At 41.1% G+C, this 144,179-nt stretch overlaps 5 protein-coding genes and 4 long non-coding RNA genes across 10 annotated transcripts; 6 read left to right on the top strand and 3 right to left on the bottom strand.

Annotated features, from left to right (window-relative positions):
- Positions 1-9,389: 9,389 nt before the first annotated feature.
- On the top strand, positions 9,390-21,037 carry LOC116689181 (uncharacterized). The gene is made up of 3 exons (XR_004331933.1): positions 9,390-9,400; positions 20,461-20,465; positions 20,978-21,037. It is a non-coding gene; the product is annotated as an uncharacterized LOC116689181 (long non-coding RNA).
- A 36,917-nt stretch (positions 21,038-57,954) lies between these two features.
- On the bottom strand, positions 57,955-63,543 carry LOC116689147 (uncharacterized). The gene is made up of 3 exons (XR_004331924.1): positions 63,476-63,543; positions 63,353-63,355; positions 57,955-63,262 (listed from the first exon to the last, which is right to left on the bottom strand). It is a non-coding gene; the product is annotated as an uncharacterized LOC116689147 (long non-coding RNA).
- Positions 63,544-64,272: 729 nt separating this feature from the next.
- On the bottom strand, positions 64,273-92,580 carry mmp15b (matrix metallopeptidase 15b). Its single transcript, XM_032515405.1, has 10 exons — positions 91,521-92,580; positions 82,927-83,075; positions 81,447-81,569; positions 80,953-81,260; positions 76,217-76,378; positions 75,252-75,448; positions 70,816-70,954; positions 66,582-66,732; positions 65,516-65,634; positions 64,273-64,987 (listed from the first exon to the last, which is right to left on the bottom strand). Exons 1-10 carry the CDS (start codon positions 91,638-91,640, stop codon positions 64,470-64,472), a joined length of 1,986 nt encoding a protein of 661 aa, XP_032371296.1. The 5' UTR covers positions 91,641-92,580; the 3' UTR covers positions 64,273-64,469.
- On the bottom strand, positions 71,092-74,356 carry LOC116689175 (uncharacterized). The gene is made up of 2 exons (XR_004331932.1): positions 74,310-74,356; positions 71,092-71,161 (listed from the first exon to the last, which is right to left on the bottom strand). It is a non-coding gene; the product is annotated as an uncharacterized LOC116689175 (long non-coding RNA).
- A 4,098-nt stretch (positions 92,581-96,678) lies between the features above and the next one.
- LOC116692218 (uncharacterized) lies at positions 96,679-118,596 on the top strand. Its single transcript, XM_032520326.1, has 20 exons — positions 96,679-97,151; positions 97,477-97,703; positions 97,792-97,867; positions 98,158-98,299; positions 99,281-99,400; positions 101,244-101,396; positions 101,504-101,549; positions 101,726-101,820; positions 103,490-103,605; positions 103,971-104,236; positions 105,335-105,431; positions 105,657-105,786; positions 107,601-107,619; positions 111,936-112,013; positions 112,292-112,457; positions 115,034-115,187; positions 115,374-115,496; positions 115,618-115,740; positions 116,156-116,199; positions 118,326-118,596. The coding sequence occupies exons 2-20, from the start codon at positions 97,478-97,480 to the stop codon at positions 118,594-118,596; spliced, it is 2,445 nt and encodes an 814-aa protein (XP_032376217.1). The 5' UTR covers positions 96,679-97,151; position 97,477.
- On the top strand, positions 116,538-120,806 carry LOC116689140 (adhesion G-protein coupled receptor G2). Its single transcript, XM_032515550.1, has 6 exons — positions 116,538-116,603; positions 118,019-118,134; positions 118,326-118,593; positions 119,135-119,240; positions 119,873-120,201; positions 120,348-120,806. Exons 4-6 carry the CDS (start codon positions 119,170-119,172, stop codon positions 120,458-120,460), a joined length of 513 nt encoding a protein of 170 aa, XP_032371441.1. The 5' UTR covers positions 116,538-116,603; positions 118,019-118,134; positions 118,326-118,593; positions 119,135-119,169; the 3' UTR covers positions 120,461-120,806.
- Positions 120,807-121,434: 628 nt separating this feature from the next.
- Positions 121,435-143,066, top strand: LOC116689163 (uncharacterized). Its single transcript, XR_004331930.1, has 3 exons — positions 121,435-121,446; positions 121,587-121,591; positions 142,849-143,066. It is a non-coding gene; the product is annotated as an uncharacterized LOC116689163 (long non-coding RNA).
- On the top strand, positions 121,821-133,037 carry adgrg3 (adhesion G protein-coupled receptor G3). 2 transcript variants are annotated; one of them, XM_032515443.1, is made up of 12 exons: positions 121,821-122,007; positions 122,280-122,337; positions 122,822-122,912; positions 124,374-124,505; positions 125,336-125,491; positions 126,134-126,183; positions 126,353-126,446; positions 126,991-127,109; positions 128,712-128,992; positions 131,014-131,110; positions 132,183-132,508; positions 132,594-133,037. In XM_032515443.1, exons 1-12 carry the CDS (start codon positions 121,950-121,952, stop codon positions 132,707-132,709), a joined length of 1,578 nt encoding a protein of 525 aa, XP_032371334.1. In that variant the 5' UTR covers positions 121,821-121,949; the 3' UTR covers positions 132,710-133,037. The 2 variants fall into 2 exon arrangements, with proteins under 2 accessions (XP_032371334.1, XP_032371324.1); XM_032515433.1 differs by having other exon boundaries at positions 121,822-122,007; positions 126,134-126,188; positions 126,355-126,446.
- Positions 136,582-143,066, top strand: LOC116689124 (probable RNA polymerase II nuclear localization protein SLC7A6OS). The gene is made up of 5 exons (XM_032515518.1): positions 136,582-136,847; positions 137,448-137,774; positions 140,816-141,022; positions 141,672-141,804; positions 142,125-143,066. Exons 1-5 carry the CDS (start codon positions 136,659-136,661, stop codon positions 142,256-142,258), a joined length of 990 nt encoding a protein of 329 aa, XP_032371409.1. The 5' UTR covers positions 136,582-136,658; the 3' UTR covers positions 142,259-143,066.
- Positions 143,067-144,179: the final 1,113 nt, after the last annotated feature.

Raw genomic sequence — 144,179 nt, 5'->3', positions numbered from 1 at the left:
AGCTAGACTATCTGTCCAATCTGAGTTTTCTGTTAACGACTAAAATTACTTTTGAACGTACACGTGTTCCACCAAAACAAGTTCCCTCCCGAGGCCATTTTGCAACGGCACCGTTGCTCCGTCCGTTAGCACCGCCCAAGATGATTGTGATTGGTTAAAAGAAATGCCAATAAACTAGAGCACGTTTTTCTCCCATCTTGGAATGTATGTATAGCACAGAGGATTCCTCATTGGTGGGTGTTTAAAAAGAAAACATCGTGGTACATAAGAGAGGACAATGGTGATCGTTGGTGTAAAGCTATACAGCCTACTTTCATATCACATCCAGAATTCAAGTTTTAAGGTGGATCATTGAAAGCAAAGATGTTGATGATTTGACAACTTTTTCTCAAGTGTTTTAGTAATCCGTCGCACCAGGCGGCCAGTTATGCCATGTAAGCACCAGCCTGATCCATGACCCCCCCCCCCCCCCCCCGTCGGCTGGTCTCCTGTCACTGTAATGATACGTAAGATATGAATGTAAATCAGTTATGATAATGGAAGAGTCATTGATTCCCCCTTTCCTTTGTTCAAAGCTAATGCAATATGCCCCAGATTCATTGCATTGTGTTACATGAAACCAAATCACTGTTCATTCTCCTACCAGGTTAATTGATTCTCATATTATCCCTGAAGTCCAGGATGTGTTGCGTAAGATTGAAGGGGCTCCGCCATGTGACGGCTGGGCTCACTCATAACCGAGTTGACAAATAGCTTTCTGTGAAAGAGGTGGAAATCTGAAGAAAGGGATAATCTTTTTTGTGACGACACTAAAAGCTTGAATATTGAATTTTCGAGTTGGGATCATGCACCCTCCATATTAATGTCCAGGGTACACAATAATAATATTGTGGAAAGGCCTTTTTGCAGGTGGGGGTCAGGGAGAAAGAAATAGCTGTAGCAGAGTAGGGAGTTTGAGAGAATGGAAGAGAGGATAAGAGGCAAGGAGAAAGCGAGTGGAGTAGCGGAATGCCATATACAGAAAGCACAATGGGATACTTGGATTTGGTGCCACTCCTCAGCCAAAGTTGGCTTGATTTCCCGAGAGGCCAAATTAGTTTTTATTGGAAGTTTGGGGGATAAGAGACTTGTGGGTGAGAGTCGTAAGTTGGGAGGAAAGGGGCACCACAGAGGGAGGCAAGTACATGATTTGTCAGCAAACTGCGGGCACCGATGATTGGCCTGTACCATAAAGTACAGCAGACCTCTAAAGAGCATTCCAGGGCTTTAGAGGTAGACCTAATAATCACACTGCGGTGGGCGAGGTTAGATAGGCTGGCTGCGTGTAGTCGGCGGCAAAGGAGCAATTCTAGCCATCATAATGTTGATCTCTTGTGCTCGGGTTTGATGGTTACATTTATTGCAAGTTTTGTTCTTTCATTTCTTCTACTTTTATTTCATCAGTTTATAGCAACAAAAGCAGTCACTCGAGTTTTTGACACGTTAGTGGCCTGGCTCTAGGGATGGGGATGTCCGGCTGTCAGCACGTCCACGACTTTGGTCACGCTGAAATATCTCTAACTGTTTGATGGATTGCCATGATATTTTTTTTTTTGTATTGTCATGGCTGTAGACATTCAAGTATTCGAGACGCAGACGTAGTGTCCCACACTGACGTTGGTGAGACCTTTTCCTTTGTGTTTTGGAGTGAGATGTTTCCACATTGAATGGATTGCCATGACATCAGACATGTGACCATTAGAACATTGGTAACTTTTCAAATAGCACCGTTTATTTTTTTTTGGGAGGTATCAGTAGCTCAGTAGGGAGTTGGGTTGGGAACCAGAGGGTCGCTGGTTCAAGTCCTCATACCGACCAAAGTATGGTGGTGGACTGGTATCTGGCGAGGTGCCAGTTCACCTTCTGGGCACTGCCAAGGTGCTCTTGAGCAAGGCACCAAACCCCCAACTTCTCCCTCCCCTCTGACATCTCTCCATTACTGCATGTATAGGTACTGAGCATGTGTGCGTAGTTCAGGCCTGTGTGTAATGTGTGTAATAACAACAGAGTGTTAACTGTAATTTCCCCTTGTGGGATTAATAAAGTATACATTTTTACATTATTATAATACTTTTGTTTTTGACTGAACACCTGCAAAATCAATGACGTTCATTAGCGTCAGCTCTACTCGGTGCTAATTAGAGAATATAAGCATGCAAACGGCTTAATTAAGAAGTCGGTAGTCTATATTTTAATATCCATTCTAACATTTTAACATTAGCTGCTGATCGGTTTCTGTGTTTGTTTTTATGGTGGTCCGATGCAACGTAATTTCGTTCTACACTGGGATTCCAGGTGTTTTTGGAATGATAATAAAAAAATCATGAATCTTGAATATTGACGATGTTTCATTTATGGGATAGTGTGCTGCCGGAGGTTCTACCTGATGTCTCTCATTTTCAACTGTATGTCCCTGACCTTCTTCTATCTTTGTCTTCCGCCGGTTAATTCCGGAAACGTCCTCCGAGCTAGAACCGACGATGACATTGTTTTCAGTAAAATTCTTATCACACCCTCTACGGCCATTTTAATTCCAGAGCTCGCCTCCCTACGTGGACATGTTCCACCAAAACAAGTTCCTTCCCGAGGCTATTTTGCAGAGGCGCTGTACCTGCGTCCAACGCTTAGCGCCCCCCAAGACAATTGTGATTGGTTTAAAAAATGCCAATAAACCAGAGCATGTACAGTATTTCTCCTATCCAGGAATGCTGTGTGGACGAGCCGAACCCTCCTCCACAGCGCTGTGGAGAAAGGTCTGGCAAAGCGAGACTAAGATGATGGTAAACAATACGCTAACTAACCATCCGCGTGTTAGCATTTTGATTGTACGCATATGTTAGCTTGCTGATGTTAGCAATTAGCTGTGCCAAAGTGAAGCCTCATAGCGCTGCTCGTGTGGCTGTAGGCCCTTAATCTTGCTTTCTTCTACTTCCTACTTCAACAGCCATCTCTGGTTTCAACATTGTACATCTCTTTGACAACAAAAGAAGTCAGTCAAGTCTCCTTTATGTTTTTTTCTTTATTCTTCCACTTCCTTCCTTCCTTCCTTTTTTCTCCTCTGACCTCTGACCTCAAGCCTGTTAGCTAATGGATTGATGAGACATGCCCAGTGACCATCAGACTAAACAAAAAGAGCCAAACAAGTTTAAAACTAAAGGTCAGGGCAGGGGGTTAACAGTGGGTTTACTAGGGCAAAGATGACCCCAAAGATGTTGAGACTGCTGATATGATCTGCAAATCTTTAAAAGTCAGAGCTTTGGTCCGATACAGTGTCCGTTCCCCATCAATTTAGCAACAATTGTAAATTCATGGCTCCAGACTAAAAACATCTTCCTCTATTGTGCTCTTCCAGACATATTGAAAAAGGTCTTACATTGAGAAGAGGGGTCCGACAAAACAGGCTGACAGAATCCTACACGTACACTTTAGGCTTGAGTCTTGTAATTGACAGAGAGAGTTAAATTAAAAAAGGATTAGGAGCAGGGAAAGAATTAGAGGGATTAAAAAGAACTCCCAGGCCGCACCACAAATCCATAGCTGATGTGGTAAAAATGAGTAGTTGTAGATGCTACATCTCATATTAACAAGGCTTTTGAGGCGTGGAGGCGCTCTCTACACACATCAGCGGCCACAGCAGCAGGAGCTCAGGCACCAAATTGCTCATATTTTACATGTTTGGAGTGTGGAAGTCAAGGGGCTTCCTTCCTTCTACTTCTCTTGCGGTGATAGTCAGTTTCCACTTGAGAACAGAATCCTGCACTGCTAACACTGAGCCAAATTGAGCTGCAGGGTGCTGCTGTAGCAGTAGGTACATTTACCCTGTTTACCGGATTATAATTGATGCTGAGAGATCAGCAACTTCAAAGTTTACTCCTGAAAATACTAACCAGAGGGCAAAATGAGTAATTTACTTCCACTGAACTCACAGATACACACACCATGAACCGTAAAGCGATGTGTTGGACATGTTTGGTTGCCCTGGGGACAGGCATACATGCGTTTGTGGGTGTGAAGGTGTGGGTGGCAGAATTGCCCGGGTCACTGCCAGTTGTCCAGAGGGTAGGGAGTAGGGTAAGAGATATTATCTGGCATTGGACTCCAGACATGAAGTTGCCAAACTGGGCAGAGCCTCAACACCAAGGACGCTTTGGACTGGATTTTTCCAGCCTCACCAGGCCTCGCCCTATTCCAGAATTTGGGATATTAGCTGGCATGGAAGTCAGTGACAGCTGCAATCAGGCTGCAGGTCCCCAATAATTAGCAATCACAGCAACGTGAGGAATATCACCACAACTATAGCAAACTTTTTCTATGGAAAGAGAGGGGTCAAAATAGCATTTGCACTGTTTTTCAATGTGAATTGAAAAACAGTTGAAATTGAAATTCAGTGTAAATGCGTAAAAGTCCAACTGCCATGGCATCCTTATGGCTGCCGACTTCTCTTAGCAGATCCACAGTTACTCTATGAGAACAGCTAGGAAGATGCTGAACAAGCCTTGCACTTTTTCCCTTATCAATTAGCTGACTGGTCTTAACTGGATCTAATGATAATTGAAGCGGCAGCAGCGCCTCACACAGCCACTAATGGCTTTCTCTTTAATAAATCACAAGGGGCAATCGTTCTTCCATTACCTTCAATCACACTTGCCACAATCACACACCATTAAAATGCTGCGCTGTGTAGATTACACACCATGACAGCAATCCAATCCGCCGTATTTTCAATTATCAGTATAAAATCTATATAAGCAGAACCGGAGGTTGGGTATAGCACAGCGCCTGGTGTGAAGTCAGCATTTTAGTCACACGTGTGCCTCATTGCTGTTCATTCTTGCCTTTTTTTGGCAGTTAAGCAGCGTGTTCTTGCTTTGTTTCACATGTTAACCACGCCGCTCCCATGCATGCTCAATCTATTCTACTAGCCATCTTATTGCTGAGCCCAGCGCTTCCTCACCACATTATTAGCTTTGACCTTTGCGTGTCGGTTCCAGCGCTGATACCAAGCCAGAGAAACTCTGCCAGAACCTGAGCCAGAAATAAAGGGCTAACACATGTTGCATTTTATGAACAGTCCAGCCATGGAACGTACTTATATAGTGATGAATACAGCTCTGTGGGGACTGTGAAACCATGCTAGGCTCTCCACACGCAGAGAATCCATTCCCATCCCTGTAGCTCTCCCTTTGGCCTGATCATGACCTCTGTCTTTCTAGATGTCACCTCATCCCCCCTCAGAGCTCACGTATTCCCTTCTTTACCTTCATCCAACACATGCTCTCCTCCACACCCTTAATCTGAGCTTGACTCACCCCCGCTTTGCCATCACCATGCGACTGCTGTTGTCTCACGCTCCATGATTCCTCCTCTAAATCACGATCCAGTCACCTCTACTCCCCTTCCACCTCAATGATACCTTGTCATCTAAGGAGTAGTGTCCTTTTAAGCTGCTTATCTTATTTCTGAGTACTCAGCAGTTTGTGATTAAACAGTCACCAGCGGTACAATATCCGTGGATTTGTCAATTGCTTTATTGCCAGACACGTAAGATGCATCTCACATCTCTTACTTGATAGCACCTCACTGAGGAGTGAGCATCGAGGAGGAATCACAGAGGTAGCTATGAGCGGGGATACACAAGAGCAGCCTTCCTGGAAGCTGTTACTAACTCCGCCCATACAGCTGATGAATTCACATGACGATTCAGAGGAAAGACGTCTCATCTCTGGTTGTATCTCCAAACCCTTATATTGCCTCATCGAGTCCTCCACTTGCCTCCCTTCCTTGTGTCTCAGTCCCTCACCACCGAGGAGGCTTGGGAAAGACACTAGGAAATCATGGGAGAGGCAAATGTGTTTTAAAGGGGTGGGATGTGTAAAGGTACTTTTATTGTCACATACACATACATGTAGCAAAATTCCTTCTCTGCATGCAACCCATCCCTTATAAGAGCAGTGGGCAGCCAATCACAGTGGACCATCTGGACCAATCACACTGATCCAATGCCTTGATCAAGGGCACTGAATGGAGAACCTAGAACATGTTTTTTGATGGTTGGGGGGGAACCGAAAACAAACATATCGCATGCAAACTCCACACAGAAAGGCCCAGAACAACCTGGATTAGAAACCCAGAACCCTCTTGCTTTGAGGCCACAGTTCTAACCAGTGGTCCACCATGCTGCACAAATTCATCAGCTCTATGGGGGGAGTTAGCATCTCCTTCAGCTGCACGGCTTCCGGGGAAGTTGCTCTTGTGTATCCTCGCCTATAGTTCCTCGGAGATCCCTCAAATAAGAGCTTTGAGATGGCCTTTACCGAGGAGCGACAGACTTTAGGTTCAGCCAAGGCCCGAGGAGTCGAGGAGCTATCAAATAAGGGTGATGAGGCACATTTCCTAGTTTCCTCTCTCCTTAGATGCTTCCTCGTTGGGACAGACTAAGACGCGAGGAAGGGAACGGTGTGACTGTGCTTCTACCTATCCTGATGCCATGTCTTGATTAATTTTGCATGCTCTTCTCATGTGTCATGTCTTGTTTTCTTGCCCTTGTGTGTTTCCCCGCCTTTGCCCGGCCCGCCCCGATGTGTTTCACCTTTTCCTCGTCAGCCCCCTTCTCACCCGTCCCTCGTTACCACCCTCGTTTTCTTGTGTATATCAGTCGGTGTTCTCTTGTTTCACCGTCAGTCTGTTTGTTCCTTGCTCTCAGTGTCGCTTTGTGTGTAGTTTTATCCAGTTTCTTTCTAGTGTTTCTAGCTTGTCATCTGTGGTCTGCCTGGTTTTGTTCTACCAACCCGTCTACTGGTCTCCTACATTAGGGTCCTCCTTTTGAACTTACAAACTGTGACACCACCTTTGCTATCGGTGGCTTTAGTCCCACAAATTAAATGTCTGTGCTCCAGAATGTGTCCACATGTGATGTGTCTAGACATTAAAGCTGATCCATGCATATCTTTGTATCTTTTCTTTTTATTTTCTTTCAAATACCCCAAAGAGAATATCCAACCAAGCCGAGCAAAAGTGATGCAGTTATGATGAAATAGCACTATTGGTGTTTTTACTGGCTGGAAAACTACTACCAACAGGATGTCCTAACTGCCCCCTTGACAGCAGGGAGCAGCATGCTGCTGAGAGAACGAGATACTCACCAACATAAGACTTTGCAACTCTATTCCTTGATATTGCTTTTGATGGATTAAAGCTATAGTCGAGCATCACATTCTAGCGATGATAGTAAACATGAGCATGTGTGCAGATTGCTGGTGTCACTTTGGATGATTTATGAATGTCAAAATAAAGATGACTAAGTATAGCTTCATTAGCAGCTCTATAGATCTGTGGGCAAACCTACAGACGTTGCTGGTAATTTATCATGCATCCAACACTACTGCATATGGATCATGGAAACATAAATGTGCTGAGTTAATCTATTATTTATTTGCAATCTACCTATCTGTTGATGAGAAAGTATTATTTTGCTGTCAGGGACTCAGGGATGGACAAAAACTTGTTGGGACCACACATGTTGACTACTAATTACATGGAAATCTTCCCATTACTTTTGAGATACTTTGCCATAGACCAATAAGTTGGTCAAGAGTATGTTTTGGCCTGAGCTGGGCAGTCCCATCAATCCCCTGGAGCTCCTAACATGGGAAGTGTTGATTCTCTGGAGATTATGAATGTGCAGTAAATTTCATAGCACTACATTTCCCATACATCTTATTATTCGGGTTGTTTGGGGGAAATGTTTGGGGTGTAGAGCATATTAATGTAAGCAAATTGCAATAGCACATTGCTAGTAGATCACTTTGTAACGTAAAGGTTATATTTCTACTGACATCATAGTCAAACCAAGGATACAATGATCCTGAGTCATCCCATCCTGTCTGAAACTGTTCTAAATGATCTGACTGCGGTAGACCAGATACTGTACCTCGCTCTGACCCAGCAGAGTCCACATCCACCCTAATCCTTTTTACATTGATCACTTTCTAATCTGTCTGATGCCTGATAGAATTATTTCCATTTCTGCAGTCAGATGGTTTACAGACTCTTTGTCTTTAACGTGGCCAAATCATCGCTGACAACTTCCAGAGGCGGTGTAGGTGATCTTGGGTGGCTTTAACATTTCTTTTTAGCCAGTCTGATTATAGTGAAAAGCTGCTCTGTGCATGGTCATACTTGATGGGAAGAGACATGATGTTTATACATCATTTCCCTTAGACTGGACTTGACTGGGATGAGCTTTTGTTCTATATATTTTAAAATCTGCCTGGTCTATTCCTTTGATTCAGTGGTCTTGATAGCATTAGTCTCTAAATCTTTCAGACAAGCAGACAGTGGCTGTGGATGAATGGACTTCCACCAGAGTCTGAACTAGCTGTGCTGTGCAGAGCAGTAGGATGTGGAAGGCATTGTCACAAGCCATCCGCGCTTCCTTTCTCCACTTCCTACTTCCTGTCTGGCCAGTAGCAATGCAAAGCTAGGGTATTCCTCTGTCAAATGCTTGGAATAAAATTTGTGTGTGTGTACAAGGTCCAGATTTATTTGTGGTTCAAGAAAGTTTCCCTGTTGACCCACTTTGTGCACAGCTGCATGTTTATGTCCCTGTGTGCATGTGCAGGATGTGCAGTGTGTGGTGGTGGGGGGGATGTTAATAAGAGTACTGTACCTTTTATGTTTGTACAGGTAGAGGATGATAACAGATGGCAACACAGTAGGATGTGCCGCCATATTTACATTTCTATGAACTTCTGCTTAGCAAGCTGTTTTTGCAATAATAACGTTGTGTGTTTCTGTGCACATGGTTTTATACAGTGCCTATAAAACATATACCCCCACTAGGTAGTTTAAATTTTGTATTGTCATGCAACATTTAATTTAATAAGATCAGGCTGTTTTTGAAGATTAGTTTTTGGGCCTTTTTAGCCTTCATTATTGACAGGACAGATGAAGACATGAAAGGGGAGAGGGGGGGGGGGGGGTGATGACACGCAGCAAAGAGCCCCAGGTCGGAGCTGAACCCCGGACCCACCACGCCCAGGAGCAAACCTCCACACATGGGATCCCGCTCTACCAACTGAGCTGTCCGAATGAGTTTTTAATACTGATCAACAGAAAAATACCCTACGATTGAAGTATTCAACCCCTCAGTGTCAGCATTTACTTGATGGACGTTTGGTACCAAATACAGCCGCCGCTGGACATGAACATGTAGTTTTAAAGCCATATTAACCCGAACGTTGTCCTCGGGTCAAATTGACCCGTTTTCCTACATCAATGTTCTTTTCAACCACCCAATTGTAATTACCCAAAATAACATGATAGATTCCACACAAATCTCCACTTTCATTAAAGTTGGGGTGTGTTATTCAATTGTAGAGCATTTGAAAAGAATTGAAGTGGTTTCCAATTTGTAATGAGTAAAAGTTGACATATTCCAATCTGTGATTATCCATCAACATCCATTCCTTTAATTTTAGTCAAAATAATTCCTAATTTCTGCTTGTGGTTTGGGGTTTTACTTTGTTTTCTTTTCCTCCTTCTGTGTTTTTTTTGTTGGTCTTGTCTTGTCTCCTCATGTTTGTGTCTTGTGCTGCTGTTCCTGTCTTGCGGTCCCCTGGGTGTCTGTCTGACTGTCCCGCCCCGCCCTAATGTGATTCACCTGATGTGTCACCTGTTCCTCGTTACCTCTTGTATTTGACCTCTGTGTTCCCTTTGTCTCTTGTCAGATCGCTTTGTCCTGTCAGCATGTTCATGTTGGTGTTCCCAGTCGCTGATTTCCTTTTTTCCTCCGGACATTTGTCCATATTTTGTGATTTTTGGGACGTTGTGTTTTATCTGTTTTTTTTGTGGACTTTGTTTTTTGTTAAATAGTTTTTTTTTTGAAGCTCACACCTGCCTGCTGCCAACTCCGCTTTCATCCTGTGTCACAAATGTCCCATAAATGATGTTTATTGATCATAAATTCCAAAAATAACTGTACAACTAAAGTTAATAAGTTAGTGTTACGTAGTGTTGAAAATGTCACAAAAAATGACAAACACTGAAACAAAGGGAAAAAAATGTAAGAAAAAGTTAAAAACATTGACAAAAAGCGTCAAAAGTTTCAATTTTGACAGGAAGACAACACAAGGGTATCATCAGACCATAGTACTTTCTTCAAGCTGACTTCTACCAAACTATAGCTGAGATATGAGTTTTCTTAACCCTCATGTTGTCCTCGGGTCAAATTGACCCATTTTCCTATATCAATGTTCTTTTTAACTACCCAAAATAACATGATTGATTCCACACAACGCTCTTTGGGGTCTTATTTAATTTTATAGCCTTTGACAAAACAAATTGAAGTGGTTTTGAAATAGTATTGAGTAAAGGTTGACATATTCCAGTCTGTGATTATCCATCAACATCCATTCCTGTAATTTTAATCTAAATAATTCCTGATTTCTGCTTTTCTAACTCAAACATTAGACATAATTTCCTATAAATGAGGTTCATTGACAAAAAATCCCAGAAATGACTGTAAACTTAAGTTAATAAGTTAGTGTTACGTAGTGTTGAAAACGTCAAAAAAATGACAAACGTTGAAAAAGAGGGACATAAATGTAAGAGAAAGTTAAAAACATTGAATAAAAAGCGTCAATAAAAGTGTAGATTTTCAATTTTGACGCAAGGACACAAAACTCTTTGCTCTCATCGGACCATAGTACTTTCTTCAAGCTAACTTCTGCCCAACTATAGCTGAGATATCCTGAGTTTTCTTAAGCGCGTCTTTCTGTTTGCAGCCCTCCCATAAAGCTGGGACTGGTGAAGCGGCACAGTCTCCTGCAGGTCTCTCAGTGGCCCCGTCTCCTTGCATGCTCACTCACGTTCTTTCTGGCTTTGGGCAGGTTCACAGCTGGCATAACTGAACTCTTGTGTTCTTGTATCCATGTTGCTGACCGTGCTTTTCAGTCACAGAGGATCACAGAGTTGTGTGTAGTGGTCTTTTGTCTTTATGGTTGAGGTTTTACCGATGACACGGACACACCAAAAGATGGCTCTTCCAGATAAACTATTGATTTACATCACTTTTTCTGTTGATGAATGTCAAAAATCTACTTTGACTCAATGTTGTAACCCAATACAACTTGAAAACTACCAAGGGGGGGATGCCACAGTGTAGGCATGGATGTTTGGATATGCATCAACACAGTTGTGTCTCCTTTGTCGTCCCGCCAGGCTCAACGGGCCTCGCTACTGATTCCCATCAGCGGCTGCCACAGTGAGTGGCTGGGCTTTGTGGGCGAGCTGTTTTTAGACGGGGGGGGGAATGTCACTGGATTAATGCGTTATGTTAAAACAGCTGCTGCCATGAATAGCTGGAAAGGCCTCGCACTTAATATCCACATCCAGACAGTGTGAGTCAGGAAATGTTGCAGGTGAAGGTTAAGACAACAGAAAGGGAACACACTCATAGTATAGAAAGTGTAATGGGGTTGTCGTGACACACCTAAATGTCTAGCTCAAGTCTTAATAATCCAACTCACACACACAGACACACACACTCACACACATTTTCTTATTCTCTTCTCTCTACATTGTTCACTCAGCTTTCTTCTTCTGTTACAAATACTATTGTTCTCAGTCCAATGTGTGTGAAAAACACTTTTAGATAGGGTTACTGTATAATATTTCTTTTACAGTTTTACTCTTTTCCCAAATATTATTTGTAGACTGATTTTTGCCAGATGTTTGCAGGTCTTTGCTGCTTTTCAGGAGTTTTACATGAAGACATTTTCAAATGTTGGATTAGATGGTGTTCTTCAGCTAAGGTTATTGACTCTGTACGCCTCTTCATACAACCGACTGCCTATTTTTACATTTTCATTACATAAAGCTACTCTAATCAATATTTTTTACATTATGAATGGATGAAATGACTTTGTGTAATTTGAAAGGAGTCGTATTATCACTTGAATCTGCAACTCAAGCATTTTAACATTACAACATACTGTTTTGGTTCAGTCTCATTGTCCCCATCATCAGCTGTCTCCTGTCTCCGGTCATAGCAGCTGTTTGACTGAGAACATAAAGCATGGTAAACCAATGGGAACCAACCTTTTTATTTGGATTTTAATTATTTTGGCTGATTAGAACTCACATCAATACTGTGCAGGCTTATACAACCTTTGCATAACTGACATTACATTCCTCTACTGTTACCTATGTTGCACCTTTAAGAGTGTTTTTTTTTTCAGCGGCGTTTTCAAAGTTAATTTTTATTCTGTTGTTATTTGTTGTTTTTTTCAAAAGCAAATGGCGGTCAACAAGGATTTTCCATCACAGTCTTTGTGGATAAAAAGTTAACGTGATCTTTTTTTTCTTTTCTTTGCAGTTTCAATGACAAATGAAACAAACGTGTTATTATGTACTGTGCAGAGAGAGGCAGAAAACCCAATGTGCTTATTTGAAGCCTCCATCTAAATATGAGAATTTCACAAAATTTGAAGAATGTACACAGAAAAGAATGACTACATAATAATAATTTAAAAGTAATAGGTCATCTCTTCCTAACTGATTGTAGTAAACTGGTGAGTCACATACAGTAGTTGGTGAATGATAAATTGAAAAATAATTTTATTCAGACTCATCCATCCGCTTATCCAGTATCTGGTATCGGGGGCAGCAGCTCCAGTAGGGGACCCCCAACATTCCTTTCCCGAGCCACATCAACCAGCTCCGACTGGGGGATCCCGAGGCGTTCCCAGGCCAGGTTGGAGATATAATCCTCCACCTAGTCCTGGGTCTTCCCCGAGGCCTCCTCCCAGCAGTACGTGCCTGGAACACCTCCCTAGGGAGGCCCCCAGGAGGCATCCTTACCAGATGCCCGAACCACCTCAACTGGTTCCTTTCTACTTGAAGGATCAGCGGCTCTACTCCGAGCTCCTCTCGGATGACTGAGCTTCTCTCCCGATCTCTAGGGCAGTGATTCCCAAAGTGGGGGTCGGGACCCACAGGGGGGTCGCGAGCCAGAGAGGGGGGGGTCGCAAGTTGATTTCAGAAATTAAAATTTTTAAAACGATTAGAAATAGCATTGTTAGCCATGATTTTAACACAAGATAAAACTAGTGGCTAAAATTTAAAATAAAACAAAGCAAATAATTAAAAAGGGAACAGCTCTTCTACTTTTCACGCCTTTAGTGCGTGAGCGGTTGCGCGCAATGTTTATATACGTTTATAGTGGGGGGGGGGTCGCAAGTCACTTGCACCGTTACTTTGGGGATCGTGGGCTGAAAGTTTTGGGAACCCCTGCTCTAAGGGAAACCCAGCCCCCCCTCCTGAGTAAACCCATTGTCGTTCTTTCGTTCATGACCAAAGATTCACACTTTCTTATTAAATTTTGAATCTCCATCTTTCTTTTACCTTGCATTTTTTTCACACAGAGTACTGCAGACATGTCAGTCCTGCATGCATGCATAACAGCAGCCTTAGAATAAAAATCTAACCTAGTAGATAAGAAATCTAATAAGCCATGCACATGGATTTTACAGTGGTGCCACTGCTGGCTAACTACACGTTTGGTTGTGAGAGGAAAAAAAAAAAAGAAAGCCAAGTCACGAGGTCAGCCAATTCACTGCCCCTCTCCCCTGGCACAGAGCATTGTGGGAGGTGAGCCAGAATATCGTCCTTCATGGGATAATGGTAGATTAGATTAGATTAGATTAGATTCAACTTTATTGTCATTACACATGTACAGGTACAAGGCAACGAAATGCAGTTTGGGTCTAACCAGAAGTGCAATAGCAGTAAGTGCAGGATATACAATGGTTCCGTAAGTGCAAGACATGGATATGTATGAATAAATATAGAAAAGAATACTATTATAAACAGAGTTTTACAGATGGGTTTGTCCTATGAATACAAAATTAGATAACAGGTATTGTGAGCAAGATTTACAGCTAGGAATTTGGTGGATATTACTATAATTGCAAATTTTTTACAGATATGTGCAAACAGCATAATATACTAATGAAATAAGGTAAAGTTTGGGCAGAAACTATCCGAATTAAAGTGCGGTGGAAAGTAATTGCATATTACAGTTAAAGTACGGTAGTGCGGATGTAAATGTAAACAATTGGTACTGTATATAAATAAACAGTCAGCAGTGCAAATGAAATGTAGGTAGTGCAAAAGGTAAGTAGTGCAAAGATGCAGATGTAAACAGTCGTTACTATAGTAACAGTCAGCAGTGCAGATGAACATTATAATATTGCAGATAACAAAATGGAGGCAGGTGTGAGAGGGAGAGGAGAGTCTGTCAGTATATGAGGGAGTGGGATCAATAGGATTAGAGTTCAATAAAGAGACAGCTCTGGGGAAAAAACTGTTCTTTAGTCTGCTGGTCCTGGTCCGGAGGACCCTGAAACGCCTGCCGGAGGGCAGGAGAGAAAACAGTCTGTGGGCTGGGTGAGAGGAGTCCTTCAGGATGCTGCGAGCTCGATGCAGACAGCGTTTCCTCTGGATGTGCTCGATGGCGGCAGTGGAGTCCCGGTGATGCGCTGGGCGGTTTTCACCACCCGCTGCAGTGCCTTGCGCTCTGCAACAGAACAGCTCCCATACCACACTGTTGCACAGTTTGTCAGGATGCTTTCTATTGCACAGCGATAGAAGTTCACCAGGATAGTTGAGGATGTTTGTGCCTTGATCTTTGCTGCACTCTTTCCAGCAAAAAAAAAAGAATTTTGGCCCATTTCTCACTGGAGCGCTCTCCTTTCATGTCCCAACATCTGCTACTCTCCCCAAACAACATACTGATGCTTTTTGCAGCATTTACTTTCATACAGTATCTAGTATGTGAAAGTATTGTGATGTTTTCAGTGAAGGACTTCCAAAGTAAAATGTTTTAACCCTTGTGTTGTCTACGGGTCAAACTGACCCATTTCAAAGTGTTTTACATCAGAAATATGGATTCTTTCGACCAAATTGCCCAAAATAGCATGGATGACACCATACAACATTACTTTCATTGGATTTTTTATTTAATTTTGTAGCATTTGTATTCTTTTTTTTTTAATGGTTTCCAAACAGTATCCGGACTAAACTTCGACATCTACCCGTCTGTGATCCACTCAACAGCCGCTGATCTTAACTATCAGTCAAAATGATTCATAATTTCTGCCTTTTCAACTAAAAACATATGTATAATTTGATATAAATGAGGTTTGTTGACCATGAATTCCAAGAATAAGTGTAAAATCTATTATTAAACCAGCTCAAGTTTTTAAAAAAGCGCCAAAAGCATTTTAAAAAGTGACAAATAAATCAGAAAAAGCGACAAAAAACATCGGAAAACCACAAAAAAATATGAATTTTCAATTTTGACCCGGAAAGACAAGTTCATGGTTAACAGGAAGACAACACGAGGGTTAAATGGTGCCATTAATCTTTTTGTAAAAACAGGCGTCACTTTTGCACAAATGCTGGATATGTCATTTTGGAATGAAACCTCTTTAATTATTTAGAGACCAATTAGTCAAACCACATAGCCTGAAGGAAATGCAGTGGTTGGAAGTGACGTAGGGTGATCCTCCTTCCTCCTTCCTCCTTAGTTGCACAGCTTCAGAGAAATCTTCGTTAGTGTATGTAGATCTTAGTGCCCTTTAATTTCTTAGCAGAAGAAAGAATTAGCTCTCTATCTTTAACCCTTGTGTTGTCTTCCAGTCAACCATGATCCCTTTTTTTCAAAATTATCACTATTTTTCAACACTTTTGTCACTTTTTCAATGTTGTGGGTGCTTTTTTTTGGACGTGTTTGGTGTCTTTTCCAAAGGTTTTTGATATTTTGAATGTTGTCTTATTCCGACGGCTCATTTTTAATGAATACAAAGTGAACTGAAAACGGGTCAATTTGACCCAAGGACAACATGAGGGTTAAGGCGATGAAGTTTGTCAACAATTTTCCTTGGCCTTTCCCTCTCCTGAAACTGGCCCAGTCTCTGAGCACGCTCAATGTCAATATTTATTCCATCCAATCCCAAGTTCTTTGAGAACATGTCTCGCACCTTTTTCTCTGATTCACCCCACTTCTCTCCTTTCTCGTCAGCAATGCCATCAATTAAAATGTTTGTTCTCCTGCTCTGGTTTTCGATGTAGTCCAGCTTGTTGAACAGTGCATCCGATTTCTGATTAGAAGTAGTTATGTTTGTCTCAAGTGCCCTTATCTTTGACTCAATCTCAGTGCATCCCATCTTCTCCTCTTCAAACTTTGTTTGGGTAAATTCCAAGCTAGTCTTCAGCTCCTGTACATCTCTGATAACACCATCCGATCTTTTGTCAGTTCCATCCATGATCAGCTGAATGAAACATTTAAAGTTATCTTGTTGTTGCAGTAACATCTCTTTATAGATCCCTCTCTGCTGCTCCATTAATTGGGAGAGTACACTCATCGTAACAACGGCATCCTCCTCGCACGGAGATGTTTTAGCATTTTTAGGCGGCATAATGTGTCTTGCCAGGATGTACCGGAAGTTGATGAAAAGTTCCAAAAGGAACTGCGGTAGATGGGATATGTATCTGCACGTGACATATTTACTGTCCACATAGAATGCAAACAAGGAGTTTTGCGTTAAAGCTAAACCACCGCTGATGTATTTCAGGAAGACTTGATGATCTCAGAGAACATGAAATGAATGAGTGCATCTGAAGAGGAGTCTGTGTTGCGAAGAGTGTGCGTGGTCTTTATTGTTAAAGGTTAAGCCATTATTTTAAAATGTCAGCATGCAGTGTTTGATTAGTAGAAAGGTGGATATTGGTCACAACAACCTGACATGTAAATTACCATCATGAGATGAAAGTGTTGCCATGAAATTAGAATTTTTGAAGAGCAAGCTAACTGTAAAAACAAGTCTCACATTAAAGGGATTTTATCAAGTTATCAAATTATTTTATCATTCATTGGTTTACATAGAATAAAATAGAATAGAAAGCCTTTTATTTTCATTATACACAAGTGCAGTACCTGTGCAACGAGATTGAAGTAACGCCTTTACAGTGTCGAAACAATATAAAAAATATAAAAATATCAAGTAAAGGTAGTGCTGAAAAAAAAGAGAGGGGGGGGGGACCTGGTGCACAGTCCTGAGAGCATCTATATACATAGATAAAATAGTTTTGATTACACATTGTGTAAAAAGTAGATAAGTATAAATAAATATATAAATATTGCACTGTAATGAAATGAAATGGTTAAATATTAAATATTGCACTGTGTGAAATTGCATAGATTCCAGTGTCCTTTAAGGTATTATAAACAAAATTGCACAGTAGGAGCGAAGAAGAACATGTACACATTTGCTGTATTACTCATGTATCAATAAATGACTCATTCCAAAAACGTCTTGTCTTGTTTATTATTAATTTAATAGCAGCCATTTCCCACTGTGTCCTCGCTCCAATCGAGACAGAGTGCCAGACAGAGTTCATGATGAGGATCCCAAAAGGACCATCATCCAATCACACTGACGAGGAAATGAGTCAGTGTTACCAAGGGAACCGGCAGTCAGCATCACTTAAGGTAAGGGCGCGGAGGGCTGCTCTGACGCGCGCACGGGCACGTGCGCACCAACACAGTGACACCACTCAGACAGGATGCCAGGTTACTATGTCAAAACTAGAAGGGCACTCGGAGAGTGCAGACCTCGGCCAAGGCTTGCTCTATCTCACAAAGCTAACGCAGGGTGAATTTTCCCAAGTATTCCGACACCATGCAGCACTCTATCGCATTATTCATGAAAGTGATTTGTGTATCTGCCTCATGAGTCGGATCCGCTCCAAAATGCTACGGGCTTTTCCTTGGCCCATGCTGCACCCTTCCACCAAGTTTTATTCAAATCAGGTGTTAGGTTCAAAGACTTGAGTGGTAAAATAACGCACGGACTCGGAGTTGCCTTTCGTGACTTTGCAAAGGGGAAAAGAGCCGAAAAAGTATTCAGCGGTCTTTTTCCGCCCTTAACATAATGGGTGTAGTATATAGTTATTTAACATAAATGTGGGCTTAAACATACTTGTTTTACATAAAAGTGGGTTAGTACATCATATTATCTGCTATACTATTGGTTAAAGAGAAACTGGGTGTGCTGAACAAGTCTTAAGGTCAACACAGTTCACTGAAGTTTTAATAAAGAAACAATAGCTCATCATTTTTTTATTTCTTTTTTTGTTTTGTTTTGTTTTGTTATAACTGCTTACTCTTTTCTGTTCCCTATATCTGTCTTTTATTGTCTGTAAAGCGACCTTGAGTGTTCAGAAAGGCGCTGTTAAATAAAATGTATTATTATTTTTATTATTATTATTATTATTCACAAAGTCACAGCTGCAAATTAATCTTATCTTACCCTACTGGCCAGACCCAGGAGGGTCCGTCTCTCCTCGTCTCAGTGTTCTTCATTTCTCAAGGTTTCAAGATATTCACATGATAACTTTTAAACTATAATACTTTGTTCAGTCTCCACATCAGGTGTGGAGTTTTTTTCCTAATCCTGCTGACAAACAGACAAACTGAATATGACTGAATATGCCACCGATAAAGTACTGCGGAGGACCGTTAATGGCAGATTGTGAACGGCGGAAATTGCTGTTCGAGCACGTTACATTTCTCAATGTTTCCAAAAACCGCAAGTGAAACATAACTGTCCATCTTGTTTGTGCGTCTCTTAGTTCACACCCTCCTCTTTTCCTTTGATCAATTATTCATCCATCTATCTGATTCTCCAGTGTAGGCCGGTGTTTCTGCAATTACTGCCGCCTACTCCATCTCTCTCACACACACACACACAGGTTCTCACACACAACTCAGACAATAAACACAAGGCTTTTTACACTTCTTTTTTTATGTCTCTTCTCCCCATTTATGTTAATAATAGGGCTTCATCAGATTGAGTTTGCCTACGCTGCTTGACTGTGGCGATTCTCTTGTGCTTCAGAGGATTTCCACATGACTCGGGTAATTACGTCTAGCTATTCGGCCTACGCATCGGGACGCTGCGCCACGGGTGGTGGACCAACCGCGGTTCATTGAAAGGTCAACAAATAAACAGGCGGATCTTGTTTCTTACAGTCCTGCTGCCCGCTTTGCTTATCTGTGACAATATTCTGTGTTTGTGAGGCCATGAAAATCGAGCTCATATTAAGCCATACTGAGCCCCTTTTAAGAGTCAATTCCCATGAGTCGAGTGAAGAGTGAAAGTCCCCATGATTGTTAGTAACCTCACGGTTTAATTCAATGGCTGTTTCCTCTGGGGGGATCAATGCCATGACTCAGTGGCTATTTATCACTCAGTGAGTGGACCACAGGCCAATGGGAGGGGGTTGGGTCCATGATGTTCAGATGAGGAAGACCTGCTGGAGACTTTTATAGAAATTCAGATTTCACATGTAAGCTGCAGCTAATAAAAGTGGTAAATAAAAAGGGTCGCACAGTACAGTGGGACGGTGATCATCATATTGCAGACTGTGACAGTTCTATTACATTGTATTTTCACCGTTTACAGTTGTGTGACAATTTCATACAAACATATCCATATCCATGGTCTTGGTTCTGAAAGCAGCCATACTCTGCAGGGGATCTCTCAGAGGTGCAGGACTGGATCTGAATTGGATTTACTCTTCTCTGCATCCCTGGCTGTAACTTGTCCTCTGCCTTGTCTGTGGTCCATGTGTCCAAACATTGCTTCTCTCTCTCTCTCTCTCTCTCTCTCTCTCTCTCTCTCTCTCTCTCTCTCTCTCTCTCTCTCTCTCTCTCTCTCTCTCGGGCGTGTTGTATTTGTCTCCACCACTGGAAGAACAGTTAGCGCTATTTGATTTTGTTGCTGCAACACTGTAATTTCCCATTTTATTGGGATCAGTTCATATCTATCTTCTGTCTGTCTGTCTGTCTGTCTGTCTGTCTGTCTGTCTGTCTGTCTAACGACAGGACGTCTTTGACTCATCACAACAAATCCCCTAAAGGAAGTGACCTCAGGGGATCCCAGGACGTACGAATCAAGAACACGAACACATTGATTTACTTATTGACTGCCTCTACCCTTGTGCTTTAGTAGATATAAGAACCAACCTTGCCTGACTGTTGTTGTTTTGTTTTGTATTTATTGCTGTCATTGCCTACATCTATTGTAATTGGCATATTTGGATTCGTCGTTATGGTTATTTTAGTAAGGAATATAGAAGCCTAGTCCAATCACCACAACCACTTTTCTTTCTCTCTGACAGTCAGAAGGGCAAAGAGCAGAACTATGATGGATTGGAGGGTGAGAACAAGGAGAAGAACTTGAAAAAGAAACTGAGGTTAAAAGGAAAGGGAAGGGGGGGAGAAGCAAGCGGGGCGGAAGGGGAAACAGTGGCTTATTATCTGATAACCCCCGTTTAGACCAGTAGTTCTTAAAGTGGAGGTCCTCAAGCAAAATGAGTCATGGTTTAATTTACCATAACGATCACTATCTGCAATGTGATCTGACGATGACCCTTGTCCCGGTCTAGATTCTGTTTTCGACTTCATTTTTAATCCCCTTCCCAGTGCAAATGACAGACATGTCTGTAGCATCCCCCCAAATCAATCAAAACGGGATGAAGATGTGGTGTGTTTTTAAAGGAGTTCATGACGTGAACATATTTAAGGTCAGTACAGGTTCAAAAATAGATGAGAAGTATTAAACTTCCAGTGTGCAGGCTCTGAATGAAGAGACTTTATTGGCATTTCTGAACACTAGATTAAAATGACTTTGTAGGTTTGTACAATCAGCAATTACGACCCATATGTTTTATTGTTTTGTACGTGTTAGGTGGCTGTAGTAATTATAATACAATTTGTATTTTGTAACAATTTGTAATTTATACTGTTTATTGATCCCCAGTGGGGAAATTACAATTTTGACAGGAGCAAAGCAGGGAGTGTCCTGTTAAGGGTTTTTTATGTTGTGCGTCAAATCGACGGCGTACCCCGCAGACCGCTTTGCGTCTACTCTGGCCCCAAGTGCACCCCTCAAAAAAATCTCACTACCAATACGCGACATGCGACACACACCTTGCTTGGTAGCTGTTTTGGTCCGCTGTCCTCCCCCAACCTTTGGCCTACTTCTCCTCTGTGTTGCTGTGTCTCTCTGGCTTTGGGTGTGAGGGCGTTCCTGCCAAGGGGCGTGGTTACTATCACCTGTTCATCATCCGCTCAGCTGTCACCCTCATCTCATCAACTCCTTTCCATTCATAAGCCCGGGCTAACCACCATCGTCGGCGCATTGTTACTTACTCTTCGTGGGAACTTGGGTCTCGTTTTTGTACTGGGGTTTATGCTCTCAATTTCTCTATTTGGTTCACCGTGTCTTCCTCTGCTCTCCACACAGGACCCCCCAGCTGCCTTCCACTATCCTCCGACCGGGCATCTGCTCCTTGGATTCACTACTACTATCATTAAACCCTTTTCATTATCCTGCCCTTGTATCTCTGTGTTCTGGTCTCACAGTTCACAACAGTAGCGTTGCATTTCCTCCCTGGTTCTCTTTCTCCATCAACATCATGAAATCAAGGAGCGGGTTGACTTGTTTCTCTCACTATGACTCTAGAGTCGCTATTTGCTCCGAAGCTAATCACCCGTCATTCTCTCTCTTCTCCCTCGCCCTATCACCCACTCCCCACACACACACACACACACATGCCGGCTCGAGGCACGCACCAGCGCACAAGTATAAACACCAGGCCACTTATGTAAGTTACAGCAAAAGCTCTGCAGCTCTGGAGCCTCCACACGACCATAAAATGGCCTTCAGAGCGCCAGGTTCTGCAGAAGTAGGCAGGTTGGGGTGGTGGATGGGTCAAAGGACTTTTTCCCCAGGAGACTAGGTTTAGGAGAGGTTTCTCACTTTACAGAACAAAAGGAACTATTGCATATCCTGAAATGAAGTAACGTAACAAATGTACTAATTTTAGCTATTGGTACATAACCCTAACCCTAACCCTTGTTTTTTTTAAAGACTTTTTCAAGTGTTTTAATCAGATCAATGTCCCCTTGTGCATGTGCCCTCCTCAACCTGCACCTAACCCTATACCCCGCTTTAGTTTTCCCTGAAAGTATGCTAATGCACCACATCCCTACGTGGCCACCCGCGACTTATACAGAGGCCAGCCGCGTTCTTACACAGCAGTCCTCAATGTAGTGAATACAACAACAAAAAAACATGGAACATTTACAAATTACAGTGCATAACTTTTCATAGCTTTTTCAACGACTGGTTCATAAGAACAGGCTGATTCATTTGGACTTTTAGTCACATTTTTACCAAGCAATGGTGTACATGTTCTGTACTGATATATATCAGTAGTGACTGTGTACACACAAAACTATATGCTGAGTCAAATCCTTAAAAAGCTATTTTATTATATTACTGTGTAATAAGAGCCCTTTCTATGATGTTTTATCAGCCAAATGATTTAGCTGGCAGAGATACCCTCGGGCATAACTCACCACCAGCTATTCTGATGGAGGGTCGAAGGTCATACCAATTAATCACAGCCAGGTGGGACACACACATGCACACACATACACACACACACACAAAGCGGCAGCTCTTTAATGTAAGGCTTTGCTCACTCAGTAAGGAAACATACTAAATTACTTAATAGCAAATGCTTACTCAAAATAATGTGTGACCCGTGTTCACACTGAGGTAGACGTTACCGTAGCTTATATAATAGCTGAACCTACTGTATATTATCACCTTTTTTCTTCTTTTCTTAGTTGTTTGCTCATTCAACAGATAGATTTTTAGACTTTTTCCTTTGTAAAGGCACAAATATCCTAAAGAGAAGTTGCTGTTTAATCTGGTTTCCAGCTCTGATGTGAAGTCCTGTGCTTGCTGCTCCTCAACCTTTGACACCACAGACCGTGAATGGTAACACCGGCAAAGACTTTGAAGAACAGATAACAAACAGCCGACACCTCACACTCAATTAGTTTAGGACAAGGATGTTACATTGTTGACCTGGACCATGTTTCTATTAGTGTGTGTGTGTATGTGTTTGTGTGTGTGTGTGTGGGGTTCTTGTTCGTACCGTCACCATAGACTGAAACAACCTCTGTAATTTACAGTTTAAAAAAAATAGTTTTTAAAACAATATGTTATGGAAGTGCACAGCCCTGGTAGGCAACAAAAAACGAATGAATATGCGATATGTAATAAATGCCGTCATTACAGAAAAGCAAGACTACCGCTTGGGTAATACACAGGTGAATATGTAGGAATGAAGCCAATGTGTCGTCCTCTTGCTCTTGTATAATACACCCAATGCAACTCCCCCCCCCATCTACTGTGAACCACATGACCACATCAACCTACACATCCCCCCTCCCACATGACCCCAGCTGTGTTCCTGTCCCCTACTGTGTTTGATTCCCAGGACCTAGAGACAGGCGAGCCTGGGAGAGAAAAAAACACTCCCCCACACACACACACACACACACACACACACACACACACCACACACACACACACACACACACACAACACACACACACAGTCAGGGTGGATGGATGATGGAGACAGAGAGGGCCAGTCGTTCGGAGTTGTAATGATAATAAAGTATTTTCCCTGGAACTGGAAAATTGATTACTTTGTACTCTTTGGAGTACAAAACAATCTCCCTAGGGAGGTGTTCCAGGCAGTTAATATTGTTCTTTGGTGTTCAGTTTATGCAGGTTTTTCAAACGTTATTCAATGAAAATATGTTTTTATCTCAAAATTCATCCCCACCAAATTAGAAAATTAAGGTTTGTGTTGAATCGTGGGTCAAAAACCGCGATGTGAACTGAATTGTGGGTCTGGTGTATCGTTACAGTTGTAGTTTTCATAGACGATTTTTTATCTGTTTGTTTAAATAACCGTGTACGTGTGTGTGAAAATATGATCCCGATTTATTGTTCCCCTGAGTGAATCCATTGTTTGTGGCAATTCCATTAGAAAGAGTTAGATTTTGCTTTAAAGCCAAAACTACTACCACTACTACTACATTGTGTTTGACCGACTGACAGGCAGTCTGCTGGGCAAGGAACGGCATTTTGAGTGTAATAACAGAGGAAACATTCGAAAACAACTGACAAGATGAAAGGTTGAAAAAGATGAAGGTTCTTAAATGACAAAGACAGGTTCATTACTGAGACTGATTACACAAAATGGCACAATCTCAGTGGTTTAATAAATAAAGCCAGAGGTGAGGGATGTCTGTGGTCTCTGTGGTTTGGAGGTGGGCGACTGCTTTCTTAAACCATATGACAGGGTTCATGAGGTCACATGTTGGTAAGGAGTCACTCCTTTAACAAGGAACCATTCATCCGTATCATAAAAATTCTTCCTTAAAAGTCCAAAAGTACAACACATAATTAAAAGAAAATGGCATTGTAAAAGTGTTTAAATGATGTATGAAGGATGGTTGTGGCCGATGCTGTTTGACTTAGCTGTGTGTGTGTGTTACAGTGCTCAGCAGAACAGGGAAACCCTATCGCTGCCAGGATTGCATTATGAAGGATGTCTAGATAGACACCAAGTGTCACCTTGGACAATTTAACAGGTATGTTCACTCAGCCATATGCACACACACACACACACACACACACACACACACAAACGCAATAGGACATAGCAGACGCCAGCAGTCCATTAGTTTGTCTGTGACCAAGGCGGTCATTATTAGAATAGAATAGTTGCTGTTGATGCAGACCTTCCTTTAAACCTGGCTAATGGCTGACTGTCGCCAGCACACACACACACACACACACACACACACACACACACACACACACACACACACACACACACACACTGATAATTATACATTCCAGGGACACATTGTCTCAGTATGGCGGCTCTCCATGCCAGTCTGTCTCCATACGTCCTCCATCTCTGCTCTCCCGTCTCACTGCGTGTCTTGTTAAGTTTCCACAGAGTCATTCTGTCCTCTGGGCTAGACAACACTGAGTGGCCGGTGGGGATTGTGCATATACACACATATGTAATGGTGTACTTTTTAATAACTGTGCCCTGATAACATTTTTTTTACCATGAGCCCACCCTTACATCTACTCAATCCCTTGCCCTACCCGTACATTTTTAGGCCCTGTTTACAAGACAACGCTCGGGGATTAGGTGGCTTTCGGCAACGGCGTTTAAAATGCAAAAAAGAGAAAAGGTGAAAGTGAAAGCACCCTCCAGAGTGGAAATCTTAAAACCGCTCCACCATCGTGTTCCTGTCTAAAGTGAAAAAAGCAAGAGTCTTCTCCGATCTGCTCCCGGTGGCTCTCGTCATGGACAGCTTACATCATGCATCAGTACAGGAAAATAACAACCAACATGTCGGATATTTCCAATGCTTCGGGCCTACAAGTTGCCTTAGCAACTCGCGAGATCTCGTGGGTCCTCGTGACTTCAGCTTTCGGTCATGGCCGCAGCCGTTCCGCGACAAATCCCAACCTGGTGGGTGTTGAGGGGGCGGAACACGGAGCCGACACGCAGCGGAGCCGATCCTGGGGAGTAACAGTGGCTTAGAAAGTGGTTATGAAGACCTTAAAGTTGTGAAAAGGGTCACAGTTGAGTTATGTTTAGGCTCAAAAACTATTTAGATGAGTTTGAAAAAAGACCATGGTTTGGGATCAAATCTGTTACATTGCTAAATCTGCTTAATTTCAGGTTACGCGCGTGAGTGTGACTTAGTTCTGTTTGTTCTGTAAAGTAAAAGAAAAACATTTTTACTATTATTTTCATGAAAATGGAGAGACATTTCCTTCTTTATAGAGCTGTGTAGATTGAATTATTACTTTATGTTATCACTATTATTATTACTTCAACTCCAACCTGAGTCAAATTCCTTGTATGTTTGTCACACCTGGCTAATAAATCTGATTCTGATTCTGATGAAGGGAAACCAACTGCGGTGTCCCCTGGGTGAAAGCCCATATTTGTTTGATCAATTCACCCCAACCTGTCCTCTTATGTATAATGTGTGCTCTATTGCTTGTTGTAATTATAGGATGTGATATAGTATATAGATGATAGACCTGATGTGATAATTAGATGGTTTAATAATGGATGATTGATGATGGAAATAGATGATAGATGGAAGATGATATATGATAGATAGATGAAATAAGATGGATGTTATAGCATGGTGGATAGATAGATGGATAGGATAGGATAGATGGGATGGATAGATGAGATGGATGATAGATAAGTAGATGGATAGATGGATAGATAGATAGATGGAAAATAGATGGATGGATAGATAGAGATGGATAGATGGATAGATAGATGATGATAGAGATGGATAGATAGATAGATGGATAGATGGATAGATATGGATGGATGATGGATGATGATGGATGGATAGATGGATGAGATGGGATGATGGATAGGATAGATGGATAAGATGTAGATGATGGATAGATGGAATAGATGGAATAGATAGATGATGGATGGATAGAATGATAGATGGATAGATGGAGATGGATGGATAGATGGATAGATGGATAGATGGATAGATGAGATAGTAGATAGATATTCATCCCAAAGGAAATTTTAGGCATCCAGCAGCAAGACAACCAACCCAAATACACACAATTACACACATACATAAGAATACAAATTCAAATCACTCACAGAAATGCAATGACCATGATAAACTAAGATACTATTAAAGGCCAATGGAGGGCGCAGTCACTGTAAACTTAATTAATCGTAATATATTGCCCAAAGAACCAACCTATGGGAATGTTTTTCAGTGGTTGCCAGGCTACCAGGAAACACTGCACAGTGGGGCTGTGTGGACAGATAAACAGCACGCAATCCCCTCTAAACGCCCAATTTGTTGTTCAGATTAAACAAATGAGATGTTAATTTGTGCATGCTGCCAGTCTTTATGCCAGCCTAAGATAACCGCCTCCTGACTCGAGAAAAATAATTACTGAGCCGACATGACAATGGTATTGATTTTCCCATCTCACTCCTGGTAAGAGAATGAATATGTCCCAAAATGCCTTTCCTTTTCCCATAAACTAATCTAATGCAATACTAATCTCAATCCCAAACTCAAATCCCAGAGTAGCCCAATGCACGTGAAGTAAGAACCAGCCAATGGCCACATTGTATGTTTTACTGACGTCAGCCCTTCAGATATACAGTCACACACACGCACGCACGCACACACACACACACACACACACACACACACACAATACCCAACATGTTGTGTCTGTCAGTTGTTGATGGACCAACTTCATTTTAATCATCCCTGACAATTGAATAATCACACTCCTTACACACATGATTCAAGTTCTACAAAACACTCACTCTATCACACACACACACGCACACACGCACACACACACAGTGTCATTCAATGTATGGCACACACACGCTGTAGATACACATCAATTGCCCGCCCAGCTTCTCCCTCTTTACGAGGGTTTGTCCTTTTTCCTTTCTGCTTCCAGATCATAACTCCACCCCTCCACTGCCCCCACCCTTCACTGCCGGCAGAGCTTCCACAAATGAGATAAGAGCACTAATGTGATTGGGAGAGAGAGAGAGGAGAGGAGGAGAGAGGAGGAGAGAGAGAGGAGAGAGAGAGAGAGAGAGAGAAGAGAGAGAGAGGGGAGAGAGGAGAGAGAGAGAGAGAGGAGAGAGAGAAGAGAGAGAGAGAGAGAGAGAGAGAGAGAGAGTTTCTAATTTAATAGAAACTCCATCAGGCTAATGGAACTGTGGACTGACCGCCCCCCTACACACACACACAAACACACACACACACACCATTTACTCTTCACTATATTGTACCTTGTGAGCGTGGGAACTTATTAGCATTCACCACAATACTTTGGGCTACAGAGCTAAATGAACACGCAGAAAGAGTGGACAAGGTTGAAAAAGGAGGATGAACCAATAAGAGTGATAGATGGACTGGCGGAGACAAAAAATGAAATGATTGTTTAAGATGGATGTTCACAGAAAAACAAAAAAAGGCCTACAAATTAGAAGGAACAAAGCACAAAGTAAGGCGGACAGACGACTTATGTGACGGTCACCCCGGTGCAGACAGTTCACCAATCACGGCCGTGCAGGTTTATGACACTTGTAGAGGCCGGGACAATGTGAATGGACACCGAGGAGGTGGACTCAGGTCGGGAGGGGGCGAGATGACGGATGGTTTTTCACTTCCAATCCGTCTGGCGCAACGGAAATAAACGAGTGTGTACTTCTTCTCTGGCTATCTCGTACACAAAACCACTACTGCTTCTCATTCACATGCAGGCCTGTCAGCTGATTTATTTCCACTTAGAATCTCAAGTGCGGAAATTTGGACAAGTGACAAAACTTCAAAGAGGACGTGTCCTTGAGCTGTGCGGTGCGTGCACTTCTCTTTTTTCTCCTGTTCTCTCCCTTTTCATCTCCTTCCCAACAGCCTTCCAGTCAGGATCGCTCTTCTCATTTCTGACAATACACACTGTACACTATATTTTGTTCTGCACACGCTTCCCCGCCTCTACTGACAAATGCGATGTCATCACATTTTACATCACATGTAAGTTATGTTTTGGATATTTGATCAAAATAGTTATGGTTTAAATAGTGATAGTACATGTTACCAAAAACCACTGACCTTCAACCGGTGATACCTACAGGTCCAAATGTGTATCCTGAACAGTATGATACATTTTTAATCTTTGTGTCTTCCCGCCAACTTGCAAATTTTTGATTTTCTGAGTCAAAATTTCAAATGAAAACCTATTTATCAACACTTTTTTTGTGTCTTCCCCTGATGTTTTTGTCACTTATTCAACATTTGTCAACTTTTTCTGAGCCATGTGCAATTATTGTGAGTTTTTTTCCCAAATTTTCAAAGCTTTTTTTTCCTAAATTTGTCTCTTTCATCGGCATTTCTAAAAAGAAATTGTCATTTTTTTTCATTTGTTTACATTTTAGTCACTTTTATTGACATTTCTTTTTACATTTGTCACACAAGTATTCATCTTTTTTTTTCTCTCCAAATGCTATGAAATTGACAAAAAACACCCAATTTTAATGAAATCGGTGAACTGATTATTATTTATTTAACTTGTGAGGAACGTTGTAGGGAACCATCCACGTTATTGTTTTGGACAATTTGTTTGAAAGAAACCCAGATTTCTGATACAGAAACTTTTTGAAAAGGGGTCAAATTTGACCCGAAGACAACCGGAGGGTTAATTCCAATACAATTTGTGTTTGTGTCTTGGCAATGCCCTAATAAGGTAACAGTTTTAAATGTGAACGTCATGATTATGATTCTAATTTCTCAATGTCTACATATGTCTTTGAGCCTTTGAACAGCACAATCTGTGCTTGAGCCAACACAACTATGAAAATATAAGCTACAAAGCCGTACTAGTACAAATAATTAGAGAGAAAAGGCACAAAGTGTACGGAGATAAGAACACAAGACAAAGTGGGTACAGTACGTCATCTGGGTGGACAACGGGAGACATCCTGCTGTCTCCCTTCTCATGTCTTTTTCTCTCAGTCACTGCTGCTTTTGGTCTGCAACAGCACATGAAGAAGAAGACCAGGAAGCAGAGCCAATGCTTTCTTTACCAAACTGATTATTATTACCATTGTTTGAAATGAGATTACAACATTTCAAATTGTAAGGGTCATATGAGAATAAATGCTAAACATCACTGCATGACAACCAAAGGAGTTACTTTATAGAACAGCTGCAGCGAAGACATGAAGTCATGTACAACAATGAGCAATTTCAAGAGATTTAAAATAAACATATTAAAGTGATAGTATTTCATAATGACTGTATGGTTCCCTGGCGTCTATGTACTAAATCTAGTATGGATATGTTATTATTTAATCTGGTTTGGATAGATGGTAAAGTAAAAGGAAGAGAAGAAAAGAAACAAAAACAGTGTAAATGTGTGTATGTGTGTATGTATCTGTGTCTATGATGTGTAAATAAGTGAAGCATAAGATTTTGTAAAAGGATAAAAGTAGAGAAAGGGGGTCGGACCTGATGAGTTGGTTATGAACTTCTTCTTCCTCCTTTTTGAACATGGGCATTTTTTGTTTGAATAACTTTCAATCATTTTGGAAGATTGTGCTGAGAAGCACGGTACATGACCTTATTTATCTGTTATTATAATATATATATATGACTTAGACTTAGACTCAGCTTTATTAATCACATGAAGGTATTTTTTGAGGTGACTTATATATATATATAAATGCATGAATGTAATTATTTTTCATTTTAATGTTTTACATGTTCAAATAAACTACTACTACATATACATTACCTATGCATATGTATATATATATATATATACATAATGTATATATTGTATGTATTAATGTAGAAAAGGGTCCATATTGTGTGTTGCATTGATTTTTGCATGTGTGTGTTAAGGCTGGTTACAAGCTCCATAATGCATTATACATTCAGTCTCCTTAACAGCCAAGCTTTTTGAAGGGATTCTCTCTCTCTCTCTCTCTCACACACACACACACACACACACACACACACACATACACACACCAATTCCCACCGACAACCACTCATAATAACACTACTGTGTCACTATGACTTTGGGCTCACATTTTATTGCTCTCATCTAATCTAGACAGATCTCTCTTCTGCCTTTACTAAACCTTCTCACTATATTTCACTTTTCTTTATCTGACATAAGGAATAACATTTAGCATCTAACAGCTTCCCCTTTAAGTCCTGAAACCTCCAGAAGATCCGCATGGGATGTGTCAGCTGCTGTACAGGATTAGACAGCAGAAGGGAAATAAAAAGAAAATTGGTAATTTCATAAACAACACTAAGGCTGTCTCTCTATAAATGTCTGTGAGAGTGCATGTCTTATTTCTTCCGAGAATACAATTAGGTGATATTAGAAAAATTCTCACTATAATCATTTAAATTTAGGATTTACCATAAGTCAATGAAAATGAGAATAATAATACAAACGTGATCATTCCCTTCAATTTTGTGAATCATATTGCAAACGCAATATCAGTCAAAATAATCAGATAATAATTAGATATTTTCCTCATACCGTTGTCACTAGTATTAGATTTGAGTCGAGTGCAGATTTGAGTCGTGCATGCTCAGATTTAACGCGCACAACGTGTCATACTGAAATTGGTGAAATCCTTAAAGTAACAAAGTTTTCTCATTACAAACAATAACAGAAGATGGAAATCATTTCAAAAACGTCGTAGCTATCTATGGTTGTTTGATTGCTAACGTTAGCTCAAAACACCATTCAACTGACAGCCTTTGTTGTGTTTGATGCTAACTTGTAGCTAAGTTAACAGTGAACCAACTTGGTTAAGTTGGTCCATTTTTACTGTGTTGACATTACAGAAGTCTCTTGTTAGCATCTTGTATGCTACTTGTCGCAAAGCGACGCATGCACGACTCAAAGCAGCACTTGACTGACACCGTGCACCCCCATTCTTAAAAAGACCATAAGAACTTTTCCGAGTAGTAAGTGTGCCATAGCTGTTTCTGGGTGTGTTCAGCCCAGAAACAGTGGACATGGTACTACTTTAAGCGTTTCTCTACGTGTTTGGGTTTTGAGTATTTGCAGTGTCTATATTTACAAGTATACAATTTATTCTTTGGGTTTTCCAAGCAGCTTCAAGTACATTACCACCACACTCTGGACTGGAGTTGAGCCATCCCTAATTTGCATGTGGAAGTGTAAAGTGTCTTGCTTCTTATCTGTTTTTTTTCCGGATACGAGACACTTGAAATGACACGTGGAAATGTAGGCCCTCTAGCAGCTGTAGGAATCGAGTTGAGTTCCTTCAGGAACAAAGGAGGAAGTGGTGTGACGTTGGAGGTCGAGTTGGATGGATGGGTCAACAAACAACTCCGGCCTTTTATATTGAGACTGCTGTTTGGGTCCTGTCTTCTATTGACAGTCAATGTCGGTTTGGACTTATTTATTTTAAGCAAACCATTATTCCTAACTTCATCACTTTTTTAATGTGCCTCAACTTTACCAAACTGTTTTCATTTTTGTGATCTCTTTTTGGAAGGCAGTGACAGATATGGTGAGGGATCACCATTAGCCTCTGGTCGTGTGTGTCATCAGGGATGAACCAAGAAGTAGGTTAGGTATATATTCATATCAACAGCCATGAATTAACATCATTCCATTCAATTCAATGTCCTTTAGCTGCAGCCACGATCCAAGTGTCACCCCAATACAAGGACATCTGTGAAAGCTCTAGGACTCCTGGGAAGAAGCTGTGTTACATGCATTCATGGGAGATGAATGCCCACATATGGAGAGAAAGTGAAGGAGAGAGGCGCTTAGTGTGTCATAGGAAGTCCCCTGACAGTCTGAACCTATCACAGCATAACTCAGGGCTGGTCCAGTTAAACCTAAGCCAGCCCTCACTGTAAACTTTATCAAAGAGAAGAGTTTTAAAGGGGCGATTTTAACTTGTCATAGGGGTAAATGGGACATACATACAACCTCATAATCCCATTGACACCTCTTTCCTCTGCAAATCGTACAATTTGAAACTGCTGCTGAAAACGGGCAGATCTTAAAAAAGCTAATTGTTGCCGTCACCTATGGGGCTCCTCCTTATTGGGCTCTGGTCTCTAGTCTTTGTTACGCCCCAACATTTACATAGGCTACACCTACACTAGTCTTCTGAATCTAGGTCGAGCAGATCTCAGAAATTGTATACAATGTTCGTCTGCCATGTCATCTCTAAATTCACTTTTTTATGCGAGAAATCAACTATGTAGAGGTCAAATATGAGCCGTTTTACTAAAACTGATGGCTAATTACAAATTTTGTCCGACTGTGTGTCGGAGGTTAGTCCCGCTTTGAGCTAGACGGATCTCCTTTACAGCCGGCAGCCTGCGGGGCTCCATGCCTGCTCAAAGTCACCGCTTCTGGATTACTGGACTACCAAATGCAGAGGCCCTGATGGAGCTCCAGGGCCTGCAGCTCGTTGCTTTCCCTCCCTTCTGCCTGCTAAAAGTCTGGTGTATGTGAGTGAGAGCGCGGTCAGCGAGCTTGTTGCACTCGCAATCTCTTACCACAGGTTCCAGTAACTCTTGTAATGGATATGTGTGTTGAGTTATTTCAACAAACGATCTGGGAAATAAACGCCTCTTGTCCGCGAGTCTCATTGATGGAGGCCACAGTGAGCTGGATGGAGCTCTATCAAAGACAGCCAGCTAGCTTCCTCCTAACCATCTGACATTCACAACATGTATTACCTTAGGGCAGCTGTGATATACATGCCGTGACAAAATTAAAAGTGTAGATGTACTATAGTGTGGGAGCAATCTTTTCCCATAGGATTGAATGGGACACATGCCTAGCTAGCAGCTCCTCCTACCAACACCCCTGAAATTCACAAAAACTCATTAAATTGAAATTAGACAAAAGTTTTAGCTTTGCAAGACCTTAATGTAGCTGTGTGTGCCGTGACAAAATTTAAACTGTAACTATACCATAGTTAAGCTGGCAGCAGGCCAGCTCCATGGTACCCCAAGCCCCGGTAGTCCTGTAACCCAAAAATGGTGATTTTGCCCTGGGTATGGAGCGCAGTGGGCTGCCACTGTCTCGTCGGACTGCGTGGAGCTCCTGAAGTCCGACACGTCCCACCCAATTTGCAATTAGCAATCACTTTTCTTAAAACAACCCATATTTGAGCTTTATGTAGTTGACTTCTTGCATAAAAAATCTCAGAAGTGAATTTTGTAACAAAATAACAGAGGACCAATGTATAACATTGCAGTCTGAATCTGAAATATGAGACTTGCTGTCTTGTTTCCAATGTACGTGTATGTATGTATGTATGTTCGCTCAACCAATCTAAGCTCATCTAAATATTCATGAGCACACTATATATGGCAGAAAACCCCTCGTTTATTCCAAAGCCAATTTCCAGTGTGGCTTTAGGGTCCATAAAATAACAATTAGGCCATTTTCAGCCCAACCAATGTTACATGCCCTATTAGGAGAACTTAAGGAATAGTGTGAAATACCCTGTATTATCATTCTATCACCCCTTTAAGCTTAACCCTAAATGTGGAGTCACTGTCTGCCTCCCAAGCCCAGACTGGGAGGTGGTTCACAAGGAGAGGAGCCTGTTAGCCGTAGGCTCTGGCTCCCATTTTACTTTTGGAGACTCTGGGAACCACAACTAACTCTGCATTCAGGGAGCGCAGTGCTCTACTGGGACAATAAGGTACTATGAGCTCTTTCAGATGACTGACCCAGAGCTTTGTAGGGACAGAGAATGATTTTAAATTCAATGTTGTAAATGTTCAATTAAATGCTGGGAAACTAAGACCATTTTCTTGATTTCATACATCTTTTTTTCATCAAAAACACTCCCTAAGGGGCAACCGCTAGACCTTCAGTAAGACCTCCTTACCTCCAGTAAGTGCGCCCCATGTAGGCTGAGGTCTTTGCAGTGGCCCGGGTTTGAATCCGGCCTTCGGTTCTTTGCTGCGTGTCATCCCCCATCTGTCTCCCACCTTTCCTGTCTGTCCATTGTCACTCTGAAATTTAAAAAAAATAAACACTCCCTAATGCATTTACACACTTGGACACTCCCTCCCACCACTCACACGCACAGACTCCACCCGCAGCTCACTTCCAGTAACAGTATAGGTCCAGCTAACCAGTGTGTGTGTGTGTGTGTGTGTGTGTGTGTGTGTGTGTGTGTGTGTGTGTGTGTGTGTGTGTGTGTGTGTGTGTGTGTGTGTGTGTGTGCGTGACGTACTGTGACAGTGTAAATGGGGAGGTGCACGGATAGGAACTGGGTGTGGAAATGTGACCATGTGTGCCAAGGGACTGGCTCACAGGAAGACAAACACACACACACACACACACACACACGGGAAGGCCTGTGGACGAGCTGGGAACATATATGGCAGAGCTCTGACGGGCAATGTGCCAGCTGGCTTGAAGGGGGGGGGGGGAGATTACAAGGTTTTTAAAGGTGGCAAGGGTTGACCAGTGGAGGAGCAGTGGTGTTTACAAGGTTGTTCGTAAAGGTCGTCCCAATGGGTTTTTTGAACCAAGTCTAGAATGTTCAAGCAGCTGGCTGGTCATAACCACGGTTATCAGAATCAGAATGATCCTTCAGATGACATATTGCCACTTGCTGATTGCACCAGTTAGCCATACGTTAACAGAATCTGGTATCCTACATGTAATCAAGGTCCAAGAATATCTATGCAGATAAAAATTTGTGATCAGTCCCCTCCCATTGGCCCTTCTTGTCAGAGCACTTTGAAGCCATGGGTCAAAGATACTATACAAATTGTGATACGTGCCACCCTTTGCCTTGCCTGAATCAGGAAGCAGGGTTGAAATTCAGAAGAGCACCAATTCCAGCTAAATCAATTAGATTAAATTGTCTTGTTTGAACACTGGACAGAAACGCTCCCTGCTCAAGGAAAGTGATGACTCAAAAAGAAAAGAAATTTAAACTGTCTCCTCAACAGCATCTCCATCCAGAGAAAAGCTACAGCTAACATCTTACAGCTAGGTTACATTGGCTTGGCTCATAGCAATCAACGGTTTAACTATGAAAGGCGGCGTTGTGGTTTGATGATGTCTTGTTTTCATCGTGTCCCGTTTCTGTCTCTTTACATTGTCCATGGTTAGGTTTCATTTTGCCCGTGTTATTTTCCCCCCTTGTTCTCTGATTTGTTTTCCTACATCCATCCATTAGCTGTGTTCCAAACCGTTTCCATCATGCACTCACTTGCTATTCCTTATATAGCGTTTATTAAATGTAGATATTTAACTATTTAGGGAGCGACCAAATGAGATTTCAGACACTCACTGGAAATATCGTCTGTCATGAGCCCTCTCTCTGCCTGGTAACACGCTGATTGGCGTTTGATGACTTTCACCTGTTTCTGCTCTGCTCTGCCTCACCCTCATTACCTACCAGCTGCACTGCATTCACCACTCATCATGTCCTGTATATAATGCCTTGTTTTTCAGTCCTCACTTGTCAGATCGTCTGCTACCAGTACCGGTTACCTGCCTGTTTTGGGAAAAGCCTTTTGACCCTCTACTGATCCCGGATCCGCTCAATTGCTTCCGTATTCTCCTGCTCCGGACTTCTCGGATCATCCAGCTCCTGCTCTCTACTGGGGATCTACACATATGCTGATTTTTGATTTCCCGGTACCTCTGAAACTCCCATACCCCCAACCCTTTAATAAACTATTGAACGTGACGCTTTTGTGGTCCTCATCTTGTTTGGTGTCTGACAATCGTCAGTAGATGTGCCGGTTATGTTTGTGACGGAGGCGGGCGCATCATGTCAACAAACTGAGGGCGCCCGGATAGTTCAGTTGGTAGAGCGGGCGCCCATATATAGAGGATTACTCCTTGATGCAGTGGGCCAGGGTTCAACTTTGGCCTGCAACCCTTTGCTGGATGTCATTCCCCCCTCTCTCTCCCCTTTCATATCTTCAGTCCTGTTGAATAAAGGCCTAAAATACCCAAAAATAATCTTTAAAAAAAGAAAACTGAAGTAAAACTACTTTGAACACGTCCCTGAAAAAGTGTTCCGGAGAATGTAAAAGGTACATTTCCACTGTTAAGAAACAAAAACTCTTTGTCAAGTTTTTGCGGGTGGTTCTTCTTCTTCTTCTCCTCTGGAAAACACAACCTTGTGGAATTGTGGTATGCGGGAGTAATGTAGGGTACATTGTATGTACATTTAGATTAGCTGTGCATTGTGGGTATATCATAGTGAATGTAATTTACAATGGAAAAATCGAACACCACTACAAAATGGCGAACACACTATACAGTGCACTATTTCTATGATAGGGAACGGTTTGATCACACATCTTGTGTATGTTTTCCTCCTTAACTTCCTGTATTAGTTTCTAGTGTTCAGTTTCATGGGGCTTTGTCTATCTTAGCTTTTTTTAATCTTTTTGTCATTTCAAACAAATTTAAAACATATGTATATATGTACACACAAATATACGCACATACATTTATACATATACATACAAAAAAACAAAAAAAACACCTGTTGAGCCTGATTAGTCCCTGATGTGTTTCAACTGTCCCTCGTTACCACCCTCCTCTCCTTGGGTATATCAGTCTGTTCTCTTGGTCAGTGTCACATTGTTTGGGTTCATGTCTATCTCTGTGTTCCTTGTGTCTAGTTTCCTTGTTTCTGGATTTTTCTTTTAGTGCCTGCCTGTTTTTGGATCCAGCTTTTGTTATTAATGCTTTTTTTCTTCTATCAACCTGCCTACTGGTCTCCTGCATTAGTCTCTTCCTTTCGAATGTGCAAACCCTGACAGGGCTGTACTTGAAATACAAAAAAAAATAAAACTGGGATCTGGTATTACCTCCATACGGCTCTCACAGACTGTTCCCCAATGCATAAACCTGTGTTATTCCACAGATGCATGCACCGTCCTAAGAGGGTTTTAAAAACAAAGAACACACACAGAGGGACTGTGACATCATTCTCTGCTCAGGGCGCCATTGTTCCTCTATCTCTGTACATAGCAAATATTTGTTTGCTGCTAAGTTAATGTGCTGAACATCAAGTACAGCCCCTATAACAATTAATGGAATGATAATGTCTTCCATGAAGGGTGTCATATGGACATGTGAGTTGTATCACAGTGAGATAGTCTTGAACCTATCATTCTTAATCACACCTATGGGCATGCGGGTCATTTTTAGATTTCATCAACAACTTCTCAGACAGCATTAAAAGAGATGAGGAAGAGTAACAAAAATGTTTGATGCACAAATCCCTGAGTGTATCTGAAAAAGGAAAAGAGAAATGCGAGGGACTATTATTAAGGGGTGTTGTCTTTGTCCGCCTGCCTCTGCAACATCCTCATTATTTTTATCATCAGTGTCTGAATTGTGACGAATGAAGCCGAACAAGTATTTCAAACTTCTCGAGAGCACTTACTGCACATTAAATCAGCATGACATCAGAGTGGCCTCTGTGGCTGCTCACTTAAACTGGGAAAAACTAAAAACAAAAAAAACGACATTTCGATGTCTTGTATGATATGTGTGAGAGCAAGTTACCTTACGCAGAGAAACAGGAAACTTCAGACAGAATTATTCATCAGGGGGAGTCTTCCGGCGGCAAGAACGTCTTTCAAAGACTTCAAGTTCCTTGCTTCACGGGGAAGTCGGAGACAAGGTGGTGTACCAGTAGTTTCTGGCACATACAGTGCCAGTCACTGTCAGACAACTGCAACTTGTAGCCAGCAGGGAAAACATCACATGAGCTTTAAAGCAATTCAAACACGCAGACAATGTAGAATCATATCTAGATGTGAAGTCTAGATGTGTGATTCTTAGCGTACAAGTCTATAAAAAAACACAGTGTTGCTCATAGATGTGAGTCTATGCAGTCATGAGATGTGGAAAGTACATTCATATCCCCTGTCAATGTATAGCCCACAGAACAAGTCACAGACAAAGACAGAAACTCCCACAAACACGAGGCATTGTGCAAAATATCACATGTCTTAAGGGATGGCGGCTTGATGTGATTCCTCTGTTGAGGCAGGAGGCCACATCTTGTCTGCTTGTGGTTGTGGTGTCACTTTAGTACACCCTGAGGCTCATTTCTGTCATTCTTAACTCGACTGCTCAGTTTGAACTGCTCGTTGTTTTGACGTAGTCATTTTAAAAACGCAAACCTCACATGCTGGTTATGTTAAGCAGGGGACATTTTCCACATCCCTCTTTTGCAAATTGCCACAACTGCCACACCTGTCGCTTGGGCCTCGGGGCTTGAAATAGCACTATGATTGGGGGGGGGGTTAATGATTCACCGCACTAGATCGTACACAAAGAAAGAAAAAGAATGTCCTTCCTCTAAAAAAGTTGTTCAAGCAGATATTACGACCTTCATTTACATGTATTAATTTAATTTCCTTGCGGCCTGAGTCTAAGTCTAAGTATTAGGACCTGGACCACAAGAGGCCATATTAATTCTAACTGGAGCAAAGTGACGTTCCAAATTCCCACATGGCGGGAAGAAGGTTGGTTGTGGTGGTCTTTCAGCAGTGTTTAGGTCCCATTTGAACAGTGAGAACAAACTGAGCTACGTCATATTTTGCATCACATGCATAATCCGAAGTGTAGTGGCTTCTGATTTTATGCCCATTTTAACCATTTTTTGTAAGCTTCACTAATAAGTGTTAGTTCTTAAACATAACCAAGTAGTTTTTGTGCCTAAACCCAACCACTGTGGCAGTTTCACAACATTGATGATGTGGTTAAAACTTCCACCATTGTGTTTTCTGGTTTAGATATCATGTCGTATTTCCTGCCACCGCTAGGGAAGCTGATCTGTGAAAAGCTCCTGTGGGTCGTATGTCAATCAGCAGAGATATGTTTTCAGATATGCAAATTAGATTGATGGTAAAGCTCAAATAAAATGTACAAAGTCTTTGGAGATTAGACTCCATCGCAATACAAATCTTTCGTATGATTCTATATAGGGGTAGAGAACCATCAGACCCCCCTCCCGATGGAGTCTAGACACCGGTGGTGGCGACGAAGGAGCCCCAAGACCAGACCAAAGGAGGCTCCGGACCGATCAGCTGGAGTAGATGGCTAGAGGTGGAAGGGGTGGAGGGTTGCACTCTTTGCCTGCAATGACAGCTGATAGCAAAGGGAGAAACAGATTTTTTAAAGTAGGGTTGTAACTCTGTGATTGGCCCTTGCAATTTGTGTACAATTCTGATTGGTTGAGCAGGAAGGTGAACGCCTCCAACAGCTGATCCGAGTTAGGTAGAGCATTGATTAAGAGTGAGATCTTCCTGACAGGATTTACACTGAGACACACTTCAATCAGGAGAGACAAGTTGCAGATATGCAAAAGTTATACACAGCATGATGAAATATACATTTAATAGGATTACAGCTGAATTGATTTAGGACTGCATTGATTAAAAGTCTTCCTGAAATAATTTATGCTGAACTACATTAGAGGGAAGGAATAAACAGCCTATGTCTTAGTATGGTTTGGAGAAGTTGTTGTAAAGAAAACAAAGTAGGAGAGTTGTAAGGATTACACACAAGAAAGGTCATGCACCAGACCATGCCTCTTATAGCCCGCTGAGCCCCCAGGGGAACCAAACACAATTTCCCATGAATTGTCTCCGGTTGCTTCAGCATGTGCAGTGGTTGCACCATGCAGAACACGACCTTCACTTCCTAATATTTCCGGCCAGGTCTAGCCGCGTAACATTTAAATGGCATGTACTTCTCTCATTAAGTGAGATGTATTTGTGGTGTGCATCATCCAGGATGAGGTTTAATCCCCACCTACACACCCCTACGCTGCACGACAAGAATAGACAGGGACTAGACAGACGGCCGACTGGCAGGATAAATAGCCCTATAAATCTACTGAGCTGCCTAGTGCGTGTGTGTGTGTGAACTTGACATTGTTTTCTTAGTGCATCACCCCAGGGATGTAAATTAGTGGTCAAAACGGAGATGTTTGCTAACTTACTATCGGTCTGCATTCCTGAGCCAGATAAAATGACAAGACAACACAATAGAAAGGCCAATGCAAACACATCGCATGCAACAGAGAATAAGCGGGGTGGCGGGGATGTTCTCTCTGTGGCGTCTCGTTTCATTTTCACCCAGCGTGCATTCTCATGTCTGCTGGTGCTGACACATCCATGCTCCTTTTTACTTGCTGTCTCTCTGCTACATCTGATCTGAACTCTGTGAACTCTAGGGCTGGCAGTAGCTCAATCTGTAGGGAGTTGGGTTGGGAACCGGAGGGTTGCTAGTTCAAGTTACTGGAGTGTAGATTGAGCAAGGCCCCCCCCCCCCCAACTGCTCAGGGTGCTGGTCCAGCACTGGCAGCCCACTCCCTCTGACATTTCTCCATTTGTGCATGTCCATGTGTGTGAGTGTGTATTTCAAGACTGTGTGTAGTAATTAATAACAAAACAGAGTGTAAATTGTAACTTCCCCACTGGGGATATGTCAATAAAATTATTTAACAACCTTGAATGGGAACACAATTGCATTATTGTTTTTAAGGATTTTGAGTCTCATTCGGACGGATGTTGTAATACAATAAATAGTGATATTTCTGCAGAGACAATGTTGATGCTAAATACATGTCAGCTAGAAGGTTGTACTCTAATGCCAAAAAAGCCAAATCTCATTACTGCAGTATTCAGCAGTCTCACCAGACTTCTGAATGTGTTCACTTCTACGTCTTCTTGTTTCTGATACAGAAATATATTTCTAAAAATCTATCTCATCCTTCTCTGTTTTGAAGGCTTCAACATTTCACTTTTAGTCTGGCTTGTTGTGAAGGTCTTATTTAGTTGTCACATGACATGGAGATACCAGTAAAAGCGTTTGGTTTTGCCACAGTTACATAGCTATCAAGGTAAAGTAGGGGGATATTTTGTGAGTCAGGCTAACTGTTTCTCTCTACTTTGAAAGCAAAATAGCTTCATCTCCCAAAAATGTTGAAATTTTACTTCAAGCATTACTCAACCCTCTTGTTGTCCTTGGGTCAAATTTGGCCCATTTTCAAAAGGTTTGTACGTCGGAAATTTGAGTTTCTTTCAACCAAATTGTCAGCAATAAAAGAATTAGGAGGATGGTTCCCTACAACGCTCATAACAAGTAAAATAAACGATCTGTACACTACTTTCATTACATTTGTTTTAAATCAATTTATAGCATTGGAAAAAAAGGATTAAAAAACGCTAAAAAATTGGAAAAAATTGCAGAAAAAGCTTCAAACATGTGGGAAAAAACAACAAAAATGTCAGCGCAGAAAAAAATGGATAAAAACACTGGGAAAAAGTGACTAAAACGTCAGCAACAAAAATTTCGAGAAAAGACGTTTTAATTAAATTCATTCCCATAAAATCCAAAGTTGAATGGTCAATAGGAAGACAACACAAGGGTTAAGATGAGAGGAGCTCCCTGAGCCTAACTCAGGTACTGCCGCTTCATTGTATGCATAATAAACAAAGCAGAGTCTGGTTTAGTCCATAATTATTGTGATATTCTGTAAACTAAAACTAAACCCACAGCTCGTTTCTTTGTCAAAGCTTTATTATATTTCAGGTTTCCAGCTGGACTGCCTCAGGCGTTTAATGTACAGCTTATGGAATTGTTTTCCCCTCTACTGTAACTGTCCTCCGGCTCTGCTAGCAATGTGGTTATCAATCTCAAGGAGGAGATTTTGATTGGTCACAGTGCGAGGACAGTGCTGCCATTCAACCAGCCAGCAGCCAGTGGGCCAGACACACATTCAGCAAGTCGTTCAGCAAGGGCCTGATTCACAATGTTCCGTTTCATCATATCGCATGTTAAGTATGCATGGCTTCTGTGAATTGAGATGTGTGTGGTAGTTTGACGATGCCTTTGCTTGTACATTAATTACTTTAGTTATCGCATCCCAGTCTGTGAAAAATCTTACAATAACAAATGGATCCTGAATTGTAGCGACACCAAACTGGTAGTTGCAGAACTTTGAATGAACCATACTGAAGCCTTCATAACAGAAGGGATGAGATGGATTTTTAGAGCAGAGACTTATCAAAAATTGAATGAAATGTTAGTGTTTCGTAATATTGAACAGCCTAAAATACGGGATCAAATGCTGTTTGTGGCCCCAGATTAAACGTAATGGTTTCCAGCTGTTAAAAACAATGGAAGCGAAACAAGCATACTCTTACCCCATGAAAACGATATTACATATCTCCATGCCATGGTAACACTGGTGATACCACTGGGATTTTCCGTGCACCAGCATAATCCACTTCTCCACTCTCTATTTGAATGCATATTTACATATGTGAACACACTACTACCCTTGCTCTACCAAAATAAGCGTATATACGCAATAAAAATAGAGGATAGACTCTTCGGCTGTAACAATACACCAAACCCATGCTTCGGTTTGTTTTACGATGTTTGACCCACGATTCGATACAAATCTTGATTCTTTTTTTTGGAAAACCTGTAACACCAAAGCACAATATTGACACATACCTAAGTGAAATAAATAAATAGCCAAAGCTAGAACAATACTGTTTAAAAACCAACAGAACTAAACTCCGTTGTGGAGGTGATTTCGAGCATGTGCAGGGTTCTGAAATGAACACTCGCCACTCGCCAAATGTGGGGCCGGGCCGACACACAAACACATAAACTACCTTCTGTTTACTGATAGCTAGCGTTTAACTCAGGCTAATTAATTAATTAGCTAGTAAGGTGTGGTTTTTTGGCAGCCAGCCTTCCAGTTGAAAGCACAGGAAACAGAGTCTCGGGTCACCGCCCGGGAGTGCTACTCCTAGTCTGCAGACAGCTGTAGGCTGTTTCGGGCATTGTCGACACATGCAGCCACTTTCCTGAAACCGTTTGAGGGACTGACACAAGTCGGCCCCCGGCGTGTATGTCCGACCCCGTCTCCAGCACCTCCACCTGCAGGTTGTCAGCTGTGTGTCTGCCTGGTATCTACTCTCAGACGGACGATTTAACTCGCCCGTCCTCATCAGTATAGTTTCATGTGTCACGTAACTCTCCACAAGCAGAAAAAAGGAGTTTAAATTGCAACTTGCGATGTGATCTTGTGATTTGGAGGGTAAGGATAACTGGGAGTTGGAAGGGGTGTGTCGCGAAGTGTCGCCCTTCGGTTTTATATTGCATATGGTTACAGTCCTAATAGATTCCCTTCACATTCCCAATAGACAAGTGTCTGTTTTTTCTGGTGCAAAACAGTCAACGTCACAAAAACGCCACATAATAGTAAGTAAACCATAGAAAGCTAGTGACGCCAGTGAAAATGTTACAGTGGTTGCTTCTTTTTGCTATCTCTTACTCATTCAGTCTCTATTTCTAGCTCGGTGACGACTAATTGGACTGATTTGCTGCTTGGGCACAGATGGACGGAACTGGGGAAACCTGGTAGCTCACCTGGTTGAGTGTGTGCCCCATGCACAAATGCTCAGTCCAGGGGTGCGATTCCGACCTGCAGCCCTTAGCTGCATGTCATCCCCTCTATCTCTCCCCTTTCATGTCTTCAGCTGTCCTCTCAAACTAAGGCCTAGAATACCCCAAAAAAACTTGAATAAAAGAGGGCCTGCATTTGTGGCCGATAGAAGCACTTCATAGCATTTCGCTGGAAAAGGATGGTGAATTGAGCGTGTCCACCCAGGTGTCATGTTTTCATTACTGCCGATCGGAGTAGGAGTCGATAAATACCTGTCTACTACTACCGCAGAGTCCTTCGTCCCGGGAATGAATGCTGATTGTAACCTTTCCCACTGAAGACAAAAGCTAAATGTTAGTGGGTGTTTATTTGGCTTCTGGGAAAGGGATATTGTAGAAACAAGAAAGATATGCACTTGTGTGGAATAATCTCACATTACAATAGTAGGAATCTGAATACAATGACCAAAACACCACAGAGCATGCTTATTATTATTGTCACCTTAAGTGTGCATCTTGCTAAAAGTCTAACTCAGGGTTGGACTGCGGGTAGAAAGTCAACAGCTGGGTAGAATTGAAATGAGGCGAGTGCAAGCAAAAAAAAATCTGAACTCCATGTAACACCCACGCTTAGCCGCTTATCAACCTTGTCAGTCTGTTAGAAAGTCGCGCAGGCAGACGGCAGATAGAAAGCAGCCACCTACTCAGCCCACTCAGCCAGTCAGGATGGGGCATCAAGGCTGAAGCCATTGCCCCGGGCTGACGGAGGCTGAAATACATGTAGACGCGAGAGTCACCCCAGACTGCTGTTGCTCTGCACAATAATCATTTCTTCTTTTGACATGAGAGAAAGGCCCAGTAGTTGTCAGACCAATGGAGAGAGGGGTTGAGAAGAGACTGATAACCAATTGATGCTGACGTCAAAAACACCAACGGACATCTACGAAGCAGGCTCAAAAACTTGGGAAATGGGAATTTCCAAAACCAGACATTTTCTTTCATTTCCAGTCTATTAAAACGTTAATGAAAGAAGAGATTTTTCATTATGTTGTCATTTGCACTTTTAAATTTAACAATTGAAAGCAAGGGAATTGAATCTGAACCGCCAACAGGGACCAATCCCTTCAAGTCTCTCATGCTCGCTCTCTGTCTGGCTGACTCACAGCCTCTCCTTTTCATGTGTGTCAGTGCAGGCATATCTCAACTCTGAGAGCGCTATCACAGGAATCCTTCTGGCCCCGGGCGGGATCTGACGGAGAAGCTGAAACGAAGACAGAACAGACTCGCCTCGACAGCGTGATGAACGAGCAGGAGTGATAGAGGGAGATGAAGCGAGCCGAAAACTGATTCTGCCATAAAAAAAGATGAAAATGGGGCTGAAAGGGAGCTACGATGTAGGGGCCCGAGCTGAAAAGAGTTTTTATCACTGTCAGCCTGACGGTGAGTACCGTCTGACTACGGCTTGTAAAGACTAAAAGCTATTCTTGTAGAAAGAGTTGAATGAAAAAACAGCAACATTCTACGGGTAATATCACACTTTCCTTTAGAAAGCTTGCTTTAATCCACATTAACAAATGAGACTGTGGTCCAAAAATGTACTGTCATGGCAGCAGGCGGTGTTGTTTATGCTAATGTTTCTCAATATAGAACCATATTCTCTGACAACCATTGCTTCTTATAAACAGGATGTTAGTCGTTGGATCTATTTATGCTGAAAGTGCATTGCGTCTGTTTTGTGCTTTTGTGCCACGCAGCAGTAGATATAATCCACAATGTAAAATGACTGGAATGAAATCGGATGACGCTCCTCAAGGATCTCTTTTGTATTTACTGTACCCGTGTCTCTGAATAAATTGGATGCCAAATGTCAAAGGAAAAATGTTAAAGTGCTCATATTCTGCTCATTTTCAGGTTCATAATTGTATTTAGAGGTTGCACCAGAATAGGTTTATGTGGTTTAAATTTCAGGAAACACCATATATTTTTTGTTGAACTGCACATTGCTGCAGCTCCTCTTTTCACCCTGTGTGTTGAGCTCTCTGTTTTTGCTACAGAGTCAGACATCTCACTTCTGTTCCATGTTTGTTGGGAGTTTTTGGAGTTTCTGTTGGGAGTTGGGAGGTATTCACACATGCACAGTAAGTATTGCTAGCTTGTCAGTTGCAGAGTATGAGAGAATGCTACGCTAGCAGCTAGGCGAACATTACGTGTGTCACAAAGTGACGCACAATCATGAAAGTACAGACTGGACTACAGTAGAGCTGTTAGGACCAGTATTTGAACAGTGTGTCCTGTTGGAGATGGTAAGTCCCTTTGGGGGGGACTTTGGGCTTTTTCACTTTGTAAACCTATAACATGCTCAAAAAAAGATATATAACACAAAAAATGAAAGTACAAATGCCAAAATGCACAATACAAGCACTTCAACACATTTTTATTGCAAAACACTAACTTTTAAAGAAGAAACAGCCACGCAATTGCATTTTATTTTCAGATTCAAAATACCGCCTTACCAGCACTTGTTGAACCTTTTCCGACACACGTGAGACCAGGACCCCTCACTAGGTCGGTCTCACAGGCCCGACCCACATGAGACCAGGACCCCTCACTAGGTCGGTCTCACAGGCCCGACCCACATGAGACCAGGACCCCTCACTAGGTCGTTCTCACAGGCACTTATCCCAGTTCCCCCATACAAAAACAACTTTGGTCAGAAATCTTTTTTTTTATACATATACAAAGATTTGGAATGACATTCCGTATCACATCAGAATACTATCATCTATCACGTTTCAAAAAGGCATACAAAGTTACACTTGCACACATTAATAAATTTGTTTATGTATTGTCCTAGCCTTGTTTGCACTGACCGTATTTGTTCAGCCCAGCTGATGTTTTGTATAAATCTCTTTGTCCTTATGTAACTGTATTGTGGATTTCATTTGTCGAAATCTATTTTTCTACATCGATGTCTTGTATTAATGTTTGTCCTGACGTGCTGTAACCATGTTTTATGTTTCTGCAGAACGGGAACCTGCTGAACACCAGTTTTCAACTGAGTCAGGCCCGTTTTTATATTGTAATGTAATGTTACTTTTTCTAACTTTCCTGTATAATAAATATATGAAAATGAAAATGAAAGTTTTTAGAAATAAACTTGTTTGATGTCTTGCCCAGACTTAGCTGACAAGCTCAGGATCAGTCTTGTGTTTGGGGGTAAGTACAGAGCCGGAGCCAGGAGGCAATTACATGACGTTAACATAAAGCCTAGAGGAGGATTAACAGCCAGGCTGGCTCTCTACAGATCTCAGAACTACACCTAAATCCTCTGAAGCTCACTAGTTAACACAGATGTGGCTGGTTTCTTTCAATTTTACACCCAGGTCCAGCCATCCTCAATCCCACAAATGTAGTGTAAATTAATAATAACTTTATCACTTATATCCTAAACTGATCAGCTGTTTCGAGGCGCTACTTTCAGTTAAACCAATCAGCATCGGCCATGTGTTCAAGCCAATCACAGCGGGACATCCCTGCTTTAAATCTGTTCTCTCCTCTGCGGCTGTCAGTTGTCATTTCCTCTAGTCATCTTCATTCTCAGCACCCTGGGTCTTCTTCCAGCTGTTAGATCCATTGGGTCTTCGTGCTCCTTCACCTCACCACCAGTGTCTGGACTCCATCGGGGGATATGTCTGGGTTTCCCTAACCCTTGAAAACCTATTTTATCCGATGGAGTCTAATCTCCAAAGACTTTGTACATTTCAGATTGTTCACATGTAGCTTACTAATAAAAGTTTTGCATATCTTCAACAAAGTCTCGCCTGATTTAAATAGTTTTTTACATTCCTGTGTGTGTGTACAGAACAAACTGGGTACGTTGTGTGAATCTGGGTGCTCCTGGTGTTGAACTTCTTATAAAACTCTGTAATCAGCGATTTATCCTGTTGAAGTGTCCTTGATGAAGAGCCATTGTCCAGAATGGCTTCAGTGATCTTTAATGCATTGGCAATTATCCAAGTACATTTTTTTTAACTCTTAAAGCAGAATTAGAGCAACGGCACTTGGGAAACCACCTGGCGTGTAAAAGTTTCTCATTTCCTCACACACACACACGTGCACTTGTGCGTCTTTCAACCCATTTTCCATTTGGCATCTGTTTGTTTTCTGCTAGTTAGTAGCCCGTCTCACCATTCCTGCTCCAGCTGCCTGGAAAACATGACGGCATCTCCAGAGCCTGGACCAGGGGCTCCCCCCCCTGCTGTGTGGCCCACTGATGCTGCCTCTCTTTTAACCCAGCTCCAGATATCCCTGCCCTGATGGAGGCAGAGCTTCCATCAGGTTTTGTGTGTATGTAGGTGTGTCCCTTTCTTTGTTTGTGTGTCTGTGCAACGCCAACAGCTGTCAGGGAATGTTTAACTAATCTTGTATCCAGATGTTCAGTGTATATTAAGGCATGTGTTTCCTGCTATTTGAAAGTAACCATGGAGGATCAAAGACTAATAATGGATCAAAAAAATAAACATATTTTAAAGAAGTTGGAGCTAAACAGGCGTAGGGCTGTGTATTACAGCGTGGCTCCGTAAGATGGAACTTTTGTTTATATTCATAGCAAATATCATGTACATACACACTGTCAAAACAGCCATTTCAGTCCCACTGGCATTCTTACTTACAATGATGACAATAACCAATGCAAAACTGCTTTTATTACTTTTGTAATTACTCATCAGTAGAAATGATACGTCACTGGACCTGCATTTTCAGTCAGTAGTCTCGCATTGCCATAACTACATGTCCACAGTGCTCTGCAGAAAGTTATGGCTACTCTACACATACATTATAGTATAAGAGGGGAAAATGCTCTGGGTTGTTTGCATTTCCTTAAACCAATCACAGATCATCTTGGGAGGGGCTAGGCCCCAGACGCAACGACGGTGGCTCTGCAAAACGTTCTCAGGGAGGACTTTGTGCAGCCCCAAAATAAAAATGTAACATAACAATGTTAAACAAACTGTTCACACAATACAGTAACGTGAGCTATTTAAATCAACTGGACCCAGGGTTATCCCAATCAATCCCACCAACCGGTCCCAATTTGTCCCAGTTAGAGAGGAAATGTCCTAAACGTATTCTTTGTAAATCTTTACAACCATTCACCCAAAGAAGAAAGCAGAGCGGCCTCGTTGCACGATCCAAACGCATTCTTAAAAACTTGCCATGTTCACTGTATAGCGTACTCCCAGAGTGCGGAAGCGCTCCACATGTCAAACAATTATACTGGAAACGTGCTTCCGGTGATCCAGACTAACCAGTTGGTAGCCCACCCCCACGGCCCCAGACACCCAAGGGCCTCAAAATTCTCATGTTTCCCATTAGCTTTAGCATTGCAGCAGTTAGTCCTCCTGGGGTCCACACAGGTTACATAGCAGTCAAGTTCTCACCGCAAACCAACCCCTCAGGAGGTGGTGCGCATCCGAGTGCGACTGCTGCATTCACACATTCCCAAACCAACCGCACCAAGGGGGGGGGGACCAACTCTAGTGCAATTAAACCTAACTAAGGGAGGTAGGTGTGAAAGCCCCCTATGCCAACTTTCAAATATAGTCCTATTTTGGCGGAGGCTGGCTAAGGCAAGGCAAGGTAAGGCAGCAATCAATGCACAAAGGTACCATTTGTTATATTTAGACTAGCTAGGTGCAAGATAACATATTCAATGAAGTACAGGTTTCTGCATATTGGATTCAAGCCCCCCAAAACTTTATTGGACTAAAAAAAGGGACATTGATTCGACACTAGCATGTCATCAGGCAAAATGGCCATTATGACAGTAGACAAGGACTAACAAAAGCCACACAATTGTGTCATTGATGTGAACTGAAGACAGTGGTCTCTGACACAAACAAAGAGGTCATCTTCATCAATTTCCCTGACTGCAATCACTCTCACACACACACACACACACACACACACAGCTACAGATACACGCTCCATGTGTCCCTTGTGATGTTTTGCTCATTAACGTTATTACATCCGGTAACGTTATGAGCTTTCTTGCCAGTTGTTGTGATAATAGGTTTAACATCAGCGTGAAACCAGACTCTTTGTAGGATTTATCTGCATGTACATTGTAATGCATGCCCGTTAGAGTGTGAACACAGATACAACTTTTATTGTACAGATGGGGGAACTACATATCATAATAAAATACACGAACACAGCAGGTTTGCATTAAATCTCACCACCTCACCTGGGTTCTCTTTGTAGTCTCAGTTTTGTAGTGCACGCCGTTGCACGGCGCTACATATCAACCGTTGCAGAGAGTTGATGTAGGAGGTGTTAAAAGTTTAGAGAGGGTAATATAAAGTCAGGAGAACATGATGACCAGGTAAGTCTTCCCATGACTGTGGAGCGATTTCCCTGTAGATTTTGATGCGTGAGCTGAATGTAGAGAGTTGAATATCTCACATTTATAGCCTGCAAATGTCCCCCACAGGGTAAGGGATGTTGAGAATTTTTTGGTTCATCTGGGATACTGTGATGTAATGGTGTAATAACTGAAAAGACTTGTGGCAAAGGCAATGGATTTTACCCTTACAGTTTCATAAAAAACATAATTTAATCATGCAATAGTTATTGTGAAATGAGTCTTTTAAAAAGACTGCGTTGCCAAATGGGATACTTCTTCATTTTCCTAATACTTAACAGACTAGCTTCAGAGATATAAAGAGGATTCATCTTGAGAACGCTTCTCCTGCTTCTACGTCTCGTCTCTCCCGGGTCCGTGGATGTCAAAGGTCCATGGCACAAGGGATTGTGGGAAGTGTGGAGTCCGCTTGCCTTTCAGGTTCAGCTGCTGAGGTCAGAACTTTCTCTCAAGAAAAGGGAGACGGGCTGTGGAGGTTTTCTGGAGCAACGGGATCAACAGGGGTTCGGAGTGAGAAGGGGTTGGAGGCAACAGCGCCAACCTTTGAGCCTCCGTATCACTCCTACCCGTACCACCTGACCTCTAGTGGCTGTAGTACTGATCACAGTAGTATCTGATCAAAGGTGCTTAAACTTAACTCTCACGTCTGCTGTACTGACCTGCGTCACAGACGCCTTTCTGGGGATAAACTGCCCCGTGATTGGTTGCCGTAGCTGTCATGTGACCAGCTGTAATAAAGATATCATACAAATTGTTATGCTTTTTTTTTTATGATATCATACAGTATCTGTAAGGCTAGGTGGTTTCCAGTTTTTATAGATTTTAACCAAATGTTTACAGATCACGCCAACACTTCAGAACCAAAAAACTACATTTTGACTCAGATTATAGGGACATTTGTAGTTTTTAATTTTTCACAATCAAAATAAATGAATGTGAGATCCGTAATCCTCACCACATGACGTGCTCTATTGACACCACCTGTGTGTGTGTGTGTGGTGTGTGTGTGTGTGTGTGTGTGTGTGTGTGTGTGTGTGTGTGTGTGTGTGTGTGTGTGTGTGTGTGTGTGTGTGCGTGTGTGTGCGTGTGTCCGAGGTACTCATGCATGCGTCTGCACTCTGCACCTGTACATGTTAATTCATGCATTCTTCGCGTGTTTGCGTGTCCAGATGGGATTATGAGTACGTCCAGGTGTTGTTTGTGGTTCCACTCTGGAGGCCAGCTGGGCGTCCTGAGCCACTGAGTGGGCTGGACTTCTCTAAACAGGGTCTAGCACACAGGGGTTGGATCTGTGGTTTTACACAGGTGCATGCTAAGTAAAAATCTCAATTTTGATTTCAAATGGCTAATTTGCAGTAATTACATCAAGCAGTGGCAATTGACCTACTCACACGCCGTCTGCTCACACGGGCCACAAACATCAGGCAGGACAAGTCCACGACCCCCCCCTCCCAACCCCTCAGGCAGACTGAGAACCCCCAGCACACGCACAAATAGTCTCCGGAACAGCTTCTTCCCCAGAGCTGTGAACATATTACAGAAATCACACACATATTCACCATACAAACATAAAAACAGACACACACCCCTTGCCCCGCTCAGTGCAATCGGACTCTGCAATAACTGCTGTGTTTACTGTTTTCTATTTATTTATTGAGAACATGGAATGAATGTGTGTGTGAGATGTGCTTGTGTGAGAATGTGCTTTGTGTATATATATATATATATATATATATATATATATATATAATTTTAATCTTTTTTTACTCTCTGCTGCTATTTGGCTCCAACATCATTTCATTGTACTGCATACAATGACAATAAAGATCTATCGAGCTATCTATTTGAGGAATGGCATAGAAAAATGACTTTTAGGTAATAATACTGTCTGACTGCTCTAATGCAAAGGTAATCAAACTTATTTCCACATTGATTTTTTTTATCTGACGATGATGCTGGGTGTAAAGCTGCAGAAGTGCTTCTGACCTCTCGGCGGCTTTCTATTTTTGAATAAAATAAATTCCGGCTTTTTTCTGCCAGACAAAGCCGTGATTTGAAGATGATTCTTTTTTCATCTTTATTGTTTTTTTTGTGCATATCACCAAACGTATTTTGTTCAGTCACAGATATAAAAATAAAAGAAAACAAGAAAAAAGACTTACAGAGGTTCACCATAAATCACCAAGTACAAATCCAGTACGTGTGAACATTTACATCAGTTAGGCCCTACACTATTTCCACCGCCATAAATCATCCTTCCAATAATGAAATGAAAACATGTGTTCTCACTCTTAGCTGGAAAGTCATTTTTTTCCCATAGTGTTGATGACTTGACGATGATTTTATGTTGTTGTCACTGCTGAGTTTGGAGGTAAAATTGTCCCTTGGTAGGTTTGTAGGCTAAACTTGGTGTCTTTCCCAGAAAGACGGAGCAGGACTGGGTAAGCAGAGCAGACAGAGGCCTACAGACATTTGTCTTCAAGGTGTAAAGTTGAAGGGTTGACAGATGGAAAAAAAAAGTCACAACAACTTTGGAGAAACGGTTACATTTTGTACGAGAATCCTTAAGATTTGAGAGATATTTCAGATGATGAAAACCACAAAGAACCACTGCTTCACATACACTTCTCCATAACTGTATGAATGAAAGTACCTGTCTCTGTATCCCTCTTCCAGGTCCTTCCTCTGATAATTTAATCCCACCTCATTAAAGGATTGGCCTCAACCTGCTGGGAGTCTACATAAACCGGTTTGCTTCAAAGATGGCTTATTTGGTCCCTCCTGGAAGGCTGCTGGCTTCCAGGCACCCAGTGTGGTTTGGTTTGATTGTGTTCATGCTACATGTAGTCTTCCAGGAGGTTAGCGTACCACACTTTCCCACCGACTGCTTATTTCGCCGCTCATGCTTCTTATGTTGAGTAATTCTTAATAAATGACTTGCTTAATTAATTTTTTGCTGTGCATACTTTCCTCCTTCGTCCTGGCATAACAAGTGTTACCGTAGATATGACATACACAGCATTTTACAAGCATCGGGGGCACTGACCCAAACTCTTGCCATCCCACCAGTAAAGCCCTGCTGCCCTGCAGTAGCATGTCCACACACTGTGTACCTGTCAGGGACAGTGCTATTGAGATTTACACGTTAGTCCATGTTGTTTGATATTCCATTAATGTGTGAATTCACACGGTAATTAAAAACCTTAAAAATGTATGATAAATAAGTTTAAAAAGGGATGTTTGATTTAAAATTGTACTAAAATATTTTACATATTTTTAACGTTGAAGTCAAAGGTCAATTGACCAGAGTTTAGTGAAGGCCACACCTGTTGCCTTGTGGGTAAAAAAAGGTATACAGCGAGAGCCAACGTGGCTGCAGAGGAAAGACGTACGGGCTTAAACTGAGATTCTGCACGGTCTAAGAGGCGCACACGGTAATTGTGCTTTTGAATTTCAGCTTTGTTATCTTTGTTTAATATTTGTTGTAATGTCTTTGTGTTCAATGCACTCTCCGTACTGTTGTGACGTTAACATTGTGGGGCCCGTCTAGTTAAGGAAACGTGTTTAAGAGACTGTAAAATGACTGAAAGTGTATTTGACGCATTGTATTTCATGTGTTGATTTTCTTTGGAGTTTTCACGGTGTCTTACGATGGAAATGTGGAAATAAATGTTAAAAGGACATCTGTATGATGCGTGGCCGCATTCAATTGGACCGGTGTAATTACACACTGTGCTGTGGTAATGTGTGCCAAAGTGGTAATGTGTGCCAAAGCTAGCACCAAAACACACTGGACCGAGCCCTATATTTGAATGCTCCATATGTTACCTCAACATTACCTCACTGGGAAACAATAAAAGGGAAGGAGGGAAAGGGGGATGTGACACAGATGAGAAAAGCAAATGGAAACTTTGCTTTCATAGTGAGGGATTTTTACATCACACACACCAGAGAACATTATGAGGCGCGTTTCTATTACCTTCAATTAGGTTCAAATAAAAAAATATTGTGTTAATTATTGTCATATCTTCTATTCTTTGTCTTGGATGTAATTATGTACATCCTAGATGCTTTATTCTCTGAAAGCACATATGCTCTATTGCTATTCTTCTTGCTGTGTTTCATCTGCTACTCTAAATAAGTTATGTTACACCTAAAAAAAAAAAGTACAATAAAAGAACATTGGAGCCTTTTGGATTTATTTGACATTTACTTCTGTCAATCTTTTTAAAACTTCACCAAATTGCCTTACATCATTTTCAGACTTTTTAACTTCCAACATTCAATTTTCATTAATGTGGTTCCCAAAGAGATAGGTCGAGATAGGGAAGCCTCCTGGGTGCCTCACTTTAGAAGTTTTCAAGGCACGTCCAACTGACATTGGGACCCTGGGACAGATGCAGAACACACTGGCGAGATTATATAGGCTTTGGGATCCCCAGGAGGAGCTGGGTAGAGGGACGTTTGGAAAACCTTAGCCTTCTGACACCACAACCCAGCCCCGGATAAGCAGAAGATAACGGACCCATACATTTCTTCTTCTTTTTGAATGTGAAAAAAGGAGGACCATGGTCCAGGGATTAAAGATTTAAAGAGGCAATTAACTCCAACAACCATAACCAAGGTTTTGTTTGACTAGGTTAATCCAGCTGTGAATCACAGCGGAGGTAAAGGGGATTTCTGTCGTGTGGCTTTAAATATTTGAACAAGACTAAGTAAGACTCTGCAGCCACACTACTGGATCTGAGGAGATGCATACTGTAGGTACACGTTGAGCCAAATGCTAATGTCTAGCAAGTCCATCTCAAGTCACCATCCTCTGGACTTGTGACACAACTTGGACTTTCGACTCAGACTTTTGATGACTTAGACTCAAGGATTTATGAAACTGGACTTGAGCATTCATGAAGCAGGACTCGGAAGTTGTTTCATGTTTCTGACTACTTTTATGTGATAGAGGCAGGGATGTAGTACTCGAGTCCTGCACTCCAGTCCAACTTACTCGACTCAGACTCTTCTTCGGTGACTCGGACTTGGACTCAGACTCGAACACTGGGGACTCTTTCTGGGCGCACCTTTTTTCAGTAGCTTTTAACCTTCGTTAACCTGGTTTCTGACGTTTTAAAGGGTTTTGTTTCCCTGTGATTCTCTTTATTTGTAGTAATTTTTACACTTATTTATGAATTTGACATCGGCCCTGTTCAGCACTTTGGTCAACTGTTGTTTTTAAATGAGCTGTAGAAATAACATTGACATTGACTCATATTTGACAGTTTGTGACTCGCTAGTCCTTTTCATAGGGACTCCTTCTTTGCCAGAAATTTCCTCTTAGTAGACGTGTTAGCATACAGCCCTCAGGATGCCCAACAGGTGCATTACTGTAAAAGTATTCTTAAACAGGTGGAGCAGCTTCACCACCTTTAGGCATTTGCAGCTGAGTCATTAGCTGTAGCTGCAAGTGATTAACTGTGTGTGTCTGTGTGTGCGTGTGCATTCCCTTCTTTTCCACCCAGAGTAAAAAGAGATGACTGCAAGTAATTATGGTCCTCCACAGGGTGTACCTGGTGCTAACTGTGGCAGATAGATTTAACAAGCAGTGAACCTGGCCAGACCCAGACCTGACTTCCACAGCAGGAGAGCATTAAAAGCATGTAAACACAGGGCAGGACAGGCCAAGGCACTCAGAGATCAGATATACACACAACATGCTCCGTTAAAGTTGTTTGTTTACTAAGTGCACCGAGGTATGTTAATGGTTTACAGCGCATCTAAAAGTAGGTCATTAGGAGACGGAAAGTTATGTAAGCATCCTCCTCCGGTGTGATAGCAGAGTCAGACACAAGCAAGTCCATAAAGTTGATATGGGACCAGCAAAAAACAGACAGTTCATCTAGAAAACGAGTCAAGTGTGACCCCATTCATACAGCTGATTTTGGGTGATTCCCATACACACCTTCAACTGTATACTAAGGTTTGCTAAAAACTACATTGCCCACTGTTTGAGGACATTGCTTAGCTTTGGGCATTTGGAGGCCTTTATTGACAGGACAGCTGAAGACATGACAGGGGAGAGAGAGAGAGAGAGGACATGCAGTAAAGGCCCGCAGGTCGGAGTTGAAGCCAGGCTCGCCGCCTCGAGGAGTAAACCTCTATAAAAATGAAATAAAAACAATTTAAAAAATGTTTAAGTATTTATGTATTTTTTTTTTTAAATCTTCAGTAGGAACCAATGGGCATGATTCTGCGCACCACCGACAGAGTAGGGAAGCTGCAAAATATGGAGAAATGGACTAATGGATAGTTGTTTTTTTGTATTTTTATGGGATCTGTTGACAATATGTACACTACCGGTCAAAAGTTTGGGGTCACTTACAAATTTCCATACCACTCCATTATAGACAGAATACCAGCTGATCTGAGTGGGGGGGGGCTGATCTTTAATGCAATATCTACGTTGCCCATTATCAGCAACCATTCATCCAATGTTCCAAAGGCTCATTCTGTTTATAATCTGATATCATTTTAAAAAACTAACTGAGAACACATTGCACACCCTTCTTGCAATTATGTCAGCACATAAAGTAATCTGAAAACTGCTGCCCTGGTTAAAAACAATGCAACTGATCTCAGCTGGGATTCTGGCTATAATGGAGTGCAATGGGAGTTTCTAAGTGACCCCAAAATTTTGACCAGTAGTGTATATCCCATGGTCATTTGAACGGACTCTGTAAGAATGTGTCAGACACACGGAAAGACACTGTCACCCCTTCAGACATGTCCCTAGCATGTCTCGTTTTCTTTATCTCATCCCAGTGATGAATGCCTTTTCATTCTATAAGCTCGCAGCCCTCAGAGGCTCCTCCATTAATTAATCCCGAGGACACGGATGAAGACAAAATAACTCATTTGGTGTCAATTACGCCTGCGACAGGATGTGAGAAGGTGTTGCTTTACTTTTGGTCTATGGTAACAACTTAGTCTAAGTCACAAAAACACCTCGTTAAAGGCAGCCGTCAGTTTCTGTCCTGTAATTTTGGTGTTTGGATCGAATCCATCACCCAAAATAAAAAAAAGGCCTGCGGTACCGTGAACAATGGATTTCCTCTCAGTGTGATGACACCATTGCTCTGTCAGTTTCTTCTAGACTCTACAAGCTGCTTCCTCCTTGCTCGTTTGGCTTCCTGGCAACCAGCCAGAGCCCTCTCTCCCCACCTCCCGTGCTTCATAAGACCGCCCCGCTGCCGGTCCCGTGTGAGACCGGAAGCAAGGCCCTACGGACAGTGACCTCACTGCAGGAAGAGAACGCAGGGTGTGTGTGGTGTGCTGTACATGTGTGTGTGTGTGTGTGTGTGTGTGTGTGTGCAGAATTGTAATTCTCTAATTCTCTCCAGATAGTTCAGACTGCACTAGTCGCTGCATAAAAAGCTCACAAAATAAATATTTTCAGAGCAATTTTTAATGTGTACATGTCCAGCATGGCTTGTTAACACACTCAACTAGAGGTGAACACACAACAACACAAATGTATAAAATCTTACATTTTCTACAGAAAAAAAAAAAACCCACTAACAACCAATCAACAAAAAAAAAAATAGCATTGGAATGTTATTAACAAAAGAATATCCTATCAAGTTTGGAGAGAGAAAGAAATGCACAAAAACAAATCAAAATAAGACAATTATCAAAGATAAACAATAACCTCAGGTGTTTTTTTATTGACTGCTGCTTTCTTTTTTTGGGTGTTTTTCGTATCCCAGTCACGGGTGGTTAGGGTTATTTTTCACAAAGTCACTGAACCGTTACTCAGGTAGTAATGAGAGAGAGGCGGGGGTGAGATGCCAAGTTCCACTATTGACGGTCAGTATAATAAATATCTGAATCCATCCGAATCTACTCTCTACTGTAGCTGCGGCTAGTGGATGAAAGCAGTTTTCCAATGTTTGAGTAGAGCACCATGGGAGCTGATCCGATGCCTTCATCCAGGCCACAGATGCTGAAAAGTCATTTGTCAGCCATCTTTTCCCGTCTCATCCCCCCTGTGTGCAGTTGAGTTCGCCGAGTGGTGCTAAAAGGAGTGGTTTCAGAGTGGATGGGGGTCAATGCAAGGTGAGATGCACTCTGGGGGGAAAAAGAGAGAAGCATGTGGACAACCCACAAACCTTTTGGGTTCCAGCCATCAAAAGCGACAAGGTTGACCCAAGTGGAACCGAAACAGAACACAGTCACAGTCACATTGGACAGATCTTTTTCTCTTCCTTTGTCCTGTTTATGAAGATATTTCTTGATCTGCTTTGCTACTTTGCACGGGGATGATGCAATGACTTTTTAAAGCTTGCCGTTATTAGGGAGTGCAGGCAAACAGTGACCGCAGGGAGCTGAAACACAAAAAGTGCACAGAGTGGAGAGCACAGACACGGCTGGGAGCACACGTGAATTCTGAGGGATTGTGGAGATTTTTAAACAGATGTTCATTAAAATAAAGGACAAAAAAAAGCCAAAAACCACAGGGCTGAACAAGGAACGCTTAACATGCAGTGTTTACAGAAACACATCCTGAGAGAGATGACAGCTCAGACGAGCTCAGCGGTGCCCTGACCTTACCTAAACGTTACGTCAAGGCGACGCACGCCAACAGGAGCAGGGCCGTGTTAACATCCCAGAACTCAGGTACAGGCCTTCCACATTGTCACATGCTGGTGGATCTAAAAACAGGCTGTGCTGTGTGAGGCTGGACCTTGGCCTGGACTAGTTTTATAAGGAGGGGGGAGGAGGAAAGTGAGGTTGGGGAAGACAATAATGTGTGTGTGTGTGTGTGTGTGTGTGTGTATTAGGGAGAGTGAAAATAGGGGGAGGAGAAAGAGAGTATGTGTTTCTGAGGGAGAGAGAGAGAGAGAAAGAGAGAGAAGGCCATTGTTGTTATTATGATCCCCTCGGGCTTAGGGGCAGGGCTGGGCTGAGTGTGTGTGTGTGTGTGTGTGGGGGGGGGGGGGGGGGGGGGGGGGGTGATAGAGAGAGTGTGGGAGATTTACAGTCAGGAAACCGGCCTTCGCTTATGGAGAGTAGAGCTGATTAACTAAACACCTCGACACACACACAACACACACACACACACACAAAACAGGCATCAATCAGCGCGGACAGCTTTCTTTCCTGGCGTTCCAATATTTTTCTCTTCTGCTTCCTGTCCTAAGACAACAAATCCCTGTCAGTGCCCCCCCCCCCACAGAGAATCTTTCAAGCTGCTCAATCATTTCAAGTAAAGAGAAAAAGTCAGGTCCACTGGACATTTTTTTTTCAACTTCTGAGTGGTTACTTAAGCTTTTGAAGTGGTTGACTCCCAGTGGGACTGCTGCGTGGAAGTCACGGAGGAGAAAAGGAGGGTCGACAAACAAGATCTCCGTACACAATGCTGTGTCGAGTGGCATGAGTCGACATTTTCTAAATCCTGTCCAGACACTAGGCTGTCTGAGCACTGATGTGCCCAGAGGACCAATGGAAGAACGGGAGAGAACAGAAGAGGTGGGGGGGTGCTTTTAACACTGATTAGCTACGTCCGCCAAAACCCCCACCCCCACCCCCAACCCTGATGGTGAGGAGGTGAGCGATGGACACAGGACACCGTTTCCTGGCAACAGCTATTGACCGGCCACAGATCAATCTCTAGACGTCTGGTGACGGCTTATTATGTTCTTCCTTTTCTTCCTCTCAGTGAAGTGTCCTGTTAACTCTACCCCTGTCTGCGGGGGTGTCTCACCTCCACCTGTCTGCACCTCGCAGAGGGGAAGTAACAGAACAGCTGTGTTGTGTATCGGTAACGTCTGTCAACAGACAGCCCGACAGGAAGAAGTATTAAGATCCTTCACTTCTCCTCATCGTCAGTTGTAGCACACTGATATATTGTTGGGTGGTTTAATTTATAATAAGACACTGTATTCTTTAAACTGCATGTGTTGTGTAAAGTAACTAGTAACTAAGCCGTCAGATGAATGTAGCCGAGTAACTAAAGTAACTAAAGCAGTCAGATGAATGTAGCGGAGTAACTAAAGTAACTAATAACTAAAGTAACTAGTAACTGAAGCCGTCAGATGAATGCAGTGGAGTAACTAAAGTAACTAGTAACTAAAGTAACTAGTAACTGAAGCCGTCAGATGAATGCAGTGGAGTAACTAAAGTAACTAGTAACTAAAGTAACTAGTAACTAAAGCCGTCAGATGAATGCAGTGGAGTAAAGAGTGCAATATTTCTCTCTGAAATGTAGCCGAGTAGAAGTAGAAAGTGGCATGAAAAGTTAAGACTCGAGAAAAGTACAATTACCTCAAATGTGTACTTGTATAGTACTTGAGTAAATGTACTTAGTTACAAGGGAAGCACTTACAGCAGGCATTGCTGAAAATGATCTGTCTTGTAGGCTAAAGTTTCCTGTGTTGTTGAGCTAGCAGGAGAGTTTGGGTAAGGAGCTACTGCCAGTGGGATAGAGCCATCAAAGGTCTCTCTCTCTCTCTCTCTCTCTTGCTACACCCTCCTTATTCCTGAGATCCAAGCTGGGCAAGTCAGGGGTCAGCCTCCCTCCCCCTTCCCTTGTCTCAGCAACAAGAAATTCAGTCTCTCTCTTCACCCCCCACCCCCACATCTGTAACATGAGCCGGCTGAGCTAAGCCCCCCCCCCCCGGTCAGGTTGGCAGCTTACTTCCAAATGCTACCTCAGATAAGCCTTCCTTCCATTCATATGAGAAGCTGCACTGTAAAGTCCTCCACTTCTACACTCTCTCTCATCTCCTCATCAGGCTGCTTTTTCTTTCTTTCTTCTTTTTTTAAAACTAGCGATGGTTAGAGAATTTCACATTTTCCATTGCCACTACACGTTTTAAATATCTTGAAAATGAGGGCTGCTTATTCCGCAGAAATATGGGTTAATGTCACAACCGGGATTGGAAATGTATTCACATGGGCCGAGGGAAATGATCTTCTCTTTGTTGAATAGTTTTACTCTTAATTAAACATTGTTTTTTCAAAACAGCCATTAGTTTCTATTCACTTCTGTACAATGTAAAAATCAGTAAACTCAAGCAAACTCTAAAAGAAAACTTGCCTTTCGTTGAGATGCATGATCCATCCAAGTGACTTATTTTAGCATTTTGATAGTTTGTGTGATTTTTCATTCCCTACAAAATAAATGGAAATCAATGGCTGCCAGGTACCGCAGGAACAATACATCAAATACTTTTGAAATACTGACATAATGAGTAGTTAAGATGGACTTTTTCTGTGCCCACACTCCCCTTCGTCCCATCTCTGATCTTGCGAGATGAAAGTGGAGTGGAGAGTGTTTCGGGAGTTTTAGGGGTTGCGGGGGTTAACAGCATTTGCACACACCTGCTGTTTTTTAATGAAGAGGATTAGTCTGTGTGCACATGAGCCTGCATGGACCGAGCCCACCCTGGTGCTTCCAGCTACATTATATTTCCAACAGATAGACCACAGGTCCTCTGTGAAGTTCCTCAAATTGTCCTTTTGAACAAAAACACTAGCAGAAAAAAGATCCATTAGAAGCCGCGTGGTGCATTTACTGCCCCCTGCGACTGCTGTTACATTTGTGGTGTTACATCCTGTTCCTATGTTAAAGGCCATGGCTTTGCTTTGTATTATGACACACACCACACACACACACACACACACACACACGCGGTGATGTGCAATGAATGCCCCTTCTCATGTGTTATTTCCCAGTGAGGTGACAATTTTAAATCAACCATTAGTCGGTCTCCTCTCTTGCAGAAAGACAATGTCTTGTTGTTGACAGAAAGGAAGCCACATAAATGAAAGTTAAGGGAAGAGAGCCCTGCCAAAGAGGTTTTTAAATGGTTTCAAAATAAGGAAAAGAGAAGCTAGACCTAATGTCCAACTATGTGAGCATGAGTTAAAGAAGGAAAACAAGGCATCTGTAGTCTGAATTTAAAGGATAATTACTATTTATTACAACTTGGGACAAGTTCTATCTATTATTATAACATTTCAATTGTCTTAAAGACACCCTGGCTCTGCCCATTTTTTCCTTCATCAACTATTTTTTGGGGGGGAGTTTTTGTTTATTTGAATGGAGGGTCTGAGGACAGAGGGTGTAGTTTGCTCTACATATTGATAGCTGTGTGCTAGAGGAAGGATCCAGCCTAGGCTGACGGTGTCATACTCAGATTCTAGTCAGAATAAGAGTCTGATATTGCTCTACTAGTCTGATTGTGGGGCACGTTTCATCCTAAAATGCCTCTGCACTCAACGGAATAGACCTACAACCAATCAGAGCTAGGGAGTATGTGACGAATGTTGAGAGACGCATAGTTGTCATCAGAACTCAACTGCTAGCTACCGCTGGTGTCAGCTGCGGTAGCTAATAGCCAATAGCCCCGGCAGTTTGGAAAACGCTAATGACGTTACAGCCCCCCCCCGGTCTGCTCGCGTACATCATTGTGTTGCTTTTGATCATCTGTCCATCATCATATGAAGCCCGCCCTGACAATGTGATTGGTCCTACCAGCTCTTATTCGAGCATAGTTGCTCCACAAGGGATCAAGTCCAGACCCAACTTCCTGACCTCAAATGTTGTGGGCGGGGCTAAGTTTGGCTTTTGACCTTGCTTGTTAGCATGGGCCCTTTTTGCTAGGCCTATGTTCATTTGATGTCAAACAGCTATAGGATTGGGCCTCTTGTTGCCCCGTGCGCGCTGATCTCTATCTGTAAGTGTCCTGAAACTTTGATTGACACTAACTTTGCAAAGTGAATAAGTCCAGCCCAACTCGACTCAATGTTGAGAGTCCGGGGTTATTACTATTGGCTTTGACCTGCTTTATGCATTGGTTTTAGACTAGACTATCTTCAGTCTGTATGTCAAAACAAAATTGGATTGCCATTCTTGTTGCCCCCGTGCCCGATTCTGTCTTATTGTAAAGGGTCACCTAAAATACTTGTGATGACACTCTAAAACTTTTGTAATTTACTTTTCCCTAATCTCACCACATTGACTTGTGATGAGCAAGGTATTTACTATGAAATCCTTTAAGAAGATGAGTTGAATAAATGAAACCCAAACCAAACCTGCGGGTGCAGTACCATCCAAAGTTGGACCAGAGATCAGGTTCAAACCCCGGCCCAAGTCTGTCAGAGTGGATTGGTGGTGGAGAGAGAATCATCGGCAGCAGGCCTCAAACTACCCCCCGACGTCAGGCTGCTCATGCAACCCTATCTGTGAACTCCCTGTTTTTCTAATATCCCCCCATGTGTGTACAGCTGGTTGGTCTAAGCAAAAGGGACACAGAGCAAGATGATAATATTCCATTGGGGAAAGGAACACAACTGAACCTTGTCGTCCGCCTACAACTCGCTTTCTCGTTTCTAACCCTTTGCATTTCTTTCCTTTTGTGGTCGTATTATAAGCAGATGTCAAGTCATCGGCGAGGACAAAGCCCCTACTGAGATTAGGGGAAGGAGGAAGGCGGTGCAGCGACGGGGGAGAGAATAGAACGCTCTTCTTGGTTTAGAAATAATAATAACAACAACATAAAGTCACACAAAATGAACCAAAACATGAAGAAAAAAAACAATGTGCAAACTTCTCTCATATAAATAGACTACAGTCAATGCATTGTAGAGCACCATGGGAGACAGGAGGAGGTTAGGGTGGTGGGTGTGTGAGTATGTATAAGTAAGACATAATCTATGCTTGCTTCTAGTGTGTGTGTGTGTGTGTGTGTGTGTGTGTGTGTGTGTGTGTGTGTGTGTGTGTGTGTGTGTGTGTGTGAGTATGATATTGGATCTACTACCACATGTACTAAATTGTGGGAGCCATTGAGCACAGAGACTGTAGACAGATGGACTGCTGGGAAGAGGCTTGGATTAGAGGAGGGCGGTGTCAAAGGTCCTACTTTGGGTTCATAGTTCAGTGTCCCTTAATGTCAGGGGTCAGACCCAGTCCTGTAGCGAGCGCTTGCAGTGCACCAGCAGCCGCGGCGCCCCTTTGCTCTGAAGCGTGTTGATGATGGCGTAGATCAGTCCCAGGATGCACAGCACCAGGACCAGCGGGATGGTCACCATCAGGATGTTCATGGTCCGCTCCTCGCTGTCGTCCACCTTCAGCACCACGTCCACCTCGTTGGTGTCTTCCTCGCGACCCTCGCGGTAGTCTTCGTCTTTGTCGCTGTCCGACCCTTTGCCCGTGCCTTTGTCCGTCCCGCCGCCGTCCGTCCCCTCGCGGCCTTTGCCCTTGTCGCCGTCGCGTCCGTCTGCGTCCGGGTTGAACGGCGGGCGGTTCACGTCTGGGTATTTGCGTCCGGAGTCTGTGTCCGTGTCTCTGTCTGGGTCCAGGTCCACGCTGCAGCCCATGAAGTCTTTCAGGATGGACTTAGGGTAGCCTGGCTCGCTCTTCATGCGGTGGTTGTCAAACTTCCAGTACTTGGAACCCTTGTAGAAGAAGGTGTAGGCTGGAGGACGCATGGAGAGCAGAAGGTGTCAGCCAGTATAAAGACATACAATGTGAAGGAATATTTTGGACATTTTCCTAACTCCTCAAGAGTTGCAAAAAAAAAAAAAAAAAAATGTCAATCTTGGTCTCAATCATCTCAACTCTGCAAGAAAGCAATGACATCATTTTGTATTTCTTAAAATATCAGACTATTTCTATAATAGCTTCAAAAATGTAGTCAAACTTGGTTAATATCCAAAATAATTTGTTGTATAAATGAAAAAAAAATGTCTACTGCTTGGAGATTGCATCACTCCTCTCTATTTTCCATCCAACCAAGCACGGCAAAGCAAAAAGCATTTCATGTGTAGACACAAATTCTCACACAGGGCCCCCTCTCCCCTCTCTCTCCGGATGATCGTAGGACCACACCCTGATTCCTTGTTTCAGGCATGTCTCTGTTGGCTCTAGCCCCTCCTTGCCATTTTTTTTAACACAAACACACACACACACGCCCACAAAAACCTCTCTCCTTGTCTCAGCCCACCTCCATCATCGCTGAGGAAGGCCCCCTTGGGAGAAGAGGGCACTGACGCTCCCCAGACGCTGATGGGCTTCGGGTAGCCTCGGTCAGCCGAGCGTGACTGCTCGTTGAAGCGCCAGTACCTGCAGACAGCGACGGAGAAGATGGTTATTACAGTTTAAAAACTGTCTAAACAAGAAAGCAGCAGACGTCTTACAAAGTAGAGTACACGCTGGGCCTCTATGGTGTGTGTATATAACAGTACGGTTTCCACAGAACATTCAAACATTCTACAAAGTCCGTCAGTCACACTTCTGCTTAGCGAGGGCTTACTGGATTCGCAGACCTAAAATGTAATTATTTTACTATGAGTGTTTTCATAAAGATGTTACCCTCGCACACACTTGTTGTTTCTGTTCTACAGCAGTGCAACGCCTTTTGGTATTGCTCACAGAACCCTCTGAAACTGTTCCTGTGATCTCAATTATTTCAGTCTTTAGATGGAAATAAAAACCAAAACCTCCAGATGGATAGACATGAACCCTTCACACTGTATAGACGTCATCTTGTGAACTTATTTCCTGCCTATATTTGTTGGCAACAATAATAATAAATGTGTACATTATTAAAAATACACATGAATGTTCTTTAAAGCTGAAATCAAAAATCTATTATAAAACCAATCCATGTGTAACCGCTGTGTTTAGGCATGGTGATGCTTTGAGCTAAATGCTAACTTTAACATGCTCACATTTATAATGACAACCTGCTGATGTCCTGCAGGTACAATGTCCATCCATCTTATTTGACCGTGTTAGCATGCTAACATAGTACAGCTGACACAAAGTATAGCTGAGGCTGATGGGAATATCAGGTCACGAACCAAAGCATTGCACAAAAAAATGTGAGAGCATTCGTGATGCATTTTCAATTTGTTTTGAGCAATAATAGTAATTGAGATCGAGCTGGGGCTGTCTAACCTTTCAGAGCTAATCAAACTATTGCGATTCTAATACATACACATACAGTATAATATACTGTAAACCATATTAGGTTTTGTGAGATGCTGACAGGTTGAAGGCTACGTTACCGGTCTCCTTGAAAGAAGTAAGTGAAGCCGGATGGCTCCCACCAGATGGCTGTGTCTATTCGGTCGTAGGGAATATCTTGACCATAATCAACCAGCTCCAACGGGTAGCCCTGTTCCAGGTTAGCCTCCCTGAAGAGCCAGAATCTGTTTCCTGAGGAGAGGAGAGGAGAGGAGAAGTGTAAACGGCCCGTATTTATATAGCACGTTTCTAGTCTTAACAACAACTCAGAGTGCTTTTACATAGTACAGGCACCATTCAGTATTCACACACATTCACACACTGTGGCTGAGGCTTTTTGCTTCCTGATCCCGATTCTGATACCGGAACTTGCATATCGGCCGATACAAGAACTGATCCCATACCATCGTGTCATATACAGTACGTTATTATGTTTTAACAGCTGTATTCTACTATCCCTTTATGGATGGGATATGATTTCTATCTCTGTTGTCGGTCTGGCTCAGGTTAAACTCTTTGTAAAAACATGAACAAACAATGAATGCTACAGAACTTTCTTTTATCATCCAGTCTGACAGTCAGTTATAACAGAAAAAGAACATTAATAAACTACTTTAACATAGGGCTTTATAATGTGGTATTGGGAAGGTGCATAAACTCCAGTACTTCTCGATACCGATGCTGGCGTTGTAGGCGGTATCGGAGGAACATCTGTATTAATAACCCTTATGGACTCTTGAAAATGTTAGCGCGCACAGTCATCCTGTATATGTTACGTTAACTTGGTTACACACACATCCACATACAAGAGCACATGTACCCATACACATGCTGCTCGTGTGCACACACTTCATTTGCTGGCACAGAATATTTTAATAATTCAAACTAAATGAGGAATAAAATGAGAACTATGATAACAATCATAGAAACCAAAGCAGCATTTACACACTTGTAAATTAGAGCACTCAAAAAAAAACACACAGCAGAAATGAGTACATCATTGATTTAGGAGTTTTGGTTGAGTTTGAATTATCCTTTAGGAGCGGCTTGTCTCATGTCAGGCCAAAGCAGGTTTTACTGTGTCAGACGGGGGGGAATGGGGGGGGGGGAGTCCGTTCCCCCTGGCACCATTAGATCTCTCCTCTTGGCTTCAATCCGCCTACCTAAAATGAAAGCTCTCCACTCAGCATCTGGAGAGAACAAGAGGTTGACGCAATGCTTCCCAGGCTCCCCGCGGTGCTCAACCCTGATGTAAAATCCCATGACTTATTCCATGACTTTCCATAACCGCGCCAGAGTGCATCAGTGACCTAAGGAACTGAGTCCTTCCTGCTGTTGTTTTTCTAGAGGGATAAACAGTTTGGTTTCTCCTACAGTTGGGCTTGTGTGGGATAAAAACAGCTGGGTGAACCAACAGCTGTGTAAAAGAAGTGAATTAATCATTTTTTGGTCTGGTTTACACCTTTGATAATAGATATTCCATATTTGTGATGCCATAATAAGTCTAAAATCCTAGGCCCGTCTCAATACATACAAATCCACACTTGCTTTCTTGGTGGGTGGTAAATTAAGCTCAGCAGTCCGAACTCCAAACAAGAACCGACGCAGTAATCCCCAAATTAAATTTGGGAATTACAAATTCAGCCAGCTGACCAGAGAGGAATCAGTTATTTTCTCAATGCAGAATATGTACAGTGTGTGCAGATATGTGGCGTCTAAACTCTGACAATAACATATTTTCTCTAAGGAGCATGCGTAAAATATTTCAGGGGCGCAATAAAAATGAATAAAACAATGTATTTTTCTTTAATAAAAGTGATACGAGGAGACATTTCCTTCATTTCTTTGAACCACGGACTCTGATGGTTTTGGGTTCGTTAGCTGTGATACGTGTCTGTCTCAGCATCAGCTCCCACAGCATCTCCAAGAACAAGAACACTTTGATTTTGTTCCATTCCGTTACATCCATTACATTTGCATTTGGACAAGTCAAGGCCACAAGTCCATAAGAACGAGTACAGAAATTAAAATGCGGATTGAGAAAGGGCTTCTGTCTCCTCGCTGCCAGAAAAGTCAAGTTAATCTGATTGGTCCATTCAAAGCTCTGTGTCAAAGCTTTCTCTCCCCTTCTCTTGTGCTCTCAAGTCCGCCACTCCTTCCCCCTTCTATCTCCCCTTCTCTTCATTTATCTAGTTCTTTTCTTTGCTAATGGCTTGCAGCCAAGTGTCACGGTGAGAGGCCGGCCGATGACATCATCCTCCTCGCCATCAACAGCTGCCCCAAAGCCTGTAGCTCCCAGAGTCAAACCGCCTTAAAGACTCGCCTCTTTCTTTTTACATTCAACTTTATCCACCGTTGTAAAAGACGAGCGGCTCTCGGTGACTCACGGTATAAATAATGAGCTGTGTTTAAAGAGATTTATACTATATGTCTTTTCTCAAGGAGGTGTGTGTGTGTGGGGGGGGGGAGGGGTGGGGGAGTGTTTCTTCAACATAATCTGAAGAAGATGAAAAAAAAACATTCCTGAATCGGTTTTACTGTATATATATGAAAGCATTAAGTCAGAATGGTTGGGAATTACCCTGTAGCATTATAAATGTATTTTGCTTGTAAAGAAGAAACCAGATGGTGGATGGATTTCTATGCAGGAGAGTATATTAGTATATTAATGTTAAAGGGTATACGTATGCTCCATATGCTCGTGATATGAAACCAGCACTACTAAAAAAAAAAAAAAGAATCTTATCTATAAAGATGAAAAGAGGAGAATATTTTTCCTGACATGCTGCTACATACACATGTAGGACAGACTGACTTATGATAAAACCTGGATCTTGTCTTCTACCGCTGCGTCCATTGTGTATTGGCGTGGCGGAGGAAACTGAATCCCAACGTTGGTGTTGTTTGTCATCGTTGCTTCTTAAGCGCAGCAGTGCTGGGACACAACGTTTGCATGCTACTTTCCTGCACGCAGCATGGCAGCTGCTGTCCTAATTTCAAAATTGGACATATTCTCAAAAGGCTGTTGTTGCTTCTGGAAGTCTGTCATGCTCTAGAAGATACAGATAATAATACCAGAAGAGGATTATTTAGGCCTGTTTTTACAGCGACAATAACCAGAAACATAGAAACATATTTATATTCCCTAAAGAAGATCGAGCGAGTGGAGGGTGGGGGGGGGGGGGGGATGAGATGGGTATGGATGAATTGGCGAATGTGAGTCAGTTGGTTTCATGACCACTTATATGAAAAGAAATGTAGTTTAGATGCAAGAATTCTGGTTATAATTTGTTTTATATCATTAAAGAGAAGTGTCCTGCTTTATTAAACTTGATTCAATACTTAACCCTAAATGATAAAAGGTAAAATGACTTTACAGTGATATAAAAGATACACTATCAATCATTTGATTTTCTCCCCCATTAGCCTGTAAGGTAAAAGGTAGCAATTCAAATGATGGACCTCTGTCAATGCAACAATGGCCTAATCCCAAAGTCCGGACTCACAGACTCACAGACTTTGGTGCACCTTCTTGCGAAATTTGTAAAGGCTTAGAGTTGTCCCAATGTCGATTTTCAAAGGGCGTGAGGGTTTGAGTACACACTTACCGAGCCCTTTCAGTGAGTCTGCATTGATGCAGACTTCGCCAAAGGGAATTACCAACAGTTCAAAGCATTGTGACGCTTATCGCGGAAACCATAAGGGAATCCGTAAATTGTCCATCTTGTAAAAAAAAAAGTGGAATCAGGCAGCCGTCTCCTGTGCCTTGGCCATGTGGAAAAAAAAATAACTTAAAATGAAAATACCCAAACCGGCAAATGTCAGCAACACTTTGTTATTAGACGTTGCCAAGGTAACATGTGATCTGGTGAAGTGCTGTCCCAATCCCATCTCTACCTATCTGAGCCCATGTGGCCTCACTCACTCAGCACCTGAAATCAATTAAGCCTGTGGGTCTTTAGTCCTTAGTCCCCAAGGGCTCACTTTGGGATTGAGCCCTTGTTTCATTTTGGTGTCACAATTGGTCCATCTAGCCAATGTGGAACCACTACCAACAACAAATATACTAACATGTGCATCAAATATTAAACAACTTCAGTTAACGCAGCACACAGGCTACAAAACCAACAATTTCTAACTTTGAGAATGTACACACAGCGAGTTCCAGACCAGTGTGAGATTGAGTGCAAGTTAATCAACACCCACCACACAACTCTCCCCCAGTACTTTAGTCTTCATTCATCTAACATGTGCGAGCGAGTGTTTGTTGCTTACCTTTGAAGAAGACGAACCTGCCGTCTTGTCTCTCATAGGCGGCGTCGATGTCCCCGGGCAGACCCCTCCAGAAGTGGCCGATGGGCATGGGGTAGTTATCCAGAACCCTGTTCCTACGCACCCGCCAGAACCAACGGCCCTGAGGGGACAACATTAAGAAGTGGGTTTTAAGTGTGTGTCATTTCTTATCATCGGTTAAACACAGTTCGGAAAACTCAGTGGTTTCTCTTTCTTTTTTTTCTTTTTTTCTAGGGCTGCACAATATGTCATTTTTTTAATCGTCATCGCAATATCAACTGCCGCAATATACACATCGCGAAAGGCTGCGACACATCATGATAGACACCTCAAGATTTTTTGTGTTAAGTATCAGTAGAAGATACTGTCATTCTTTTATAGTGGTGCCTTTTATGTTCAATTCAAAGTGAAATTAGTTAAATAAAATAATATTTCCTGTCGGGTTTTTTTAATTCAACAAGCAATTTCTTGTATTTTGGCAAAATACTGAAAGCATCTTTACTGAACATTAATATCTGTTTATTTATCGCAAGAAATATTGCTATCGGGATATTCAACAACCTCATCGCATATTGCATATTTTCCTCATATCGTGTAGCCCTAGTTTCTTCATTCCTGAGACTCAACGCCAAAGTAAACCACTGCCCAAATAAGTTCAAAACATATGAATTCATACAGTATCTCATTCTAAGTATAAATATCCCTCTGTCATCTCAAAACAATCCAATGCACAGGGATATGCAGTGTATTCAATTCAATTCAGTTTATTTCAAAAGGAGGCAGTGCAAATTGATAAAAGGCAGGATTACACATGGGTTAAAAATTTGTAGAATTAGCCAAAAGGCAATTTTTCATCTGTAGTCAGGAAAACCCTGCAATGTTTTGTTTTTTTTAAATACGAGTATATGAGAAAGAAAGACAAGACAAGCAGAGCAGAACAAGACACAGCACAACAGAGCACAAAGCAGACCAGGTTCCCAGGTAAACCAACAGAGCGCAGAGTACAAAGATTAGACAACAGGATGCACAGATAGCTGCTTGATGGTCATCATGCCAAGCAAAGTGCGGTCTGCAGGATAACTAGACCAGAAAGTACAATAAACTACCAATAGTGGAAGACTGGCCGGCTAATAATAGTCGGTCTCTGCTCTGGTGGCTTCATCACACCCCCTCACTGCACTCTCTCTGTTGATTGCAGCCTGATACAAGATACATTCACTGTTAGTGTTTTCATTATCAAGTCAGTGGCACAAATCAAGGGAAATCACTAGCAGCGCATTTGAACCCAAGCACAAAATAGCATAGCTACTTTACATGCTGTGCACACAAGGCAGCAGCAGACAGATTTACAGCAGAAGCGCTCAGACTCATTCATAAGTGGTGAGTCAGTGGCCCTGCTTGTCCTGGATAATGTAACGGTAAAATGCTCAGTGCTGCTTCTTTCTGGCAAGCACACGTAGGTTTGTCCTTCACGCAGGACAACGCTGGCAGACGAGACGGCGCGGCACGGTATGGAATGGAACAGAATGGAGATGGGTTGGCGAGAGCTGTGAGAAACAGAACAGGGCCGATCTGAACACACTGCGTGCTCTTCGATTTGTGTGGTCTGACAGCTCTTTCAGTTGACCAGATTAAGACTGAGTTGACCATATTAGTCCTCGGCAGAACAGACCAGATCTCACTGTGGGAGTTTCAATATTGAAAGCAGTTCTGTGTGCTCTGCTGGCTGTCTTTATGTCCAGCCCTCTGCGGGGAAGAAATACTACAAGGGAGTAAAAGAAAATGACAGCCCCTTTCTTTCTTTCTTTTGATGGACAGGACTTTGTGGAGATGAGAGTGGTACTGATGTGCTACAGTTTACTCCCACCCACACAGTACATTAAGTAAGTCATTTTGCCTATGCAGAGTCATAGCAGAGAAGAGCATTGCCTACTATTAATAACTACAGTTTCTGAACAGTGGAGGCATCCCTGTCAAATTTGCATGACCACAATGTGAATATGAACACCACAGTCGGAAATGAATCCCTGACACGAAAATTACTGTAGCATTTTTTAACACAAATGGTGCAGATGGAATTATTTCCAACGTTCTCTCAGACTGGAGACTATTAGAATTTTCAGTCAATGACTGGAAGTTACGTAAATGGAAACCTGCTGGTGGCACTAGTTGGGGAAAAGTAACGTTCACCACCAACATTATTTGGATTTATCCCGCTGGGGACTATTTATGTCTTTTCAGATTGTTTGGGCAATCCATCTGAAAGCTGTTTAGATATTTTAATCTGGATCAAAGTTGGGAACTGACTGACTGACAGAATTGCATTGCATCTGTAGGAAAAAATTGAAAATTGAAAAGCAAACAACAAAGCAGTGAACGAACTAAACTAACAAACAAAACTACAATCCATTTCAATTAACTACAACATATGAATTTTACATTTGGCACTAAGTAGGTAGTTGTTCTATTATATTCACAAGATTGAACTGATCACTGAAAATATATGAATTGCTTTTGGACCGAATCCCCTCTGATCAGATCATAGTTCACCAACCACTGGTGGGCAAGGAAAAAGTTAATTCTGGACACTGATAAATGCTATCCAAACTAGCTTCATGCCTGTGGATGAAACCCAAGAGCATCAACATTACTGACTGAGATGAAATCCAAGAGCACAGACATAACTGTTTGACCATGTGCAACACTTGTCCGGGCAGCTGTACGCCAAGTCTAACTACTGGTCAGTGTCAAAAACACTCAGAGTCGGAGATATGAGATATTCATAGACTTCTCTCTGTGTGTCCGAGTGACAGGGCTCTGTTTTATTCTACTCTTCGACACTAATGATGCAAATAGAAACACCTGCATCGGTTATTTTATCAGCTCAAATTACTTTTATATTTCACCCTTGGCATAGGCATATCAAAGGGTTTACTGGGATCCGGTTTAAGATGTGGCTGGTTAGTTTAATACAGTTGGGGAACGTCAGCTGTTTGAAATCCCTAGCGCTGCGGTTCCCTGTTTTGTCAACATTGCAGATATCATGGCAACCTTTGTGGAAGTGAAGCTGAGGCTCCTTTACAGTAAAGCCTGGCCGCTCTCTGTCCAGCTCAGGCTAATATCTGCAAACCTCTTCATTGTTCAACGCTGCCAACACTGGACACCTCCTCTGACCTCTCCCGCTGAAACACATCATTACTTATCTCTGTAGAGCGGCACTATGTATAGAGCATCACTGAACAAATCCTGCAGGGGAGAGAAAATGTCATATGGAGCCCTATTTGCTGCTGAAATTTCAGTTAATTTAACTTTGAGAATGACCACATAAAGATCTTGCAACATCGACACTGACCAGGAACTAGGGCTGCACAATACAGTATATATATAGATTTAAATATATATATTTTTTATTGTCATGGCCATTTCAACTTGCGCAATAAAAACATAGTGAAAGGCTGCAACATGTGGCGAAGGACAGAGATTTTTTTTAGTTAGTTTACAGAAAATATCAGCAGAAAACGGCACTTTTAAAATGAATTCATCTTTTTTAGTGGTGCAATTTATGTTCAACTTCATCTTCAATTTGCTCAATAAAAGAATGCCGTAATTTAGTTTTTTCAGGCAAATTGTTGAAATTCAACCGTGCCGTTTTATCGGGATAAAGTTATAAACAGAAGGACAGCTAGCTGCTAGGCTAATGTGCAAAGGTATACACTGCCGCGTTAATGTGTCTACCTCCACTGAGAACGGAGGAATGTCTTTGCCTTCCCTACAGTGTATTACGGTAGGGAAGGCAAAGACATTTCCAAAGAAATTTCCATTGCACTCCCTTATAGACAGAATACAAGGTGAGATGGAGCGGTATAGAAATTTGTAGGTGACCCCAAACTTTTGACCGGTAGTGTATCTCCAATACAAGACATTACACAGGTACTCTAGACAAAACATATCCCAGAGAACAGTCAACTCTGTACCCATGTGCTATTAACCCCTATGTTCATTTTGTGCCGGAATTGTCTTTTAAAAAGGTAAAAATCCAGCTAATAGCTCCCCGCTGCTTCAGCCCTAAAGTTTCGTGTGGGTCCAGAGGCTCTTTAAGGCAAACACCTAACCATACCCGCCTTTTTAACAGTGTTCCAGCAAATAAAAAACACCGGCCCTGTCGGTTTACAATCCACAAGGACCTGATTGGAAACAGACCGTGTCTTGGCTGAGCACACGCCATTTCTTTCCAACTGATTCTACAGAAAAGAATAACTAATTTAAGTTGTCAGGACAGATCCACTGCTGGAATCTGACTGAATCTTTCAAGCAAGGGAATTTAATAAATCACTGTGAAGATATACATATCCCTTCTAATGTATTATGGTCATAACTTAGATTGGGCACCTATTTCCTGATTTCCTAAATCCATTTACCTTGAAAACAAACATCTCTCCTCGGAGCATAGCCACTGTGTCAAAGTTCCCTTCACAGATATTGGGTCCATAGTGATCGGGTCTTTCGGTGGTCCTGGGGCGGTCAGGATGCCGAGGCGGGGTTTGAGGTGGCCTGGGCTCTGGGCGACGGGGTGTCACGGTGGGCAGGGCCTGGGTGGGGGCGCTGTCTGGTTGACCTGTAGGGACAGACACACAGGAGGGGGGTCAGATATAGGACTGGCTGACTGAAGAGAGAATACAACACTAAAGCGTCAAGCTTTAAACTGCCTAGTTCAAATGAATGGAAAGAGTGCCATGCCGAGTGGAAACATGGGAAAACAGCATTTGGCGCTATTCAAAGGTTAAAATAATCTGCTTACACGCACCTCTAAAACTCACTATTTAACATGATTTATAACACGCATACAATTTCTAGTTACTGCTCCGGTATAATGAATAGTCTGGCACATATCCGCCCATAACATATTGTTTTTACACTCTAATTTAATTATTGCATGCATTAAACAAATGAGAAATAAAGATGATGGTGGGCTGATGTTGTTACCTTTGGGCAGAGCCAGGCTAGCTGTTTACCCCTGCGTCCAGTCTTTATGCTAAGCTAACCATCTTTCAGCTGTAGCTTCACGTTACACACAAATGAGTGGAGTCGATTTTCTCATCTACCACTCAGCATAAAAGACGTTTCCCAAGATATCGTTCTATTCCTTTATGTTTCAGAAATGCCAATTGTAAAAGGATTTTCAAATAAGTTGAGGCAACCTATTGGGATTGGGTTTCAGAAATAAAAATTAAAGGAGAATTGTCTTTGAAGGACAATATGCATACAGTATAGGTTTCAATCTAGTAGAAAGTGCGAACCATCAGTTCATGTCCTAATGATTTAACACACTGCAATGGCTGTATACACTTGACAGCAGGAGGGTTATCCAACAGTAACCTCCTACCATAGATCTGCTGTATGCCCCGCAGGTCGTCGTCAGGCAGCTGGAAGTTCTCCGTCTCCATCCATTGGTAAAAGGGAGCCATGATGGCCAGGGGGTTGTTGGAGTGCTCCAGACCAAGGGCGTGGCCCAGCTCGTGGACTGCCACCAGGAAGAGGTCATTACCTGTGTGGAAAGGATCAAGCAACGAGAAAAAACTCCTCTTAATCTCTAGAAATGGATAGTTTGAGTGGTAGGGTTGGTAAAAAAAAACGTATATGTATAGTAATTTTTTGCAACGATTTATATAATTAATTACTTTCACTAGAATCAATATTTTCTTCTTTTTTTTTACCAATGGTTTACCTAAATATTTTCTGTTTATGCATTCTGCCGATGGCAATTACATCATATCTGTTTCCTGCAAAACAGAAGCAGAAAATGCAGAAAAGCCATGTTCTGTTCTTCTTTACAAATAAAATAAACGTCAGACCGACTGACTGACATGTGACGTGCATTCTTTTTAGCAAACAATTAGTTTTTAGAAATGTCTCATGACATAATGTCTCCAGAAGTGTATTTACCTTTTTTTGTTTAAGAAGGAAAAAAAAATCGCAATACTCAAATATATCGAATGGCAATCCTTCTAGAATCCCAATAAATGAAAATTGCAACACAAATGCATTCGGCACACATAAAATAATCGAATCAGGACAAAAGCATATTGTCCCAGCCCTATTGAGTGGTGATATGAAAAACCACATACAGGACTGCATAAGTTGCAGGTCACCATGAGCAGAAAGGCGTACTAAATCCATGCACTCAACGTATAAGAATGGCGTTTCATTGTTCTCTACCAGTTATGATGTCAATACACATCTCTGTAGATCTGATAAAATCACACACAGGCATGCTAATGATTGCTGATGTGAATCAACACACGCTTGTAACAGTTATAACCAATCAAAGGATGCCGATGTGTATCCGCTGCCACCGCAAGGAATACACACTGACAAGTCAGTGACAAACCCCTGAATAAACTTCCTGGAAAAAAAAACCTGGCTCACAATTGGCCAACAAATCGCTATAAGTTCATCTCTGAAGGGAAGCCAGAACACATTTGGGTGCTTCCCCTTTAGTCAATACCTCTTTGTTGCCTAGCCATGCTCTCTGTGAACTTTGAACCAGCTAGCTACTTTGTCCGGTCAGATGGCCCATGCTGATTGGTCAGATTTGTGCTAGTGACCTCATGCTGTTGGGGTATTAGGACATGGTGATGTCACTGCTATGCACGGAAGGAAGGGGAGATGCTTTGGATGCCTGTCCTTGTGCATCTCCTCATTTACTCTTTGTATAACACACACACACACGCACAAGGACACACACACACACACACACACACAGTTCATCTCCCCCACCATCTATAATTTCAGAGTCACATGAATGTCCTCATGGTGTACTAAGCTGTGGCTAACACTCAAGGAGAGAACAGCAGAGGGCATGACAGAGTGCTAGAGATAGCAGAGGATAAAAACAAAGAGAGAGAGAGAGAGAGAGCGAGAGAGAGAGAGAGAGAGAGAGAGAGAGAGCACTGAGAGCAGATAAAGAGGCCTTTGTTAGCTAACTGTGACAGCCATTCTGTTCAACAGAAAAGCAAGAGTAAACTTCAAAAGCCTTGGCAAAGTTGGAAGTGCAGCCATTGCAACTACTGCTATTTGTGACTATACCCTGTACAGACACCACACAAACACACACACACACACACACACACACACACACACACACACACACACACACGTAAGTTTTGTCATTTTGTCTATTTTAACTCTAGAACTTTGTTCCCTTGTTTACCACATCTCACAGCTTATTCATCAGCAGCTAGGAGACTCCCTGTGAAGGACACGCACACTGAAGAAGCACCCTGACAACCAAAGTGCACTCTCCAAGTTTGCGCTGCCTTTTCCCAGTGACTTACTCACATCACTCTCATCTGATCACAAAGAACCACAATAGCTTCTAACCTTTTACTGGTTCTGGCCCGCAGCGGTTCATCTGAGCACGGTGTGTTTGAGTGTGCGTGTCAGAAAGTCCTTTGGACAAAGCGAAAACGCGTTTTTTTGTCAGAGCATCTGTGCCAGAGAGCATGATGATTAATCACATCGTGCATCACAAGGTTCACACCAATAGAATTGTTCTTCACTGACAAATCAAACTGAGGTCAACTAAAGGGAAAGAATACAAAATGTAAAGGATGATGATGGTGGATGTGTACTTTTACCGTCATATCATTCTTTTATGTTTAACTGATCCCTAAGCTAATTCTCATTCTTAAGGACACTTCAGCAGGGCAGATGTTAACGGAGGACTGAACAAGTCTCACTTCTGACTTTTCATGTGAGGTTAGGGTCCTGCTTTTGTGTGCACCAGCATAGGAACAGTGGTAGTTCTAAAGGAAAGTTCCTTAACCCTCCTGTTGTCCTCGGGTCAAATTTGACGCCTTTAAAAAATGAAATATGGGTTTCTTTTAACCAAATTACCACAAAAAATGGATTGGATTCCATACAACGCTCTTTGCAAATACAATTGATCACTTTCATTCCTCTGATCTTAACTATTAGTCAAAATAATTCATAATTTCTACTTTTTAACTCAAATATTAGGTGTAATTCTATATAAATGAGCGTTATTGACCATGAATTCCAAAAAGTAGTGTAAAACTAGTGGTAGTAAGGTGGTGTTAGTGAAAACTAAAATAAAAAAGTCTGAAAAAGGGACAAAAATGTCAGATTTTTGTGCGTTTTTGACCCGGGAGGACAACACAAGGGATATAGTATCCTTGTTCTGCTTCAGTACTACAAAGGCAACATTTCTAGATTTCACTTGAAATGATGCAGCTGCAACTAAGGATTGTTGTCATTGGTGATCAATGACTTAGTTTTGATTCGTCAGTCATTTGGTCCGGAAAAATAGTCAAATAAACACCTATCTTTTTAGATGGTTTGCTTCGTTCACCAACCAGTTTAAAACCTGAAGATATTTAAAGTCTTTATATTTGACAAAACATTACAACCACAGAACCTTTGGCATTTTGATTGCTAGTCCGAATCGGAATACTTTATTGCCTGCAACTGTCTGAAACACGGAACTGAATTACGTCATACTGTTGGTGAAAAGACTATCTTGACTGTATTGTACACTATCACTCCATCAGCCAATTGATGGATCGATACACGAGTATTGCCAGATTAAAAAAAGAAAAAATTCAAATTCCACAAAGGGTAGGGGATACATCTCAGCAACGGTGCGATTGGAAGGCAGTAACAAATGCTGGAGTCAAAGAAAGACAACATCTGTGAAAAGTTTGACTAATTAGATGTGTGTCTAACTGAAGTCGGAAAAGATTGTAATTTGGTCCTGCTTTGCTTTTGAGCTGTGTGAGTAGCGTGGTGCAACAAAGTGAGCAGTCTAGAGATCCCCCCCCCCCCCCCAAGTGGAACACACTCCCACTTACTGTGGCATTCCACCATCCCTGTGATCTGTCCCGCTACACATCCTACACACAGCTGATCACACAGACACACACACACTCACACACACACACAAAGTGTAGCTGTCTGTGTCTGATGTGTGTATGTAGATAACAGGGCAAGGAAGCCCATTGTTGCAAAGAAAATCCCTCTCTAGTCATCAGGGTTAATGGGTGCACAGCATGAAGAGGAACTCTAAAGACTTCTTAAAGGTTCTTAAAAATGAAGCTATTTTCTTTATCCTCACTTTTGCATATGATTAGTTTAGTGCTAGAAATTGATGTTAAGAGTTGTAATTGGGTTTAGGGTTCATCTTAAGGAAACTGTAAAGGTAAAGCATGTAGCACTGACAGGTTTAGGTTATCATCCCAGTTCTCAAAATCACAAAATATCTGTTGTGTGTGTGTGTGCCTGGTTCAGCTTCTACAGATGGATCCCAGTTGTCAGTACACTACAGTTAGTGTATGTCAGTGCAAGTTCTTAGCAACATATGAAAACTATAAAGAGGTGCAGTTGGGGCAAAGACTGTACAATGTGTGATGTCACCCAGCGTCGACTTTGAACTTTTACAGAGGTAAATGAGTAGCGGAGCCTGACAAATGAGAGATGATGTAGCTAGCTAAGCCATGCCAACTCTAGTTAGGCGTGGGGGAAAGCGATGGGGACAGCTGTTTGCAATCTATACCGATCCATTACAACCTACACAACATGAAATGACTACAGTGCTGCAAACTGCTCATCGGCTGAAATAATCAAGGGCCTAATAACCCCTCAATCTTCACTTCTACCAAAACGTGAAGTAACAACTCCCTCTGCTCTCAAGATAAAGCCTTGTAACACGCAGCCACATCAGCCCACCTGAGGGTCCATGAAATAACTGGCCTTCAAAAAGAAAAATCTGCCTGCCTCTATGGGAATTTAACATACGGGTGTGTATACTTATGCCCCCTGTATGTTAAGTAAAAACATTTATTAATTTACAATACATTGTACATTCACATTCAAGAAAATCGGTGTCCTTAAAGGGTTGGATTTTCCTTTTTTTTTTTAAATTAAGGCATTAAAATCAATTTCCAAAAGAAGTTTTTTTTATTCCTCTTTTTGATCAACTTAGCATGGGTGTGTAGACTTATGCAAGCCACTGTATGCTTTCTATAATTTTTCATCGTAGCATTTGGTTTTCACTAAGAAAAACAATGGACATTCCGAATTATTCCGACAGTAACCGTTTACCTTGTACGTTGTGGTTTCCTATGGTCCATGGTTCATCTGAGTCAAAGTGTGTGTCCCCACCCATTCCAGGTCCAGGGAAGTAGGCATGGGCTAGGAAGCCTCCCTCCCCATCAAAAGGAGAGCTGTCTCCATGAAAACCCGAAGCGAAGAAGATCATAATGTCGGGCTCCTTGCGGCGTCCATATTTGATCTCCTGGTAGGGAATTTCGTCAAACGTCAATGGGGTCACACTCTCCCAGACTTTGAACGCCCGACGGATGGCTTCGAATGAGTTATACTCTCCAATCTTGGGAGTGTAGTTCTGGATACTACGGGAACAAAGAGGGAAAGAGGGAAAATAAATATTACAAAAGCCAGTCCCACATGTTCCATAAGATACCCCTTTGTGGATTCACAAGCAACCAAAGAAATGACTGAATCCTAACTTCAATAGTAACGTTTTACAGAAGCCGTTGTGCATGTGCTGTGTGGCGGGATGGATGTCTTTTAGTCACCTGTAAGTGAGGTGGCTCTTGTTCCACTTGTGTCCCGTGAGGGCGTAGCGTTTCCGCCGCACGTTGGTTTTGATCTGGCCTCCGAACTTGTCAGGCACACCGCAGCGGGGTCTCTTCATGGCACTGATGGAGTGATAGAAGTCAGGAGCAGGCAAGATATATTTGTGTGTGTGTGTGTGTGTGTGTGTGTATTGAAAGAATAAAAAGGGAAGAGATGAAGGGGCGCATGATGTTAAAGCTCATACTTTCTCCTCTTGATGTCTGTGTCCTGCTTTGTTATTTAATTGTTGTGTACCTGTGAGCTGCCTAGTCCAGGCTAGGATTTGACAAATCCTGTCCTGGTTCAAAGTCAGTATTTTCAAATTCTTATCCAAATCCTCCTATTGAACAAAAACTTTATAGTATATCAAATATCAAATTAGGTAAAGGTTGGGCCCTAAAATGAGTTGCAGCACAGAGTTTGTGGGCTGGTCCACATTTTCTGTCTGAGTTGGTGTAGGGCTGGGCAACATATCCATTTTACATCAACATTCATATATGAGGCTAGATATCGTCTTAAATTTTGGACATCGTAATATTGTGATATGACATTAGTGCTGTCTTTTCCTGGTTTTAAAGGCTGCCTAACAGTAAAGTGAAGTCAATTATTGAACTCACAAGACTTAATAGCTGTTCTATTTTTTGCCTTTACCCACTTTGTCATTGTATCCACATTATTTGTGATCTCATTGTGTTTATATTTTGCGAAAGCACCAACCTACAATATCGCCGCAATATCAATTTCAATGTATTTGGTCAAAAACATTGTGATATTTGATTTTCTCCAAATTGCTATAAGTGGGTGTAAGTCTAAAGGCGTTCTTCCACTGCATGGAACCTGCTCGACTCTACTCGACTCTACTCGCCTTTTTTGGTTTTCCATTACAAAAAAAGTCCCTGGTACCAGCTAACTGGTACTTTTTTTTAGTACTACCTCAGTCAGGGTTCCAAGAGAGCTAAGGCGATACCAAAAGGTGTCGTGAAAACCTGCGGACTACTGATTGGTTGGAGAGAATCTTCTTACTACGTCATTGCTGGCGACAGACGGGGCGGGGGGGGGGGGTCCTGAACCAACCCACCGTGTTTGAGTAGTTTAGCAAGCGGGTTTTTCTCTTGTTCTCTTGCTGCCTCCAGCTTCTTTTAAAACTAAATGTGTTTTCTGGCTGTGGTAACAGCCACGTGCCGAGACTCAAAAGCAACACACCTTCGACGTTCTGCGTGTGTGTGTGTGTGTGTGTGTGTGTGTGTGTGTTGTTGTGTCTCGCGCACTCGCCCAGACGACCAAGCACGGCTCGCCTCACGCATGAGGCGGTACTAATCTGCAATGGAAAAAGGAGGACGGGGTACCGCGGTCGAGTCAAGTCAAGGCGAGGCGAGCAAGTACCAATAATGGAAAAACGCCACATATCAAACAAAAACAGCATGGTTTATCCCTGCTGACCTGATGGTTTGAGGGTCCATCTGTCCTGTGACCTCCAGGCTGTAGAACTGCTGCATGTCGCTGATTGCATTGGACAGAATCTGAGCTGATCGCATGGTGGACATCTGTCTGCTGGCCTGGGGCAAGTAGCCGTACATCCTCAGCCATGCCTGGAGACAGGAAGTAAAACAGAAAGGAAATGGTTACACACGTCATCTATTCATATCATGTGATGCCAACTACCTTGAATCAAAGCTCATTAGATTTTCTATTACTGAAGTCGACAGCATAAGAAAAAGAGAGATTTACGCAAAGACAGAACACTCTATTACTCTACACAAACACAATACTATCTCAGAAACACTCTTTACTTAATCAAGAAGAGAATTATGGAAACGATGGAAAGTGTGTTTTATGATCATAATGAATGGGCAATTTGTCTTCTTTTTTACAGCTGGGAGCAATGCTCAAACTGAAGAAACCACAAGAAGGCAGAGAGAACATCAGTTTTCAGGAGTATGTAACTGGGAGGGCTGGTGGGGGGGGGGGGGGGGTATTAATGACAGACGTGAGGGAGAAAACGTGATATCTGACCCAATCACAGATGACGCAAAGTCTATCCCACCTGTTGTGTAGAAACCTAATATCACACATTGCACACACGTGCAAGCACTTGCACACTGGGTCGTCGGAGATACTAGATACGCCTACGCATGGACACACAGGGAATGTGTAAGGGTGTGTGTCTGAGTGTGCATGTGTGCTCACCATGCATGTAGCTCAGTGAGAGTCTGTGTGTGCAGTTCTCAGGTTCACGCCCATCTTTCACAACGCTAAAATGCTACTTGGTAATCTGGATTTACTCATCCACTCCTTAAAAGCCATACAAACAAGCTCACCTCTTTCAGTCCTTCTCTACCACACACATACCATACGCAGACTATATACATCTGTATTATAGAAGGGCTCGGTCACGTATGTTCTGCCCAAAACTTTGTTAATGGAGGTGGTAACCCAAAGTGTATGATTGGCCCTTGGGCTTTAGAGCACCTGGCCCAAGGAGCTCAAACCTTCAAAACCCGTTTCATCTCTGTGTCAAATCTCCAGTCACACTTGTAGAGACAGGCTGCTATGTAGTGAGCTTTTCATGTCAGTTGCTCCAGCCGTTTTTGCAGTCATTCTTTTTTTTAAAGATTATTTTTGGGGCTTTTTCCCTTTATTAGAATTGATAGGCACGAAAGGGGGAGAGATTGATGGGGGATGACACGCAGCAAAGGGGCCGCAGGCCGGACTCGAACCCAGGTCGCTGCAGGACAACGTGGGGCAAGCGCTCTTACTGCAGTCATTCTAACGTCCATTATTATCATGATTGTTAATATAGATATGGTTACTTATTATTGTGTCATTATTATAAAATGCAGAGCTATAACATTATAGACTGCAATATATGTTATGTCACCCTATATATTCTATTTCATTCCTATTTTCTCTGTCTATCCTGTAATTTTATGATTATTGTTATACTTTCCTATTATACTTTCCTATTATAATATACACTATATGTTTATACATTCTTCACTACTCAGTCATTTTAGCTACTGCTTGTCAATAACATTAGGGTTTAGTCTTGCATATGTGTCATTATGCAATACTGTGTATAGTGTTTTATTTCCATTTTTTTTAACTAACTTTTGATTATTGTGTAGTTTTCCCCATTTTTATATTTTCAGATCCTATGCTCAGTCCTTTTTCTATCTACTCACTGTTTGTTGTGGTGGCTTCTTTCACCTGAGGATCATTATATTGATTCATCTTAATTGCCTGTTATTTACACCTTTTTCATTTTCTTTTGAAGATGTACAACTGAAAAAAACCCTCTGAATGTTATTTTTCCCTCACTGTGTCTCATCTTCATCTCCCCCTGTCTGTATCAGCTCTGTGTGTGAGTGTGTAGGAGCAGGAAGAGATGTAGAGGGGGCTGAACTGGACGTGACCCTGACCCACCTCTGCCTTTAGATAAGAAAGCTTCACACACACAAGTATACACACACACACACACACACACACACTCCTACACAAACACCTACTTCCTGAAACCCTAACAATACTGTCTCACCACCCATCCACACACACACACACACACACACACACACACACACACACACACACACACACACAACACACACACCACACAGCGGATGAAACAGGTGATATGTTCCCAAAACACATAAAAAGGCAAATAACTGATTGATAAGCCCCACTCCTACCAACTGTGGTTACTGTTGCTACGCCTGTGAAGTTTCCCAATCGTGCACGGCACATAATGCAATTTACAGTGATGACAATGGCAGATTTACTATATCATTGTAAATTGTAGGGAATGACTGACAATGGGTCCATGATTTAGACGGAGGTTAACAAACGCAGCCTTCTCATTTTTAGCCGTTGGCCATTGATTTTGGGAACCCAAATGATATAAGAAATATGATATTATCAGCTGTAGTTAGCTAGCATTTTAGCTAATAAACTAATAAACATGTGACTTGTTTTAAAGTGAAAGCTCTATAAAAGGGTCTTAAATATGCACTTGAAACATAAAGCTATCTCAAATGATAAGTTCCTGTTACGTACGTCTCTACTTGTGTGTTTTCTTAAGTGATTAAAAAAAAAACACCCCCTTCAAACTCTCTAGATGTAGAGTATCGCTCTTACACCAGGCCCATGCACACCACTTTGACATGTGGCTTGAGAGGAGGCCAAGCGTGCCTTGTTACAGTTGCTAAGCTATGATTGGCTGTTTGGGGGAGGGTTTTGGCAAATGGTCAAATCGATCAGTATCAAATGTTCAGAGAGCATCTTACCAAGAGTTTGATATCGTAACACATATTAACATATCACAGCAGCAACATATCAGTCACACAGCACACAGAATGTAGATATAAATGAAATACTAGGATGCAATATACATACTTAGATGAAATAATACAAGAACAAAAATTTGAATGTATACAAGTTGGGAATACCAAAATGTGCAACTGCTTAACTATTGATGGTAAATATGTAGATAAACCTATTGTGCAGGTTGCATTAGGGCAGTATTGTGGAGTCTCAGGGTGTTTCCCAATGTCAAGGAAGGATCCTCCAAAGCCAGAATTTGGAGGAATTCGGAGGATCCTCGAAATTGGAACGGTCCTTCGACGGACGTCGATGACGTGGCATTCTCCTCCTGGCTTTGGAGGATCCTTCCGTGACATTAACAAACGACAGCTAATTCATCTCCTACAGCCCAACAGCATAATTAAACAGCACAGTTAACACTCCCACAACCATTTCATCTAGTGTTTGGAAATGCGGCAAATAAATTCAATGACGAGAGCCCGCAATGACGTGCACTTGATAGCCTGTTCCATTGTACATGTTCTCCAAATGCTAAGGAGGACTCTGACCTACTCCTGAAGGATCCTTCCTTGAAAGGACTAGTCCTACCAAGGAAGTATCCTTGACATTGAGAAACGGGGTCTGGGTCTTATCTAGCACCCAGTGATGACGTGTTGAAGAGTTTTATTGCCTGTGGTAGGAAGGATTTCTTGTAGCGGTCCGTGCGACATCAAAGCTCTTAGCCTCTCAGAGAAGCTGCTCCTCTGTTGGACCAGTGGGGGGTGGAGAGGGGGGTCGGGGTTATCCATGATAGATAACAGTTTGTTCAGTCACCTCCTCTCCACCACAGCTTCAAAAGTGTTGACCAAAACAGTGAATTTACTAAATGACACAAAACATGTCCACAAAAGAGAGAACATCTTTAAAGAGCTGATTAGTAATGTAATGTAAAGTATTGATCGCCATCTCATGTCAGCTAATGGGGATCATATTTCATACTGTCTGAAGATCAAAACAAAGCACTTGCTGTAATGCAGTGATCTAACCACACCAGACACTGTGGGGGGAACAGCGGAGTAACATTGCAATTCCCATCAGAATGCCAACAAAAGTCATTTAACAAAAATAAAAACGAGCCAGTGTTTTGTGTAATCTCCAACGTGTGTCTTTTCACATTGCAGCTACTTCCTCCCCGCTCCTCTGTGATCAGCGTCTCCACGCGCTTGTCATTGCTGCAGTGATGGTCCTTGATGAAAAAGGGAAATGCCTTCATGTCTGTTGATGTTTGTGTCTGTGAACGTATCTAGGAATGTGATGTTGTCTCTACCAGGGCTGCACAATATATCGTTTTTTTTTTTATTGTCATCGCAAGATTAACTTCAGCGCGATACACACATCGCTAAATGCTGCAAAAGACATGAGGGTTTTTGTGTCAGTAGAAAACTGACCCCCCTCACGCCCATCGTTCATAGCAACAGTAGAGCACTTTAACCGCTCACCTTCCCTCATCAGCTGTGCTAAGTCTAACAGGAGTGGGAGTGCTTGGTGTGTGTGTGTGTGTGTGTGTGTGTGTGTGTGTGTGTGTGTGTGTGTGTGTGTGTGTGTGCGCGTGTACACTTAGCCTTGTCTCTTAAATGGCCTTTCAAAGAGTCCTTGAGCTTACCTGCCAAAACCAGACCCAGCAATATACAAGGAGTTGTAAAATCTGCCAGAAGTGTGTATATGAGTGTTAATGTTAGCGTGTGTGTGTGTGTGTGTGTCTCCACCACAATGTCAGCCAAGATACTAACAGAGCTTTTATTCCGAGGCTTGGTCTGCTGCCATCTCTTACCCCCCAAAGTCCTACCAAGAGGATGGATAAGCAAATGGAGTAGTGAGAAAGAAAGAGACACAGACAGATAGAGAGGAGGAAGACAATTTGATTACTTCAATTTGGAGATTTCATAAAGCACATGTGGAGTTAGAGAGGCAAACGGACGTGCCTCTTTTTCTGAATGCAAGACAATAATATACACATAGAGTATGGACAGATAAAGCATGCAGGGACACATAAACACAGCATTTTGCAAAATGCAGGAAATGCCTAAACACATATAGATAAATGCAAAATTACACTAAAACACATTCAGAGATAGTTCCCATCCAGTCCTTGTGGACATGGTGATAGCCAATCAAAGGGGAGCAGGGGAGAAGTGGCTGGAATGTGAAGAGACAGCACGCTGCAGATTACACGGATACAAAGAGGATACGGATTGTGAAAGTTGAAGATGATTTATATGCTGCAATAAGTCACTGATTACCCCTCTCTTTGCTGCTATTACTCTGCTTTAGCTTCAAATTGCTGTTGCACACTTTTATCATTCTGTCCATGCAGCCTGTCTTATCATGTCCGTGTTTCTTTCAGTGCTCTCTCATGTTCTTTCTCTCCTATTAACAAGTTTTCTCTCACAGCTCTCTCTCTTCAGACAAGAGCGTCCTTTGTATTTCCTAAAATGCCTTGGAGTCCCAGGCCCAGCATGCCTTTGCACTGTGTGTGTGTGTGTGTGTGTGTGTGTATGTGTGTGTCTCAGTAAGAGAACAGCTGTCACATTCAGCCATCACATGCTGCACAGCTGAGACTGACCACCACCGTCCACCGTCAACTTTCTCTCTCCATCTTTGCCTCTCTCTCCCTCTTTCATGAATAAGTCCACCACAGGTTTCTCTGTTTTCAATCTAAATTTCTCTGATTCTTGACACACTCATAGTCCCCCTCTTTCTCCTCATGTTTCTATCATCCCACGTCGTCCTGTTCGTGCAGACAGAGTAGGAGTAGAGGTCTCGGGCCAACTTCTAAACAAATGGCTTGAACCACATCTGAAGAGTAAGGATCAGATTAAACATGAGATGACGTATTTCAGTACGTGAACAAACTGTAGAGTAGGTAGGTGTATAATCTGAGTTTGTATTACAGATACAGGCAGCTTGAAAACAAACCCAACAAGGTGTCATTTATACATGACATATCCTTTTATATGCTGATTATGACACACTACTTTCACTCTGTTGTGAGTGAGGGTGCTGTGCATGGAAAGGGGGTTGGCTGTTGAGGCATTGATGCCAAGAGGGGAACAGGGGCCTCTCCAGCTACCAGTCCACCACCATACAGGGACTTGAACCAGCAACTCTCCAGTTTCCAACCCAACTCCCTACTGACTGAGCTACTTTCACCCATAAATTAGAAAGCAGACTTTACAGAGAGTGATTTACAAACTCACCACCACACAAACCCTGAAACCCCTAATAAGCCTATTTTCTGGTCATACATAAACATTTCTATAACCTTCGATTAATCTGTCAATTACTTTCTCGATTAATCGATTAGTTGTGTGGCCTACAATGACAATGACAGAAGCTGGTGACAAACATCGAGAATTCCCACAACTCAAAGATATTCACTTTACTGTCCCAGAGGAGTGAAGGAAAAACTGAACAAATCCACATTTAATAAACTGGAATCAGATCATTTCCTTTTTTTAAATGACAAAAATGGATTAATTGATTATCAAAACAGTTGGCGATGGATTCAATAGTCGACAACTAATCTGTGCAACTCTAACACGTATTCTGACTTGTGTGTGAAAACAAATGTTTCGCTCAGAATCAAGTGAAAGATTCATGAGCCACAAAGACCACCAGTGACTTCCTAAAAGCAGGCCCCCCCCCCCATCATAAAGATTAGTGGGCGTGTCCTGGAGATTAGCAGGCCCATCCATCAACAGGACAGCATGACTTCTTTAACTCCTCAAAGTAACAACCTGTAGTTTTAGTGTGCTGTGTCCAAGAGATGCACTTTACGTTTAGAGCTCTGCTTGTGTGGAGCATTGCAAATGGTAAAGAGACAAATGATGTAATTGTTAGTATTTCAGCTGACACACAATTACACGCGATCATACACACACACACTTAGCAACAAGTGCTTAGGGATTTCTCATCCGTCCACACATTGTGTAAACCCTACATCTCCTGTCTCAGTAAGACACAGCAAACATCTAAAGACACACACACACTCTTACAATAACCCATCAGGCTATGTTGTAACCTGGCTGACGAGCAGAACCCCCCCCCTCTCCAGGTCTGTCAGTATGTCTTTCTCTCTCTGTCAAACAACAAACAAAAGCCCCTTCCTATAGGTATAGCATCAGCTCTCATCTCTTGAATTGTCTTAATCCCTGGACTGGCAAAAGAAAAATGCAAGTAGTTCTGGTTTGACTTCCAACTTGTTACTTTGGCCCCCCTTTGTGACTGTGACACACCGATATGAGGAAAAATTGTGTAGGCCTACATGTTTCCATAATGGCTAAGGGTCCAAATCAGGTGGAGAAAGACACATTATGAGCATTAAAACAACAATAAAAATAGCCAAGAGTAGGGCTGTAAAATGTGGAATTTAATGTATGCAGTGTAAAGTGCAATGGTAAAACACTGCAGCTGGATGCCGGCCATCTCATGTCCTTCCCCTCCCTACTGTGTGGTATATATTCATTGGAAGTAGTATTATTTATAATATTTGGACAAACACAAAACAAATCGACTGTCCCTCCCCGGCAACTTAAGTTTTTGTTGAACATAAGGGGGAAGACAGTCAATGATGATAACTAAACAATGATTATTGTGTTTATTAAATTTCAAATCACACACCGTATGCATTTCTGTAACCAGCAAAAAAAATAAAGAAATAAAGAAATCCGGTAATTGCGGTAATGACGTCAAAACCCCGGTGCGATGCGGTTATCGCCACGGCCCTAGCCACTGGATAACTTGTTGTAGAAATGAGCTGGGTCTTGGTGATTCTGCTTTGTATTGGGAGGATTACTGAAAGAAACAAGTTTGATGCCAAATAGTTCACTACACAATGACTACAAGGCTGGTGAGCATGCGCAATGCTTTGCTTGTGGATGTTTTCCCATTCACCTACATTGTAACAACAGGATTCCTAAATTCTAGCAGAGTCATTTTTAGAGGAGGGACCAGAGACCAGCACGTGTTTATTTGAGAAGGGTGTGATGGGGGTGGCCAGAAAGAAGAAAAAAACTTCTTAACTAAAACATGTTCAGTAACTGAAAAAGGTGGAGGTTCTACACAGGGAAAATGCATTAAGTGAATGTCCCTGATTTTTGAAAACCCTTATGTAAATGACAACTATGTAAAAAGACTGTACACCTGTCAGTCAATCTGCTTAGAAACCACATTAAACACATTGGGAAATAAGAGTGTGCTCAGTGTTATTAGTTTCATGAACCAGGTGTTGTGCACTAGATGATCCTGCATTAATTCTGATTGTCTAGGTCATGTCTGAAGCTGTTACACAGGTAAATACCATGCCCTCATATCAGTTTATTTATCGAGGCACACAATAATAAGGCTATATAGTATACATAAATAATTGTTACAGTATATTGTTTACCTGAGGTGTAACATTTGAATAGCACAGTAAGGCTGGTTATTTATCTGATTAACCCAAGAAGTTGTCAAATTGTGCTCTTTCCAAAAGTAGTCCCTGCTTTGGCGGAAGCAAAACAAAACACTGCTTGACTCCATGCCTTTTGGTCATTTTGGAAGCGAATAGTTGATATCTTAATATTATTAAGCAGTCTCTGACATCCGCAGCTTCTGGTTTCATTGACTCAGTCAGTAAGTAACGAGCATTACTTAGTCAGTCTTATCAGTAGTCGAGGAACACTGTTGTGTTTTTTTACCTCTGAATTGAAGGTGCTGTCATCCGCCGCTCCACGCGCCACAAGCGCACACAGCCACAGCGCGAGGAAGGTCCGTCTCCAGAGCAACCAGAAGCAGCTGTTCCATAAGGTGGAGGCCATGGTCTGGGGCGCGAGGGAAATCAGTCCTCGTTCGCCGTGGTTCACTCCCGACGGTGAAATATATGTAAATATATATATGTATATATATGTAATGACGTTTTCACTAGCAGTATTGCTAGTTCAAGCGGTAGCGAAGAAACTGTTTTCAACTACTCCCTAGCAAGAATGCTACGACAGTCCTCAACAGTGCACGCTTGCATCGTGGGAAAGAGCTCCATTCCAGATACAGTAAGAGCAGCACCAGAAACTGCCCCTCCACAAATGTCGGTGAGTTGTCTCACGTGCTCATACAGCTTTCTCCTTTTAAGTTCTTTTTCTTTTCAGTGTTCACAGACCGTGTCACCTTTCTTTAGCCTACTTTGTTGTATCTCTAGCGGGAGTTACCCACCAGAGTCTCATTTAATCAACATCAAAGTTGTTGCGTTATTAGTAGGCTAACCATGAAAGTGCAATTTACAAAAGAGCCACAATGCCTCCAGCAATGTCTATCAGCAAAGTGTGTCTACCACAAGAATGAGTTTTAGTAAATCATTAACTGCAAACATGTTCAAATCCAGTGGGTTAATAATAACCTCCCGTCGTGATAATGCCGAATAAAGTGCAGTTAAATTTACCCTGAGAAAGTTGAAAACTAAATTAACGAACAAAATGATAAGCTCAAAGTTCACCGCACTTGACCGACTCCTTCAGCAGAAGCGAACGCGGCTGTTTTAGCTCGCGACCTCTCTTGTAGAAAATACAAATATTTGACGGTTTCTTTCCCCTTAACATCCAGTTTTTTTCCCTTTTCCCAGAGCAAATCTTCTCGGAAGCAGATACTTTGCTAGTTGCTATCAGTCATGTCCTGAGTCAGTGGCTCTGCGTTGTCTTCCTACCGGAGCAGGACGGACAGTGGTCTGCTCTTCGTTGTGTTTCGGTACCTAACGTGGAGATGCCAGCGTCAAGCGTAACATCACCGTATCGAGGTGTCCCTGTCACGACTTTCAAAATAAAATGTAGTCTGACAAAGAACCTGTAAAGAGTCTGACTTGTTATGATAGCCCAGATTGTAATGAAAATGAAGACTATGCCGAACGAAAGACATAAAACTAGTACAAACTATTTAATATCTACATACGAAAACTATGACATTTTTTCTATTCAAATATTGTCCTATTAACAGCAACGCTAAGTAAAAAACTGTAAAATGTTTGAGGGAGCTCATGGAGCAGATAGTCTCAGGTTATTTGAACAATGCAATTACATTTGATACCTAGGTAGCCAGTAATAGGCTAATTCAAATGCAGTCATGGCTTTGTTTTTAACTGAAAGCATTTTCAAAATGTCTTTCCAGGGGTGATAAGGTTTTTCCTCTTATTTTGAAGGCAACTGATTTCCGGTATTGTCTTGTCTTTCGGTGCCTAACTTGATGGATCTGACCACTACAATGCTCTTATCGACCGGACGGATGGAGGTGGAAGTGGGGAGGGAGCATAGAGCTCCTAGGCGGACGCCAGCAAACATGCTCCCTCCCCCCTCAAAAACCACATTACACACACACACTCACACACACACACACACACACACACACACACACACACACTCACACACACACACACACACACACACACAATCTGATTATGACAGGATATGCTGATAACATATGAGATTTAAAACCACTATTATGTGTGATAAATTTGCTAATCATTAACCAATAGGTCAGATTTTGAATCCGAACAAAGAAAACAATGTATTGCCTAGTAAGTAGCACTTATGAGGAATTAGCTTTTGTTGGTGGTGCTTTGATGAACAAATAAAACATTATAATGAAATAAACAGTTAATAAATACAGAACAAATAATACATTCCTATTTAAGAAAAAAGAGGCTGTATGGATTAGGACAATGTTGTTTTGCTACTGTTAGTTTTGTTCAGGCACACACACAAATGCACACACAGGCAGCAGCAGCAACACACAATGATTACACTTCTTGAATGCCATAGCATCTATTCTATGTCTGTCCATTATTTGTCATGTATGTAAGCAATTTAAGCAGCAGCACTCACTATAAAAACCTTATTAGATATAAGGGGAAAATTAGTAAATAAATAAAACATGTCCATGTTAGAAGCAAGCACATGTCATCACTGCAGATGGGTTAATAGGGCTGTAGAGAATGATCCTAGTTCCTCAGGCAGTCCCTGTCATTTGGTCTCTCAGCAGAGACCGTGGAGAGACACGTCTATATAATTACATCCCTATCAATGGATCCGATCTAAGGCAGAAGGAAGTAGCTACTTACAGAATGGTTATGTTAATGGTTACTGGTTCTTGGGCATTTCTTATGTATTGAGTAGACACAAAAACGGATTAAAGAGGTTGGTAGAGAGGGTGATAGTATGATAAACTTCACTATTTATGGTTGCATGGCATTGCAGGGATCTAAAACGCTTACTGATCTTTGTGGCATGAGGTTGATACAGGAGAAGAGGCACCATTATCCAGCGAAAACACACAAACCACAGCCTTCCTTAAGCCCTTCTCAGTATTTTAGTCTCAGTATTTAGTACATTATTAAGTGCTTTAGATGTAGGCCTAAGTACAAATGGAAACAAAACCTGCTATTTTCAAGCATTCCCACTTGGGAAGGAGGCCACAAACTAGATCAGCAAATATTTTGCCCAAAGTAAGAGTTTGACTCCTTGGGAATCCCCATTGTATATAATGTGTAGCCACTTTTGCTGACAACTAAAAATGCACAATTTGCACAATAAAGAGTGCATTTTATTACCTAGGGTTTTTTCAGTTAGTCATGAGGCTCAGCACCTGTTCCTGTATGTGAGTCATGTTTCTTCACTAGGCTCTTTGTATCCAGGTGAGCAGTCTATGATGGCTTGTCTCAGGTAGGATCCAAACCCAGAGGCTAACATCAGTCAACCCCTGCCCACAAACCAGGGATCTCAACTGTCTTGGCATCAACCAACCAAACCCAGGGAAATCCCTCGCTCTTGCTAGATTTTTCTTTCTTTTTTAACTTCATTGTTTTCATTAAAGGTCCAGTGTTTTAACTTGTTTAGTTGTTTCTGATCAAAATCTGTGTTGCCCATTCACAAACTTGTCCTTTTTCATGAATAGTTAACCACCAAACTCTATTCCAAGTATTCCTATTGGCTTGAAATTTTACATATGAAATGTATAGGACCTGGGGTAGACGCTCCATGTTCATGCGCCATCTTAATAGGTTAGCCAGGGAGGGACATACAGGACGTACGGCTCCACCTTTTTCATATTTTTGCTGTCACATGATAAACTCAAAGGTGCTGCTAATGCTGCTAATACTGCTAACGGCTATTGTCGCTTCCCGGCCCGGGCAGGTTTGAAGAAGGAAACATGGAGGACCACACGTAGTCAAAATCCAGATTTCAGGAACAGGAGAGTTCTTCTTCGCCCAGAAAAAGAAAAAGGATATTGAAAAGAGCAAGAGACTGGCTTTTTGAAGCATGAGGGCTACCCTGGCTGTAACACATACTTTGAACTGCGTGGTGCGAGAGTTGATCGCGAAATATGATCTCGACGCTAGACATTTGACTCATTTGACCTTTTTTAAACCCTGACACTATTTGTCACCCACAACAAAACTTGTCACTCATAATACAAACCTAAAAAAACACTAGCAACCATTAGCATTACAATATGTATCACCATTGTCTTTGTAGTGGCTTTCATTGTTTATTTTTTGCGCTAAAAAGATTCAATTATGAACGCGTACTGAACCAGATATTAAACATTAGTGTTGTTGAGTTTGTGTATTAAAACAATTTGTCACATGTGGTCAAAGAAAAGTGATTGGTTGTTGCTAAGCTGTGTAAAGAGTTTTGAAAAAGTTAACTCAGTATTTAGAAATGTGTGTAGCTATTTATTTTATTATATTTTATTTTATTTATTCATTGCTGGAAAACAATTATCAACAATCTTCCACATTACTCACTGGATTAAGTATCATACCTGATCAACCCTCTGATCTATCTATTCTCTCTGATCTATCTATTCTATTTTGTTCTACCTTTTAATTCTATTCTAATTTATTTCTGTTCCATTTATTTGATTCAGTTCTATCCTATCCTGATCAACTCTAGTGTTTCTTGCTGTCTCTGTGCTCGCCACCTGGCATCTGACCCTAACCCACCTGCATGCCCAGTTAGTAAACTTGCTGATGGATAATGTTCAACACACACACACACACACACACACACAGCCACAGAAGGCATGCACAACATCACAAGCTGCAGGTGGGTCCATAAAGACAAATGGGTCTGGGTCTTGAATTCCGGATCTTATGATGACCATACCAGCTCCAAACACCATCACCATCATTTTCCTCCTCAAGTCACATGAGTCTGTCAGTGGTTCATGTTAAATAAAATACACAAATAAATAATTAGAACATAGATAACCAGAAGAATACGTTGCGGAAACACATAAGCTAAGTGAAATAATATTTTTTTAAATGAAGTAAAAAATGATTTAAACTCAAGTCATTATTATGAAATGTTATTTCCTCCTCATCACAACAGTCATAAAGGACCTTTCATAATAAAAATGTTACTTTGAAAAATGCTCCTTTTTACCAAATTATGCTTTTTTTCATGATGTCACTTTTCATGTGGTCACTTATGTCATGTGTTTCACGTGTATACTTAAAAGTGGTGGTGTGGAATAAAACTTGACATGAAGTGTGTAAAAAAAATTATGCTGAATTAAACAAAAACTGACTTTAAAAAGATTGCTTTTTGATTAAATGACAAAAAAAAAATCATTAAATCAGGGAAACGTTTGTGAGTTTTATTCAGATATTTTTCTTTATTTGCTCTACTAAATGTTATAAAACAGTGAATGTTTGGCCATACAGATTCAGGTTTTGATGTGAAAGGATCAAAGCTACCAGGAGAGACACAATGAAATGTTTTTTCATGTTACAGTCATACATATTTGCAATAACTGAATCCACCAGGCCTAGTTTCACATGTCATTGTTATAATTGTGGGGTGTGTATTCAACATATACCAAAAGAGAACTCTCAACACCTTGTTTCACTTGATTTTTCTGATGTGCTACTCCCCTCTGTTGGTGGGAGTAGTGACTTGCCGCCATAAACCAAGTGATGTGTAGTGTTCACCCATGATCTGTTCTGACGTTCAGGATCAGCTAGCTGTTACACCCATTTAGTTTACTTTAGATTTAGTGCTTAATGTGTATGCAGAATGTTGAGGATGATCTTTTTCAATTATTTAGCGTGAGCCCATATTCAGTGGCGACAGAGGTGAAAATAGAAACACACGTAACTCGCTTTCTTTCCTGATGCTGCTTCCTCTTTTTATTACAGGAGGAAATTTACATGTTGTGTTGTCTTTCCACTTCCCGTTAAGCTCTATGATTTCAGCAGGTTTCCTCTATGGCATTTGTTCTGTTGTCACATCAGCTGTACTCTGTATTTCCTTCAGACAAAATACTTTTACACAGACTCAGTAAAGGTAGGCTATGTTTTCATTTCCTATATTTCAAAATCATCTATAATAAATACATTGGTTTTTTTTAACTGTTTATGGAGTGTACTGTATTTTTGTGACTGTAAATGAAGTGTATGGAAATAACTGTAAACATACTTGCTGTTGTAGTCCCAGTATAGATCCATACATGAGGTTAGGAGATTATGTTTGTACTGTAAGACTGGGTGGAAGACTTAGATACATGCCATCAGAGAGGTGTCTTTATTTCTTTGCCATACATTTATGACATTTGTATGTTCATAAAGCACAGACGTGTTTCTGGTCTGAATGAATCCTCTTTGCTTCACAGGATGAAGTGGTGGCTCCTCCGTTGGCTGGTCCTGTTTTTGGTGGTTCATAACACCCCCTGTATCAAGAGTGAAGCAAATCCAGGTGTAGCTCAGGGTGTAAATAAAAATCCAGTCCAGGGTAACAATGCAGCTTCAGTTACAGCTAATGGAGAAAAGTGTAACTTTGAAAAATTACGTTTATATAAGGTTAAAAAGCCAAAGAATTGTTTTCATAGAAATAAACCAGGTGAGATGCTACAATATATGTTTTTGGGGGTAAAATATATCATTTGTGTATATCTTGAATGTAAATAAATTATTTATGTACTCCACAGGTGTTCCATACACTAGATCGTGTATGGAAGAAGTAGACACAATTTTGAAAAGTGGAAGAGGAAGCCACCCTATCAAGTAAATATTTGAATTGTATTTGAAATAATATTTGTTTTTACATAATAAAAATGTATTTGGATGTTTATGTTTGTGTAAGCATCTTTGTTTTCTTTTACAGTAATACACAGTATATTACTATTTACATGGGAGTAAAAATGAGGGCAATATGAATAATTTGCAAAGGCTTGAGGCTGAAATCCGATTTAAGGTTAAGGCATTTAGTAGGTCAATATTAATGAAAGGGTTTAAGGAAAACAATTGTTAATCAGAATGATTCATGTTAAAAATTTCTTGTCATTTTCCACTAGAGCCATGGAGCTTCTGGAAGAGCTTTTAACGGAAACAGAGTTGAATGAGACTACAAGCCTGTCTGTCGGGAGTATGGTGGCCATCCTGTACAAACCCAAAGGGCCCTTCAAAGGACTCAACATTTGTGCCACTGATGATAATGTAGGGATGCTAGTAGCTTGGCCCTGGAGATGGCAATGTCCAGACTGATTGAACTATTTTGATGGGTTGGAGAGGTTGCCATGACATTTGTATGGATATTCAGGGTCCTTAGATGATGAATTCTACTGAGCTGATCCCTTGACCTTTGCTCTAGTGCCATCGTCAGGTTGACATTTGGGGATGGGCCATGGAATATGGTACACACGTTCATGTAATCACATGATCCCCTGACCTTGCCTCTAGCACGGCTCCCTCCAAAAGCGCTTTTTAGTAAATGTTAGCATGCTAACATGCAAAACTAAGATGGTACACAGGGTAAACATGATACCATCATCACATCTGCATGATAGCATTTCCATTGGGAGAATGTTTGCATGCTAGCAGTATTTAGCTCAACCCACTGCTTTACCTAAGAAGAGTCTAAATGCCGCTAGCATACCTGTAGGCTCTTAGTCTTGTTGAATGTATACCTGTTCTTTAACAAAATACATGCGTTTATTTTTTATTTCCATCCTGCATTCTAATGAGGAGTTTGTAAGTACCACTATACAACTTACAAATACTACTTACAAAACATCTTCCTTGATTATTCTTTGCTGACGGAAGTATGTAGATTATGCCTAAAGTGTGTTCTCATTTGTAATCACTATTACCAGTCGTTCAACAGTGACTAATCATTACAAACTATTTAAAATGCTTGCATCTGGTTAGCAAATTACCCATCCATAGATATGAAATTATATTTAGAATGTGCTCTTTTTAAAATGATAATTTATAGATCCCTAGGAAAAATAGGAATACTAGGAAAAATGCTCTTCTCAGAACATTACCACAGGTTACTGTTTTACCCAAGACTGAGTAGTCGTTGTTTGCATATTCAAATTATGACCTATGCTGATAAGGCAACATGGAAACGTAGCTGTGAGACCTGCATCATTTCTGGTAGATATGGTATTAACAAAGAATGTGTCTCTGATACAGGAAACGTTAAGCGAGGGTGTCACCAACAGCAGAGTGAGTGTTCGACTGCCGAGAGAGTTGGATGCTGGATCAAACAACACAGTTGTGTTCTGCATGCTCACGTGGCTTAAAGGAAGCACGGTCAGAGACTTCACTTTTTATATGAAACTTTGTAGAAAAAGAGCCATTGTCCACTAAACAATAAAGGCCTACTCATTTTGCATTGTATTTACAATATAAATTAAAGAATCACTCTTGATTTTGCATGTTAAAACCTACTTAAATGCTGTTGGTTTGTATAAAAGTCAGGTTGCTCATTTTCAAATCATGTTTTTCTAATTATTTCCTGTATTCTGGGCAGCCTTTGCCTTATTAACATAAATAGACTGCAGCGAACATGTTCTTAATTTGTCAGTAACATTTTAGTGGTCTCATGCTATTTCATTTCCGAGCAGAGACAGTTGTAAAACCAGAGTGGGCCTTTACTGTGGTGTGTACTGTATTTGTGTTAAAAATGGATTTGGAATGTATTTCCTATTTTGTATGAACATTTAATTCATTAAATGCTTTATTTTGTGGTTAATGAAAAAATCCACCCTAGGAGACTTTAAAAAGAGTGAAGGAATGAATGTATAGCTGGCATAAAGTAATTTCTTTTAACTACATTTCTTTAGATGTTGAAATGACTACATAGCTTCAAGCTCCAACTAACCCCCAGCTATTTTATCCACAGCAGTATTCACTGTGTCAAGTGAAGTGCCTAAGGCAAAGGCTCATTCTTTTGAAAATGCTAATAATATGACCAGTATTGTTTTTATCAAATAGGGAGAGCTCTCAAAAAACAATTTTTGCGAGCATTTGATATACGATGTTAAGCTATATTTTTTTTATATGGTATCTGGCCAAATTAAGATAATGTGGCAGACATAAAGGACACCTAAGAGATAAGATAAGATAAGAAAACCCTTTATTTGTCCGACGGGGGAAATTGCGGTTTGCAACAGCAACGATGAGAGCAAAGATAGGCGAGTGTACAGAGCTGGTTATCAATGTAAAAGGTAAAAATACTGTAGCCATTTGACACATCCTTCACAAAAAAGGAAGAGGTGTTGATTTCTGGCAAATACAACATCCTAAAAAAGGAACAATAGGTAGATTGTGGAAGCAGCTCATAAAGATCCATGCTTACGTTGGCTGTTAGACGGCGGCCTCTGGCGGCCGTAGTGATTATTGTGGGAGCAAATGAGGAAGTGAGGTGATGAAGTGTAAGGAGAGGAGGGAGGCAGGTTTGGGAGGGTTTTGGCTAGAAGGGTTACAGCTACAGCCAGATATTACACAAAATATAATATAATGATATATTCTTTATACTTTCACCCAGATAACGTTCCCTGTGAGTGTATTTATTCAAACTATGATCTTTTTCCTAAACTTAACCGTCGTCGTAGCTATGTCCCATTCAGCCTTAACCGTTGGGCAGGGCTGGATGAGTCGGATAAATACAGGACTTTTATTTAGGAGACTAGGGTTTGTTCCCCATGTGAAACCAAAAGTCAACTGGTCCTTACTGTAAGAAACAGACTTTCACGTACTTTACCTTTGTCTGTGATGAAGTTACCTCCTCCACAGCAGTTTTAACTGACTCATTTTAAGCCAATCCCTGATGTTTTACCAACCCTTACTGGACATTTTAGTTTGTTGCCAAAACTTAACTAGTTCTGTTTCACAGCGTTAACTGTGTGTTTAAAATAGAAGCTGTTACGTTCAATAAAACAATCACATGAATAAAAGAGCCACCACGGTCCTGTGTTATGGCCACATTGGACCTACTACGATGTGTTGACCAGTACTGATAATAGAGAGGATGACAGGGAGGCTTTTAATAATAAATGGAATAAATGGACTTTAGGAAAGTGTTCACTTTTCACATATTAATTGTCTTACATAATCTGTCAAACTAACTGATTGATTGTATGTTGTACTGCAGACCCTATGGGGACGCTCATATGAATTATATGAGAGAAGACTGGTTGGCCTGAGCGTGGCTGGAAAGAATATTACAGGACTACAGGAGCATGTCAACATCACTGTGAATCTTGCTGGAAATGGAACTACAACTTCATTCAACAAATCGTTTACCGTAACTTTCACTTCAATAACCTTGTAGATTTGAATCTTTTGCCTGATAAAAGTATGTTAAAACCATTTAAAATACAAATGTTAACCTAGTATGTTGTTGTGTCACAGGAAACCCTACAGCCCAAATGTGTGTTCTTGAACTTTTCAACACAGGGTAAGTAAGGCCATCACATCTGTGTATAACAAAGGCTAAGACAATTAGTTCTATTTAAATATAAGTTGGATTCATTGGGCTTTCACACATGAATAGTAAAGTGAATTTATGTGAATCAAATGTGTCAGGATCATGAGTATAACTGATCTGTCTGTCTGTTCATTTGGACTTACCAGCATATAGCACTGATGGCTGCATAACCCTGTGGGAATTTGGTCAGAGTCACGTCACCTGCTCCTGTGACCACCTCACATACTTCGGCGTGCTTATGGTAGGGCTTCTTCATCACACAAAATAGAATTGTAGAGAGAGGGTAAGATGTATGGCTACAAATGTATGGCTACAATAGGCCTTTTTCACAGCAGACATTTTTACTATTTACAACAGGAAAAGCACGGGTGTTAAAGGTCCCATGGGATGAAATTAGGGCTGCACGATTATGGCCAAAATAATAATCACGATTATTTTGATCAAAATTTTGATCGTGATTATTCTCACGATTATTTGTTGATTTTAACCAAAAAAAAAATTATTGTCACATGGGCTATTCATAACTGCGAGAGGGAGTGTGATGGACGCTACTCACAGAGAGACGGCTGACTCATTATGAACGGGTCCAGCACAGGTCGAATGGCGGATACCACGTCGTGTGTATGAAACGTCTGTATCTTCACTGCGCTGCATTTTATATACTATGATATTCTGGCCATGGGTCACATCGTTGGCCCAGGTCCAGCAGGCTCCGTCTCACACGCTGTTACTCTACCAACTGAAGTTAGCGGCATTCAATAACTTCTTCTGTGTTCTGTGTTACTTTGACATGACAAAACATCTTGCATGAAAGCAGCAAATAAAAGTGCTACAAACTACTATCGTGAGAAGGTGAACTAACTTCATGAACAGAAAATACATACAGCATAACAGCAAAAAATTGGTCTTCCAAAAGTAAATCCTAAATAAAATAGGCTTATAAATATATTAAATATAATCAACCATATATTATAAGTGGATAACCTTTTTTTGACTTACCCACCATCAGCCCTTTGACTTCTCCTTAAACATATGCTAAATAACTAGACTATATAACCTATGACTGCCATGACTTATTACGAATATTCATATCACAGGTACATTGTTCTGAATATTGCTGTGTGGCATCTTGCATTGCTGCCTGCAGTAGTGTCATTCTTGATGCTACAGTACCACCAAATTCTACAGAATATTAAATCAAATTCTAAGTAAAGATACATGTAAAATAAAGTATTATCAGCAAGATATCATGGTATCAAAGATATCAAAAATAAGAGTAAGCATTAACTAACTTACAAATCAACCATGAGCACATTTAACAGGTGCCCTGCCACACAAAACCTATATTCTTTGCAATATATTAGGTCCATGTGTGTTAATGTTGTGAATGTGAAGATGAACTGCTACCTCCTCTGTCAGCTCGAGCCACAGAAAAGAAATAAGAGGAGAAATCAGACCAATTACAACAGCTTGTCAATCTGATGTCATAACGCCTGAGCGCATTACTATTCATGAGCTTGGCCAGTTGCGCTGGTGCTGATAGCCAGGCTCTCATTGGCTAGCTGTCCAGAGTCAAGCAGCTTGGTTCATTGAATATTAATGAGAACTGGCACAAATGGAGCTGAGTCTTCCTGCAGGCATTCTATACCACGCTAGACTGGCTTGAAACAAGGTAACCAAAGCATTTTTTTCCACAAACAATGTTACAAAGTCCACGGTAGAACTTACACATTATCACAAAGTAATGAAATACGTGTAGCAGGGCACCTTTAAAAATAATGTGCATTGGACATTGCATATTCAAATTTGTGACCATGCATCATAATGTTTTGTATGTAAATTGTTGTGTATTTAAATTGTAGGGAAGTAAAAATTCCAATGTAAAACGTAATTCTGTGCTTGGTCTTCAGGTTTCTGCTAACATCTCACCTAAAGACCAGGAGATTATGTCATACATCACTGTGATTGGCTGTAGTCTTTCTCTGTTAACCCTGATCATCACTGTTCTGCTCTTCATCACAAATAGGTAATTTATCTACATATATGACTGTCATTTCCATCTATCCTTTCACATACAGTATTTCCAGGTACAGCAGCATCCTTCTGTTCTTCTCCTATCACTTCTACACCTCTTCAGCTCTCTTTTTCCCCCATTTGCAACACTTTAGTCCATTTGACGCCTGATGTGTTACTTCACTTCTTTCCATATTTTTCTTTCTCTCCTGGAAGTAAATGGCATCCTTTTCTTCTTTATTTTCTTTCTCTTATCTATCCATCCTCCCATCCTTCCGCCACTTTACATGACTTGAATTTCAGTGACACTATGGGATGACAATTAAATCTGCACAAAATGGAACACTTACCACAAATCAGTTCTCCTCTGTCTGACAGAAAAGCCAGAGCAGATCTCTCTATGAAGGTCCACATCCACCTCGTCATTGCCCTGATCCTGCTCAACCTGCATTTCCTCCCTAGCCAGGCAGTGGCACTGTCCTCCACTGGCTTTTGCTTTTACATGGCCCTTTCTCTTCACTACTCCCTTCTGGCCACATTCATCTGGATGTCCCTGGAGGGGTTCCACCTCTACCTTCTCTTAGTCCGAGTCTTCAACATCTATGTCAGGAAATACGTACTCAAACTCAGCGTGGTGGGATGGGGTGAGTAGAGCCGCCATGGCCAGAGACCTACACGTTGTCTGCATCAGTCAACAAATGTTTGTATGAATGAACTCTTAAGCTGTGGTGGAAGAATTTCTCAGATATTTTACTTAACACTCCCAGGTATAAGCCTTTTCTCCCCACCTTTGGTTTGCTTGGTCTCCTTGTGTAATAATGCACAATAAAGTTATAGAAATCTTTTTTATCAGGAGAACCTGGGCTATCGGGATATGTATGGTGCCTGCAACACACATATACCACATGAATTTATAAATTGTTATATGACTATAAAGACAAAAGAAAACGGAAATGAAATTTCACACACACACTGACTAGAGGTCCCTCCTACCAGGGGTTTCTATTGGCTGACTAAACACCTGACAAACTGCATGTGATTGGTCCATAGACCCATCAGTCAGTGCCATCTTGGCTCCTGCCTGAAACAAGGCTCTCTAAATTCATCCATGAGAACAAGTGGAGGATAATTTTATTTTCACACAGAAAGATCAAATAACCTTAGTTGTTGATTTATCACTTTGGAATTACTTGTACAAAGTTTCCGGCCAGATGACTAAACTTCTGGAAGGGCTACAAAGACAACAAACGTCCTGCTGGAAAGCTGGAGCTAATGGCTAAGACAACTATTAACAAGACCTGACACTGGGTTGAAAGGAATAACACTCTATTTCCACAATGGGTTAACAAAAAAGCTTCTGAATGGCCTACAAGGAGCTCATTGAAACAGTGCATTTCTCTTCCTCTAAAAAAACAAATGTAAGTCTCTGCACTATTGAATTAAGTTATTATGTATTATTCTATTACAATTATTGATAAATTAATGTTGTGACATTAACTAAATATACTGCTGGCTTGTGAATTTGACAACAGATTCAAAAAAGTTGCATCTTAATCAATAGTAGTACATCATAATGTACGTGTTCATTATATTTTGAATCATAAATTTAAATCTGCGAAGTAACTGAAGTTATCAAAGTGGAGTATAAAGTTCATTTCTTGCCTATGAAATGTAGTGAAGTAGAAGTACAATTACCCACAACTGTACTCACCTACAGTACTTGCATAATCCTTTTGTTTCAGGTATCCCAGCAGTCATTGTGGCCCTGGTGGTCATCATTGACAGAAGCTCGTATGGACGTGTCCCTCTGGACTCAGCTAACTCCAACAGCACCGCAATGTAAGGGAGAAACTTTCATGCATCTACAGTCTAGACTAATAATTAACTGACATTTAAGTGTTTTGCATGTGAAGTAGAGCACCCACGCCATTTACAGTAACAGGATACTTTTTACTGCGTATACAGTAGCTGAATTTCTAGTCACCTGAACTGACATTTTTACAACTCAGAATTCATTTTTCAGTGTATAAGAAATCTACTCTCTCTCACTTTCTCTCTTTTCAGATGCTATATAGTCAATAACACAGTGAAGATGGTGACCACAGTTGGAGTATTTTGCTTGGTGTTCATCTTTAACATGTTCATGTTAGGGATGACAGTCAGAAGCATTGTGATTCTCCGCCGGAGCAAAGAGGTTTTCATTTTGCTCTTGTCTTGGAAAATGAACTTAAAAAATTAGGTCTGATGATATATTTTTTTAATAGTTATTGCTGTCTACATATCTAAGTGTCCATTGTCAGTGTATTCAAAGCCTGATATGATGTATTTCTAAGTGCTATAGAGCTCTATTATTGTTCTTAAACTATTAAAAACAAATACTTGAGCCACATCATTGCACATGGTCCATTAGATCCTTACACTGTCCTGCTACTGTGAAAAAAACTCACTAGAGCAACAAATATATTTTAATCTGTGGCCAAAAATAGTCACTGACAAACAAGTTTGTTTTTAACCTGGGGTTCATTCCTAAGACAGTTTAAGCGTCAAAAACTTAATTCACTTCCTGAATTTTTATGCACTAGGTTGTGACTTTTTTTTAATCAGGCAGTTCATCGAAATAAAGGTATTCTGCTACATTCATGGTTTTTTTTGGGGGGGGGAAGGGGCCAAAACATTTCCCAAATATAAAGAGGGACGTGTCCCCCTGCTAAAACCCCCTCCCCAAAATTCACAAAAGCTTTCAAAGAAAACCCTTTCTCCGGGTTTTTGTTATGTTTTCAAAGGGTCAGTGGGGCCCGTGTTTCAGCCTTTTCCCGAGTCCCCCCCTTTCTTTAAAAAGTAAACCCATTTTTCTTTTTTTGATCATTGCGTCATTTTTTTAGTAGAAAACCCAAAGCACCAGTTTACAGGAGGGAAGTTTAAAAATAGATTTTCATGAGAAATTTTTTTACAAAGAAAAGTAGAATATCACTGGTCTTGTTCTTGATCTTTGTCTGATATCTAAAGGATAGCTTTCCCTTTAAAAAAAAAATTTAAAAAAACCTTGGGAAGGGCCCCAAACTGTATTTTTCTGCTTTTATGATAAAACCCCTTTTTTTCCGTCTGGTAAAAAATTTTTTCAAAACCCTTCTTACATAGTTTTTGTCCCTTTTACCAAAAGGGTTTTATTAGCATGAGGGCCTAAATTTACTCCCGAGAGCACACATTTTTTTACAAAAAGAAGAAGATAGTGTTTTTTTGACTCGGGGTATTGTTTTCAAAAGCATTTTTTTTTGTTCATTTTCCAGACATCAAACCAAAGGGCTTTTTTGGAGTTTTTTATTTTTTTGAACCCGCCCAATCTAATTTCACTAAACCCCCATTTTTGCACATCGTTTTGGGGCCCCGTGACAATGACGAGCCCAAACGAGCACTTTACCCTGCTTGGGGGTCACCACCTTCCGGGGGATTTGGGGCCCCCGGTTTTTCTCATTGGCTAAAAAGCCAAGGTGGCCCCTTTTCCCTCTTCGCATCCCCCAAAAATCCGCAAGGTCTTCACAACCGGCTTCCCCGGGTTTTTTCTGTGATGTTTCGTAATTGAAAAAAAAGGGGCTTCCTTTGCACTTGTTGTATGTGCAGTTGATCTTCTTTTTGACAAAAGAGCATTCGGTTGCCCAATTAACTTGAGCGGAACGTATGGTTGTCAGTCCCGAAGAAAACGCACCCCAACTCCTCACTGTCTTGTTTGGAAACACAAATGTGTACACCGCAGGGAAAAGCTTCAAAAATTATGATAAAAGGCCCCTTTTTTTTCCCGACAAAAGGGTGGGGATTTGTTCGCCAAAGGCCCAAAAAACAAGATTGCCCCAAATGTCAAAAAAAAGATACCGTAAAAATTAATTTTTAATGTAAACTTATTTTTATTTTTGGGAAAAGGGGCACCAAAACCGTTTTTTATTAGTTGGGATTTTTTCATGATTTGCTGATCCTCTCCTCCGTATGTTTCTAAAACCCGTTTTCTGGACCCAGGTTTCTTCATCTTCCTGTGGTTTGTGATGTCTCTGAGAAAAAACGGAAAACCCCCCTACAGGGGATTTGTGAAAAAACGCAAAAACCCCAAAACTAAGCCTAAACCAAACACCAAGAAAAATTTTTTTTTTCTTTTTTGGGTGTGTGTGTGGTTTGCCCTTATTATTTTTGTCAGATGATTTAAGCCCAACCATGGAAAAAAAAAGCGAAAGGGCCCAAGCAAAAAATTTAAATTTAAAAGTTTTTAGTTTTTTTATTTTAAGGGCCAAAATTTAAATTTTAAACCTTTTAAAACCCCCAAAAAAGGGGCCAGAACCTTTGTTTTTGAGCCATTTTTAATGTCTTGGGGATTTCAACCCCGATGAAATCATGCCCTCTTCCTTTTTTTTTTACAAAAACTTGCAGAATAGAATTTAGAGGAATTTTATGTCAGTAAAATGGTGGCCCCGTCGAGTGTAACCGGGATTTTTGTCGTTCATCGTCATTATTTTGGGCACCCCTTTCCCTTCCCTTCCTTAAATTTAAACACACAGGGGAAAACAGAAAAGGGTGGTTCAGAATTTTCACCTTTTTAAATTTTTGGGGGAGCATGACCCCAGGTCTTTAAATCCCACTTCTTTTAGTGGAATTTTTCAGCAGAGAATCGGCAGTGAGGGATTCCCCAAAAAATCCCCAAAAAAATTTGGGCGCAAAAGAAAATTGGGGGTCTGGATTTTTTTTTAAAAGACAAAAAAAAATTAAAAAAAATTTTTAAAAAACAAAAAAACAAAAAAAAAATTGGGCAATTAAATCGCAGAACTTGAAAAATGTTTAAAAACACAATAATACTTTTTGTGGGATAAGTTCGAGATGATTTAAAACAGGGGGCGCTTTTATTCCCCCCCTAGAGTCCAGTAATTTAAATAGCTGTTTAAACAGTTAAAATTCCTTAAATATTGTTTGGGGGATTTTGGGGGGAAAAATGTTTTTTCCAAAAAATTTTCCCTTTTAAGCGTTTTGTCTGCAGGTTAGTGGGCCGGCCCAAAAAATTGTGATTGGGTTAGTTTTTTTTTCCAATCCCCGGAATGTATTTTTTTTCGCCCCACAAAGGCCCGTGGACCAAAGGGCTGGAAATCAAGACTAAAATAATGCAACAAACTGATTGTTTTGCCAAAGGTCCACTTTTCACTAAATATGGTTTATGTTTTTTCTGCCTCAAGACACACATCCGCTATTTTGCATTTTCAGATGTGATGTGGGTCTGATCTGACATTGAGTGCTGTGAGAGAGCTTAGATTCTCTCAGAGTGAAGATTATGTGTCCTGAGCATACAGACAATACATCTGTTGCATATTGTATTTGGATTATTGATTTGTGAAAATGTTCATCATATTAAACTTTATTCATGTTTTTCTAAAAGCCAGTATGTGTTAGTATCTGCATATATTGTTTTAATGTTGTGCAGTTTCAAGTAATGTATATTAAAAGTGTTTTACTTTTACTAATTCAATAAAGGCTGACATATCAGGAATTTTACAGTCTCCAGTAGTTTTCCAAACCATCAGGTTATTGTACATGATATCACATTTCTGTTGACAGACCCGGTTTACTGTAGCAGTGGAATTTAGACTGTGACGTCAGTTCTTAACATATCAACAAGAAACAAAGCCACCTGCAGTAAATGTATTGCACCGATATAAAAAACTATTTGCATAAAACAAACACATCCAGCGAACACAAGCACTATTCTGCATTACTCCTAACCATGAGTTAAACCAACCAGAACAGTTTGCCAGCGTTTGTCTGGATCATCCCGTCCAGAGGTAGAAGACATCTACTCTCTGTCCACTGAGTGATATTGTGAGTATTAGTTCAAATATTTCTTCTTCATTGGTGTATACTTTGGGCATCTTGTGAAATTGCTTGTCTTGAAGTCTGAAGATGACATGCAGTCTTTTTGGGGAATGTATTCTACCTGAAAACTTTAACATTTTGATTTAAAATGTCACTTTAGGTGGAACTGTCTGTAAGAATTACCTCTGTTTGGCCAACAAAGCCATAGCCAAGTCTTGTAGGCAGAAGGATGGCAGAAGGTGTTACAAACGCAGCTTTGTTCTGTTCTGTTTTTTCTTTGTCTGACTTAAAAAAAATAAACTTCAGGCTGAGATGCTATCTGCGCTAACTTGTTGCTTTATTTCAGCTTTGATTCCATCAGTCACATATTCAAAGGAAGTACAATGGTTCCCCTACTCTTATTTATGCTGCTGCCCACATCGCTGGCTCACGAAGGTACGGACATCACAGGTACGGTTATTTTAGGTATTGTTCTCCAAAGAAAAAGTAATGGATCAGTTAAAAATAGGCAGGAATAGATATTAATTCTTTTAAAAATATATGTCAAGCTATTTTTAAGATTTTTTTTTTTACATCTCACAAACTTAAACGAACAGTGTGAAAATTGAAACGTAATGACAATATACCCTTATTTCAGTCATCAATCACAACAGAACACAAAGAGAACTAACTAAGCATTGGTTATTTGGAGTTCAAAATGAGAAAAAATCAAGGCTAGTATTATTAAAATTCAAATGGTTGTAGTAGGGGTCTAAAACACAATTTACATCAGCATCTCCTAGATTTCCCCTGATTGATGTAGATACTCTAGTGTTAAAAACTTCTGCTACACAAGCTCCTCTGATGCTGAGAGACATCTGTAAAACTCTTAATTTCAGTTTGAATTCAATTAACTTTTTTAGTGAGAAAAAACCTGCGCTCCAGAGTATTTCCAGTGTGATCTATATGTTGAAATAAACACACTTAGGTTTAATTAAAGCCTCTGCAATGACAACCACCTGAGAGAGATTCATTTCATTCTGAAGATAAGAATGCAAGTATAGTGAATAAAAAATGACTCAAACAACCATTTAAACCATCCATCTATGTTTAAATTAGCTTTGTTATAACAGTCCAAAACCAAAAGGTATCTGTAAATTAGGTGCTCTTTTGAATAATGTTTTACCTTTAGGGTTAAGGTTAGGCTCATTTATCTTGCTGCTGTTTGTAATATTGTCTCGAGTCAATAAAAATCTAAAATGTAAGTGTTTAAATTGTTGCAATAAAACTACGTTAATGGAAGTTTTTCTGAGGTAAAATCAATAAGCTGTGGACTACAAGGAAGCTGTCTGTGGCCATGCTATATTCCATATTTACCAATGAATTACCTTTAACCTTGAAAAATGCAAAAATGGCGATGTATGCTGACAACTCAATAATATACATGGTGACATCCACAGCTGAGAGGCTTACTAGTGTTTTGAATGAGGAATTGCAGTTGGCATTGGAATGGTAACAACTAACCAACTAGTTGTTAATGTATCTAAAACCACAAGCATTGTATTTGGAACAAAACACCAGTTGTTTAATGAACCTAAATAGAATTTGTGTGTAGGAAGTATGGCAGTTGAACTGGTACAAAAGACCAACCTTCTTGGTGTTACAGTGGATAGTAAATTATCCTGGTCTCAACATATTGATTGAGTGGTGAAACAAATGGGTAGAGGTTTCTCAGTTATTAGGACATATTCAAATTTGTACTTATTTCTCAATAAAAGTAAAAAAATATATGAGATAAAATGCTAAACATATCAGATACAGTACATACAGAAATACGATGTCCTGGAGCATTTTCCAGCATCTAGAATTATTTCTTCGACTCGAGCAGCCACTGACATAATGTACGTCAGGCTGCCTTCACTCCGATTGGCAGTTGCTTTGTTGAATTGCTGAGCATTTGCATAAAATAGACTTCTTGTCAATTTTGGCCCTGCTTTGCTCGTGGCAGCAGCGAGCTCGTCTCATGTTCCTGGCAAAAGGACACTCCCATTGAAAATAAATGGTAGCCTGTCACTTTGTCTCTGTCTCTTGTAGCATGTGTGACTGTATGCTGAGATAGTCTTGTGTCAGGTATGATTAAACTCAGCAGAGTATAACTAATGACCAGTTTGATGTACACTATTATTTAATTAAAATCAGCAGAGCTCCTTTTTAATTGGTGACAGTTTGACCCGCCCCCTATGTTTTAGCCACGCCCCTTTTAACTTCAGCTAATTAACTGTGTGATGTAGAGTCTTGTGTGAGGTATAATTGAAATCAACAGGGAGTTCCTTTTTCACTGGTGACGATTTGCAGTGTCTGCAATGTATGTATTGAATGTTATTCTTTTTGGTTGTTGATTTAATGTAATTATGCACAACAATGTATAGCAGCACAAGTTTTAGATCATTTTCTTCATGTCATTCTTACTGAAGATTTGTAAAATACAGCGAGTTGTTTCTCATCTTCTTTTTCTGTGTTCAGTTTGTTTCCACATTTCAGATGGTAACATGACTATTACCGACAATACCCTCAATACCACCATCCATGATGAGGCCCCTGGTAATGTGAGATGCCTGAAAAATACACTCCCCTGCCTCTTTCAATGCACGATCAACGGCAAGTTGAACATTAACAAACTTAATTGCTTAAACGCTACAGTGACAATAGATGACCCCTGGATTGAGTACAGCATGACAAGTAAGTATACTGTCTCTCAAGCAGAGTGCTGACTCTTTGCTTAAAGATTGAAGCACACCAGATCTCTGACAGGGGTCAGAAAGGTGGATTCCAAAAACATGCATCTGCATCTTAAGTCTGATTCCTCTTTAACTTTTCAGATATCAATTGCAGTTTATTGTTATGCAATCACTCTGCCATCTTGCCAATGATGAATTCTCTGACTAGTCACAACTATGAGGCAGACATGATGCAACTCTTCTACATAAGGAATTCATGTCAGGACCTCTTCAGGAGCCACCATGAAGTCAAAAAAGCCTTTATAAAGTGAGTGTTCCAATTCAGTATGTTTTCAAACCTTTGTTGAACAGAGAGTGACATCTAGTGCCATTATCATTACAAGGTTTAGGCGCAGCACCCAAAAAAGTTTTGTCACCACCTACACCGCATGTAAGTAAATTGGTGTGAGCATCAAAATGACTTTTGACAATACACTGGTTAGAGCAAATTAAGTGTAACCATGTATCCAGCTAATTTGAATATCTCACGTTACTGTATTGTGTGAACAGTTAACTTAATTAAATACAGCACTTTTTGCACTTTTCACTTTAATACTACAGTTAGTTCATAGGATGTTGTGTTGTCTGTGCTGTCATGTGTGTCTTTTTTTGTCCTAGGACACTTTATTTATCTTATGTTCTAATGTTGGTCTTATTTTAAGTTGATTTTAGAATTTTCTTTTTCTGTTACATGTTTGTCCAAGACAAATTTCCCCTCAGGAACAATAGAGTGTCTATCTAAACCAAATTTAATTAAAAATGACTTGTATGAGGACTTCTTTGGCACGTTTTATCTTTCAGCTTTTTGAGTAATTTTTATTTAGCTTTTTTAGCTTTTCAAAACATTTTAGACACAGATAGATATGGTCATAATAACGGTCTAAAATAATTTGAAATTGCATTTTTTATTCATTAAAAAAAGAAACATTTTCTTGAGGGAGGACCCTGAAAAGAAAGAAAAGTGAGGATGGAGGGGTTATTTCTTACAGGGGGCATCCTTGCTCACCCCAGGGTCATTTTGAGGAGATGGCAGTAAAGTAACAGTTTCAAAGATAACAACCTTATGCCTGATTATTCTAGATATATGAAGGTATCAGGGTCTCCCAGAATGTAACTGATAATTCATAACCGACATGAGGTAGCAATAAAAAAATGAGATTCATGTTCTAACTAAAGATCTATGTATAGCCTAATGAGTCTGTGACAAACCAAAGGTACAGTAAGTCTGAGGTCAGTTTCAGCTTCAGGATGATGTTGTAGGACTACAAATAATACTGTGACTTTATAGCTGTATTGAAAACAAGGAATGCCTTTTGGCTTATGGAGGAAAACTAAATTAGCGAGTTTTTTATTTTTCTTGATTCTTTCCTACACACATGAATTTTTTTCATTTAAAAACAAGTAACTAAAAAGCTGCAGATGGTGATGTCATTGCTGTTTCCACGGGTAGTTTGCCTAATCTACAGTTTACCAATGTTGAAATATTAATATTACAGTGATGATGTTCCCACAATAGCCTGGCAGCTGTTTTTACACCCTATCAGATCAGCTGACCAATCATTAAACAGATATTGATCAAAAAGCTGTTGCTTCCTCTCTCCTCATCTCCTCCAAGATGCAATTAAGGGCATGTAGCATCCTCAGTGATGAGAACTTGAATAATTACCAGGTTGAGATGAATCTATTCAATTCAATTTCAATTCAATTTTATTTATAGTATCAATTCATAACAAGAGTTATCTCAAGACACTTTACAGATAGACCACACTCCAGAATTTACAAGGACCCAACAGTTCTAGTAGTTTCCTCCAGAGCAAGCAACAGTGCGACAGTGGTGAGGAAAAACTTCCTTTTAGGCAGAAACCTCGGTCAGACCCAGGCTCTTGGTAGGCGGTGTCTGACGGGCCGGTTGGGGTTAGAATGAAGAGTGGCAAGAAAAATAGAAAAAAATTGTAGTTTGTAGAAGTTCTTTGTAGTAGTTCATGGCATAGCAGGACGCTGTGCGGCATTACAAGGCACAGCAGGACGTAGCGGCTACAGGACGTAGCAGGACGTAGCAGGACGTAGCAGGACGTAGCAGGACGTAGCAGGGCACCGCAGTTGTAGCAGTTGAACATGGCATCACAGAACGTGTAGCGGGACCATGGCGACAGCTGCTACCCTGATTTCGGAGCCTCTCTGATCCAGGGAACATGCTGGGAAAAAAGAACATAAGGACTCCGGGAATGACTCCCCAGAGCTAGGTTAGTAACACGCATTCTGGGACATGGATGCACATAAATGAAAAGATAGAAGATAGAGGAGAGAGGAGCTCCGTGTGTCAAAATAAGTCCCCAGCTGTCTAAAACTATTACAGCAAAACCAAGAGAGACGAGGTAAAGAGAGCTCCAGCCCGGCCGGGCCAGAACTCTCCCCAACCGGATCGGGCTGTATGCCAAGTCTCCCTTTAGTTTTATTATATTCTTGATTATATGTTAGATAAATCTGACAACTGTGTGACTAACTACTACTCCCTAACAATATTCGATTCTATGCCCTAACTAGTGTATCAAAATAAGTTATAATCAATATAATATATAATCTATATAAACTATATAAAATCTTTTTAGTTACTTGTTTTTATATAAACAATATAAAGTATAATCTATTATAATTCTTAAATCAAATGTGTTTCCCATGTGCACGAGAATCATACAACAAGTCTGGCTCACTCTTGAATATTGTTTGTACCTACAAGGTAGTACAAGAAAACGGGTAATTGCTACAAATTCTCTGCTGATCCCTTGCACATGTCACATCAGAAGAAATGTGTTTGAGGTTAATTTCTTTTTCTTTTTTTTGCAGTGTGGAAAGAACAATGGTTCATAAGATCATGGGAGCATCCCAGCTTGAACCTGGAGGCTCCATCAACTACCACCTCAAGGACTTGTCTCTGTCGGTGCTCAACTTCAGTGAGGCTCAGCTCAACGACTATGAAATCAAGAAAGAAGCTCCACAGGTACACGCGTTGTGATGAAGATGGGGCTGATGTATTTAGAAGGAACGGGGATGTTTGGGATAACATGATGGTGAACATGTCATGCCTATGATAAACATTGATGGGTGTTTTTTTGTGTTTTGAGTGCAAACCAAACCACAAACTGTCCTATAGTACTCAATGGCATCTTCTTCTATCCAATGTTAGCTGCTGCCACAGAACACATCATTTATCCCTGACATTTGGCTGCCTGCAGATGCCCTGCACTCCCTCCCTAAGGAGAAGAGGGTTATTGGTTTGGTCAGCTACATGCAGCAGAGCCAGTTCAAAGTATTTCCTTTCTTACACCCTCATGTCACGGCTAAACATTTAGAATGAATGAATGTTTGCAGATTATTGCTTATTATGTGTGTGTGTGTGTGTGTGTGTGTGTGTGGTGTGTGTCTTTCAGTTTAAACAGGAAGAAATCTCATCAATGGTTCTCAGAATCGAGGTGCTGGGAGAAAACCGCCTTCAGGGTCTGCGCAAGCCAATCAAGATGACTTTCAAAACTGCTCTTCACACAGCTATGGATGTAAGTCTGTCTGTGCATGCATTCTTTCATGTTTTTAACATTGATCGGTTTGATTGTCAAACGTGGGTTTGAGTGCATCATCTTGGGCTTTGGGTAATCAACATTTTTCACCATGTTTGAACATTTTACAGACCAAACAAGTAATTGAGAAAACAATCAACATCCCTAGTTGCAGCACTAGACTCCCATTATTAGGCACATGGCAGCCATTGCTATAGTGAAAATTATGAAAACGCTGTTCTAATTCATCACTAATGTGTCAGACCACTGCCACACTGAACATTTTGGCTTAAAAGGGAATTTAAAAAAAATTGATTTCACTGGATTTGATCACATTGTTTGCTAAACCTACTTTTAATGTTTTGGGTACCATTGTTAACTTTAATGTATCTCTTATTTTTTTGTATCTTTGCAGAATGAGTCATGGTTCCAGTGTCACTATTTTCATGAAAGTGGTAGGTTGTGTGTTCGTTTTGCCTACATTAGGATAAATAGCAAAGCAATGGAATTGTATTATTGTTCATGAGCTTGCTTAAAAAAACTCAGCAAAATGTTTCTGCAATATAAGTCATATGATTGACTTTATGATAGTCCATATTCACCTGACTATTATGTTATTACATGTTAGCATATTAAAAATTGTAAAACAAAACAAAAATAAGATATTTTTTATATTTTTTTTTGTTTACCTTGCTGTTTAGACAATCAGTAGAATTAACTAAGTTTAAATGTTCATATTCCCAGAATTGAAATGGAAAACAGATGGATGTGAGACCGATGATGACCAAACTATCATTACCAGTGATAACCAAACTATCATTACTTGCAGCTGTAACCATGCAACACCCTTTGCAGTCCTACTGGTAAGAAGACACACCTGATTTGAATGACTTCTTCCTAATAAAATTAGCAAGTTAGTCAAGCCTTTAGTCATTGAGAACTTTTATAGAGGAATTAAAAAAGTATCACAAGAGCAAACAAGAAAGGGAAGTGACAAAGTATAAAAGCATAAACACGCACAGGACCGGGCTTTGTGTTGTTTGTGAATACAAAAGTCAATGGTCATTGTCTGAAATTAACTGACTTTTACAGACCTTAGTCTGTGACACAGAGAGACAGTCCCTTAGGATTTGCTCAACTTCAACTTTATTTGTGTCACAGAAGGGCCATTAGGTGTGCAGCAAGTACAAACACATACAACACACACATAAATAAATGTACGCTGGAACACAACGTAACAGTGCGAGGACAAATACATACCAGTACAAGGTGCATGGATAGCAGCGCCAACGTAACAAATCAGCACATCAGCCTACAAAGTTGACACAATATAATCAACAATGAACAACATCAGCATCCATTACATACATTGCTAACCATAACTAAGTATTTGTGTTGCTTAAACTTAACTTGCCCAGTTTTATTGAATCTGCAGGTAGTTAAAAACGGCACATTCAATTCCTGACAAAACTGCAAGAGTGTATTTAAACTGAAACAGGTTGTGTTTAACCCCCTGTGGTTTTGTGCAAGCTTACAACATTATTAACACCATGGGTTTTCATACACGTCGCTGCTGATTGGGTAACAACAGTGACACACCCACCAAATGAGAAAAAACTCAAAGTTTGTTGCACACAGTTTCACACAACGTGCCCCAAATGCCGTTTTAGGAGTCACTGGTAATTTACCTATTCTGTCGTTTCGGTGTTGAAATCTTCAATTACACTTTACTTGAAAGTATCTACATAAGAGTGACATGACACTTGCATGAATGTGTCATAAACATTCTAAACAAGTTTGACATAATGCTTCTTTTAGTAAGTGTCATTTGGTTTTGTCATGACGTGTTATGGTTTGGGTTATGGTTAGGGTCCATGTGACATGACTGTGTCATGACAGTGTCATGTCACATTCTTATGTAGATACATTCATGTAAAACGTTACCAAATATTCATACCGGTTTATCATCTATGTTTGAAACAGCTAAAACTGTCTTTAACTCCAAAGAACACTAATGCTTACAAAATGTGTACAGGTCATTGAAAACATAACATAAAATCATCTTCATTTTATGTTTACCTACTTTTCCCCATTAAATTATGAAAAGTCATTAAATGTGAAGCAAAAGATAAATTATGTCCAGCACTTATTTAGAAACATTGAATGGAATTAAATTTGACCCCAAGGGTGACAGGATGAGAAATCACTCTATGATTTGTTCCCAGATGTTGGGAAAAGTTCATCTATAAATTGCAAATAAATTCCCGATTTTCTGCAGGTGAAAGTCCCAATTTCAGAAATCCACTGGAAAATCCTGTCAAACATCAGTTACATAGGCTGCGGCCTGTCTGCGTTCTTCACTGCTTTGTCCCTTGTGATATATGTCTTTGGTCGGTAGGTACACATGTACTTTATGCATTCTATGAAGCTCAGTGTTGTCTATCCACGCAGTGGAAGAGACACAAGGCAACATTGGAATAAAAGAATAAGAAAATGGAGCAGCCAAATCCTGTCTGATTATCAAAGATCACCTATCTTGCCTGTGCCTATGGCTTTGTCATTAAATGTCCCTATCTCTCCCTCAGAAACCACAAAATGGATTACTCCATCTCTATCCATGTATCTCTGAGCGGGGCCCTGCTTCTGCTCAATACCACCTTCCTGCTGACCGAGTGGGGGGCCACGGTAGAGCCAGCCTGGGTGTGTGTGTTTGTCGCAGCTCTCATGCATTACTCCTTGCTCTGCTGTTTCACCTGGATGGCCATAGAGGCACTCCACCTCTATCTACTGCTAATAAAGGTGTTTAACACCTACTTCAAACGCTACCTGGTCAAACTGTCGCTGGCTGATGGGTGAGGCGCGTCTATTGTATGTGTTTCTGTGTCTGTACTAACATGAAACAAGGTTTTTTTTGGGGGAAAAAAACAAAAAAGGAAACAGTGTAAAGTGTCCATATTATGAAAAAAATCTATTTTTCTGGGATTAGAGGGGTTATTTGGTGTCTCTGGTGCTTCCACACGCGTACAAACTTAGAAGTGAGATGTCTCACTTTGTAGGTAAAACAAGTGAGATGTCTCACTCTGTAGCTGAAACAACAACAAATCTTTTTTGAAAATTAAACCATGTAAACCTATTCTGGTACAACCTCAAAATACAAATATGAAAATGAGCAGAATATGGGCGCTTTAAGAAAAAACACTGAGCATCTGTACAAAAACTATATTAAATCTGAAATAATAAAGTATTTATTGTATTAGTGTCTTAACCAGGCATTGTTGTTTTATTTCAGTTTTAGTATCCAGTTTAGTTTAAGTTTTTTATAGTTTCAGTTTACAAAGAAGTATTTTTCACTGCTTATTTTCATTTCCCTTCTTCTGTGTTGTGTGACTGTCAGGAATCCCTGGTGTAATCGTGGCAGTCTCTTTGGGAATGAAGGACTTCAAAGAGTTTTATGGACTTACAGAAATGACCATGGCTGATACTAACCAAACCAACGCCATGTAGGTGAAGCCAGTGGGACAGGACACCAGAAAAAAAATAGAATCACAAACATTCATACACCTTGTACATGATCAAACAATGTTCATACAATGTGATTTTATGTTTATATGTAGGCTACATATTAATTTATATGCAAGCTTATTCAGCATATGACAAACATCTCATACAGGAGACATTATGTACACGATAATTATCGTCTGCTTGATACATGTGCTCTCACATACAAAACATTTTTTAAGGTACAATTTTGTACCATATTTGTATGACAAAAAGCATTAAAATCGTGTAATCTTGGTTGATTTGGCCCGTTTTGATTATGGTGGTACCATCAAGTGTGGAAAATCAGTAATGTGTGTGTGAGACCATTTGAATACTGCAAGTGATTGTTGGACTCCGTCAATAACAATGGAAAGGGAATTACAGAATGTAAAAAGCCTACATTAAATTGTTACTGTTTGAGTAATACCATCCATTAATTGTATCAAATCTTTACTTAAAAAAATATTAAGGATTGTATCTTCAAATATTTGAGATCAAATTATTTTATTCATGATTGTACGTCCCCTAAACCATAAAATCTCTTGTGAAACTGTATTCTGACAGCCCCTTGGGTTATCTGCCTGTCCCACAGCTGCTGGATCACAGATGACTCCTACTTCTACTCCTTGAACCTGGTGTATTTCACCCTTATATTCATTTTCAACTCTGGCATATTGTTGGTAGTGGCCTCTAACATCTGCAAAATGAAACAAGTCTTCAGGAGCACTTCGAAGCTTGGAGCCGAGGCTCAGGGAAAGACTTCGAGAGACTCCGGGAATTTCCACGAGTCGTGCAGGAGTGGCCTCACCGTCATGGGTCTTACCTGTCTGATGGGGACCACCTGGGGCCTGGCCTTCCTGGGCTCAGGATATATCAACTACCCCATCCTCTACCTCTTCTGCATCCTCAACTCTGCACAAGGTCCGAGCTCAGTTATGAGACGTTTCTCTCCGTTAAAAGGTTTTCAACCTGTCTATATGTCGCTAGGTTGTTCTTTGCCCTCAGTTCTCTTTCACCAGCTTGTAACTCCACTCATGGTTTTATAATTTATTTATCTCTTTGTCAAGGTTTCTTTATTTTCCTTTGGATCTGTCTGTCAGCCAAGAAGCAGAGGAAGAGACACATGGAGGACAGACTGACTTCTACTCCTGTGAAGACTTCAACTATCAGTCAAATGTGATTAGACCCCCTTTCCTGCCACCAGTCCAGGTGACAAAGCCCTGATGTACTCATTGATAGCATAGCACAGCTGATGGTGGTGGCACCTGGATCGTGGCTGCAGCTGCTGCAGTGGTCCTGCTCAACGCACACTGCTGCTGCTACTACTGCTACTATTATTAGTCATTGTTCAATGATCTTTACTATAACTACAATGCAAGTTGTATAATGTTAATTAGGCCATTCCATTATACCCAATGCTATAATGATTGTGAGTCATATTTCTGGACTTATTATAGGTCTTATTATTATCAGTGAGTTAGATAGTTGCTTTTCTCTCTCTCTCTCTCTTGCTCTCTCTCTCTCTTTCTCTCTCTCTCTCTCTCTCTCTCTCTCTCTCTCTCTCTCTCTCTCGCTCTCTCTCTCTCTCTCTCCTCAACTGGTCTAGGCAGATGGCCGCCCACCTATAGAGCTATGTTCTATTCAAGGTTTCTGCCTGTTAAAAGGACGTTTGCTCTAGGGGGAGTTGTTGAGTCTCTGTAAATTATAGACGTACTCTATCTGTAAAGGGTCCTGAGATAACCCTAACTCCATTTATAACTATAAAAAATTGAATTGATTTGAATTGAATAGCTGGTATTCTTCTGTCATGTAACCAAGCAACATAAACTCCCTTGTAAACCTTCTTTGTGTTAGGTTGGAAGATCCCTAAACTGTAAACTTTTGATGCAAACAATGTGTTCTGTAACATAATCATTTCCTTTACACTTAACCATACATTTTTAGCATTCATTTCTAGCTAATGTACACTTTTTTAACTAAGTCTAAATATATCAGGATAGCGCTATGGTCAAGTGTTTGCAAATAATTTACAATCCTTGAAGTCATATGCATAGCTTTGAATTAGTCAGATACTATATTAAAAACTTTACAAATAATTCAAGTGTGAATAGTATTGTTTCCTATGTTGTAAGACCTGGCATCTTTTGAGAGCATTATGTGGTTGCAGTGTGAGTTTCACTTACGCAGCAGGCTGTAAGTGCCAGTACTTATTGTTTTTGCTTATAGGAAAACAGATAACATTTAAAAAAAAAAAAAAAAAAACTTCCTCTTTTCTCTATAGGCTCTTTTTTTCTGTAATCTTGAAGATTTAGTCACAGTAAAAGAATGATATCATTTTTATTCTATGAACAACCAGAGTCACATTGTAAAAGGAGGAGATTTTATTGTCTTTCTTCTCAGTGGTAAAGCAGTACTACTTCTCAATAAATCAACATTGTGACAAAAAAAGGAAATTAACATCAGCATCTTTAAGGAGTTGAGTCATTAAAATGTCCTTTAAAAGGCGTCAGACAAGAATCACTTCTCGTCCCTATCAGCTCTCCACCCCCACTCAGCCACCACCATGTGATATGATGCAGATGTGAAACTCCCTGCTCATTCATCAAGCAGAACACCGCTGTACAGGGAACGGTCACATCACATATGTGTTTGAGGATCACTGAGACGCGATGTGGATTACTTTTTCTTTAGTCACACTTGCATGGATTTCTACGGCCCAAGCTAGAAGTAAGTTTTTCACTTTTATTGTGAATTTTATGGCTGTGTGCTTATGAAGTGAGTACCATTTTAACTGTGAATATATTACAGTTAAATGGTCCCCTGATACACAACGTTTGGAACTCTTACTCAACCAGTTGTGCAACACTAAAAGCCACAGTTTCTCAGAGCGTTGATCACAATCTGACAACATGTCACTTGTCTTCTTGCATTGGCCTTCCTTTATCTATATACTCCACAATCTTTGACTCTTTCTCTTTCTTTCTCTGTCCCCCTGACAGTAAACTGTGAACAAGTCCTCCATGACTGTCTACGACCGGAACATGTCCCCTGGACCAAGTAAATCATACTCATATGTATTAAGCTGATACTGTAGATCGTACTCTCCTCTTATTGAACAAAAATACATCCTCCTCTTACACTAACAGGGGCGTCGGACTGGGGGGTGAAAGGGGACTGAGTACCCAGGGCCCTCATGTGAGGCAGGCCCAAAAAGATGCTAGAAGGAATAGCTGTGGATGCGGGGAGAAAATGCCTTTCTATAGAATTATATGCTACGCCCTTGTGCACTAATGAATAAATGTGACTGCTCACTGCTGTCTAGTGAATGCTGGGAAATCTCCGACATGATTGTGAGACCCTGAAACAAAATGTGTACGTGAGCGTACCATATTGTTGTTAGAGGAACAAGTTTGTCAGCCTTTAAAGGAACATGACTGAGCATTTCTCTATAACAGTGTTTCAAAGTCATTTTACCTTAAATTAATGTGTAAGTTTATGTAAGTGTTTGGATTGCTGACATATGTGAATTATGTGTTGGTAGGTGCTATGAGGACAGAATTGGAAGCTGTATTACAGGGAGAATCCAATCAAATCCAAAATTCATTCATCAGAGAGTGAGCTGGTCTCAAAAGGTGAGGATATTCTTGTGTATCTCCCAGCTCTTGTCTTATCAGGTTCTATAACAATCTCAAGTTGTACAAAATGTACAAATACAGAGATCTTCAACAGGGGGTCATCAGAGTCAATGTGGGGGGGGAGGGGGGGCTCCAAATTCTTGTTAATGTTTTTTCAAAAATGACAACATGAATCCAACCCATTAGCAAATATAGGTGCTCTTGAGCAAGGCAGCAAAACCCCCAACTGCTCGGGGCGCCTTTCCATGGGCAGCCCCCCCACTCTGACATCTCTCCATTTAGTGCATGCACAGGTGCTGAGCATGTGTGTGTAATTCAGACCTGTGCGTAACATGTTTAATAACAACCGAGCGAAAAAATTGTAATTTCCCCTTGTGGGACTAATAAAGGATACATTAATCTTAATAAATCTCCACTGATGATCGGCTTACTGGCTTAACGGCAGTGTAGTCACTAAGACCATCACAGAATCCTTACAATTCACTGTACCACACGTACAGTATGTTTAACATTAAAACATGATTTATTAAAATCATACAAACAATGATTGGAAGAGCTTAGTATTCTATGCAAAAAGATGTATGTATAAAGACTTAAGGCTGCCCTACAGGTTATTGTAGGTCTAGTTTAATATGCATCTCAATTTTATATCATATATGTAGTAGGGGGTCCCTGCTCTGTCTCTCTTTCGGTTAAGGGGTCCTTGGCTTATAAAACGTTGAAGACCCCTGCACTAATAAATAAGCAAAACAGGACAAAAATAGCATGAGTTGTCTTCACCATACACAAACATGTAGGCCTAGTAGAGTTCAGGATGTTACACTGTTTTGTCGTTCCTTGGAACATGTGCACAAAATCCAACATGTCCTCCAAACCATACAAGCATATAGGTTTTTTATTCTGCCCATCTAATTCATAATTCAGCGCCAATAATGGTGGCAGAAATTATGACCCACAGGAGCGTTTTCTGTCCTTATGTCTAAACCACAGTAACAGTCACATTTCAAAACACGTTGTTAACGTTGTGAAATGTTTGCAGTTTGGATAGGTTTGGCACAAAAACAACTTGTTCATGTATTGGCACCAAAACTACTTGCTTGAATTTTAAAAAAGATCATGGGCCAAGTTCAGCCCTAAAACGTAGCAACACGTCCTTAAAAGTCCTGTTTGTTTGATCCATCCCTCACATGGATTTTGACGCTTTTATACTCGTTTTACTTTAAGCTTTGCCCCGTCATAATCACCACAGCCAGCTCGAGAGCCCCGCCATTTTAAACGTAAATATGAGGCGTAATTGCTGGTTGAACAAACAATGTATGTTGGCTTTTTTTTTCAGAGGACAGTCTGAGCATCAGAGCAATTCAACCGGAGCAATTAAAATCAACAACGAGTTAATTTCCATAGATAAATAATTTCCGTCTTTTTTTGCATGTTCTGTGTACACTTTATGGTTTTCAGGTTGAAAAGAGTCCAACTCCTGAACACAGCCTTTCCATCCCAGCCTCGGCTCTCCAGAGAAGCAGAGGACCGGAAGTGCTTGGCGAGGATGTACTGCTGGTGACCACTGTGATCAACAGCACTTTATTCAAGGTCAGTCACATTTGAGCCACATAACACTGAGCCACAACATTAACTCCTCCTTAGTTGCCATTATTAATCTGATCACAGTGGGCGTGTACATAAAGAGAAGTTAAGTTTTGGAAATCTGACACAAACATGGCAGCAATTCCAGAGGATGGATAGCTTACAGAAGAAGGCCCTTCATATTGTTGTGCACTGACACTGGCCTCTACTTTCACTTAGCTCCGTCTGTATATTTGTGTAAGGTATGACTTTCCCCTCATGATAATTTGCAGTGATTTCCATGATCTCTGTACACTCACAGCCAGCCATTGTGTGCTATAAAAAATGGAGGAAAGGTTGATTGAGGAAGCTGATTCACCTCAAAACCCCAGTATTAGTGTCCTGTTTCCCCTTTGCCACCAGGTGGGAAATTTGTCTTGGGCAGTTAGCCTGCGATGCAGTTCTTAAAAACAACATATACAATAAAATACAAATACAATGGGAATGGGAATCGTTTGGTTTCTGTAAATAACATCACAGAGTACGGTCTAGACCTGCTCTTTTAAGAAAAGCGCTGTGAGATAACTGTTGTTGTGATTTGGCGCTATATGAATATAATTGAATTGAACTGAACTCAGTACAACGAACAATAATATGACCCTAATGGTGTGGAATACACAACATGGTATGATGCAGTGCATATGATTAACCATTCATAAAAAATAGAAAAAAATGAATATATTAGGAAATGTCTGTGCGGTGATAACAACTCTTTAAAACATCTAGCACAACAACAAAAGTGCAAAAACATAAATCTCCATCATCAGCAATCTTCTGTCAATCATCTTTCCTTGCAGCTGAGTCGCACTCGAAGAAAACAGAGCCGAGTGATAACACCAGACCCACCTGCCCCCAGTGTTTTGGGGGATTTAGTCCTGGTAGTGAGGGCAGGGAACGTTCCTGTCCAAAACCTCTCCCAACCCATCAAGTTAACCTTCAAACACAACAAACAGGTAAAATAACAAAACCAGCTGGGAAGACACAAATACTAATAAATAATCTCGTTGCACAAGTACCGTGTACTTGTGTATAATGACAATAAAGGCATTCTATCTTCTATCTAATACACTACCGGTCAAAAGTTTGGGGTCACTTAGAAACTTCCATACCATTCCATTATGGACAGAAAACCAGCTGATCTGAGTGGGGGGGGGGGCTGATCTTTAATGCAATATCCACGTTGCCCATTATCAGCAACCATTCATCCAATGTTTCAAAGTCACATTCTGTTTATAATCTGATATAATTTTTAAAAAACTAACTGAGAAAACATTGGAGAACCCTTTTTTCATAATGTAATCTGAAAACTGCCCTGGTTAAGAAAACAATGCAACTGGTCTCAGCTGGTATTCTGTCTATAATGGAGTTAAATGGAGATTTCCATTCCACGGCGGCTGTGGCTCAGTGGTAAATGTATCCTGTATGATGTAAAAGCGCTTTGAGTAGTCGTTAAGACTAGAAAAGCGCTATATAAATACAGCACATTTACATTTACAGCACATTTAAGTGACCCCAAACTTTTGACCAATAGTGCATAGATATATAGATGAATCTACTTTCATCATATCTTGAATAAACTTTTGAACGTGTTTCAGGTGGGAAATGGGACGTGTGTGTTTTGGGAGGAGTCACCGCTTGATGATGGAACAGGTAGACTACAAGTGCCAGCCACAGTGTTTTTGCTGCCAAATTAAAAAGAGGAACTCAAATTTAAACATCATATTGGTGTGTGTGTGTGTGTGTGTGTGTGTGTGGTGTGTGTGTGTGTGTGTGTGTGTGTGTGTGTGTGTGTGTGTGTGTGTGTGTGTGTGTTTAGGTACCTGGAGCACAAAGGGCTGTGATACCCATGACACTGGAGATGAATTTATTTGCAGCTGCAACCACATGAGCTTCTTTGCAGTGCTTGTGGTAAAATCGTCTTCTCGTCTTCTACCTAATGTGCAAAATGATTTGCCTTTAAGGGATGTTTTCAAAAACACAAGAGCAAAAGTGTAAGGAATGCAGCGTGTTTAAGCGCTCTATTACCACACAGATTTGTAGCTGAACAATTCCATGTATAAGCTATCATTGTTTGAGGGTACAATTTTGTTACTGGGGGAAAAAATAGTCAGATGCAGCACATTTTAACTGAATATCCAGAAAATGGGCAAAATCAAATGTGAATGAATGCATACCACCTCAGCCACGCAAAAGGTTTTTATTGTTGCGATATTTTGACTTGTTTTGGAATTTCCAGTATTTCCACTTTCAGTTTTTTATGTGCAGATTGAAAATGCGTATACAAAACTTACAAAATGTAATTTAAAGAGGCATATAGTGGGATCTAAGACACATCTAATCAATATCTACAGTATATCTAAATATATATATATACTAAAGATGCTTCCATCAGACTTCTGAACTTCAAATACATATATGAATTGAATGTGTATTGTCCCTTTTTCTGTGCCAGAACCCTGCGTTATCAGTGAGTCAAAGCGATGCTGTGAACCTGAGCTATATCACCTACATTGGCTCAGCGCTCTCCGTCTTCTTCACAGTCATCAGCTTGATCATCTATATATGTCTACAGTGAGTTTTAACATCGGACTTCAAATTAACATCCCCATGATCACGGAGTGAATTAACAGAAAGGGTTTCTGTAATGACAGTTTAACCGAGATGATGTCATTATTCCTTCCTGTCATGGAACTGAAGCAATATGTGTTATATATGCCGACATGCATGTAATGTGCAAACTGCTGTATGGAGGTAATTATGGGTTACAAGTTCAACAGATGTATTGCGCTTTGGCAGAGTTACAGAGTGTTAATGTTCGAGTTAGTGTCAGTCGTGTCTGTCACCATGTCAGTCCACTAATGTCCATACTGGGACAGAGTGAGGAGGAATTGAAACGTTTGATCGCCACTGAAGGGAATGATCCATTGTGCAGATCACACGGGGAGTTTGAGTCTCATGAGTTTCATTCTCAAGGCTGCAAAGATGTCAAAACCAAGAAAAAGAAAAAAATGTCAAACAAGCTCTGTGGTTGATCTCACTTCCTGTCAGAAGGCAGGGTAATAACCGGAAAAAACAGAATTATCTTAATAACATCAGTGGTAAGCATAACTGAAACTGCTTGTTTGTTTAAATTTGTCTCAAATCAGTGTGGTCCAACACACCAGCCAAGTCCACTGAGCTAGAAAGTGTTAAATCAGTAGCCAAGGTAACATCAAAACTGTTTGGGCTAATACAGTATGTAGAGATAAGTGGGAGTCCTCTATTTCTTTATTTCTTTATTCAGATCCCACAATCACAATATATAACACATACAATTTTATATACATTTAAAACAAGACTTATAGTGCAAGTATATAACATTACTACGTGTACCTAGTTTTGTAAATTAGGGCCAAAAAAATAACATCTCATTCCAACAATTAGAAGTTAAATTACATTAATGTGTTATTGTTTAACCCTTGTGTTGTCTTCCCGTCAAAATTGAAAATGAACACTTTTTTGACGCTTTTTATCAATATTAGTCACTTTTTTGACGTTTTCAACACTGCGTATCACTAACTTATTGACTTTAGTTTTACAGTTAATTTTTGAATTCATGGTCAATAAACCTCATTTATAGGAAATTATACCTACTGTTTGAGTTAGAAAAGCAGAAATTAGGAATTATTTTGACTAAAATTAAAGGAATGGATGTTGATGGATAATCACAGACTGGAGTATGTCAACTTTTACTCAATACTATTTCAAAACCACTTCCATTTGTTTTTCAAATGCTGTAAAATTTAATAAGGCACCCCAAAATTAATGAAAGTAGAGATTTATACTTGCCAAAGAGCGTTGTTATTTTGGGTAATTACAATTGGGTATAGAGAACATTTGATTCATGAACATTGATATTGGAAAAGGGGTCAATTTGACCCGAGGACAACATGGGGGGTAACTGTGTTCTGAGCAGTCTTTTTAACCTGGCCTTACTGGGTGCCTCCACTGTGATAGTAGGCAAGCTATTCCACATTGTGATGGCTTTAAATATTACAGTCACATACATCAGATCATGGGACCGTGTTGAGGTGAAAGTATCTGTTGAATTTTGGTCGGTAATGGCCATATGTAGTCCTGTATCTGCCAAATAGGCAATAGAAAATTGATCATACTATATTGTTTTCCTGTTAGACGTCGACGTCCAGAGAAGGCTACTGGGGTGCATTTGCAACTGACAGGAGCGCTGCTCTGCCTCCACCTCACCTTCCTGCTGTGCAGCTTCTGGGTGTGGCAACTGTCTGAGAATGAGGAGGGCTGGGTTTGCAAGGGTCTGGGTTTCTTTTTACACTGGTCCCTGCTGGCCACCTTCAGCTGGACGGCTCTGGAAGGTTTCCACCTCTACCTGCTCTTAGTCCGAGTCTTCAACATCTACGTCAGGAGATACCTGCTAAAGCTCAGCGTGGTGGGATGGGGTGAGTAGAGTCTGGTTGGGGCCGTGTTTCTGTCAAAAGGTGTATAATAAAAAATCTGAAATATGCTGCTTATAACTCGGTAAATAACCAAATTAAAATACCCCATGCAGCTCAGATGGAGTTGGACTATTCTTTCATTATTCATTTTGAAATGTGAGAATATTACTTCATACAACTCCATATATTATTAGGGTGTACAGTCTTATATTCATGTTATCGCATTGTATTATGCACATTTTTAAGTCACACATACAGTACCTGTTGGAGTTTTTTCTTTACCACTATGGGTGCCGTAGAGCAATGTTTTTAAGGTTGCAGTATTATCTCATGTTTTAGCATGCTGTGTGATGAAGTAAGGATTACTGTCTGGGTGAAGCAGGCCCAAGGGCCCCAGTCCCCAAGGGCCCTACATCCATAGACTGTTAAAGGTGCAGTACGAAAGCCTTATAAAACTAACTTGTTCTCATATTTGCTGAAACTGACCCTATCTTCCATTAGAACTACATGAAGCAGGTCATTTAAAAAAAAAAAAAACCTTCACAGCCTATAGTGTGATTTGCAAAAATCCACTGCTCCCTGTTCAGATGCACCAATCAGGGCCAAGGGGGTGTCTAACTGCGTGTCAATCACTGCTCATGCACACACAGTCATTTTCACTTGAGGGGGAGGGGCTTAGGAGACCACAGCCCCTTTAACTGCTCTGTGGTCATTTCATTTACTAAAATTATGAGAGCTTTCAACTGGCAACAGATCTTTTGTCCACTTGGGGGCATCAGAAAAAAGTTGTAAACTTACAAATGTTTACATTATATTGCAGAACCTGTCATATATCTGTCCACCTGATTAACACATCCTCATACCTAAACAACTTTATAGGTTGATTTAGACTCCCAGAACAACATGTACGACCTTTCTATTCACTGCAGCATTTGAGCAGTGGCTGTAATCAAGTGACTGTTCTACTTAACATATTTTAGTTTAGTTTTAGTCACGTAGTAAAAATTGTGAAACAGAACTAGTTAAGATATGCAACAAAAATACTTAGGGGTAGGAAATCATCAGAGATTGGCTTTGAATTAGTCACATAAAACTACTAAAATGGAGACGTCGTAAAACTCGGTTAATTTCCTAATAGTTTTCTGAGGGGGAAGCTTGTCCACCACCCCAGCCTTCCTCCTTAGGCCGACTGTGGTGTTGTGATCACTTCACTTCCTCATTTGTTCTTGTGATAATTACTTCAGTCATGAGAGGTCAACAGACCTAACGGGAACGTCATTTTGGGTCGTCATGAGTTGTTTGCATGATTGACCCATTCGGCTGTTTTTTGGGTATATTCACTCTTGTTTTAGTTCTCTTTTCAATCTCTGTTTCTACTACTACTGTATTCTGCTGGTTGCTAGCTTTGTCTGTCTGACGGTGCTGGCCAAGTAGCAGATAGTCACTGAGAACAGCAACAGCTGGTCTACCACGGCCGGTCGTCAGCTAGTACTTCATTGTTTCACAGTCTAACATCACCAGACTTACCCTTTATACACATTACTGCAAAGATGGAGGCAGAAGGTGCCCGCGGCTTTTTTTTCCCTGACCCCCCCAAGCACGTTTATCATGAATGTGAGTTATATAGACGTTAGTGCTGAATGCATTAAAGCAGCAATGCAATAAGAGGAAAAACAATAAGTCTGCAGATGATGTAAACAATACTGGTTCCAAAACATTTGAAAAGGGTATCTTAGGGGATGGATTTTGACCTTAAACGTTTTTTTGATCTTTCAATTCAATCAAAAAAAATATAACCTGAGAACAGAAGTGTTCTGCTGTTCTCCCTAAAAAGAGCCAAAATGTGTCTGATGTTACTATTTTTAGTGACATATATAGGGTAGGATTTTGGCATGAACGGGTTACCTGAATGAACGCCAATAATAGAAAACATTCGGGGCAGGATCCCCAGAAGCCAACCCCTCAACCCGTCCCTGGTCAGGTCTTGTTGATGTAAATCCTGTATCTTTCTTGTCTTCATGCAGGTGTTCCAACACTGGTTGCCGCGGTTTGTGGGATTTCAGGTGTTTATGGCAAATACAATCTGAGGGATGCCAACAACCAGACTTCAGCAGCACAGATGTAAGAAACCAAGATTTATTGTTACGTTTGAAACATTCAACCACACAGCGGTTGTTTGGAATTTGAAGCAAAGATTGTTCATAGTGTGATTTTAAGTGTGCGCTATTTTGTTTCTTGCCAAGAAGACGATTATTTGGATCTCAAAGTTGATTTTAGTCTATAATCCACGACGTTCCACTTCGGGATATTCTCCCGGATGCATGTGGTTTTGCCAATGTCCATTAATGTTTTCCTTGTGTTGTAATTCTAACCTCTGGTGATTTCATGAGGACTATGGTTACCTGGTCCTCAGATCTCTGCAGGGTAAATCCAGACAGCTAGTTAGACTATCTGTCCAATCTGAGGACTATGGTTACCGGTCCTCGATCTCTGCAGGGTAAATCCAGACAGCTAGCTAGACTATCTGTCCAATCTGAGGACTATGGTTACCGGTCTCAGATCTCTGCAGGGTAAATCCAGACAGCTAGCTAGACTATCTGTCAATCTGAGGACTATGGTTACGGGTCCTCAGATCTCTGCAGGTAAATCCAGACAGATAGTTAGACTATCTGTCCAATCTGAGGACTATGGTTACTGGTCCTCAGATCTCTGCAGGGTAATCCAGACAGCTAGTTAGACTATCTGTCAATCGAGGACTATGTTACCTGGTCCTCAGATCTCTGCAGGGTAAATCCAGACAGCTAGCTAGACTATTGTCCAATCTGAGGACTTGGTTACCTGGTCTCAGATCTCTGCAGGGTAATCCAGACAGCTAGCTAGACTATCTGTCCAATCTGAGGACTATGGTTACCTGGTCCTCAGATCTCTGCAGGGTAAATCCAGACAGCTAGTTAGACTATCTGTCCAATCTGAGGACTATGGTTACCTGGTCCTCAGATCTCTGCAGGGTAAATCCAGACAGCTAGCTAGACTATCTGTCCAATCTGAGGACTATGGTTACTTGGTCCTCAGATCTCTGCGGGTAAATCCAGACAGCTTGCTAGACTATCTGTCCAATCTGAGGACTATGGTTACCTGGTCCTCAGAGTATTGGCTTTAATTTTATGTCTTTTTTCTATTTAATAACTTGCAGATGCTGGATGAGCAGCGAGTTCCCACATAGGCTCTTAGTCAGCTACATCACCACCGTGGCCGTCCCAGGTGCGCTGATGATACTGTGTAATTCCTGCATGCTGGGGCTGGTGGTGTTTAAGCTCTGGAGGCTACGGGCAAGTAGTTTAGGCACTGAAAGCAGTGGCTGGAAGAAGATAAACAGGGAGAAAGGGATGAAGTTATTGAAAGACGCCGCCACAGTGCTGGGCCTCAGCTGTGTGCTGGGCTTACCTTGGGGGTTAGCGAGCACCACCTACATCTCCCTCCCTGGGATCTACATATTCACTATACTGAACTCCCTGCAGGGTCAGTATGTGCCTGGCCCTCATATAAAGTACTCTGCTGTTATAATTTACCAGAAGTATTCACAGCCTTTCTATTGTCTTTTTAGGTCTATTTATGTTCCTGTGGTCTGTGGCTTTGACCTGCAAGTCTCGATCTGACAATGACTCCTCAGTCAGAGACCCTTCTTCTCAGAAAATAATGACTACCAGTTTCAACAACTGATGTTCACAACTACAACAAATTATTATTATTATTTATTTATGTGAGGTGTCACTTTGGAGTCCAGTTATGTGCAGTTAAATGATAACATTACTTAATCCCATGTCTCATCATATCTTGCAACTTCCTGAAATGAAGATAGCAGACAAACATGCATCATGAACAACAATGGCTTCTAATTATTTATTGTTGCTACAATTATGATCCTTATTGTTACAGTAATATCAAAAATGGACAGGCTGAGTCAAGATTATGAAAATAAAAACATTCTCTAATTGTCTTTTCTGCAGTTTACGTTGTAACACATTGTCATAAAGACTACTTTGTTAAAGCAGTGCCTACACGTTACACCCAGTGTTTTCTGCGGGTAACGGTTTGGCCCAATTTGCCTTTAAAGGGATACATTTGGTTTTTGAAGTGGGGATTGCGTCAGGTGCTCATGGTACGTATGAGATGTGTGACTTTGGTGTTTTTTCAGGTTAGCTCGGATTCACCCATGTCACACAGGAACAGAAACAAACCAATCGAGGATGAGGACCAGCAAGTCCTGTGTTCTGTGAGGTAAAATCACAGTTTCAATATAAAAAGGAGTCTTGTGGCTTTGAATAGAGCATATGAGTTAAGGTGTCCATTCTCAGGAATTAATGTCTAATTAGAGTCCATTAATTACCTTTTGATGAACACCTTGAAGAGCATTAACCCACTTTACCATGGTCACTTGCCAAATGTGTTTTTTAAGACCACTAATTTATATTCGCATGCGTTTTGCAACAAAATAAGGTTTTTACAATACATCTGTTTTCTTGAGGGTTTGACTCATACCTGGAACATTCCTTCCCATCCAATAAGCCTGAAGTAGTAATTGGATGTGATGATGTCTAAATGGGAAACTTATGTCTTTCAGATTGTGTGTTAGCGCCATCGTGTGGTGTTCAGGGAATGAGGCACTGAAGGACACACAGTAAATAATGATATCAAGATGGGTTTTCTCCATTTAATTCAGCACACTTATTTTGTGCTAAAATGGTATAACCATGGTATAACTCTAAAACTGTAAATAAGCTTCCTCCATTCGGACTCTCTCTGGCTCTCTGTTTCCTGAAAGGTTAGTGAAACGGTGCAAATCATGTGTCAAAGTTCAACTAAGTTATCGGTTCCCTTTGAATCTCAAACAAGAAATGTCAAAGGTCATCACAGAATCTCTGGCTCAGGGCCCCTCTGACCATTGGGGCCCTGGACCAGGGCCAGGGCCCACTAATCCATGTTTGCAGATTTAGACGCGGAAGTGACAGCAGCGTTGGTTTGAACCGTTGTCTGTCGGACCAGTGCTTTGTTCTACATTCCCACGTACAGCTCCGCCCTAGTTCATTTGTTCTGTGAAAACTATTTGTGTTCTCTATTTGTTTTTGTTGCTTTGCACCTGGTCAACAGTTAGACCTGTTCTGCTTGCACATTCAGTAAAACCATCAGATTAAAGTGACACCTTAGGCAAAGGAGAATGTATTAGGCCAAGAGGTGTTTACAGGTTTTTAGGGTTTTATGTTGGATTTATGTACAAAAAAAACAGTGTTTCAAAGAAATGAGATGTAGGTTTTACATAAGCGTCAAGCTGGTGAACATGACCTGGACTAGCAGCAGATGATCGCCATCTGTTGGCTATTCAAAGGTCTAAGATTTCATTTTAAATGGAAACATTGATGAATGCAACTATCAATTAGATTAATTTAGCCTACTAATTGGATTTATCGAAGGTGCCAGAAAGCTGTTTTAAGCCCTGGGAAGGCTACAATTAAAAAAAATAGCCTCATGTAAGATTTTCTATAATTCTATTTCAAATGTAATTTATTTATTCTTCATTTAAAGACACATCCATGAAGTACAATTATCAATTGTAACATTTAATAATCCTTCAGCTTTTGAATATCCTAATTTAGGCATACATTGGCCACACTTGATTTTTTGTGATGAAAAAATAATATTGGTTATAATTATCCTATATTATCAAGAGTAGTAGGCCTACTTTTTAAGTAATTTAACGACACGGAATAATGTTTTAACAAACCTTATTCAGGGCTGCCAACTCTCACGCATTGGCCGTGAGACACACGCATTTGACTGGTTTCACACGCGCACACGCCACACCCCCGATTTCTCACGCTGAAGTGTCAGCCCGGTCGGTCAAATTTCTGAAAGATGAGTTTATTTATGTTTATTACCTGATGAGCCACTTGTGATAGACTAGTTGTGCTTTCAGAGACTGTGAGGGGGTTCAAGAGCGCTCCCTGTCTGTGGAATTTTCAAATTGTCGCAAAATGAGAACCTTTTTTTCACGAGCCATCCCAGGTGCTTTTCCCCGGCTTCAGGTGTGAGCTCTGAGTATCACAGACCCGTCCGGCGCTTCGTGTCCTCTCTCTCTGTAAAGATGGAGGTGAGCAGCGCGGCTGGTAGTGTAGCAACTTCAGTTCATCTTAGTGGACGCGCTCTGGGGGGGGGGGGGGGGGGGGCAGTGACGCGTTGCATCCATGCGTAGACCTCTGATAATGAGCAGCGTACGGACACCTCTAAACTCTGTCAGAGACCAGAGACCCAAATGGGCCTCGGTGTCTGTCAGACGGTCTGAATGAGATCCACCAAATCAGCGGAGCAATGACATGCACAGCAGACTATATTACACTATATACTATATATACTATATGTACTATACACTATATTACAACTCTCCAAATCTCGGACAACAGAGATGGGAGGAGTTATATTTTTATTGTACACAAAGTTGTAAACATGAGCAGAAATATATTTATATATATATATATATATATATATATATATATATATATATATATATTATATATATATATTATACTATACTATTTATACTACACTATATATATAAATACTTTATATGCTATACTATAAGTATGATACTGCAACGTTGGGCCACTATTGTGCATCTCTAACCTCTGTGCTTCTCTAAATGTAACTGTAAATAATTAATTTGATGTTTTTTTAAATGAACAAATAGTCTTTATTTTCACAAAAAAGTAAAAACATTAAATGGGGCACAGAGGATAAGGGCCAAACATTACTGGCACAAAGGTTAAAGTAATAGAACTTATGTAACTCAGTGGTTCTCATTCTTTAGAATTTCAGTGGTCTTAGTGTGATCCCTCAACATTAATTTAACTTTGGGTTCCTGGTCCCTACACCAGGGACCCCTGGACGTTCCCACAGACCCAAATCTTCCAGCTGTTGCTGACATATGCTACTGTGTCTTCATGTGGCTCATTATGTGTGGCACATTGTCTGGGCAGTTCTTATATCATAAGAATTTCAAATGTCTATAAGTAAATGCTGAATGCCCTAAAACTTGTTGATACTACAACAATGCAAGGTCTAACCTACAGTTTTGCAATTATCATGCAGACTTGATTTCTCCATTTGTTTTGCAAAAAACTCTCCAGAAAGTGCCATTTAATGGTTTTTTTTCAAATTTTTTCCTGGGGGGGCATACCCCAGACCCCCTAGGGAGAGCAACCATCCCCCACATATAACAAATCCCAATTTAAACCTGAAGTATAATGATGCTGAAAGAGCCAAGAAATTGCTTTGTACGCAGCAAATATGGGTTGGCCCCCCAAATCTCACTCCAAGGTTTTTGGAAAAAGTTGGCAGCCCGCTTATTTATACAGTCATCAAAGAAAGACATTAAGAAACTCAAGAATATCTATAATGTAGGTATTCTAGCAGTAGAGCAATCATTAGAGGAGTTTATTATTTTTTTTAAAATTTTATTATCATTATCTGTATTATTACTGATCCCCTAATAGTCCACGGTCCTCCCCCCGCGGTGCTGTGGTTATTGTGACACGCGGACATAAAGGCGGAGCTTTCCCGGTTCCCTCCTCCCAGTCTGCCGGACAAATCAGACGAACTCAGCAGACAGAGGAACAACATGGATCCGAACACGACGATTCTGCGAGTCAAGCGGAAAAGGGGGACCGACCCGGCCGATGCGTTGTTGTTGGCGTGTAAACGTATCCGGCCGGAGACGTCCCAGGGCTCGGGCGAACCGGTACCGGAGCCAAATGAAGCCGAGGTGGAAAATTCAGTCTTCAAACTCGTGGCGACCGTAGCGACACAGGTGAGAGGCCCGCTGCGTGACGACATCTCATTCTCAAAGTGCGGGCTAACGTCTACGCAGCTGGCGGTGGAACGGCATTTAGACGTTAGTTAGCGTGTCGGTACACACGTACATATTTAGTAAATTTGACTGACCGATGGCAAGCTGAATTTAACGACCTAAAACTGTGATAGTCGTAGAAAACAACGAGAACAACGCCTGTGCTAGCTAGCTAACGCTAGTTGTTGTTAGCATGATAGTCCGTTTAGGCGACATTGTTAGCCGACATTAGCAGTAACATCACATCAGCCCCAAAATGCATTAACGTTAGTGTACACAAATGGTTTGCTCATTTTTATGTTTATTATAACGTCAGTCTAGCTGTTTTTCGGTCTAATGTTATTACACGTTTGGTTGACTGTTTCTTCCTGCCTGTTACCGAAATGGTCACATGCGGACCGGTGTCTGGGTGGTGAGATGTTTCGGAGGATTCTGTCGGTACCTGCTTAATTTCCTTCAACTTCTAGCTAGCTAGGTGTCAGGATGTCAAGCAAAATATCTTCTCTTTCCGATGTTGGAGCCCTGCAAATAAACTCTCCCTTTTTGTCATCTCATCGCCAGGATGCTCCTGTTCAGACCCAGGTGCGACAGGCTTTGGCTCGGCCTCGCATGGCCCACGCACTGCGCCCCTCTGCTGCCACTTCCCAACGGATCATCGGGGGCCTCCGGAGCACAAAGTGGAGCACCCGGAGGGAGGAACGCTACAGAATCCTCTCCAGCCACCGGACGGGGCTGTCGAGCTCAGCGGAGCAGCAAACCGACCACACGGAAGCTGCGGATGGTGTAGAGGAAACTGGGAAAGAGCAGGACAAATGTTTGGGTCTCTGTGCAATCCAGGTGGTTGATCTCCTACATGAGGAGGTAGAGGACCAGGACAAATCTAGCAAGGTGAGTTGACAATACAATTATGAACCTGAAAATGAGCATAATATGAGGACTTTAATAAAACAAAAAATAAGTTTGAAACAAAATAATGCAGTAGAGAAAATAAAAAAAAACACTGAAGTGTGGTTACATTTTTCTTTAATTGACAATAATGCTTGTGTACCACCAGTGTGGGAGACGGTATTACACCTTTATCAACCTGGTGAACCAGCCTTTTATAAATATGCAGTAATTTGACAACTTCTGATATGTGAAAATGAACTAAATGGATATTTGTTAGAGCCAGACCCATAAAGGATTTTTAAGACCAATAAGAATATTTGGTTATTAAAAAATCCGATATGCCAAAAAATAACCAGTGTGCCAACAGGGACGTTGTAGAGTGTCCTCTGGTGGACAGACTTTGCAACGCCATCACTACAGGGACGTTGTAAAGCGTCCTCTAGTGGACAGACTATGCAACCCCCATCAGGGTGTCCGCGGGGTTTTAAAAGTATTAAAAAGTGATAAATCAAAATTGTCAATTTAAGGCCTTAAAAGTGTAAATTAGTTTCCCGAGGTATTATTTTTTAAATAGGTATTATTTTTTCAGACATCGGGTGTCCTATTTGATTGAATTCTATCCTGCGTTTGCGTTTATTTTTTAAATAGATTTTTGGGTGTTGGGACAAAACAAGATTTTTGGTCCCCTTTATTTTTGATGCGCGAAAATTAGTGGTTTTCGACATCATCTCGAAACGAAAAGGGCTGGTTTACGTTTTTTTTGACTTGTTTAAAGCCATATCTTACAACCCTCGTTTTTAAGGGGAAAATGAAGTTTTTGATAGGGGTGAAAACCCCAATTTTTAGGACTGGGCCGTGAGGGGCCCAGGGGCGCCACCCCAAAACGGCCGGGGCCGGGTGTCTAAGCAGTAAAACCATCTTACTCAAATAAAGTTTTTCAGAGTTTTAAAAGAAATGTTCCCGATAGGGTACCAAAACTCTCAGTTTTTCCCGTGAGACCCCATTTGATGGTTCACACGCTCACCCCCAAAAACCCCCGATTTTCCGCGTCGGTCAAATTTTTAAAAGAGGTTTTCTAAATTTACTTGTTGAGCCACATGATCGACTAGATTGCTTTAGAAAATGGGGGGGGGGGGGGGCGGAGCGCTCCCTTTTGGGGAATTTTAAATTGTCGAAAACTGAGAATTTTTTTTTCCTGAAAAAAATTGTTGAGCTCGATTCACAACCCGCCGCCCTTCGGTCCCTTCTCTTTAAAAATAGAGGTGGGCGGCGATGGGGGCAGTCCGCGTGCATCCGTGCGGAGACCCCCCAAATGACAGCGTCAGCCTCCTCGAAACTTTTTTTTTAAAGGGGCCTCTGTGTCTGTAAAGGGTTGAGTAGATCCCCAATGAAGGGCAAGACAGACAGCAACTATTTTAAAAAAAAAAAAAAAAAAAATCCCAAACCCGGGAAAAAAGGGGAGGGATTTATATTTTAATGGCACAAATTTAAAAACATGAGAAAAAAATTGAGATCTCTAAATTCTAATTAACTGTAAAAAATTCATAAATGTTTCATAAAAAACAAAAAGTTTTTTTTTTAAAAAAAGAAAATACAGAAGGCGCACAGGGATAGGGCAACATTACTGAGCCCCTTTGGCAAAACGTAAAGGATTAGAAAATTTTTAAAATCGGGTTTTCCCTTTTTAGAATTTTAGTTCTAAGTTGATCCCCAAATTTAAATTTTTTTGGGGCCGTCCCCTACCCAGGGGGCCCCGGACCTGTTCAACAAGCCCCAAATCTTCAGCGTTTCGAATATAAATTTTCCCTTTAGGGGTTAATTTTGGACATTTTCTGGGTCATTTTTATAATGAAAATTAATAAGTAAATGCGAAAGCCCTAATACCGTTGTATACAAAAATGCAAAAAGGGTCTAAACCACTTTGCACATATTTGCAAAATAATTCCATGTTTTGCAAAAACTCCCGAAAGTCCATTTAAGGGTTTTTAAAAAAAAAAAATAAAAAGGGGGTACAAGACCCCCCCTTTTGGATCTCAGTTTTAACTATCCATTCCCATTTCCTTAGTAGTTTTTTTTACTTTTTTTCTAAGTGAAATAAATATGGCAAGATGTTGTTAATGTTTTTTGTTTTAAACTATTCTTCGGGATGGGGTTTAAATGTCCAAAAACTGTGAAATAAAAGAAGGCGTGATTAAACCTGCATTTAGGGGGGATGGTTTTTTTTTTTAAAAAAATTTTGAAGGTAGTAAAAAGGTATTAAAAAGTAGTAAATTTAACTAAAGGATGCTGTACATACCCTGCCATCACTAACAGGGACGTTGTAAAGCGTCCTCTAGTGGACAGACTATGCTGAAGGAGCCACCATAACTCTTATTTGGCCTGTCTGGAGTAACACCGTGCGTGGCTCCATAACACTCCCCCATCATTGTCAAAAGTCCTGGGAAAGCTCTGTCTGTAACGTGTTACCAAAGGCTTTGAACAGTAAATATTTAATTGCATTTTAAAGCTTTTGTGCGCAACCTTTTGATATTAATGAAGTCCGTTACATTCAAGCCGTTGCCAAATAAAGCTAATTAAGACCATCAGCTCCACACAACTCTCTCTGTATTTCTCAGTATGATGATGATGTTCAGAAGATTGTGGTGTCTGCAACTTTCGCACACAGAAACTTGATTGAAATTAATGACCTCTTCTGAAGAGTTCATGTTTTTTTTTTTATAAATCCTCCGTGTCTTCCTTGGCTACTATCAGCTGCGTGAAGAAGGGGTGTGTGCGATCACAGAAGGCTTGTATCATGGGGATGCGCCAACGGTGTTGTCATTACTTAGAATTCCTCACGGGGGCGACAGAAACTACGCTCTATAGCTTTAACTGCAATTCTGTTTGTCTACAACAACTAGATCTGTGTGCTTGTGAAATAAGGTACACACATTAGTTTTCAGTTGTCAGCTCCTTATTGTGTAGTGTGTTACTGTCTTTAACGTGTTGGAGGTTATAGTCAACGTTGCCGTTTTGTTCTCTCGCTCTGTTTTCTTGTGAAGACGCTGTCCTCAGACCCAGAAGTGATCCTGTGTAACAGCACCAAGATGCTGCGGGAGCGCCTGAGCATCACCGGCGACAGACTGGGGGAGGACCACCGGGAGCAGGACGACGACTACGTCTACGATCTCTACTACCAGGAAATGGTCGCACCCGGCTGGATCCAGGACATCCTGTCTGTCAGGGCCTACACCGATGAGGGAGAACTGGTGTGTGTGGATGGATGGACGGACAGATGAATGAATGCTGAACTCTGAGTGAGTGAATGAAGACATGGACACAGTAGAGAGTAGACATTTCCTTCATGTTCTGACTGCCTGTGGAATAGTTAATAATGTGGATGAGGCAGCTGACAGACAGCTGCTCTGTCTACCTGTACCCGTCTAGCTTCTAACTTAATTAAGTCAACGCAGTGGACCACGGTCTAACACTGCTGGAGGCCAGGCAGTAAAAACCTGTTCAACACATGTTGCTGCTCTAGTAAAGCTAATGTGGTGGTGGTGGTTGTTGTTAATAATATTTGTATAACAGTTTTCAAAACCAAGTTACAATGAGCTGCACAGTAAAAATGAGGTCCATGATTAAAATATAAATAAAATTAAATGGATAACATTCAACAATCATACAACAATAACAGCAGTCAATAGGACAAATACAGATGAGACCCCCCCCTACATGGAAAAAATGTCTAAATGAGCATTCAAATGTGTCTGGCATTTCTGATTTATTTATTTATTTATTGTTTTTTTAGTACTCTTACTACATTAGTACGAGGTTGTCTAAACGTGTTCATTCAAGTCGATTCTCAAACCCTGAAGCTGGCGCTGTAGTATCAGTGTGTGTTGTTGTGGTCCCCAGGTGCCTGACGTTGTGGTTCGTGAAGAGGAGGTGTATGAAGACGAGGACGATGAAAACGAGGAAGGCAACTGGAGGAATGACTACCCCGACGAGGGGAGCGATGCAGACAGCGACCGCGAGGAGCGCTATGGCGGTACGTGTTCACCGCCGGGTTCGCTGGTAGCCCTGAGGGGGACTCACCTGTGAGGGTCATTGAGGTCTACCTGACAGTCAAAGACTAGACATCTGTGACACCTGGTAGAAACAATCTTTGTGGGGTTGTCCAGTCCTTTTTTATTTAGTTATTTATTTTATTTTTTTCCTCTTGTCTTCTAGTTTGTCCCAGGCTGAAGGTTTTATGACCTCTTCTATCATCTTTACCTGATCTCATGATGCTTTACATTGTGTGGTGTGCTTATCACTGTCCTTCCTGTTCATTCATTGGCTGGCTTCTGTCTCCTGTCGTGTCTGCAGGTTACTGGGAGGAGGAGCACTCGTACAGCCAGAGGAGCTGGGGCCGCTACCAGAGGGAGGTGCTGCAGGAGCTGGACTGTCGCGGTGAAGATGACAATGAGGATGATGATGGAGACAAATATAATTCCGATTGATCTATTCCTTACCCCCATGGCTTTCACTGGATCTTCCCCATGCACTCAACACAAATGATCACCATACCCCATAGTCCTCTGTGTAGGCGAGAGTGGAGGGAAACACCTGCTGCAATGGCACGTATTATTAATAATAATAATCATCATAACCACAAATGTAAATGTAAACCTTGAGAAAAATAAACTGAAATCCCGTCTCGAAGTGTAGCAATTTTACATCTAGCACTCGTAAAATTTGACCAAAAAAACAAAAGTTGACGGAGAACATACTGTTCTTACCCCCCCGTTGCGTTACCATACATTGCTAAACCTCTTTTTAGAGTGAAATCATCCTCCGCTCTACACAGATGGTGAAGGAGTAGGTGTCATTCCTGGAGGATCCAGAGTGTCTTTTTTTTTTTTTTTTTTTTTTTTTTTTTATAACTGGTGGAGTGAATTTGTGTGTGGGTGTTTGTTCCATGTGGATATTTGTGTGTGTGTGTTAATAATGTTGCACATTAGTGTGATATGCCTTGTATGCTCTTGTGCTGTTAACACTTCTGTTATAAAGATGTCTTGGGCTGCGTGTGACTGCGTTTTGTGCATGGTAGGTGTGTGTGTGTGTGTGGGGTGTGTGTTGGTATATTTGTGTGCGTGTTAGATTTTTGCATAATGTGAAAGTGTGATGCAAGTTTTGTTGGTGTGCGAGTTTGGTTCAGAAATCCCCTTCGAAGTTAAGATTGTTTCTCTTGGATGCCTGTTGAATTACAATTTTGTAAATATGTAGATGTGTATAAAAAGAAGGCTTTCAAAATAAACTCTAAACATCTCGGCGTCAATTTGTCCTGGAGGATAAATACTGATCAAAATATCAATTTGGATCAAGATCCAAAAGTATTAATATGCAGTCCAGTAATGTGCAATTTAAAAATGTTCAAGTCAGGGTTTCTCAGTATGTTCATTTGTTGACCTGGGGCATGTTCAGTGGAAACAGTCGGTTAACCCAGAGATGACGGGGAACTCCTGCCTGATTCAGAAAGAGGTAACTCAACCTCAGTTACTATGGTAACAGTCTGTTAACCTAACCTGGTCTGAAGCAGGTTTTCATCTCTAACTCAGTATTCTTGGATTTCTTCATTCATTCTGGATCAGGCACATAGAGGCACAGTTAGAGAAAATGCAGCAAAAACTTCCCTCAATATTCAGTACTTATATAGTAATCATAAGTACACATGGTTTGAAAAAGGTTTAAGGTCAGGGCCAGTTAACGGTGCTTTGGGGGATCTTGGGTGACATCTTCTTGTTGATGTTCAAAGTATTTTCAAACAAAACGACACTAGCTCAGGCCTCCCTCATCCCGTCCCCTCCCTCTCCCTTCTCTGCTTCAGCACGCTTTGCTGTGTGTGCCAAAACTGTTACAACGCTTAAAGCGCCTTTAACATGCACGTGATTTTCCCAGTTAAAGAGAAAATGATTTGGTCTTGTGACCACTTGTTATACAAGTGACATTTAGCTTTTAGTTATTCTACAGCAACTTGTTTCTAGATCAGCTAGTCCACTTTTGGAATGTATTTCCTTCATGGATTTAAAGCAGTGTACAGCTATTGATATCAACTCAAACATGTTTGGACTTTAATTTCAGAGAAAAACGTGTCGAAGCCTGTTGGTGTCAGCTGACATCTTATGGCAAAGTGAGTGTATCTTCATGAAAAACTTTCAGAACTTCTGCGATAGGAGGATTTCTCCAATTTGAGCTATTCCTTGCTGGGATAGATACTATAGAATTAATTGTTTTTTTTAACATATGTGACTACAAGACAAAGCCCTACTGTAGATACCTATGAAATGCTATTTTGACTAAGTCTAGTCATGTATGGATGTCTTGGGTGCAGCACGTTGAACACTACAGAAATGCCAAGAAACACAAACAACGCCGGACAGA

Source organism: Etheostoma spectabile, chromosome 1 (assembly GCF_008692095.1).
Source record: "Etheostoma spectabile isolate EspeVRDwgs_2016 chromosome 1, UIUC_Espe_1.0, whole genome shotgun sequence".
In the NCBI taxonomy this organism is placed as follows: domain Eukaryota; kingdom Metazoa; phylum Chordata; class Actinopteri; order Perciformes; family Percidae; genus Etheostoma; species Etheostoma spectabile.
The sequence above is the reverse complement of the archived record's forward strand: the minus strand, read 5'-3'. Positions and strand labels throughout refer to the sequence as shown.

Excerpts from the sequence above, each read along its gene's own strand:
- mmp15b (XM_032515405.1), bottom strand. The coding sequence starts at position 91,640 with ATGGCCTCCACCTTATGGAACAGCTGCTTCTGGTTGCTCTGGAGACGG. Across the intron at positions 75,449-76,216 it reads GGGCATACAGCAGATCTATG|GTCAACCAGACAGCGCCCCC; the intron begins GTAGGAGGTTAC and ends CTGTCCCTACAG. Across the intron at positions 65,635-66,581 it reads TACTTCTTTCAAGGAGACCG|GTACTGGCGCTTCAACGAGC; the intron begins GTAACGTAGCCT and ends CGCTGTCTGCAG.
- LOC116692218 (XM_032520326.1), top strand. The coding sequence starts at position 97,478 with ATGAAGTGGTGGCTCCTCCGTTGGCTGGTCCTGTTTTTGGTGGTTCAT. Across the intron at positions 97,704-97,791 it reads TTTTCATAGAAATAAACCAG|GTGTTCCATACACTAGATCG; the intron begins GTGAGATGCTAC and ends TGTACTCCACAG. Across the intron at positions 97,868-98,157 it reads AGAGGAAGCCACCCTATCAA|AGCCATGGAGCTTCTGGAAG; the intron begins GTAAATATTTGA and ends ATTTTCCACTAG.
- LOC116689124 (XM_032515518.1), top strand. The coding sequence starts at position 136,659 with ATGGATCCGAACACGACGATTCTGCGAGTCAAGCGGAAAAGGGGGACC. Across the intron at positions 136,848-137,447 it reads TGGCGACCGTAGCGACACAG|GATGCTCCTGTTCAGACCCA; the intron begins GTGAGAGGCCCG and ends TCTCATCGCCAG. Across the intron at positions 141,805-142,124 it reads CCGCGAGGAGCGCTATGGCG|GTTACTGGGAGGAGGAGCAC; the intron begins GTACGTGTTCAC and ends TCGTGTCTGCAG.
- adgrg3 (XM_032515433.1), top strand. The coding sequence starts at position 121,950 with ATGTGGATTACTTTTTCTTTAGTCACACTTGCATGGATTTCTACGGCC. Across the intron at positions 131,111-132,182 it reads CAGACTTCAGCAGCACAGAT|ATGCTGGATGAGCAGCGAGT; the intron begins GTAAGAAACCAA and ends AATAACTTGCAG. Across the intron at positions 132,509-132,593 it reads TATACTGAACTCCCTGCAGG|GTCTATTTATGTTCCTGTGG; the intron begins GTCAGTATGTGC and ends TTGTCTTTTTAG.
- LOC116689140 (XM_032515550.1), top strand. The coding sequence starts at position 119,170 with ATGAAGGACTTCAAAGAGTTTTATGGACTTACAGAAATGACCATGGCT. Across the intron at positions 119,241-119,872 it reads ACTAACCAAACCAACGCCAT|CTGCTGGATCACAGATGACT; the intron begins GTAGGTGAAGCC and ends CCTGTCCCACAG. Across the intron at positions 120,202-120,347 it reads CATCCTCAACTCTGCACAAG|GTTTCTTTATTTTCCTTTGG; the intron begins GTCCGAGCTCAG and ends CTCTTTGTCAAG.